The following is a 115,399-nucleotide window of genomic DNA, read 5'->3' as shown; positions in this document are numbered from 1 at the left end:
AGGTAGTTAGGCATATCCTGGGATTTCTGTGAATAAAATTTTAAGTAACAATAAAACCGAACTTGCGTATGCCTTAAAAAAGGACAAAAACTTATATATGTAAGAACATCTTCTTTTGGACATCATCTCAGAAAGGGAAATGAAACTAAAGAACTAGGAAAATAGAGAATGGAAGAAAATGTATGCAAATTTTAGATTTCCCTATCATGAACTAAAAACAGTAAAAAATACAATGCCTTTGTCCTTATATGTAAAGTCAGCTAGTTTTTTTTTTAAATAACTTTCCTCCAATGTTTCCATACTCTCTAAAAATGAGTTCTCATTTGTAATTCTCTTTATTAACTGTAGATGGTGACCACAATCAACTTAGCATTTGCTCTGAAATAGAGCAGTGAAACATGCACTTTTGAATTCCAGCATTTTAAGATTAGCAACAAACATGAAAACAAAAATTCCTTGAAAAGGGAAGAGACAATGACATGAAAATGATCAGTTTGACACTTAATTCCCCTTAAAATACTGATTTTACTTGAGAATGCAGCACATCATCATACAGTGCATTACAACAAACAAGAGTCTAAATGGTCTCAATTAATGTAACACACAAAGCAGAAAAATCTACACACTGAAATTGTCTGAATGTGATAGACATTTTAAAAAGTTACAATAATTATTAAAAAGCTCTCAATAAAAAGTTTAAACACTTTTAAGTTTCAAAAGGATATTTTGTACATTTTGGAAAAATATAACATTTACTTTACATAACTGAAACATAAGTTATATTCTTTGTAGTTTGTAAGCTTCCATTACTCATACATTCTCTCGTACATTTTCGTTTAATAGATTATTTTCTCCAGATTGTACATCTAATGCAAAAGCATCACTATTCTGAAGAAATGCTTGTTTCTGCATTAGTTTCCTGAAAAGTCCATTTGGATTTGCAAGTAGTTCCTCGTGTTTTCCGCACTCAAGGATTTTGCCCTGACCAAGGACTGCAACAGAATCAGCATTCTGAATAGTAGACAGACGATGAGCAATAATTAAGACTGTCCTCCCTTCCATCAGCCGGTCCAGAGCTTCTTGCACTAGATATTCATTTTCAGCATCTAAAGCACTAATAAGAAATAAGAAGCAGAAGGGGGTGGAGGAAGAGGGGGTGGGGAGAAGAGGGTATTTGTTATTTTAAGGACAGGTTAGTTTTGTTTGCATTAGGCATATTTTGCTAAAACTCCGAACACTTGACATCGTTGGTGAAGTTGAACGAATGGAACTGCAGGAAAAGTTACACGAACATGTGTAGTGTACACATCCAAGTTACATGAGTTACATATTGTCATATGCAAGAAGAAATAATACCAAATTAATTCAGTGAAAAAGTTGTGCTGCACTACAATCATCTCTTTTACACTAACAACTTCATCATTTAAACTAAAGGTACAAGAAGATTTTGAAACATCTGCTTCAAAGCTAAGTTGCACATTACAGAGTTAACTGAAATACTGTAATATGGTGTACCAGCTATCCCTTCCACTCTTCATAAAGAAAGTTCGTATCACAGGTATCTTAATACATTTACCTAGAAAACACCTTTTTTTTTTTTCAGAAAACACCTTTTTTTGGGGGGGGGAGGAGGGGGATGGAGGAGGGCTGTGCAGGGAGAAGTCAGATGCTAGATAATTTGCGCAAGGGCGTGCAGATAAAGGAGATGGAACACTACCCAAATCTCAGTTTTACAAATAGATCATTTCTAAGTTTCCATTTTCTTTCTTACCTTGTTGCTTCATCTAACAGAAGAATTTTAGGATTCTAAAGAAGAAAGTAAAATTGGTTACAGTTACACTTCGACATCTGAATATTCATATCAATAGCAACAGTATTCATACAGCTGAAAATTCCAAGTACATATTTCATCAAAAGAATTGGGCATCACTCAAAGAAAGCATTACTTTTAAGAAGACTACATGCTAAGAGGACAAAACAGAAATAACTCATCTTCAAATTTTGCAAGCTGAAGTAACAGAACATATTAACTGATCACTGTTTAAAAGATACAAACTAAACATACTGCAGTGGGAGACAAATTTTAATGTACACTCAGCAGCACTGCAGTATGACGTTCGATTTCCTATTCACTGCTGTTACACAGATCTTTCACAGGAGTTCAACTACCCTCTGCTTGTAGTCAGTCTACTACATATAACTGTCTAGAATCAAAAAATATCAAAAACCTACCAACAAGCATTACTTCACCATAGATTAAACTACATAGTATTTAAGAACTCTTCCCAATTAAAAAACAAAAAGACCAGCCGCATTCAAATGCCTACGAATTCTTTTCCGAACTACAGTATAAAATCCAAACTTCCTTCTCTTTCAGCTAAAGTCTGAAGATTTTACTATCAACTTACTTGATCAAGAGACTGCACTGCACCCCAAAACACATATATCTCAACAACTCGTTTTTTACAACTTTTTTTTTTCCAAATAAAGTTTCTACTCCCATGAGTTGTGCTTGATGTGAAATGCAATTGACTTTTCAGCATTTGTAGGTAAAAGAGAATGGTATAATGAAAATTTCCCAGTAATCTAGCAGAACTAGGCATGCTAGCGTGCTATAGACACCTGGGTGGTTTAATAGGAATCTAGGTTGGGTTCAACAAGGCTCAAAGTTCCAGCTGAGTATCGGCTCCAGGCACACAGCCTGCCTTAAAGCTAAAACCATGCCACCCTTGAAGGAAAAAAACAAAGGCACGATGTTGTGCCTGAACTAGTATGTCATTCCAAATTGAGACCAGCTCCCCTCAAAGTCAAGACTGGCCATCTATAGCACTGGTAAGCTGCAAGCCAAAAAACCAACCCATAAAAGATCTGAAGAGAGACTGAACAAAGTTATATTATGTAAGTTTACTAACACCATATTCTTAAAGCCTTCCTTCATCCTTGACATGGTCTTATGAAAGAAAGCCATTATACTGTGATTTACTATCACTCTTGGCAAGAACTATCATTAGAAAAACATGACTGAAAGACAGGAAGAAGCGCTTACATAAGTAAATTTTCTGTATTTAAACCAATCAGATCTTTCAAACTCCCTGATACAAAACGATGTAAATTTATATATATGTATATATATTTTTTTTTAAAAAGATTTTTCCAACCCTCCCATTGAAAAGCTTCCTCTTCTTTAATCCTCTCCCCTTCCCCACAAAGTAGTTAAGTAGCTGTGCAGTCTTACCTTGAGCAGAGCTCGAGCAATAGCAATTCGCTGCTTCTGTCCACCTGGGGGAAAAAGTCAGTAAATTCATAGATGTAAAGTACTTTTAACTGAAGGCCAGAACACAATTAGGCACGTGCAATTTAGGAGGGGAACAGAAATGTAGGAAGTATTTGTTAATATTTATGGTGGGCTATGACTTGCAGAAAAGACCGATTAACAAAAAATAATAGAATTTTGGCTTCACTCTGTAGCAGCAAGATTTTTTTTGAATAAAATGAAAACGTACCTGAAAGTAGAATGCCTTTTTCTCCAACTACAGTGTCAAACCCTTTCGGAAAATCTCTGATAAAACTAGCAGCATTAGCTATTTCAGCAACTTTCTGAATCTCCTCTGCAGTCACTGTAGATGGATCCTCTGCACCATATGCAATATTTTCAGCAATAGAACAGGAGAATAGAATTGGTTCCTGAAAAATTCAAAAATGTACATAATGTGGCATATTTGTAATTACATGCACATATTGTCTATATTTCAAATAACATAAATCCCACTCAGAGGACCCAACATTTTATGTATGTTAAAGTTAATTGATTTAAAAACAAAACAAACAACAAAACAAAACAAAACAAAACACACAACAAAACATCAAAATGGGCAGTTGAAGAAAATAAGTACTGTTTGGGTTTTTTTTGAACTGACAAAACATGACATAGCCCTCAATTCATAATATTTGAGGAAAAATTCAGAAAGATCTATTCATCCAAACATCAGAAAATCTCCCTTCATGTTTTACTACCTATCATCATTTACAACAATACTGAATCTTCTCTTAACTATCTCTACATAAATTTTACAGCATTTTGTGCGTTTAATTAAAGCTTAAAATAGAGCAGAGGATTGTCAGATAGGACAAGTGATGGGAAACTAGGAAAATGTCTGAAAGAAGGTAAGTCTGCTCTGGTATAACATAAGTAAGAAACATACTATATAGTATGGAATCTACTGGTAACTCCAGCCTGGATAAAATGAAATACATACATTCAAAAAGAAAAATGTTAATATGCCCACAGGAACATCATTTTTGCACAAAAGCATTTGGTGGCATTACTACTATAAAGCAGATGTTTTGAAATGCAATGTATACCCAGTTAGAGAATTGTGTTTGCCAGGAAATTACACTGAGCACAGGTCATTTTTCATATGGTTGTGTAAAACATGATTGTGTAACTGCCATTAATACAAAACATGACTAAATGTTAAGTTTTGTGCTTGCTTTCCTCAACAAATCAGAGCAAACATCAAGGTACTTGAACCCATATAATTTGCGACAGTGTACTTCCCAGTCTCCACATGCATATTTTTCTTTTCAGCAAATAGTTTGTATCTCTATAATTAAATAGACTACAGAAAAAAAACAGACTACAGAATAATGGGGCTAGCTCTGAATATTTATTTTTAGAATAAGACATGCGTAACAACAGTTACGGTGAGAAGGAGGAGCTTTATGGTTTTCTCTGAGATGCAAGATTACATACTGCTAAAAACAAGAAAAGTGAGGCACAAGTTGCTTAGACAAAATTATTTCATTCATTTAGAATTTTTTTCTTCCTCACCTGACTTACTGTTCCAATCTTTGTCCTGAACCACAGTGGATTTAACTGACGAATATCAAAGCCATCAACAGTGATAGTACCTTAAATTAAGAAACAGTAAAGTCAAGTGTGTTCTGACATGTACTGGAAAAGAGGCGGAAAGAACTGTTGAGAACAAAGACCCCTGGGGAATCACAACCTGGCACCTTGTCAGGGCAGATCAGAAAGGCAAAGTATGCAGGCACCACCGCAAGGTAATCGCACACCCCAGAGGGAAGCACACTACATCAGTGGGATAGTCACAACAGGACCTCAGTGCAGGAACCCTCCTTGTTTATAGGGTGTATCTAAGGCACAAAGCATCATTTGTCAAATGAGAGCAACACTCAAAACATACCTGAGATAGGATCGTACAGCCTCAGGAGAAGGGATACAATAGTCGATTTCCCTGTACCACTTGGGCCAACCAGAGCCATGACAGAGCCAGCCGGAATGGAAAGGCTGAAATCTTTGAAAATGGATGCTTCTGGACGTGTCGGATATGCAAACTCAACGTTCTTGAATTCCAATGCGCCTCTGAATGTGGCTTTGCCTAGTGTGATTCCCTCTATATGACAGAATAAAATAGAAACGTTTGAACAGAAGTAAAAATCAGCTCAGACCTCCTAGACCTGCTTTACAGATACTCAGTAGAAATATCCATCTCCGCATTAAACCTAGGGATAGCTGCAAGCCACAACACCGGCCCACAGGGATTATATTTCAGCCATGATTGAATCAGCGTGGGGCACTGCTCACGCCTGACTGCAATTTCAGGTTGCTCACCAGCAGTGAAGCCTTAGGCAGCTACAGCAACAGGAATAATTTGCATCTTGCTAACATGTAACGACTATGGTGTTTGCTTCTAGTACAATCTGAATTTTTAAACATATTATAACCAATTTACATTTGTCAATTAGGAGCAATGAAATAAAATGACACACTGTTGAAGGCCAAAGTCCTGTTGCCATAGAAGAGATGCAAAAAGATAAACATTGCAAATCTCTTACTGCCCTCTCACTGAGCCACAGTCACCTGAAATGCCCTCCCCTTTGGACAAGAGCGTTCACTTTTCACTACCTGTTAATTGCTTAGCATTTAAGCAAAAACTGTCACTAGAACAAAATTGTTGCTAGGTTTGTGCATAAATGGCTATTTTTATGACTTGGATTTATATAAATTGGAAAATATATTATAATAAATTCTGGACAAGAGAGCATTCAAAGTCCAGAGGCGTAATTCTTATGCAACAGTTCAGAGAAACTAAGGTTTCAGTTTGTGAAATACCATAACAAACCAGCATGAATGAATGATTGCCGAAGTTAAATAAAAGGAACTTCTTTCTGAAACACAACATTTGACTTAACAATTATCTTAAAGAAGTATCACAGTACTGGAAAAAGCTTAAAAGTAGATAAAACAAAGAAATACAATTTCTTCAAGCCCAGGTATATCCCAACAAGACATGTCCATACAAAGTAAGCTAATTTGACAGTGGTGCAGCATTACCAACTGACAGAGTTTTGCTCTTGAAGTTCCTACCAGTTTTGGGAAAACTGGCAGCACCAGAGCAATACCCAAGTAGTGTTCAGCTAAAGCCACATCACCCCTGAGCTTTCATTATTTTCAGATGTAACCCCCAAGCAGCCACAGCAGATGGTAGCACATGCCCGTTTGGTTAAACAGGTAACTGGGAGAGGGAGATGGAGAGGGAACTCAGACACTGATCACTAGCAGTCAAGATTTTTACTAGCCCTTCCATTCCTAGAGCAAGCCATTTCGACTGCTTTTCTTTCTCCCAGATTTCTTCCTCTTCCCCAAGCTTCAGACTTTCAGTTTAATGGTAGCAGCACAGAAATGGCAAAGGCAAGCACTTGCAATTTTAAACTACTTCCTTGACTTTAATCTATGGACATACACATTGCAACTTGTTTGCTACCTAAAGCACAACAACCCATAAACCCTTTACTGGGAAAAGAAATATAGTTGCTAAATCCCCTGCTAGCAGCCAAATCCTTACTATGTCAAAGCAACAAGTAATCACTTATCTTTATTCTCAGTTCCAGTTATTGCATAGTCTATTACATGGCCTGCAACACTGAAATCTACTGCAATACAGGAAGTCTGGTACCACAAGTCCTTCCTCTACATATTACTTGTAAAAATATCTAAAAGCTATATGCAGGATTGTGCTTGATTTATGTTTGGATTATAGAGACGGGGGAAAGAAAGACATTATCATCAGTTCTTGAAATATTTGTTGTCACCAGAGAAAATAATATAGTTGGAGTTCAGTGAAAATAAAACCTAAGCAGCCAAGAGAGTAGATATATCAACTATAATTGTTCCTTGAGACAAAGGTTTATATCCTTTCTTAGGTATTTAGTTTATAGTGAAAGGAAACCCAGAAGAAATTTTCTGTAAGCCTATGCAACATAGATGTCTGAAACGTTGTCCAATTTATTTTCACTTTATACAATAAATAACATTTTCTGGATTGGTATAATTAAACAATTCAATACCTTCAGGGGGAAAGCCAACTTCTTCCCCAATACTACTGCTTACTCTGCCCTGATACCACCATAAAGATGAAGACCACCGAAATAATCCATATTTAAAAAAAAAAAATCACATCCAAATGATGATGAAATCAACAGTTCTATGAGTTGCACTACGTCTATATAGGGCACAGCACGCTGCACTGCAACACTGGATAATCCTCTGTCATGGCAGGAAGTTTAAGGTAACTTCCTTGGTAAAGACAAGAATGTCTAGCTATCCCTTCATTAGCCAGTTGGTGGTTACCTCTTGCACCTCTTGCAGGTTTTATTCTAAGTCTCTACTTCCATCTATTCGAGACAATAGTACTTTTAATTGCCTAAGTAAGGCCTATATGCACTGAAAAGCATCCTACAGACACAGGCTTGCAGCTGTGAAGAGAAATGAGACAAAGCCCAGACTGTGCCTTGGTGTCAGTCAAATTAAGAACCCCAGTAATTCCAGCACAGGGAAACAGAAGCTGGAAAAAAAAAAAAAAACAACTGAAGCTGAGTATTTCAAAAACACCCCTCTGCATCAAACAACTCAAAGATAAAACTCGGTTCCCTAAACCATGGCTCACTCAAAAAATCTGTTAGGTCTGTTGAATGTTTTCTCCTCTTCCTCTTATGCTAGCCCTTACAAAGTTTCCAAATTAGAGAACCAGATAAAGATTAGAGAGTAACTACAGTGCTGACAGCTCACCTAGACTCTACTATATTGCATTTGTTATCAGCATGCAGAGCTGGACAAAACTTGTGTACGATTTCTGCTTAATGGGATGCAGCTGATGAAAGAAAAATTCACACAGAAATTGTCTTCTACAAGCAGCTCAGTGAACTACTTTGAAACAAGCAAAAGCTGTTTATACACTGGAGGGCATCGCGTGGCTTCTAAAAAATAGAGCTGTGAATTAAGTGTTGCTGACAAAAAAAAATTACAAGGGCAAAAAGGCAGATTTATAGATGGTGTTTGCGTATCTTCTTTTGGGAATTTGACGACTACATCAGCAAGCTATTCCTCTATGAAATCTAACACCTCTCAAAGGTGAGCACTTTTTTCTGTAAACCTACTGATAAAAACAGATGTGATTTCAGACATGTAAATCTATCTTTAGGCCTAAAGCAGCCCACAAAAAGTCAGATGTGAATGACTGATTTGTCACAAAAATTGTCTTCACACTCCCAGCAATGTCAAGGACATCAAGGACATTACCTCCCCTTCAAAACTTTTTTGTTCATGGCTTAGAACACTGTAGTTATATCAAAAAAACACTATGCCCATGGAACCAGGTCCAACACCACACACGCCAGGCAAGGAGACTGCCTGGTATGGCAAGCTGCTCATGCAAAGAGACCCATAACTCCCCTACCCATGGGTGATTTAGGTAAACCATGTGCTAGAACGGCTCTTTCCCCCTCTAAAGAAGAAGGCAATGTGGACAGTGCTACTGCAAGGAGAGGACCGTAAATTATTCCAGAAGTCACAATTGCTGTACCTGTACATCCTATGCTCTCTCAAGAAGGACTTTCCATCTCAGCTCCCTGCCTTCTTTTAATCCCCTAGTCATATCTTAGCCCCCCAACTCCTACAGCAGAAAAGGTAAAAGTTCAGTTTGGCATGCTGCTCAAGGGCATCAAACTGTCTGTGCTTGCAAGTGAGGTTTCAAATTGACACTAAGGAATCATTTTCACTGGATTGATATGAATTGTTTGCATAAACTTGATATACTCTTAACGAAAAATACCTGTTTTTGAAAGCTTCTTTTTTCAGACTGCTAATTTCTTAGCCATTAGAGATGTGCATGGTAAGCCTTTTAGTGAAAATACGAAATACAGCCATCTCATACAGAGCTCCTCCCTTCTTTTTCTTCCTTCCACTTTTAACTCTAAAGCTGATCCAAGAGAAAGCGGTGCTGACATCAAAGCAAGGAGCTAGAAATGAGCATGTCCTCAGTCACATAACTTTCAAAGTAATATATTTAAAAGCATATCCTGAATTAGTTAAAAAAAGGAAGAAAACAAAACAAAAGAAATTTTGAGCTCAATTAAAGGAAATTTTCATCATCTGTTTCATAGTTAGGAAAAGGCAGAAAAGTTACCATTGTATCTTGTTTCTTTCTGAAAAATTTAAGTTAATACTACCTTTAGGTATTACACACCTCTTTCTGAAGTACAGAGGAAAGTCAACCTATAAACAATAACGAACCAAGGACCCACCATTAAATGGAAGTTGGGGCTTCCTCTCAATAAGTTCCCATAGACGTCCACCAGCACCTAATCCTTTCATTAGTTCGGAATAAAAGGAACTTAGACCTAAACAAAATCAGAAGAGAATTATGAATGGAAGACATTAGGAGACATTAACTTTGTGTTATATCAACATTGAAGCACTGGACACACATAGGGGATCTCTTACTCCAATACATCATCAGACTTGTTGATTTGAATCCTATCTAGTCTCACTTGAGAGCTACCAACAACCTTTATTCACCATTTTTTGTATCTTTGAAAAAAAAATTATTCTGAAGGAAACAAATTGAAGTTAAAACATCAAAGCTTGTGTCTGCTCAAAAGCAAAGCATGCTTTGCGGAGCACTATCTGAAAGGTGGCCACACAAGGCACAAGCCTTGGTGAGAAGCTATCTACTTGGAAGAAAAACCCCAAACCTTCTGCAGTCTATAGCACAGCATGGAGGAGAAGGCATGAGTCTCACACAGCCCCTTGAAACTGAGACACCCAGGTTTGCAAATTCACAACCATTCATAAAAAAAAGATTGTATAATATGGACAGCAAATACTAAGTAGAAAATGTTTTCAATTTTCACCACCTGTCTTCAGTGTTTGGTAGAAAACACAGTAAACTGTTGTAAACAGAAAACGCTTACAGCAAACACAAAAAGGGGCAATGTTCCAGATTATACAATGAACTTCACAGCTCATTGGATGAACTCCTGTATGTATTGATGATGACATATACTAAGCAAACTTAGCGCTCAGCAGATTTCTGTTTGTAGGTGTCAAGGAAGGCAGGCACCTTGTGGCACAACAGCTTTACTTCTGAGTCCCCATGATGTACACAATGGAGGGGCTGGACTGTACAGAGCTCACAGTTGACAGTGACACAGTTGAGAGCCTCTGGGTAAGTAGTAAGGGACAAGCAAATGAGGTGGATTTCGCTGTGGGAGTCTATACGTTACCCAGCCAGGATGATAACACTGATAATTTATTCTTCAAGGAACTGCCACCAAAACTTCAACCTTGAATAAGGGGAGAGTAGACTTCAGGTTGCTCAGGGAACTAGTTAGCAGGATTCCCCGGGAAACTGCTTTTGAAGGCATTGGGGTCTATCAGTGCTGGTCAATTTTTAAGTACCACCTCTTAAGTACATAGGAATAGGCAATTCCAAAATGTTGGAAGCCAAGCAGGCAGGGCAGAAGGTTGACTTGGCTGAGCAGAGATATTCTTCTAGGGCTCAGACAGAAAAAGAAAGCGTACAGCCACTGGAATTGAGGTAGGAGGACTACAGCGTTGCTGTTTGCCAGTGTAGGGAGAAAGTTCAAGCAGCCAAAGCTCAATTTGAGTTGAAACTAGCAAGTACTTGTGGGGGACAATATAAAGGACTTTTTAAAACATGTTAACAGCAAAAGGTGGACCAGAGATAATATTAGTCCATTACTTGATGAGCATGGTCACCTCACAAATAAAGACGTAGACAAAGCAGAGATGGGAGAACAGCCCCATGGGGCGCTTTACTCGGCACCCGGCCTGGTGACTGCAGACGGGTCCCTATCTCTAAGGGGAAAACGGATCCTAGCCCAGGAGCTGGCAGGGCTCGTTGAGAGGGCTTTAAACTAGGAAAGAAGGGGGGTGGGGCTGAAATTAGGCTTGTTGGAGCTGTACCAGGGGGAACAATGGCAAAGCCGGGGAAGAAGGCAATGGCCCAACTGAAGTGCATCTACGCTAATGCACGCAGCATGGGTAACAAACAGGAGGAGCTGGAAGCCATTGTGCAGCAGGAAGGCTATGACTTGGTTGCCATCACGGAAACGTGGTGGGACCACTCTCATGACTGGAGTGCTGCAATGTCTGGCTATCGGCTCTTCAGGAGGGACAGGCAGCACAGAAGGGGTGGTGGTGTGGCTCTCTATATTAGAGAGTGTTTTGATGTTGAGGAACTTGAGGCTGGGAATGATAAGGTTGAGTCTCTATGGGTTAGGATCAGAGGGAAGGCCAACAAGGCAAGCATCCTGGTGGGGGTCTGTTATAGACCACCGAACCAGGATGAGGAAACAGATGAGGAGTTCTACAGGCAGCTGGCAGAAGCCGCGAAATTGTCAGCGCTTGTTCTCGTGGGGGACTTCAACTTCCTAGACATATCCTGGAAGCACAACACAGCCCAGAGAAAGCAGTCTAAGAGGTTTCTGGAGAGCGTGGAAGATAGCTTCCTGACGCAGCTGGTTAGAGAGCCTACCAGGGGAGGTGCCCCGCTAGACCTTCTGTTCACAAACAGTGACGGACAGGTGGGAGATGTGGTGGTCGAGAGCTGTCTTGGGCAGAGTGACCATGAAATGGTTCAGTTCTCTATTCTTGGCGAAGTCAGGAAGGGGACCAGTAAAACCGCTGTCTTGGACTTCCGGAGGGCTGACTTTGAGCTGTTCAGGACACTGGTTGGCAGAGTCCCTTGGGAGGAGGGCAAAGGAGTCCAGGAAGGCTGGGCACTCTTCAAGAAGGAAATCTTAATGGCTCAGGAGAGGTCTGTTCCCACGTGCCCAAAGACGAGCTGGCGCGGAACTAGACCGGCCTGGCTGAACAGAGAGTTGTGGCTCGAGCTCAGGAGAAAAAGGAGGGTTTATAATCTTTGGAAAAGAGGGCAGGCTACTCAGGAGGACTATAAGGATGTTGCGAGGCTGTGCAGGGACAAAATTAGAAAGGCCAAAGCTCATCTGGAGCTCAATCTGGCTACTGCCATTAAAGATAACAAAAAACGTTTTTACAAATACATCAACACAAAAAGGAGGACTAAGGAGAATCTCCATCATTTACTGGATGCGGGGGGAAACTTAGTTACAAAAGATGAGGAAAAGGCTGAGGTACTCAATGGCTTCTTTGCCTCAGTCTTTAGCGGCAAGACCAGTTGTTCTCTGGATACCCGGTACCCTGAGCTGGTGGAAGGGGATGGGGAGCAGGATGTGGCCCTCACTATCCACGAGGAAATGGTTGGCGACCTGCTACAGCACTTGGATGTACGCAAGTCGATGGGGCCAGATGGGATCCACCCGAGGGTACTGAGAGAACTGGCGGAAGAGCTGGCCAAGCCGCTTTCCATCATTTATTGGCAGTCCTGGCTATCAGGAGAGGTCCCAGTCGACTGGCGGCTAGCAAATGTGACGCCCATCTACAAGAAGGGCCGGAGGGTAGACCCGGGGAACTATAGGCCTGTTAGTTTGACCTCAGTGCCAGGGAAACTCATGGAGCAGATTATCTTGAATGTCATCACGCGGCACTTGAAGGGCAACCAGGCAATCAGGCCCAGTCAGCATGGGTTTATGAAAGGTAGGTCCTGCTTGACTAACCTGATCTCCTTCTATGACCAAGTGACACGCTTGGTGGATGAGGGGAAGGCTGTGGAGGTGATCTACCTTGACTTCAGTAAGGCTTTTGACACAGTTTCCCACAACATTCTCCTCAAGAAACTGGCTGCTCGTGGCTTGGACTGGCGTACGCTTCGTTGGGTTAAAAACTGGCTGGGTAGCCGGGCCCAAAGAGTTGTGTTGAATGGAGCCAAATCCAGTTGGAGGCCGGTCACTAGTGGAGCCCCCCAGGGCTCAGTACTGGGGCCAGTCCTCTTCAATATCTTTATCGATGACCTGGATGAGGGGATTGAGTGCACCCTCAGTAAGTTTGCAGACGACACCAAGTCAGGTGCGTGTGTCGATCTGCTCGAGGGTAGGAAGGCTCTGCAGGATGATCTGGACAGGCTGGACCGATGGGCTGAGGCCAAATGTATGAGGTTCAACAGGGCCAAGTGCCGGGTCCTGCACCTGGGGCACAACAACCCCAAGCAGCGCTACAGGCTGGGAGATGAGTGGCTGGAAAGCTGCCTGGCCAAGAAGGACCTGGGAGTACTGGTTGATAGGCAGCTGAATATGAGCCAGCAGTGTGCTCAGGTGGCCAAGAAGGCCAACAGCATCCTGGCTTGTATAAGAAACAGTGTGGCCAGCAGGTCTAGGGAGGTGATTGTCCCCCTGTACTCGGCTCTGGTGAGGCTGCACCTTGATTACTGTGTTCAGTTTTGGGCCCCTCGCTACAAGAAGGACATGGAGGTGCTCAAGAGAGTCCAGAGAAGGGCAACGAAGCTGGTGAGGGGTCTGGAGAACAAGTCTTATGAGGAGCGGCTGAGGGAGCTGGGATTGTTCAGTCTGGAGAAGAGGAGGCTCAGGGGAGACCTCATCGCTCTCTATAGGTACCTTAAGGGAGGCTGTAGCAAGGTGGGGGTTGGTCTATTCTCCCACGTGCCTGGTGACAGGACGAGGGGGAATGGGCTAAAGTTGCACCAAGGGAGGTTTAGGTTGCATATTAGGAAGAACTTCTTTACTGAAAGGGTTGTTAGGCATTGGAATGGGCTGCCCAGGGAAGTGGTTGAGTCACCATCCCTGGAGGTCTTTAAAAGACGTTTAGATGTAGCCCTTAGTGATACGGTTTAGTGGAGGTCTTGTTAGTGTTAGGACAGACGTTGTATTAGATGATCTTGGAGGTCTCTTCCAACCTAGACGATTCTGTGATTCTGTGGTCGATGACTCACGTTCAACTTGCCAACGGTGCACCCTGACAGCCAAAAGGAACAACCTGGGGTGCATCAGGCACAGCACTGCCAGCTGGTCGAGTGAAGTGATAGTCCTGCTCTGCACTGGGGCGGCCTCACATTGAGCACTGTGAACGATTTTGGGTGTTACAGTACAAGAAGGACATAAAACTATCAGAGAATGTCCAAAGAAGGGCTACAAAAATGAAGGATCTAGAGGGGAAGATGCCTGAGGAGCCCCTGAGGTCCCTTGGTTTGTCCAGCCCAGAGCAGAGCAGGCTGAGGGGAGGCCTCATGGCGGCCTGCAGCTCCTTCACGAGGGGAGCGGAGGGGCAGGCGCTGAGCTCTGCTCTCTGGGGACAGCGACAGGACCCGAGGGAACGGCATGGAGCTGGGACAGGGGAGGGTCAGGCTGGGTGTTAGGGAAAGGTTCTGCACCCAGAGGGTGGTCGGGCACTGGGACAGGCTACCCAGGGCAGTGGTCACGGCACTGGGCCTGTCAAGTTCAAGAAGCGTCTGGACAATGCTCTCAGACATATGGGTTGATTTTTGGGTAGTCCTGTGCAGAGCCTGGAGTTGGACTTAACAACCCTTGTGGGTCCCTTCCAACTCAGGATATTCTATGACTCTGAGAATGAGCCCTGTGCAGAACTGTATTCCTCAATCACAGAATGTCCTTGGTTGGAAGGGACCTCTGAAGGTCATCTAGTCCAGCCCCCCAGCCAAGCAGGATCACCTAGAGCACATTGTGTAGGATGGCATCCAGGCAGGTTTTGAGTATCTCCAGAGAAGGAGACTCCACAACCTCTCTGGGCAACCAGTTCCAGTGCTCTGTCACCCTCACAGTAAAGAAATGCTGTGATATGTGCATATTCAACTGGTACTTCCTGTGCTTCAGTTTGTGCCCATTGCGTCTTGTCCTGTTGCTGGGCACAACTGAAAAGAGACTGTCTCTATCTTCTTGACACCCTCCCTTCAGATATTTAGACTCATTGATGAGGTCTCCCCTCAGACTTCTCTTTTCCAAGCAAAACAGGCCCAGTTCTCTCAGCCTGCCCTTGTACAACAGGTGCTCCAGTCCTCAAAGCATCTTCGCAGCCTTCCTCTGGACTCGCTGCAGTAGTTCTACGCCCCTCTTGTACTGGGGAACCCAGAACTAGACACAAAATAATCTTAAGTAGAATTTAAAAATATGTTTTTATTGCAGATATTAGTCAAACATATTTTTAGTGTCTAACATTATTTTTATATCTTTAATATTATTTTTTCCCACGTTTTCAAAGTGCCAGGTATCTGTTTGTTGACCAAACTTGAATGATTCAAACAGAAGATAGGGGTTTTGGTGGTTGGAATGGGTGCCACAGCGACTTTGATATCCACGGAAGCAGGTTTTGTGAATTTTGCCTTCAGGCACGTCTTTGTGCTTCCCACGATATCAGGCTTTGCCTTAGAAAATAGGAGTACAGATGAGCTGCACTGCCCTGCCAATCTATCAGAAGCAACACTCATTTTAAAGAAGAGCCCTTCCAATCAGTTATCAGGCTTCAAAGTACCTTATCTTCATTTTTGCCTGCATGCAGTAGTGAAGACTGCTCTCTCAAAGAGATGAACAGTTTGTTTCTGGGCCAGTAGATTACAGAGTCTGAGCTTCAGAAAGGAGTCAGTCAGAAAGGTAAAACAAAAGGTTAGCACCAGAATGTAGTGTTCTGCTGGCATTTTATTTACTTTTTCCAGCTCAGGACGCTCTTTATACTGAATTACAGGTCAATTCTACATGCCTTTCTAACTAGACTGTGTTTAACATAGGAAACCATTTTAAAACAAACATACAAATACTATTTCTTTACAAAACATGCCAAATATCTTAGTTTAGATCCAAAGAAAACAAGAACAATACTTATCTATTGCATATCCACATTGAAAAAAATAACCTCTGTATTCTTTTGGGAACATATAAAGCTTATATTAAGTTATAAATTATTATTTTCATCAACTCTTCATAAAAAAAAAAAGTATGACTTCTCGGGGAGATCATTTTGAGAAGACGTTTTAAGTAAGCCAGATCTTTTAAGAGCTTCTTCCCTTCCGCCCCCATACTGACTGTAATGCTTTGATGTGAACAAAATCTAATTTCTTATTCCATACCTCCAATACTTATTCCAACCCAGAAGGCATACATGAGGAACGAAGAGAGTTCACCAACTGTCATGTAGGCATTGCCCATCAGTAATCCTCCTTTGTACAAGACTGAGAGGACAATTAAGTTTCCAGAAAGACCAGTCTAAGGAAAAACAAAAAAAGGAAAAGTGAGATTTGTCACGCACATCCTAAACTTCATCCTCTAAAATGCTGTTTCAGAATTTTCCTTCTAATAAAACAATTCCCATACTAAGTGTATATATAGTTTTGGAGCACTAAGTTAAATTTAAACAAAACCAACTCTAACCCTAAACGAGCTGACAGCCCAACAGAACAGCCCAGCAGCACTACAGTGTGTTATCCAACAAGTGTTCAAAGAACAACCCCACCACCCCCTTTAAGAAAAAAAAAAAAAAGAAAAATCTCATTCCTCATGATGGAAAGGAATGCCAAACATTGGCATAATTCAAGGAGCAGAGTTGATAGTCTGCAGTTAGATTGCAGTTTTAACTGTTAAATGTATTCACTGCAAGCGGTACAGAAAAATGCAATCCCATCCCCCCTCCCCTATCCATGCACTCCCCAGTTTCCTTGGCACGGGTGCTCATCTCATCAGGAAGCCAAACCTGTAAAACACCAAAGGTGGGGGAAAGGTTTCCACTGGTTTAGTTCCCTGAATAAAAGTTATGGGCTTAGATAAATAGTACCAGGGAAGGTGTGGGGCAGAAATTGAGGCTTAAACTTGCTTTATCATACCACTTCATCTTGGGGTGCAGTTTCACAGCAATTTAGACTGATTTAAGTCCAGTATTCCCACAGTTCTATGTAGGTTCAATTTACACTCAATTCATTTATTTGCAGATTTGTAAGTATCCTCGTGAATTTTAAAATAATTGATGCTTGGAATAGCATGGTTGGTTTCTTTCATCAGGGCATACTCACTGCTCCAAAGAAGCCTGCCCGAGCTAGTGCCTCTTTTTTAGCCAACTGCAGCACATAATCAACTTTATTGGTGTATTTCTGCATTTCAGCCATTTCTTGCCCAAAGGCTCGAACTGTGCGTATGTTTCCAATACGCTCTTCAGCTAACTAGATTAAAGCAAAAAACAAAAATACACACAGACACACAATTTTGAAAGTTCATATTACAGAACATTTGAAAGTTAAGCCAGTATCTCCAAATACATTCCTTCGGATACCACTGGAAATTTTCTCATGCCCTCCTTGCAGTTATTTCCTGAAACAATCCCACTCATTTAAACAAAGCAGCACTGGGAATTAATTTAAACTAGTAATGCCCCATTCCAACTCAGTATTTTAACTTCTAAACAGCAAAGTAATAATTCTAAAATGACCTCAACTGTAACCAGTTAGACTAAGTTGTTAATAGACATTGTGATGGTCTGACAAAAAACAAGGCCCCTTTTGGGATTAAAAATATGAGATTAAAATATAATTATTTGTCCACACCCCATTCAACCTGAAGATTTGAATAGAACACTGAAATTGCCTGTTTATGTGAACTCCCATGCATGGTTTTCAAAGACATGAGCTTCCTTTTGATATAGGACAAGGGAGATGAATAGAAGAGAGAATTGTTGTACTACAGAGTCAATTTACACAAGTCCTATTCAGGACATTCCAAGTTTACAACAGCTGACAACTACGGCTATTTTAACTATGAGTTTGATGGCTTCAAGCTCATAACCATAGTCCAAGAAAAGTGTTTGTCAGACCCAGGTACTAAATTACACAGGGCTTCACAGATTGATTTTTTTGATGCTGTCACACAGTTCTAGCCTAAACTCCTTATCCTTTCCACAATGCACATTTCTTAATTTCCAAGGCACCTTATGATGTATGGATAGTGGTTTTTTTTGTTTGTTTCCCCACCCCACCCCCCAAAGCACTGTTGTTTTTGAGATCTATGGATAAGTGTTAAAGTTTAGCTTTCATACTGTTCAGGTGCAAAACTACAGGCACAGCAGGCCTTAGGGCAAAGAACAGTACAATTATCTTCAGAATATCTGTAACTTCAGAGATGCTAACCTAAGTACACTAGAGCAACTTTGAAGTTAGCTAGAAAGTTATCTGCTACAAGATTACCTGTGTTGCTTCTGCAAGAGAATCTTGGGTCATTTTAGTAAGTTTTCTCAAGTATCTTCCATAAATCACAGCCAGGACAGCCAGGGGTGGCACAATGCTCAGAACAAATGCAGCAAGGCTAGGAGACACAAAAAACTAGAAGAAAAAGGTATGTATCAGGGGTTTATGTTCAGATTAAAAATAAGCCACTGGAGTACTGAATTGCAGCTTCCCTCACTAGAGTTTTCTGAAATTAGTAAGATTGTAATTTAGTGCTGCCATGCTTTCAGTTATCATGTTTTATTTCTTCCAGGCGAAATCTCTCTTCCTCCATAGCATTTGGGGAATGTATCCCATGGCTAGAACAAAGGATTAGAAGTCAAGTGGTCTGGATTTCATTTCCAGCTTTCTCAGTAGTTCGCTGTGTGGGCTTAGCAAAGTGTCTCAACCTTCCAGTAAACAAGCCTACCAGGAAATCTCCTGGGAATGCTGAAAGACACAAGCTATTACATAGTTTCTAAAGTGCTGTCACAACTTTTAAATAAATGGTGTAATACAGAAAGTTCAAGTAGAGAAACATCATACAGTACTTTGGGGTAACTGAGGAACAGGTGGAGTCACCAGCACTCCTTGGCACTCATGGTCATAACCTGGAATAATGGATTTAACGTTGCAAAACCTTATCACTCGTAACAGCAATCATCATTAAAGCTCCTAAATGGGTTCTTTCCATGATTTCTTAACATTAGATCTAATATGTTTTCACTTCATTTTGCTTTCTGTAATCAAAACAGACAAATCTCAAAAAAAAAAAATTCAAAATTGATTTGACAGGCTTTATAATTATGCTATAATAATCCCTCTTTCTAGGTAATCTTTATAGTCCACTTTTTAAGACCGCATCATGGTAGCATTTTTGAGCAAGATGTTTTATATATGGTTATTCCAGTTAATCTATGGTACCATAAACCTTAGACTCTATTGGCTTAGATAAAGACAGAAAACCATACTTGTTATCAGCAACAAAGCATTAAAGCTTTAAAGCTTCATAATGGAAACTGTTACCCGTTTCTAATAACATCAGTCTTGGAAGTTTTTGTTTGTTTATTTGTATTGAAATTTTTTGCTCTCTGTTTTTATCCCTAGGTAGATGGCAGAAGTTACCATACTTTCATTTAAGATAACTGCCACCAGCATATCTTCTCTCAGATAAGCATAACAAAACTCATATCACAGAAACCACCATGGAAGTCAGATTTTTATGTAAACCAACTGACCACTGCAGAATATTAACTGATGCACTGCACCAAAGTTTTTGCTAACGTGCTTCCTACCTAAATATGGCAGTAAGGGACATGGTTTAGTGATGGGAGGCTGATAGTTGGTCTTGGTGATCTTGAAGGTCTTTTCTAATTGAGATGATTCTAGGATTCTATTATATGATTCTATGTTCTTTATTGACAGATTAAAGCTGAAAGACTACCACTCATAAAAATCTTCAGTGGTAATTTGAAGTTCAGTGCTGTTTTTGCTCACCTAGGCTTTACCCAGAATCAACAAACTTCAACGACTTTCACATCAGGCCCCTCACACCTTATTCTACCTACAATCATGGGAACATTATCACTTATTTTAATGTCTTCAGTAAGAATGGAGTTCAATTATTTGTCTATAATTTCACTTGATAAATTAGGGAAGCAAGAGTAGTTAATTTCAAACCTTCGTTCTCCATTTTTTGGCTCCATATTTTGGCTCATGAATAAACATCAAGTGGCTATAGGCACACCATCTCTTGCAATGCAGCGCACAAAGGTTATTGTATGCGTTAATAACCAATGAAATACACTTGGATCCAAGAACACACAACAGTTGCTGGACTGAATGGCATTCACACATTACCAAACAGAAGTGAAACAAAGATGAAACTGCAAGAAGCAACAAGCAAGGAGGAGACCACCCTACCATCATTCCAACCCCCACAGATGCCTGAGCTGCTGCTCTGAGCCCATCGGAAAGGTTTTCAGTCAGTGAACGGCCCAAGAGCGCTGTATCTGAAGATAAGCGGTTTATCAGCTCTCCTGTTCTGGTCTTGTCAAAGAAAGCAGTTTCTTGCTTCAGAACAGAGGAGAACAAGGTTGTTCGCAAACGTTTCACAATTCTTTGTCCTGTCAGAAACAGAAGGCAGTCAAGCATGGCATACAAGACTTTACACACACCAGCCATATAGAAATCGCTGAACTCTACAACACTGAACCAGTCACGTTACAGAGTTTTAACATACCACTGGAGGGGGAGCTTTGAGATATCACGTAACAGTAAACAAAACTGAACAATTATTTCAGCATGCTTATCTTTTCACTATTAATATACCTTTGATCCGGTAAGAAAAGGTACTGATTCCATGACAATTTCTTAGCCGGTGCCAAGAATTCATTTCAGATCGCTAGATATGCTGACTCTGTGAAAACAAGGTAACTCACAGGTCCACTTTTTTGCTTTTACCTGCAGTCTGCATGAGGTAGACACGAGTAGCATTAGCAGCAGCACCACATAAAAAGATTCCGCTCAGCAAGGCACACAGGCTGGACAGGCTGTCCGTGAAGTCTTCGCTGGGATTTGTGTAAATAACGTCAATAACTTTCCCCAGAAAGAAAGGGGCTGACATGGTAATGACACTGGAAACTGTCAGAAAGCCAACAGCAGCTGCAAATCAACATGGAAAAGGCAAGGAAAAAGAGTCTGAATTTGCAAGATCGCTAATAATACATACGAAATACTTTTTCTCTTGAAATTTCTATTAAGCTCGTGAGAGCCAGCACTAAATAATGAACATTCTTTTAGGCCCCATTCTGAATGGGATATTTTAAGTCACTGTAGAAATTAACTTAGGCAAGGCACGTATTAAAATCCTGAAAGCCTCTCTATATAATCACAGCCCTGGAATTGTTCCTCTTGTCTGACATTTCCCCTTACGCTCGACAAAGTTAACTTTCCACACTTCATCCTTAAACAGCACAACAATTAGTAAGTTCTCCATATCTCACAAACAATCCTTCACTCCAGTTTGGTTTGTATTTCATTATTCATGTTTATTACCATATCATCATATTAAGGCTTCCAGTAGTCTGAGATAACAATGGACTGAAGTAAAGATCCATTTGAGAACCTTCTAAACCATACAATTTTATTTGCAAATAAATGTGTTTTACTCTTGATGGGCAAGAATTTAATACATTTGTTTTGTTTTACTCTTCACTATTGCTGGTCTCAAAGAAAAACAGTGTACGTACAAGCAGAAGTCTGTTGGAATTGCAAGATCACCTGTGTAACTGTTCAAAGTTGTGTCACAGCGTATTAAAATTGCACTGGACCAAGACTTAGCCTTATGAACTTTATTCTGCAAAGAACTTTCCTGAGCCAAGAATACAGCTTGATTCTGAGAAGGCAAGCCAAGCCTGAAAGGCTGAGAGCTAGAAAAAAATCCTCTTGATTGGAAAGTGAACAAACCTGATATGAAAACCACTGAACCACAACAAACAATGCCATTTATACAGCATAATTTTCAAATAGCCAACCCCACACTTAGAGCAACCATTCACGGGACTACTATAAAACTACTAGCAGATAATGTCTTTAAAGGCAAAAAGGAACTCTATTGCAAATCCTGGAGTTGTCCCAGTTTTCCTTCCATTTTAATGAGCTTCTGTTATTGCTTTTATTATGACAAGAGCAGAGAGTCCCCAGCAGCGCACTGCTGTGAGCAGTATGCCTCACATCTGTCACAGAGGCTGTGATGCCCCTTACCACCTCCACACACACACATGGAAAGCTTTGTTTCAGTTTTTACTTTAAGTGTAAATACAGCTGTGCATTTATGATGAAGAATTCAAGGTATAAAGAACTGCAGACCCACCACCACCTGAAGCAAATGCTTTAGCTTGAAGCTACAGAACCTGTACAAAGCCAGAGTAGAAAGCAGAAGACTGCTGCTGCAAACCTATGTAACCCATGACACAGACAAGTCTCATGAACATATTATTTAGTAGCTAAAGCTTCACACAAACAAGTGACCTTATTAGAAGGCTGGCTGCAGGGGTGTATTCAGGTTGTGAAGCAGCAGGGAAAAATCCAACAAGGCTGGGTCATCTCCTGGCAGGAAAAGCTGCTCTATAAGACAGGGGAAGACGGTCAAAAGCATTGCTTTTACAGTCACAGTGCTGTGTAGCAGCTCGGTGTCCATGAGTCCAGCCCTATTCTCAGTTATGGATGGAACTGGACAGCTACATACATAAATATTCAGCAAAGAAAAAGGAGCATACAGCTAAAATTCGTCTGCGCCTGCCTAGTGGTACGGCATTCCTGGCTTGGATTTACCTTCAGCTCTTCTTCATTTCATGAATAGCATGGATTTCACTGTAATTACCTCCAGCAGCTTTAACTGAACTAAAAGTAAATACCAGTACCTAATGCAAACTGAAGACTATCAGTCAAAGTGTCAAAAATATACGGGAACAGTGCAGCCCTGAAAATGAAGGCTCACACAATCCCGACTGTTATTTTTAATTTTCCCCTTAAGCAGTATGTACTTCTATAGCAGTTTAATCACAAATCACACGCAAAATGAGGTTCCATAATCGAAACTCTCACTTTGATTACACCAGCGGAATAACTAGAAAATTGCACAGATGCCAAGCTGTTGATTTTTTTTTTTTTAAACTGTCAACTAATTAAAGAAAAAGTAATCAGCAAACAGTCCTATCTCCCCGCTCAAAGAAGAGCTGTCACTGTGATAAGTGGCCAAAGGGAGGAGTACGAGGTGTTCAGCAAGCAGATACGAAGACACTTCGGTGACACTGGAGGCTGTCATTGACAGAAAAAAAGGTCAGAGTAAACTTCATAGCATTCATTTCATACAGCCTACTCTGTTAGCCAGAAGATTGTGTCAAACGAAATAGTGCATTCTGGAAAAAAAAATATATATGTAAAAACACATATATATTTAGAGAACATCAGTTTTGCGGGCTATGAGATGAAAACAAAATGTGAAGCAAATCAATGGGACTTACAAACCCGGAGCTATATCAGGTGGAAAACAGAGGCAAAGACAAGGCGACCTGGCTCCAGGAGCAGCTGAGAAGCCCTGCTGGAAATCTTAAGCAAACATTTTGCTCGTCTGCCTGCACAGAAACCTAGATGGCTGTGCAAAGTGATGCCTTTATCACTGCAGAGATCAGCATGCTCTCTATTAAAGCTAAAGTGGGTTTGCTTTTTGACAGCAGATCTGCAACTTCATTTCACTACAGACACACTCTTGGCACAGAGGACTGGCCACCAACTGATAAACTGGGGCATTTACAAGCAATAACAAGCCAGAGCTATCAGAAATCTCTCTTCAGAACAGGGACAAAGTGACTCCGAAGGGTCGTAATACCCATTTTCTACATGCAAGAACACCACCAAGAGTGCTATGAAAATCTCTAATTTTGCTGGTCCTTACCAGACCATCCCTCTCACCCCATACAGTATGTGGAAGAGTACAAAGCAAAGAAACAGCCCTTCTCCCAGAAAGGCTTGCAAACAATTTTAAACGCAAACACGTAAAGATTTGACCTCAGATGAATTAAGATCATTCAAGTCAATCAAGGGACAAAGGACATTAAAACAACGCAATAATGATGCTTGGCAACACGTCGACGCAGCAAATGAATGCGGTACCTAGCTTTTCCTATTCAGTAAGGTTACAGATGTTACCTCCCGGAATATTTCATGCATTTTCCTGGTGTCATTTGAACATGAGCTGGCAAGACAGAGCTCTGGATTTGTGAGAGATGCTCTTCTAGTAGAAACTGAGAATGCTTGTCCTTTACTAGTTATCCGTCCAGTTTTATTCAAATACATAGGGACTTTTTAAGATTAACACTGAATTTCCACAAATGCATTTGGAGTGGTGAATAAAGTCTACTACTGCACACACATGGAGATCAGGCCGTTCATTGCTATTTTATAGTAGAAAGGCCCACTGATAAATTCCGTGTTTGCTGGGTAGGTGAAGTACATTTCTGTCTGGGGAATCCTGGCCACAAGGAATTAGTTTTGGATTATGCAGGAAGGCTGAATGGCTGTTATCAACACTGTGAAGAGGCAGTTCTGCAAATAATGATTTCAAGATAGAATCTTCTTCCAGAATACACTGTCAGCAATTAAGGATTTTCTAATAGTCCTCCTTAGACCATTAAAGAACAACTATAATACTGTTCTCGGGAGAAATACAGTGTGTGTCTGACAGCACAGCTGTATAAGACATATCCAGTACATTCTGGAAAGCTGCTAGCTCTTTTAGTGCAGGTGTGTTAATTTACAGGTGTGGTCAATATGCTGAATCTTGCAAGTTACTATTTTCTGTGATGATTATGGGGTTTAGAAAAATTTTATAGGAGGATTCTAAAGACAGTTTGATGTGGTTATTGGATCATTGGTGTTTTTGTTTTTTTTTTTTTAAGCACAAAAGAACAGTTCAAGTTTCGAAATGACAAAGACTTTTTTTTCTTTGGTACACCAACAATACCGTTGCACAACTTAAAATATCTTTAAGACAGCTCATGAAAACGCTGGCATACTGTGGGTCATCTGACTGACCAGGATTATACAACAACAGTTTTGGAGAAACTCTCAGAGAAAATTGCTGTGGAACAGAAATTAAATGAGATGTTATTTCAAAGGTATAGCCTGTCTCTCTTAGGAATAAGATCAGTGTCTGAAGGGCACAGAGAGATAGATGCCAGTGCTGGAGAGAGCCCCAGAGTATCGGCTGGGTGCATCCCTTGTGCTCAGCACATTTACATGATGCAACTTAGGGAAGTCTATCATCTTGAAGAAAGCCTGCTCTTCGAGTCATGACATGTTCGGGATTCACAGAAATCATCGTCGGGAGCTCCTCACCGAGGCTCCCATGAGCAAGCAGGACTGACCTGCCAGGAGTCCTTTGCTACAGAGCAAACGAAATAACAACAGGCTACAGAGGATTTGTAGAAGAGCTTTCAGAGAAGATACTTAATGAGAGAGGCAGAACACAGTGGTTTGAGGAAGCGCAAGCAAGGGAGGAGCAAGTAGAACTGCTGCTTTGCACAGGAGAGAAGGAGGAAGAGGCAGCAAGGCCCGCGGCCTCCCTGAAGGCCCTTGCACAGCTGTGCAAAACCTCTGCCTGAGAGCAATGACAGAGGCTTGACTCGAACCGACTGTAAGGAAGCGCCTGCACTTTCTCTCAAGAAGTATGGTATCTCTGTTTTACAATTTGTTGTTATCAACACACACAGCACCTCAAGCTGGTCTTTTAAGACACTCGCAAAGAGCCTGTCACAAACAGGCCTCTTCTTCACCGTATTCTGCCATTGTGGAAAACCTTTGGAACCCACACACAAAACGTAAAACCACACACACAAAACGTAAAAGCAATTACTTTGCTGGGGCTAGGGGAGAGGAAAAGCTTATTATCCTATCAAAACCCACTACAAAGGGATGGCCCATTTATTTACCCAGGCCAGAATCCTCTGTATGTTTTCAGCACCTTCCCTGGGCTATTATTTCAGGAGAATGGACCTGTCTGTAGTTCAGGTACAGCAGAAGTACAGAGTTCACTCAGAAAAGTAGGAAAGTATTAGAAGTTTCTTAGTATTTACCACTATACGTTAAAATAGCTTAAACAATAAATTATGGGCTCACAGTGTTTAATCGGAGATATTTAAAAAACAGACTTCCTTCCAATAGCAAAGTAGCTAAAATTTCTATTTTGTTTTCTCATGATATTGATTTTCCTCAGCTATAAAAATCAGCCAAGCTTCTAACCACCAAGTATTGGAAAGTCATAAAATAACTCCAGGTTTGCAGGAGAAGTACGGCTTTTTTTTTAATTTACTTTTGACATGTTTAAAATGAAAGCACTTAACTTGTTCATATTTATCTTGTGCAGAAGACAGTCTTTACGTCAGACCAATCTAGCAATTATTCCTTCTATCTTCACAGTTCACTCAAACAGAGAGTGCAGCAAAAACATTTCCCAGAGAAACAGAGTCCTAAGCCCCTAATTGATGACAGCGGCCAGCAGTTACTGTTTCTGCTGTGAAAAAGCAGAAAAGCTATTTCAGTGAAATAGCTTCACTAAGTTCACCACCAACTTAAAACTTAAGATAAGGAACTGTCACAAACCGGCCAAAGAATTCGATTTTTTTTTGTGATAAAGCTACAAGGCTGCTCAAATTTTTTTTAAGCTCAATAACAAACACCAACAAAATCAGAAGAAAAGCTGGGGGGAAAGGGAATTCAGCCTCTTTGATTGCTACAAAAGGCACCACGGCACATGAGAAAACAATCAGCACGTTACCTCTGTAAATATCATACATACAGTAATTACAATTTTAAAACCACAACAATTGCCTTCAGAAAATTCAAGTTAAGGTGCGATTGTTGAGTAGCTTTTAGACAAGCAGAACCGCCTTACAGTATCGCAATATAGTACCAGAAAACAGTGGCCACTTACGCAGACTTGAGAAGTGAACCTAAATTTTGGCCAGGAATGTCCCAGCTACTGGGTGGCAGCACGAAACAGCAAGATTTACAAGCGCGGGGTTCAATCCAAGTTCCAAAGAGAAGGGCATGCTGGTGCCTCTAAGCCTTGGCTCCCACCAGCTTCCTTCCTGTTATGCACACTACAGAATTAATTTGACTCACCATCAAGGTTTTAGTGAGTGTGTGAAAACTGATTTTTTTCAAAGGCATGGCTTTTAGTTAATTTTTACATGGAGAAGTAAATGCATATCTTTAAAATGGAGCGTGGATTGCCTGCTGATGTTCAAAATCATGCTGCAAAACTTGGAAGAGCAAAAGTTTCAAAATTAAACCATGCAAGTGTTACTACAAGCTAAATACATTATTTGCCTGATTTCACTTCCTAAAATAACTAAAAAAAAATAAGTTTTCAAAGATACTCCTACTCAAGTACTTGACATAATGCTCGTACAAGATGACATTTTTTAATAACTAAAATTATGGTCTTCCGGTAGTAATACTCAGAACTGATGCGCTCCATATTTCTACCTGCATTCTGTACAAAAAAAGATAAAATAAATTCAAGCTGTTCACTACTCCAATCAAAGGAACTAGTAAATTATTAAAATAGTTTCTGAACTACATTACAAAGAAATGTAAAAACTTCAGGTATTCTTGGGTACAATACTTTGATCCTATTTTTTTTAAATCGTCTTTCTTTAAGAATTGTTTTTTATAGCAGTTTATTCCTTATTAAAAATTACAAAAGGAAAATCTACAGCAATTCAAGTATTCCTCATTCAAGTATGAGAAAGTGCATCACCTGGCATAACTTCAAAGTACAGAAAAAACAGATTATGAACAAGGCAGCATTCCTCTCATTTCACGGCAACCCTAACTCATAGGGAAAAAGCTACTAAAAAAGATTCCCAAAATTCTAAAATGAAACTTACAAAATAACACTTTGTGCACATCTTTAGAGAAGACCTGAGTACAAACCGAACCTTCTCACTTTGATTCAGTCCGTGTTATACAGGAAAAGGGCACACTTTGCTGTTGGGTTAAAAATTTCTAAATTTCTTGTGCTTACCCTGCAATTCAATAGAGCTATTCTTTACTTGGCGTGCGGTTTGGATGGAGCGCAACAGACAGATTCTCACAGGGAGAAACAAGGAGGTGGGAAGAAATAAAAAGGATAATTTTGAAAAGGCATTTTTGTGGCCTCGCAAACATAGTGGGATTTAGTAATTTCAGCGATGGCTATATCCTGCTCCCTGGGAACTGAATTTAGCTGAAGACACCGGTTTACCTGACTGACTGCACAACATTAGATAAAGAATTCTTGAAACGACTCTCCACCTTTGTTAAATCTGGGAGGTATTACAGAATTAAAAAACTCATAATTTCACTGCATAAAAATGTGGCCACTAATGGAGTAAATTCCCATTGTAGTATTTAATCATCTTTTTACCCCTGTTATTAAGAACTACTAATTTAACCGACATGTCCTGTTTAAGCTGTACCCAGCTCTAGGAGTAACTGAGGATGAAAGATAGGGTGTATCACACTGAGATAAGTGTGCGTGTGTATTTTTGGCAGTACAATATTTGGTAATTTTCACTTCTATCTTCCCTTCTAATGGACTCTGGAGGGCCAGCACCTCCTTCTGTGAAGGAACTGTTGCAGGGGGTGCTGCATGCCAGTACACAGCAATGTCAGGCCAAAGCACACCACTGCTTCCTGGGCCCGCAGACGGGGAAGAGGCTGTGTGTAAAACAAGATGAAAATACCTCCCCTGGTGCCAGCTAGGACAGGTCACCTTCCCCTTTGCCTCTGCACCTCCTCAGCTGACACCACGTCCTCCCTGCACCCAGCCAGGTGAACCTACTCTTGCACAAGCTGCTCTTCCTCACAAATCATCCTCCCCTGCTCCCTAGCCCTGACATCAGTGCAAGGGCTCCGTCTTCTTCTGTGGCTATGAACTTCAGGGTGGGATGACACAGAGCAGAACAGCCCCTGCCGCCCGGTATTACGGAAGAGGTACACGACTCCACGGGGGCAATGCCATAAGCCTCTGTTACCAGCCACGGGCTGCGTAACCTGCAGAAGGTCTGGAAGAGATCAACTTTCTTGCAAAACAAAACTGCACCTGTAAGCTTCTTAAGAGATCCCATTGCGTTTGCTACGTGGGCTTGAAGAGGAAATTAAACGTTTCACCCTAGATTCATTGTCTCGCACTGTGAAGCCATTAACCTTTCTCTTTCCTTAGAGAACAGAGGTAAAAGATGCTGAGTTTGTAAGGACTAGTTTTGTAGTATAAAGATATTACAGGAACAAGAGAAAATGTATTTTAACATATGTTAGATACAACGCACATACGTGATTTCCCTACAACCACCTACAAGAGCATTTTTACCCATATTTTTTATTCCCGCTCTCTAAAACAACCCAAGGTACCTCCCTTGTTTGCTTTTCCATCTTCTCCCTCTATTACAACTTCACAACAGAAGTTTTGCTTTAATTAATGTGTCAATGAGGAAGAAAAATTTTACATAAACTCACTTTGTTCCCAGAATGAAGACAAACAAAAAAGTAGTTATTACTTTTGCATGTTCTCCCCCCCCCCCATTCTCATGAATTCGTATTATCAAGTTAATTTTTTTTTAAAAATAATTCAGGCCATTTTGTTATCTCAAAAGATAAAACTGCATGTAGCTGATTTTTAGTAACTGCGGCAGTCAATTTACTTAGATAAAAACATCAGGATACTGCACAGTTGATGGATACTTAGCCCTGTTTTAGAACACAATTGCACACTATTGTACTCAGCGGTAAATTGAGTTCTCAGCTAGCTCTGAGCCTCTGAATCCTAAAACCCTTCTTTAAAACAACTGGGCTCTTTGTTTTTGCAGGTTTTGCATGGAAACAAACAAGAACCTCACTGAAAGTCAGCAGGCAATCTCTGATCGGTTCTTCACCAAAATCCAAATAGGCTGAACATTAGTTACTGGCAAAGGGATTTTAATTTTTAGTTCATAAGCCAGCAAAGAAAAATAACTGCGAGCAAGACTGAAGCCTTACTGAACACCACTTTTACTCCCTTCATCCATCAAATTTTCCCTGCTTTCACTCCGCACACACAAGACAGCTGCGTTAGCTGCATGAAGCAGGTGCTCATGACATAGAAAGACCATTTTTTTTTTTTAATATTCATTTGGATCCAAGTTATTTTGGCTGTGTAATGCTAATACATAAACAGGTTCTGTAGCTACCCACTATGAATAAAAACTTGCAAGAGTATTTCACATTCCTCAAAGACACGTCTTCAAAGAAGCCTACCCACCGCACCTCTTCGCTGTTACCAAATAAAGGTAACAGAGAGGAACACTGCTTATCCACAGTGGGAAGAAACTGCTCGAGTGCTTTGCAGAGCCCTAATGCTGCCATATAGCACACACATGCCCCACATAATTAAGGCATTTTATGTTTTGCAGCCCGACAGGACTAATGCCACCACACAGCACACGAGCTGCACACCATTAAGCTGTTTAAAAAAGCAATAAAACCCACAACCGTTGGATATTGCCTTTTTACGAGGAGCTATTATGCCATGATCCCTGTGAGAAGGGATACCGCGAGCAGTTTGTTTCTACTCGGTGTAGAGGACGCTGATCTGTTAGAGGTGCAATACGTGATTGTGGTGCTTGACTTCACCCTAGAGAAACCGAGAAGAAGTAACGCATTTTAAAAGCATCTTTAAAAGTTTTAGGCGAGCAATTCCCGGCAAATATAACTCCAATTGCTGTAACACCCTGCGGACTCCCACCGCACAGCCCCGCGTTGGCCGCGCGGGACTCGCCAACCTCTCGCCTCCCCCTCGAACCGAGGATCCGGAGGGCGGCTGCGGGAGCCCCCCCGCCCCGCGGCGCCCCGCGGCCGGTACCTGTCAGTCTCCAGCGCTCGGGCTGCGCCAGGGCCAGCAGCCTGCCGGCCGGGAGCCGCGGCGGGCCGCCGGCAGCCGCCCCCCGCCGCGGCCCGGGCGGCTCGGCGCTGGCGGCGCTGAGGGGGCGCGGGGCGCCGCCGGCCGGCCACGGCGGGGCGACGAGGAGGCGGCGGCGGCACGGCGGGCGCGGAGGCGGCGGCCCGGGGGGCGCCCCGCAGGCGGCGGCGGAGCGCGGCGGGGCGCTGAAGGCGGCGGCCCGAGCCCACGGGGGAGGCGCCGCCCGCCGCAGCAGCGGCAGCAGCCAGGGCAGGCGCGGCGCGTAGCCCGACATGGCGCTGGTGGCGGTGCCCGCCGCGCCGGTGTGCGGCAGGAGGAGGCGCCTCGCAGCCGCCGCCGCCGCCGCCGCCGCCGCCGCCCATGGGCCGGGGGCCGGTACCCCCGCGGCGGCCCGGGCCGGGGCCGGCCCTGCGGCGCGCTGATAAGGCTGCGGTTGGCGGCCTCCTCCCGGCCGCCGGCGGGGCCGCGCCTCGGGCCGCTGCCAGCGCCCTCTGCCGCCGCCCGGACGGAGGGAGAGAGAGGGGGGCCGGCGCACGGCGAAATGGCGGCCGGGGTGCGCGGCTTACCCGGGGCGGGTGGCTCAGGATCGAGTCGGTGGCCCGAGCCCTCTGCCCCGCGGGTCTGGTCGGGGTCCAACACGAGAAACCCCCGGCTGCCCCTCGGGGTCACCGTCTGCCCGACCCCGTGCTGTGGTGTCCGTGTGAATTTACCCCATGAATCCTTACAGGTCTCATCCAGTGCTTGATCTAGGGGCTACGGGACCCATACAAAGAAGCCTCCATTCTTTGTTAATGCATACTGCTGCTCTTTGGGGTCACTGACTGCCCGACCCCGTGCTTGGAGCAGGAGCTGTGGTGTCCGTGTGAATTTATCCCATGCATCCTTACGGGCCCAATCCTGTGCTTGGACTTTTGTATGGGATCCATACAAAGAAGCCTCCATTCTCTCACTTTTTTAAATACATATTACTGCACAGAGTACACACGATTTCCCAATAACACATCTGCCCTTAACCCTACGTTAAAGAAACTGGGTCACCAGAGACATGTTTTCCTGTAGTCCTGCATTACCAAACGTGCTGACCCCACGTGCCCCATCTTCCCATCCAGTCCAGCCAGCACTTCACCATGTCGAGTCAAACTTTGTCAATTTTTAACGCTGACTTGCAAGACTCGGTTTGCAAAAATAGTGTTTGATCCGCTACAAGCCTGCATGTAGGTGAGGTGACATTGAAGGTTCAGGTGCGAACGCAGCCCTTGGCTACCACGAGTGACACAGCGAACCCCGCTGTACCGGTGGACATTTCTGGACCAGGACGCCCAGAGAGCCACCACCCCTGGGCTAAACCAGCCCTGCGGGCCCGGTGCCCTCACACTCCGCCCCTCCATAACGCCTCCCTTCGGGGCCCCCCGGAGCAGCCTCGCCTTTAAGCGCCACCCTATGGGTGCTCTCCGGCCCTAGGTGCCCCATGCAGGTCCCGGTCGGTGGGGGGGGGGGGGGGGGGGGGGGGGCTGAGGCTCTTTTTCACGCCTCTCCCCCCCGGCGACCGCCCTGGGGACTTTTCTGGCGCTCGAGGCCTGCCCGCGGAGCGGAGGCGAGACCAATCGATCCCGCGGGCGACGAGCGGGGCGGGCCGGGGCGGGGCTGGGGCCGGGCCGGGACCCGCCTTGTGGCGGCACGGCCTGGGCGGGAAGCGGCCCGTAGCTGCCTGGAGCCTTGGTGGCTTGAGGGGGGAAGACCTTGAGCCGTATTGAAGCAGTACGAAAGCAAAATAAAACATTCAGATCCCTCAATACCTACTCTTTTGCAGAGCCAGCTGAAGGCAAATGCAGTAGAGCTTTACATTACAGCTTGTTTTAGGCTTTGGTTCTGTGAAGAAAAAAAAAAAAAGTGTTATAAAACACAACAACCCCCAAACTCACAGATGGTTACCCAGTCATCCTAAGCGGTCATGAGATATTTGCACTAGTGGAGTTGCCAGGAGGGAAGAGGGTGCCTACAATTCTGGCTATTCTTTCCCAGTTTGTTTGCCACATGCAGATTGCTCTGCTATTGCCTTAAGCAAAAATGGCAAAAGCACCAGCAGTGCAGCACACAAGTCTCCAGCTAAGCTGCTCACCAACACAAAAATGAGCAAAAGCTGCGCAAACATGCCTTGGTTCAACTCCAGCCATGGACTGAAGTTGTGATGTGTTAACCTAAAAAACTACAAAGTCATGTGTGCGCTCACAACTCCAAACCTCGGGATGTCAGAGCTAATAGCTTGGGGTTGGCTGGTTTTTTGTTTGTTTTTGAACTATGTGCAGCTCAGGAAGGATTTGTGCTAGTCCTAAAGGACAAATATCAGTATATGAGCTTTGCTGTGCTTTTCTGGATGCCGGGCCATCTTCAACACGCAGTCAGCACTAACTTTTGTCTGGGGTTGTCTTAGAGTTCCCAGTTTACCACAGCAGTAAGCACACATCAGTTTCTGCACTTACCTTTACCCTCTCCATGACCTGTGAAGTATCACTAGTTATAACAAAGCCAGGTCCTGGGTTGGCCAAAGGCAGACTTCAGAGGCTGTGATTATGGACACAGAGAATATGGAACAAACCACCCCTACTCACGCTGTGGAGGGGGTGCAGTGGGAGGAGGAACAACCTTCTTTCTCTGCTTCCTCAGAAGCTGAAGAGACCTGCTTCTTTTCACCTCCAACAATCGATTCGTCTGTGTTTTATCATGAAGTTCTCACAGGAAAGTTGTTTAAAAATAATAAAAGAGGAAACGGAGATTCTCCCTTAGAGATCTTTGCTTTCTATGGTGGACAGGTACTATCACTGCTGCCTAGGGCCCCAGAAACTGCTTCTGGCAAGAGTAATTGGTGTAATTAATGAGTAATCTAGTGACCTTGTTCCCCTTATTGTCCACCTACCCCTCCTCTACCCATCACTTACAGGAACATCCTGAGACTCATGTGTCTCATGCTTCAGTAGGAGCACTGCTGTGCCACTGAGCAGAAGCAGCGAGTGCCATGGCTCTGTCTAGGCAGCCTGCTTGCTTAAGTGAAAGTCTGATGTGGCACCGTCCAAATTAAAGGGTGTGGGGAAGTGGGATATCCCCCAAATATCCCAAAGAATATCACAAAATCAAAGGCTTCCTTCAGATGGAAACAGGTATGTTACCACTTAACTGTGCTAAACTATTTTAAGCCACAGTAAAAATAAATAAATAAATAAATAAATCCCTCTACCCTTTGGTAAGGGTAGAGGGATTCAGGGTTTCTTCCTTCCATCAGAGAAACACTGCCCATAGGCCTGGGGCTGGTGTGTCTGGGGAGGAGACCAGCTAGGGTCAGGAGGTGTCATGTTGGGCTCTCCTCCACAACACGGAGTTTCCCAGGGACAGGCTCTCCCTAAAATTTGAGACCTGAGGGGGAAAAGCGCACAGAGAGAAGAGAGTCAGGCTCTTCCTTCCATACATGCCAAACCTTGACAGCGATTCCAGAAAGATCACAGTGCTGTGAAAGAATGAGGAAGAATTGCCCATAAACTAACTGAAAGACAGGGTGAATTCACCCTTTTAAAATTATTTCTATTTTTATTTATTAATCCTGTGGCAAGTTGACAATGCAAACTCCTACAACTCACTCTGCTGACCCCTATTGCTCTTTGGAACTGGGGTAACCAATATGCTTATACAGTACCGAACACCATAAAGTCCTATTCTTAGCTGATGCCTCAGCTGATGCTAAAAGTAGTTTTGTTATCAGGCCTGTCATCAGAGGATCGTGACTTCACAGAAGATTACAAACCTACACAAAGAGGAGACAACTCTATCCTAAACTGAACTGTGAAGATTTGAACTAGACAAGAAAGCAGGGCTGCTGATAAAGAAAGCAAGTCTTTCTCCTTTTCTAGACCTCAGCTTAATGCAGCTGACCCCTTCTCCTGTTTGAAAACAGGATGCATGTTTTAGTTACAGGGTAACACCTATGATAATCAAGTTATTGAAATAGCTTCTACAGCTGCCTTGTTCAAGAATTTCACAGTCCCGAGAGAACATTTCTGCAGGAAGATAGATGCAGTGGATAACATGGTGTCTTAAACCGGGCACTTAATAGAGAATATACTATCTTCTCTGAGTAGCTGCTGCTGAATACTGCTGCATAACAGCATCCAGGAAACAGAAACCCAAATGCAAGCTTAAAATTGTTAAATAAAAAAAAAAAAAAATCAGTCCTGAGACAATTTTGTACTTGAAATACACTGAGCTTGGTGAGCATTGTTGAGTTATTTCAGTCAGTTCTGGCTCCTATCCAGTACTTAAAAAAAATAATATATAAATCATAGCTAACGTGCAGCATGATGGGATAGTCTTTGGCTAGGGACATTCAGGCAGTTAATTTAACTGTCACATTGGTGTCTTGTAATGGTACAGTTTTAGACCCTGGCTCAGTGCTGGCAACAAGACACCGCTCACAAGGAAGGCCATTTCAGGATTTAGTTGAAGAACATACCGAGCCTGGAGGACTAGCAGTCAGCAGCAGTTAAAAAACAAGGTTAGCAGAATTGCCCAGAGTCCTCTTGATTTTTCTTGGCAAACCCAAAGGTTCTGTTAATGGAAATATCGCTTCTGTAAAATGTTCTTAGACTTACAAAACATTTGCAGGAGACAGCTTTTTAACAAAAGAACCTGAATGGGGAGAAATATGAACTCCACTGCCAAGGGAGAGAAAACTCAGACTGAATGGTGAGGCAGGACGCTAATCAGGAGAAGCAAGTGTAAGAAGTAGGGAGGGCAACTCTAAGATAGACCCGTGAATAGGCACAGCACTTTGTTTATTAGAGCAAATAGCCTTTTCTTTCATCAGCATTCAGTGACTCAGCATGGACTTCTACCTCAGCTTTGTCTATATTTATTTTGTCCTGCACTACCTGACACCTTTTGAAAGGGTGTTTCGCTGTTCAAGGCCTTTATCAGTTCAAGAGGTTAGGGAACAGAGTATCAGTCAAGGGATGTAAAAAACCAGGGAAATAGGTTTCCCACCCACAAAAATCAAGGTGTAGAACTTGTTGCTGCAGAGAACTGCGGAAGCTAGGAGAATATAGCCGATTAAAAAATGGGCTGTGACAAAATTAATGAGAGACTAAATCCATCAGCAGCTATTGCTGATACGGGGCCTACAGTTTGGGAGGCCTATTAAAAACAAAAGCATAACTGCAAGAAGGCCGGAGTGTATAAACCATGGAGGGATTGTGTCTGTACAACCTCTCTCTCTCACCTTTCCTCTCTGAGCACCTGCTTCTAGCCACTGTCTGATACCACGCGGTGCCTAGTGCAGCATCCAGGCTGCAAACGAAGCGAGCAGAGCTACGCCAGCTTAAATGCTTTCATGTGTTTTATCATATATTTAAAACGCAATAAGGAAGAGGTCTGTGCAAATGCAGTTACTTGAAATACACAGCTAACAAATTACTGTCCAAATTTTGCCAGACTTAAAGGTATTTCTTCCTCCCACTCAAACTTTCTTCCTAATTCTGCCTTGAAATTCAGGCTGTCAATCATTTGCAGACTTTTTTTTTTTTCAGTTTAGATTGTATCCTGGCTTCCTGCCTTCAAAATGTTTAGATTTTGTGAGCACCAAAACAAAAACTGTCCACACAGTAAGTAGAAATTGATAGGCTGGAAGCACCTCGTTAGCGATGCCATTTTCCTAACACCTCAGAACATCACTTTTGCTTGTTTTGCCTATGTGTGTGTACAATGATTTGCTTCCTAAGTCTCTTTACTCTCACGTCATTTTGCATGCAAAATACCTTGGAATAACCCAACCAGTAAAAAGCCCAATTCCATTAGAGAAGTAACAATGTTAAAAGGAAGCTTCCTTCACTGCCCACCTCACCTGCTCCCCCCCATTTTGGTTGCTGTTGGATTTACCTTTGGACCAAAAGTCCAAATGATCTAAAACTCAGCACTGCTAAGGATATGGCAACAAACAGCAAATGAGTTCCAATGAACACTGATGAGCCATGGTCCTCCTAGGTATTCACCCAGCTATCAAACCATGCACTTTGATACTTTGCTAAGATACAAAAGTAATCATTTCATAATGAAATATTTGGGCTAGAATCAACAGAATCTAGCAAAAACCTCTCAAAACAACCATAGACATTACTGCAGGGTTGAGGATACAATGAATTTAGTCTAGTGAGCAGTCTCAGCTCAGTAAATCTGAATGAGAAGATCTCTCCAGGAGACCTGTACAGCACAATGCGTCAGCAATACAACTGTTTCCCGTATCGTTTTTTCAAAAATCCCCGATCCTGGACTGGGATTGTTGAGCTGCTACACGCTTTGACGCCGAGCTGTCAGAAGATCAGCAATGCCATTCAACTCCACATGTACAAAGGAGTTTCTGGTACTCTCAGAGCAGAGCTGCAGCACACAGTTACTCATCTCAGAAAGGCCACACACTTTTCTGATAAAAGGTTTTTGTTGTTTACCAACCTAAGAAGACTTATTTTTAAAGACAGTTGTGAGGCGTCATGTCATCTCACTTCTTAGGCTGTTTGATGTTCTCAAAAGAATTTGCTCGTGAAGGTCCAGAAAGTCTGAAGGAAGCCAAATTACTGGCTTCCATACAGACTGTCTAGATGGTATTAGGATCGTGCCTTTGCTTGGAAGAGGAGTTTCAGAACACCAAGCCACAAACCAAAAACGCAGCCATATAGAACGAAGCCTTGCGGTGCAGCATTGACCTCAGGTAGGACTGAGCTCCTTCGCATGCATCTTAGCTGACCTACAAAGCTGTGTCAGGAACACCATGACCTGCTGCGTCAGCTCTGAGGAAAGCAAGCAGGGGGATATAAAAACCAAGTCGCCAAGACCACCGGATTCAGCCTCCAAGCACCAAGCAGACTCTGCCTCAAGCAGTGTAAAAGCATGCTCCTGCCCTTTCCCTCCCATGCAAGTTTCCCAGAAAGGGTCCAAACCATTTTTTTTAAACTAAATGCTTTTAATAGAAAACAAAATACAAAATAACTCTTTCCAGAAAGCAGAAATATTTAATCTCTCCAAATGACAAATTAGAACGTGCTTTTTCTGCAGATCCTTGCTTTAAATGCTGATGATTTATTTCACAAAGTGTTCATGAAACTGATATTGCAACATTTTGAGAAAAATCCAACACTGGCAAAGCTGCCTCTGCGTATGCACAATAATTTAGTAATACTATTTTTTCCCATGTCACTTTGTGTGTGCCTCTCTCTCTCCCTGTCTCCCTCTTCCTAGATTGCCAACTTCCATTTACGGAAATATTTCTGTGAGGTGCTGTGGTGGATTGACAAGCCCCGTTCCAAACAGGAGTCCAAACTCAGCCCCTTCAGTTCTATCATGCCCTCCTCCAGCCAAGGCAAGTCACTTATTACCCCTAAAGCCACCACTCTACCCCTCACCATCCTCCCACCCTCAAAACACAGTGCAACCAGATTCAGAAAGATCCCTAATTAATGGAACATAAATACAAGTATCACAGCTAGTACCAGGAACCAAACCCAAACGACAATGCAGAGATGGGCCCCAACTGAGGTCAGATTTCCATCCCCTTATTAAAAAGAAAGATGGTATTTTCTACTTAGCTTGTCCAAAATATTGCAGAAGTGCTATAGGGAGCTGTAATATTTGGAACCACAATCAGCGTAGAAAATACAGAATGTTCTTTTAAATATAAGGGTCTTAAAATGCTGGTCCTCTGCAATACCAGGAAAACAAAACAAAAACAAAAAACACTGGGCCAGTAGTTCTCCACACGCTCAAGCCTCAGTTAACAGTAGGTAAGGTGTGCCCATCAATCAACGCAGGATATTTAAGTGCAGGTCAGCAGCTTATCTGGCTGGCAGCTTCGCTTGTCTGGACCAGGCTTTTGGTTTCCCCAAGCTACTGGACTTCCTCCCCTTTTCCCCATCCCTACAAATACAGGATTAGAACGTATACATACTTTCATCGCTCTGCCTTTCTCCTTACTCCATTCAACAGCACAGGCCTTTTTGTGGGCAAGAAATTGTAAAGCATTAGCATCACTCTGAACATGCCTTCCAAGGGGCAGAGGAAGAAAGTGTTTCACAGTCAGTAATCTCAGCTTGTAATGGACTCTGGCATTCATCACACCCACCCGCTTCCCTAAGAAAAAAAAAATTTAATGTTCCTGATTTTCTTGTGCAATTCCAGTCACTAGAAGAAGATTACAGGCCATAAACTGTACGCTCAGTACATTATTCATCTGTCCGGTATATACACCAACCAGTTCACTGGAAGACCCATCCGCAGGGGCGTTGCAGTAAGTGTTCCGGATGTCCCAGACCCGGACGGAATTGTCCATCGAGGCCGAAGCGATTAAGCTACTGTCGGGGCTAAAAGTAAGGCTGGTTATGTTGTCCGTGTGGCCCCTCAGTTCTTTGTAGAGAGTTCCCGAAGCCAAGTCCCACAGCTTTAGCCGCTGGTCTTCGCCCGCCGAGGCCAGGTACTTACCGTTGGGGGAAAACGCGAGCGCTAGCACGGGGCCGCGGTGCCCGGTGAACAGACGCACCGAGTTGCCTTGCTGAGTGCTCCACAAGCGCACGGTTTTGTCCGTGGAGCCCGTCGCCAAGTAGTTGGAGTTGGGGTGGAACTTGACGCAGTCCACGTCCGCCAAGTGGCCAGCATATATCCGCAGCGGGTACGTCCGATCGAACGACCAGAGCCTCGCCGTGCGATCGTGGGAACCGCTGGCAAAGTACAGGCTGCAGGGGCTAATGTCCAAATCCCAGACGGGGTAGGCATGTCCTTGGTACAACACAGTGTTTGTAAAGCTTCCGAGGTCCCAGTATCTGATGGACATGTCCTCAGAGCAAGATAAGAGCCCCGAACTGTCCGAAAGGAACCTCGTGCTGTACACGGGCCCGCAGTGTCCTCTCAGGATCTTCATTTCTGTGCCTGCGCTGTCATCCTCTTCCTCCTGGTCGGGGAGGAGAAAAAAAAACAAACAACAAAGAAAAAGCCTGTTTATCTGTTCTGCAAATACAGGAACCGCCGTGAGGAAAGCAGGCTGGCGTTAACACAGAGCAATTTATTTTAGACGTGGCACATTCTGTGCGACTCTGAGACATACTGCTGGCGCACTCGCTACATCTAAGCCAATGCTGAAAAAGATGTGGAGATCAGACTTTTATATAAAAGGTTTTCTCCTTATTTTGCATAGCCTCATGCCCACTTAAGAAGGCACCTTAACCTGGGACTGTATGCAAATAAGGACAAAAAAGAGTAGTAGTATTTTAAGATATTTTTCCAAATGTCTTTTGCTTTAAAACACTTGCTAAAAACATCTGCTTATTCCCTACCCGCTCTCTACTAAACTTTTGGCTAAGATGTTGAAACAGATCTTGGCATCTGCTCTTTCAGTATGGTCATTATTGGAAGCGAAACTCACAGTAGAGAAAAAGAAACCCAGATGTCTTAGACAAAAGGCAGGAGATGGAAGGACAAGGCGTATCTGACAAGCTGTCTACTGGGCATTTCTTCTCAAACCCCGCACCTGAGCAGAGATGCAGCAAGGCCGTGGTATCCATTTCTCTGTGCCAGCTCCACCAGAACACTTTTACATCCCCACCCTTCAATAACAGAAAATATACGCGGCTTATTTAGGTCAAATGATCTATTTTGGGGTAGGAGAGGATGAATAATCACAAAAAGGGCGGCAGTGGAAACCTTTTTATCCTGTAATTCTCCAATTCAAGTACCAGGGCAGATCATCAACAAGTAAAGGCTTTCAGGTTTAAAGGCTGCTCGGTGAGCTGTGCTAAAGGAATCTGGACGTTTGGCTCCTCCTTTCAGAGGGCATCAACCTGAGAGCCCGCTCAAGCAGCACCTCCTGATAATCCAAGGCTACAGACTGCACAGGTTGCAACACATCTCAACCCCAAACTGTCCTCGCCTAGCAAGTTGGGGTCTCACCGACGGCGTGCAAGAAGATAACCATGGCTTGGGATGCATCTGCGTAGTCTCTCGAGCCCACCCCTCCTCAGGACTGCCATGCTGGCCCCTTCCAGCAGCACTGACCCTACGGTTTCACGACCTGCAGCTCTGCCAGCTCGCTGCCCTCCTCCCTCCCGGCTGTGCGCTCAGTGGTAGGTGGCGAGCCGCGTTTAGCGGCGCTAATTCCCCGCAGCGATCGCTGCCCATGGGAGCTTCGTGGCGTGGCTCGGGGCCAACTCCATCTCCCCGCAGAGGTGAGGCACCGAGGCGTTACGGGCTCCAGCACGCAGAGCCCCATTCTTATTCAAATTGATTTTTTTCTGCCTCAGATAGAGCGCTGCCTGCTGGGACCCACGGCATCTCCAGGCTACGTTACCACATTAAAGGAGAGACACTGGTACCTGCAGCGTTTTGTACTATTTAATTACAACCTAAATATTCCTGACAAGTTACCAGAGGAGGCCCGTTCAAGTTCCCTATACTATATGATAGTTTTGGTAAGTTTTGCAAGTCCAGGTACTCAATTCTATGATTTCAAGTCATAGAGGGCCACTTTGTCCGCAAGCACCTACGCTTTTTCCTCTTACAAGCACATGCTCTTTTTCCCTTACATTACAGTAGCAGCTTATTTGAAAATGCCTGCAGAAGCATTCAAAACCACACTCCTATAAGGTCACAGGTAACAAATCTTATCTTTCTCTTCTGTTCAAGAATCACTTAGCAAAAAAACTGCACACTTGTGTCATAGTTCACTGAAAATGGTACACCGATAATGCTTCTGAGTCACCGCATTTTTCTGTTTCCTCCCTGTCCAAGTCAGTCTGCTGACCAGATTAACAGAGCAGCTGGAAGTGCAGCCACTAAATTACTGCCTCACAGAACCAATCTTCATTTCTTTGTCAGATCAAGCACGTTCCTCCTTGCGTCCTGCAGCTACTACGACGTAGGTGAGTGATTACAGCAGCTACAGAAAGGTTACCACCTGTGTTATAAATCAGCAGGGAGGCAGGGAAACCCTCTTTGCAGTATTTTTTCCAGGATTCCCATTGCACACATTGAGTACGTTTCCTGGGTATAACACATCACTGGGCACTACCAAGACATCCCTTAGCTCCTTCTGAAGTGGTTGCTGCTGCTGGTCAGCACGAACAGTTTGCGCTTCCTTAGAATCGACAAGAAATTAAGTTATATACACCTATTTTAATCAATAACCTACGGACACACCTAGAAGCTACTTTTATTACTTGTACTCCCCATTTTCAGAAGACTGACTATCAAAACAGATTTTAAGTAATAGAACTGGAAAACCAACACTATTAAAATGAGCTCAGAAAATCTACTCTTCAACAGTGAGTAGGAAATCTTCCTCAACAAGTACAAGACTCCCTAAAATTACATTATTAAGAAAGTGAAAAAAAAACATAAAACACTTCCATGTTTTGTTACACAAGACACCTTCTGAACAAGCTACCTGTGAACACGCTATCCCAACTCCTCAGCTATTACTTAAATCAGTAATGGATGTTAGACGGCAGCCATCTGGACTCAGAAAACTTACGTGCTTTACTGCATTTGACTTTGTGAGCAAACATTACCTAGCTGACAAAAATTATCTTGATTCTTCCACCCAGCCTAAGCCCCAAGGGAATGTGTGAGCCCCAAAACCAAACAAGCAAACAAAAAAACCCACGGAACAAAAAGCCCATCCCTCCCCACCCCCCAGAAAAACGTTATTTTACTCTAACTAGTAACAAGGTTCCCTCAGTGCCATCTTCTCTCTCATCCTGCAGCACTCTTAAGGTGTGAAAAGGAAAGCTCTATTATCTGCCTACAGTAGGGATCTCCTAGCAGGGAAAGGTGGGAGGGCAGACACCCTGGCTTTCTTTGCAGGGCATTTTCACTGCGTCTCCCCAAACTCCCTCCCACCTGCCACACGAGCTGTCAGCATCATCCCAGCTCACCGCCACCTGAAGGACCACTGCCACTCAGTGTCTTAAAAGTGAGGCCAAATGGGATCGAGCCTGGCTCCCCAGAATTTAAGGGCTGCCACAATTACAGCTTGGAACAAAGATTACTATTTTCTGTCGTTGATTTATGTAGTACCAGCAACAAGCGTGGCAATGTTGCAAAGAGACAAACGATAAGGCCATTTGCACAGCTGTAAAATTGCATTTTATATCGGACTTTAAGTAAGAGAGACTATGAAGTGGAGACGCCACTGTAAAGAAAATGAATTACTTAAAGAATTACTTTATCCCAAACAGTCAGCCTCTCCTATTTCCAAGATCAAGACAACACTGGTGAAGTACACTGGGGCATTACACTGAGCAAAATTCACTAAAAATACATCTAGTAACACCTAGAAGACAACTTTGACTTCACTGACACAAGGGCTTTACGTCAACTAGGAAAAACTGTTGATCTCTAACACTTTTGTCAAACTACAATCTCATTTATATTTATATATATATATATGTGTGTGTGTGTGTGTGTGTATATATATATACATACACACACACAAAGAGCTAATAAACCCAACAGTGTAATTTTAGTGCCACCCTGAAAGAGATCCACTGAAACTAGCACAGTCCCAGACACCTGTAACTTCTCCATAAACAGAATGACTTATTTGCTTGCAGCAGGTCAGAAACCGAGCTGAAGATTGATCATTTTGGGCTCTACTTGAATGTAACACTGCATCCAAATCTAATTACACAACACAGAAATCAAACAGAACGAAGAAACCCTATGAAAATCAGCCAAGTGTAACATCCTCACAAGTTGTTCTACAGAACTCACTGAAGTAATGTCAAAGCGCATCAGAATTTTTTGTTGTCACAGTTTTCATCAAATTTGTCGCTGTGACTTGTTGCAGTGACAGTCTGAAATACAGCCTCTGTTCACATCGGGCTGCATTGCTGATGACTGCACCCCAGCCAGGGTGGTCTTGTTTGGTCTGTCTTGGTACCTGTGGCTTCTGCTCCAGAAGAACCCACGTAGCTAGTGGTCTGCTCCCACCTGTGACCCAACACGTGCCTGGATATATTCACTCTGTGCTCCCTGACACTAGCATTTATTTCCTTTATAGTCCTCAGGCTTTCGTTTGCATTCAGGACACGTAACAATGCATTCAGGCTGGTATTCCCCCTTCACTCTGAACTCCTGGTCAGGTCACTATTTGTTTAACTAGTGGTGAAATCATTCAGAGCAATGACAACTTTGACTTGTGCTGGTCTCTGACCATTTTTTTAGACCTGTGCATAAATACTACAGGATACGCAAGATATTAAATAACCAACGGCAGCCATTTGTACTTAAGCTCCTGCAGCTGTTTCATAACACATGTAAGATATGCAAATATGTGCCAACAAAAAGCTAATACACGCTCCCGATAACCTGGCGATATCTCACTTTTCTCTAGTCTGGAGCCAAAGAAGGTGACCTGTTGATTTATTAGAGAAATCCTCCTCTGTCACAGGTTATTTACATTTGGTTTCCATGACATGCAATCCACTGTCACGTGTCCGATGAACTCTTGCAGCTTGTAATGAAAACAAACAGAGCTTCATCTTGGGTTGGCCTGACACTTACCTGTTCACTCAGCAGAAAGGGTTAACCTGGGAAGCGCTGAGCACGCTGCTCTGCTATCTCACCTGGATGCCTGCCTCTAGTTCTCAAGCTGACTAACAAGGCAATCCCTAACTATACACCTCGGTACTCCAAGCTCTCTGCATTCTTCCAAAACAAACAGAACCTTGCCACCAGGTATTTTTTTTATGAGTAGAAAATAAAACAGTGGAAAATGAAAGGATGCTTCTCGTGCTAAACGCTCAACAGAAGAGCAAATGCATTTTTTCTTCTTTTTCCCTTCAAGAGGGGAGTGATTAAACAAAGCAAGAGTCATAAATTCTGATCTCTAACCAGATATAAGACACTACGCGGGCAGCTGTGACGAGAGGGGCGGAAGGGTGTGACTAGGAGGTTAAAAAAAAAAAAAAAATGAGAGAGAACACTAGAAGATGCTATCTAGCCCAGCATGCGAAGGCACAGATATCCCTGTCCTCATCTCCAGCACTCGAGAAACTGAGAATCCTCTGAAGTTTCTACCCTGCTGACTCTTTAACACAATTATTTTGCATAATTTTTCCATACTAACTCTTCACCTCTGTTAGGGTGACTGTAGGGTGAAAAAAAAAAATACAGTTTTTCACTTAGGTGTACTTTGTCCTGAGCTGTCAGACCATTCTTACTTTGTTTTTCTCTTTCCGTTTCTCTCCTTTTCTCCACCCTTCTGACTGCTTGTTCTGAACTGCTTTTCTTCCAGTTTCCATTCACTACGATGTGTTTTTACTGCCCGCATCTCCTTGTTTCACCCTCCCACCCACAAGAAGGCTCCACGCTCCCTGGGGAAGGGAGCCTTCCCAAATGACCTGTCCTTAACGGGCTGCCTGCACACCACAATCTGTTCAAGGTCAAGAGGAAGAGGGAGATCAGCATCTAGGACTAGAACTGTGACCTAGGCACATCTTCGCCACACCTCAGTGCAGCGTTTACAACCATGGCAGGGAAGAATAGGGATGCGAGTAGGCTATGAAAACTGTGTCAAGGCAGACAGGCTGTGAACGGCCTCACAGTCCCCTAAGACACCATTAGATACTCAACATGCATGTCAGAAATACCTCAACAGAAAGGGTATGCGTGTGGGAAGGGGAATTGGGGAAGGGGTATCCAGACCTCCTCATCCAGAATGTCACAAGCCAGGCGGATGCGGGACACATCGACGAGGTGGGGCTCAGATTTTAACTTCCTGGAACGCAGGCTCCACAGCTTGACGCACGAATTATCAAACCCAGCAGCGAGCAGCTTGCTGTTCGGTGAAATCTCGGCCGTGTTCAGCAACTGCTCCGTGTTATAGAAGGCATAGAAACAGATGGTGGTTAAGGAAGGGGGCCCGTCCTTGACGCGCTTAATGCTGTCCTGCAGTAGATCCAGCGCCGCCTCGTTCTGCAGAATGGAAGCCGGCACCTCGCTGGGCTCCAGGCCGTTGCTCTCGTTGCGCGAGGAGCTCCCACCGGCGTAGAGCTGGTAGTCGGTCCTCTTGGCGGGCTGCACATCCAGGTGAATGTGCAAGGTCAGGACTTTGCACAGGGCGTTGTTGTTGTCACTTTGGAGGTAGCGAAGAAGGTAGTTGTAGCTGTCCTCTTGAAGGCGGATGACGTACTTGTTGTCCAGAAAAGCCCGGAGCTTCAAGTTGGACAGGATATCTTGAATAGTCATGGTAGTCTGCAACTGCTCAATGATATCCTTCTGGCTGGCGTTCTGCAAGAACATGCCATGGAAGCGGCTGTAAAAACTGTCCACTGTGCTTTTCAGGCCATTCTGGACCATGTTCAGATGGAGGTAGACGAAGAGGGGATACAGAAGAGGCATCACTTCATGGCTGTGCTGAGAATCTGAATCTATATAAAAAAAAGCAACAAGCTTTGAATGATTTCTCTATCTACCTTTTACTAGGAATAAAGCAGAGCAAAGTCAATTACTGCAAAAAGTCTCGATGGTGGCATAAGAGAGCAAGGCTCTGGAGACTTCTGTTGGTGCATCCATGTGAACCCCTTCAGTCACTTAGAGGGGATACCCAGTATCTGTTGCAGATTTAACTAGAGATTTAAAAGTCGGTGAGGTACATTATCAGAATAAAAGGCAGACATTTCAAAACCCCTTTTAGGCGTGGGTCAGTTATTAAAATAGCACCTCAAGCTACATGACAACTGGATTTCCCCCATGTATTTAAGAAAAAAACACATACGTTGTTTGTTGCAATAAACTCTAAAATATACTTATTAAACATATTAAGTACTGTTTTAAGTAGAAGTCAAAATTATTTATCTAGCTTGTGTGGGCCTGAACGTTGGTGGCTTTTTTTTCCTCAGCTTCAATAAAACTTGTACGTGGTGCTTTGGATGGAACTGATTTGTCTCCAGGGGAAAGGAAGCTGCAGTTTCCAAAACGTACTGCAGTATGCCGGGCTGGTTTTATTTCTGTGCCTGCTCATGAGCACGCTCCCTCTCTCTCTGCCAAGGCAAATCCCAGCAGTAATTCCTTGCACACAGTGTAACAAACTCCTGATTAGGCTATGCTGTACCTTGCAGAGACTGATCTGGGCAACAGCTCCACCCCTCCTTCTTGGGGCTGCTTCCCTCCCACCTTCAGCTGCAGGGAGCTGCGAGCAGCAGAGCCCTGCCGCCCAGCACCGTGGCACCACACAGGGCCACAACAATGATTTACTGGAGGCCCAGATGTGCAAGTACGACGTTTGAATTACTGGAACAAAATATGCATTGCTGATCTGCAAATAGCATTACTTATTTTCAACTTGTTCTCCCCTCCCGCCACTCACCACTGCATTTTTCCCCCCCTTTTCCATGAGACCATTTTTCCTCTCCAATGGAGCACTCTTCCAAGACTTGTCCTAGCCCTTACTGTGCCTCTCTTTCATTTCTGTATGCATACATATGCGTATGTGGTGTGCAGCATATATACACACACCTGCGTAGTTCAGCATCATTCCCATTTTTCTACCACTGAAACTGGGCCAAAGCCAATGAAATCAGTGGTCTATACGTAACAAAAGCACGAAGCAGCTGGCAGCTGCTCTTTTCCTGCTATGTCAGCAGGTGCTCGAGTCCTGAAATGCAACAAGGGAAGGACCTCACTCTGCAACAGGAGCAACGGGGAAGATGTAGGAAGCTGGCAGAGATGGGAATGATGAAAATGTTCCAAGAAGACACCAGGAGAGGTTGAGGGACGTGGGTCTGCCTATCCTGGAGAAGACTAAGTAGGTATCTAGCTTCTGCCTTTGGTACCCAGCGGGATGTTATGGAGGAGATGGAGCCAGCCTCTTCTCAGAGGTGCGCAGTGGAAGGATAAAAGGCAAGTTGCAGCATAGGAAATTCTCACCAAATTGCTCAGCCTTGAAACAGGGGCAAGGCTACGACTTTTGTGCCTCTCTCTTCCTGCTTACTTCCCTCCCTAACTTTCTCTTCAACCACTGTCAGGAATATTAATTCTAGTGTTATGCACACTGGGGTCAAGACCCACCGGAGGAATGAATGTGTGCCCAGAAATGGGAAGAGAGGCAACCTCCCTTTTCTTAGCACTATTCTCAATAATCCTGTCTGCTTTCTTATCCCCACCTCTGGCACTCATAGAATAAAAAAGGACATTTCCAGGAGCAACTTTTTTTTTGTTAAAAGTAAAACCAACCAAAAAAAAAAACCAACACACCACACCATGATTGTCCTCTGCACCACACTACAGAATGATAGCATTTTCCCTTTCTGTCATATACCTCTAGTCTCAAAGCCAGTACAGTTAAAGTTAAGGGAACAAATTCTCGCTTAAAAGTCCAGATGATCATAAAAAGAAGCCAATTACAAAAAACATTCAAAAAAAAAAGAAGTAGGAGACAGCAGAGAACTATATTCATTTCTAAGCTACCCGCCTTTCCCATAAAGCACTGATCTTCTTTCTTGTCCTGTACATGTATTCTGTTGTCCTGAAGATCTACGCAGATACAAAGGCCAAATGACTGAACAGAAAAAGATAAACAGATAGCTATCCAGAAAAGCCAAAGCTACTCAGCACTCAGGTTAAAAAAAAAATCCATATTTTTTCTAACTGTAGTAACTGAAATCTCAAAACTAGAAATCAGAAGTTTCAGTTAGAAATAAGACTTTAAATTTTATTATACTGTCATTTACTCATTGAGATGACAAAAATTCACATACTCTTCCTTGCTTCTTGATATTTACCTGTGAGAAAATTGCGTAATCGTCCAAATTGTACTTCATATTGCTGTGGCTCCGCCAGGCAGGGAGCTGCAGACACAACGTTGGCACAACCAGATTCAGATTGGACTGTGAAATGAAATAAAATAAGATTAGGATTTAAGGAGTTCTGCATGTGTGTCTTGAAACAAAGCTTCTCATAAAATCCAAGGTAATGCAGTCACCAAGATGACATTTTATATTTCACACTGTCCACGGAAGACACAGTCTGAAGCACCTAAGCACAGCATTTATTAAATTTAATCTAAAGTCACACAACCTAGACATATCCTGAATGAAAAACTATACTGAAGGTTGTTTTTTTTTTTATTTAAAAAAGCTTAGCTACTCTGCTTGCTCCCCCACTGCCCTAAACACATTTCTGAGCTTTCAGATACAACACTGAATTTACAAGAAACAGAGTAATGTTGTCACAGATCCCTTTAGAGTTTTACGAGATAACTGCAGCTTTATTGCTTCGCACTCAAAAGATGAGGAAAGCAAATCACATCATTCTCCAAAACAAAGTCTCTTCTTCAGCTAGACCCAGCACCCATCGAGGACATCAGGTGTGCAGTAACACCACCTCCGAGTATTACGGTCACCTGAGATGGTATTGAACTGATTTTCAGAGTCAGTATCAGCTCTCGTAAATGTCTTTCTGAATTATCTAGAAAGGAAAATGGCTTTTCTTCCTCTGGCACAAAACCTTCGCTCTTCTGTTAAACACTCACAACCTGACAGGGGACTTGGTGAAAGTTTCCAACACCCACCAATATAACCTAAGCATACACAAGTACTAATGAATAGAAACAGAAATAAAACTTACGTTTCTAAATTGTAACTGATATATTTAATTCTTCTACTCTTCTAAAAGCATGACAAATCAGAGTTCTATCTTGTTTTCATCTTTCCTATTTTTTTTTATTTGTAACTATTTTCCCCTTTATAAAATTCGTTTTCATCACTCTCCCTTTCAAATCCCTTGACTTGGTCTTTTGGTCTTCCCTCCCTCCCAACCCTTTTTATCCTCTCTTTTCCCTCCTAACCTTTATCTATCACTTTTTTGTTCCAGCATTTGGCTCACACACAGAGGCAGAGATAGCCCTGGAAGTCTATAAGCAAGATCATCAAATTTTCACATTCGAGAGAGAGAGGCCAGCCTCCAGCTCATCTTGATGCCTCTAATTAGAGAGAGATCAGCACATGGGGCACACGCAGCCAGTCGCTATTCTCCCCTCACTCCATTTCCCAGAGCTTACAGAAGTACAGAAGGTGTACGTACCGACTCTGAATTCAGCTTCAGAAACAGAGCTGGGCTGTGCTTATCATCCCCCCATGGGAAAAGAAATACAGATTCCAGTACCAATACCCCATCTTCTATCAAGTCAGTTTCAAAACAAACACAACCCATTCAAAGATAGGTTTCTGCAGCCTGGCTGCTTCATAAACTCAGTGCTGGTAGCAATCCCAGGCTCAGGGCTTTGCATGAAAACTCACAGCAGCAATTTATAAAAGAAGCAACTTTTTTCTTTAACATTTCTGTAACGCAGAATACTGGTATTAATTAATTCAAGAATCTTTTCTATTTGGACTGACAATTGAATATATTCTCTCATGATGAATACTGATTAAACTCTGCATTGCACACAAACGCGGCAACTCAAGAACAATTAACAACAGTTTTTAATGTCACCCGTATCACTCGTGGCAAAGGACACCAGAAAACCAGAAAATACGAGGGCTTGACTTTCATGCTGTCACAGGGTTGCATGCAACAGCCAACTCTTCACGGAGTGTTGGTGGCCTCATTTCAGCACGAATGTTCATGACTTGCCACCCTGCTTGTGCCACACAAACACGAGCTATGGTTCTTTGGTTTCATGACGGGCTCCCTCCTTGCCACCTTTTTCATTTTCTCTGCATAAATAACGTACTTCCAAAATGAAGATGGACTTCTTGCTTTAAAAAGTGGAAATTCATCTTTGGCTAGGTATCCTGGAGCAGTCCGACTGTGTACTCGTTATGCCCTGCTGTTTTAGTAATGACTAGAGCTTGTTCCCATCAAGCAAATGGCAAATGAACCCTACCTACAAGCCTGTAACAACAAGCTCAACTTTCAACTTGAAATCATTTTCCTTCCCAAAATGTTTGGCCAGCTAAAACTGCTAAAGGGATCAAGAGCTCAACTCATCCCAGAACAAGAGAGTAAATTTTCAGGGATTTTCTTTTTCTCCTGGTGGAAGTAAAACACTGTCCGTATCCTTCTTGCACATTAACAGACCTACCCTAGTTTCTTTTCCAGTTTCCCCAGTGGCTGTAAGAACACTTACTGGAAACATCTGCTCCTTGACTGCACTTCCTGTAATTGCAACTCAAGAGCAAATTCCAAGGAACTCGTTCCTAGTTCAGGGACACCGACAGTACCCTCCTGGTGTCCTGCTGCGGCTAGGAGCAGCGCTGCTCCAGCTAACGAACACAGTGCTACTGTAAACACTGTTTCACAGCAACTGACTCCTCTTTTATGTGGACAAGATCAAGTAGAATTTTACATTAATTCCGACAGTCTTACGTCTTGCCAGAATCCTGTGGACAACATCAGAGAAACCTGTTCCTCCGTCGCTTGTTCTCTCAAATTTGTTCCCTCAAATACCCTTCCGCTTCTTTAAAGAAATATGGAATTGTCACGAGGAAGCTCTGAGCTGTGTTTTAGCGCAAAAACCAGAGCTGTACAAATATAGCAAGCATGGAGAAGGGCTGAACTGAAGAGGCTCTGGGGGAAGACGAAAAGAAATGCCAGGGTAAAACGGAAAAAGAAAACTATTTAAAACCCAAACCAGTGGACACTTTTCACTTTGAAAGAAGAAATCACAGAATTGAAGACAGAAGCAGGCAACTCCCCCATTTATAGAGACTGACTAATTTTAAAGGCAAATAAAGGAAAAGATACGAACAGAGAAAGCAAGGTGAGTTTTAGGGAACAAACTAAAACGTCTTCAGAAAAAAAATACTTAATTGCTTTCCCTGAAATAAAGCAACGCAGGCTTCAGAATCTGGTCAGCTTTTCTTCAGCTGCCTCTTCTATCAGGATAAGTACACGCTGGGATTTTCTTTTTTGACACAGTCATTCAGGGAACTGCAGCATATTCACTGATAGCTTACTACCAGCATGTCTGACATGGAAAAGTAGTCAGCAGCAGAATACATGATAGCAGGCCATTTTCAGTTCTAATGAAAACTGATGACTAAGTTCTGAATCACTAGCCACAAAAGCCTTACGCTAGCGTGAAGATAGAGACTAATTGTAAGAATTTTACTAATAACGTTTGTTGGAACATTAGTTAAAAGACAAAAATCAATCACACACTCATTCACACTTTACTGACGTTCTTTTCCTGCATGATGCCGTATGTGAATGAAAGAATTTGCAATCCAATCCAGCTCTCCTTGAGGTATTTTGCATCCTCCTGGCATTGATTGGTCTCAAGTTCTAATCCCATTCCAACACAGACCCTTCTACCCACCTCTCCCCTAAAACCCCTTATCAAAGCCAGTCCAAAACAATTTGTCATTTTATTTTGGTTCCATTTCTCCCCCAGCTCGGCCCAGTATTACTTCAGGGAGTCGCAGCAAGTGTCTGATTATTAACTCCGAAAACAGCAAGGAAATCAAAAGTACTGAGAAGGTGCAAGTCACCTCTAATAAGAAAATATTACTCAATTTCCTTCGGGTCCCCAAAAGAGTCAGCCTACGCATTTACCTATACGCCACTCATCTCTGGATTGTAATTACAGCAAAATAAAGGCAGAAAAGAGTCATTTTGACATCTGGTCTTATCTAGCTACCATCACAGAGTTACACAGCAACTAATGTTGTGTCAGATCAAGTTATATCACAAATAAATAAGGTCCCTACCAGTCTTAGCCTGGGATACAGTCACAAACTAAGCAGGTTCATTAAAAGAAAACACCTTCTCCTTGTTCTCTCACCCAGAGTTTGGCCTAGTATTTCCTATTAGTTTTAAATGTAAATTTAACCTTTATATCCTCCACATCGCTTGCATCCATTCAACATTTGTACCTGCTCAAGTACTAGCATAGCTTTTTATAACAAAGATAATAATTCCTATGAAGATGGTCACAGGCAGAATTTGGACCAGCTGGTAGCGTAGCAGGATCCAGAAGACTTTAAAAAAGAGGAGAAAGGACACACAGGGGAATAAACTGTCTCATCGACTGAGGGTTTTATTTTTTTTATTTTTTCCAAGTAACACATAGGAGCTTTCACAACTTGAAACTGACGAGGCCAGAAAACGAAACAGCCTGCATCACTCCTGTTTTACATGATACAGCCCTCCTTGAGCACAAAGGTACATTTTCCTGCTTCTACGTAATTCCTCATCTAGGTTCTTCTCACCTCTGTCCCAAAGCACCACTACTCACCAGACTTCACGCTTTTTGGGATATAATATGCATTTTCCACCATCCAAACCTGACGTTTCAGCCTGCTGTTTCACTGCCCATGCATCTCATTTTGTTCCATTTCCATCCATATTTTCATTCTTCGAAGGCTCATACCTCACACCAACTTGATACTGGGAAATTTCTTTATTTCAAAAGGAAAGCTGTCCATAGGTACAAATTCACCTAGTTACCACTATATATGCTCACGCTTAGCCACAACTCTGTCAAGAAGCACACACAGAAAACATTAGGATTACCTGTGAGATTAGCTGCCATCTCTTCAGCAGTCTGACACAGCCTCAGCCCTTGTTTTAGGGGACCTTCTGAGTCCACATACTGACGGCGCTTGAGGTAGCAGGACACCGCCATCTGAATCTGTTCTGTGCGTACGCGTTTCATGACCTAAAAGAAAAGAAAGAGATGATGGGCTGTTACTGTGTAGGTATCTGTTAAGACCGACATACACCAGAGCTGTATGAAAAACAACAGAGAACAAACAGCTCAGCATTTTCATTGCTGAAGTCAAAAAACTTCTCACTGAAATATGAAATAAAGCCTGCAGGCACCTGCCTCGGTACTAAGGCATAACTAGACACTTTGAACCAGACCCCTGAAGATATTTTGCTGCCTAATTCTACTAATTTCACTGAGGAATCCGAAATACCATTGAGGATTCTGGACTAAAACTGCAGTGATGAGCTGAAGCGTTTGATTTTGTTAAAAACAATTCTTAAAAAAAGTGAAGGTTTCTCCTCTACAAAATGATACCGAGAGTCAAGGAAATGAGAAATTAAGATACAAAGAAGAAAATTTCAGAATCATAATGCTTTAAATAGCACACCTATTTGAACTGTTTGGGGAGTCAAAGGAGCAATAGCTTATAGCCTGAATTTAAAGGTTAGAGCTGGACTTCTGGTGCTTCAGTCAGCTAAGTTCCCAGAAAGAAAAAAAAAACAGGGAAATTAAAATCAAAAGCAAAACCTTCTTTCTGCCTTTTACACCTGTCCCAATATATGTACACTTGCCTCATATGTTTCTTTTTTTTTTTTTTTTAGATCCTTTGAAGTTTCTGCTAAATAAATTTTGAAAGCCATCTTCACAAACACCACTTGGTAGCATCTCAAAGCCAAAAGGAGCCTGGTGCTCGCTTTCAGCCTCTGGTTTGTAATGAAAGCCTCAGGAAGATGAATGCAACAGCTCCCCTGCTATTTGGGCAGCTACCAGTAGTCAGTGGCCTGGCTGCCACCAATCCTTAGGCAATAGCTATCGATTCTAGAGAACTTCAGATAACTTAAAAGGCTTTAAAACAAAAAGAACTAAGCGACAGTTTTATTCTACTAGAGTAACAGGTACTGGCTGCCTCAAAATAGTTACACACCTTACAGCACTGCTACTGAAGACCAGCATACATTTCGCACGTGCGCTTGCTTTCTGGTTTGTGTAGCTAAATCCGACGAAACACAGCTTCTAAGAGAGGCAGACAGGGATGCCTTCTCTCCTCCCTTGCAAGAAGCAAGTTTCTAAAAAAAATGACAACTTAAAAGCGTGACTGTAACCATGCCTTCTATAGTACCCATGCACACTCTAGTGCTTACCCCAGGTGTTAGAGCAATAAATTCTCTGTGAAGTTCCAGGCAGATGGGATGCAAGGTTTTAGCAAAACTCACTTCAAACAGATATGTGGAATTGCAAACCCGTATGCTCTGGGGAAAACCTTAAAAAGCTTTCCATTTGTTCTCACAGGTGAAGTAACTGTTGAGGGTGGGGAAGGGGCACCAACAGGTGTGGAGTTTGGAAGCACTTCCAGATAGACCTATTAAAATCATCAGCTTCAACCACAACGTATTCCACTCCAAAACCAAATTTCCTTTTAATCTTCCTTGCAATTAAATAAATTACATCGACTTACCCTGTCTCAAATATAACACTTTTACTGCTACACAAAACAGCAGAAGACGCAACACCAATGAAGTCCATGAAGAAGGGTGGACACAGGGACTGACCAGCACCTGAGCAACCTCCCAAAAAACAGCTCTTATCTGAGCTTCACAATCTATTACGCTGCTGGTCTGCATTTCAGCTAGCAGCACGGGCTCACGTACGAATTTCCCATCCTGGTCCACCCTAACGCCTCTGCATACAGTCTGCCACACAGCTCGGGTTAGGGCAGCAACTCAGTTGAATTTGAGATGCTCTCACAGATGTGTATTTCAGGTCTAGAAACTGTTTTGGAGGATTTGTATCTAACATTGCTAGATTTAGGTTATAATCCAAAGAAACTTGCTCCCAAAATAGCACTGAACAGACTCAAATCCTTGTTTCTGAAGTGGTTTAAGAATCAAAACTGGGTAAATCAGCCCCAGGTCTGTGGCTCAGAAACAAAAAGAATCTAGAAATATCCTTGCCTGTACATTTTTCTTTAGTTACAGGACCGATTTGCGCTAGGCTAGGCTTGGTGAGAAAACCCTTATTCATTAGGGGACACCATGCATATAGAGGTCATTCCTCATAACTCCTCGTGGAGCAGAGAAATTGAAAACTAATCTGTGAGAAACGCAGAACTGCAGGGCAGCCTTTGAAATGTCAAACAAGAGGAGCACTGAAATCAGTCTTCTCCAACTGCTGAGCAGAGGCAGGTGACCAACAGCAGAAATGGATAATTTGAAAACAGAAGGGAAAAAAACCACAACTAATTGACCTGTAGTCTCAAATTCTAACACCAGGATTTAAGTATTTCAGCAGCAAGAGAGAAGGGCCCGGGAAAGGAGCAGTGACTGGCAGCTGATTCAAGTCCGAGCTTTTTCAGAGCTTCGGGGATAACAGGGAAGTCCCAGTTTCTTCAGCCAGGATTAGCAAGGTGACATTCGCTTTGTGAAATCTGTCCATTTTCTTGCTCCATTCGCAGCCTTTGTGCGCTCCTCCTAGCTGCCAGAGTACTGAATGCTAAAGCGGCATCTCAGAGAGGTCTTCTTCCCTACTCCCAGGTGACAGAGCAGCAACTACCTTCCAGGAAACGAGTCTTCACCAGACCCACACTGCCACCCCTACTTTCATTTCAGGTCTCTTTCACGTTGCCATTATCCCTCACCCTCAGCATTTCATAAAGAAACGTCACAGGAGCTGAGAAACACGCTCACAGCGAAAGATATAAAAAGTGCCAGAAGAGCAAACCCAAAATTCCTACAAATGTCCTGCACCAAGCCCGCAAAACTAGAGTTTATCGTAAAATAAACAGGAGAAAGGCCTGCCAAAGCGCCTTTAACCGGGTTCAAGCTGAGCCAGTTCACAACAGGTCGATGATGCAGAATTTAAGGGCAAAAAAAGGACAACTCTGCAGTTTTAGCTTCCACATCACTTTTAGGACTAGATCTCGTAGCTGAAGATAACCTTCAAAATACACATGTAGCAACCCCTGCCTGTGTTTGCAGGAAGCTTGAAATGATCATGCATGAGTCCGAGCTGCCTCATTCTTCTCAAACACCCAGAGAGAACAATAAATACTAACACTATTAATTATTTCTACTGATAAGCAAAATACATAAGGAAAGAGAGAAGAAATATCGCATCAAGGGTCTGCCCAGCTACAATGCAATGTCTCCTGTAGCGTCACAAGTCAGAGTGCCTAAAAAAGGGTATTAGGTTACTTTTCTTTGAGGAACCAAAAACGCAGAAGAAACTCAGAAGAGAGACTGATCGTACAAAACGCATCACAAGTTCCTCTTTCCTAGGAGATTAGATGAGCACTAAGCATTAGGCCAAGAAAATTCATTTCCTGCCTGTTCTACCTCTTGGATACAGGTTTAGGCAGATTCCCCGGCCCTGAAATATCACCAATACAGACGTATTAAAAAAAAAAAAAAAAAACAAGCTTGAAAACCAGTGTTGGAAATGCTGCTTTTTAAGACTCTGCTTTCCTGTCCTGACTCTGGGACAGCCCGCTCGTGCTTCCAACAGACGAAGGAAAGACCTGTGGGCAGAGAACCATCAGGAACACGTAATCTTAAAACAAACAAACAAAAACCCAACAGCACGAAAGCCCATTTTGAATATTCTCTACTAAAAATAGCGTCTCGGGCCTCAGCTGGGGAGCAGAGGAGTACCACGTTTTAACCTCTGTCGCTGGGTGGATATTTGGAGCCTACCGCCAACGCTAAATAAGTCCCTTGGCGTTTAATTTCGCGATACTCAACTAATCTCGGATTTGCAAAACTTCGGGAGCAAACAAGATACTGATAAGCTTGTGGGAGGATGACCCTGAATCCGGAGCTGAGTGACTGGGGGAGTTCAGCAGCAGGCGAGCTGACACGGTGTGAAGCAGGAGGCGCGCTCCCGACAGCAGCAACCGGGGAGCAGAGCGCTGGCGTTTTTGGGGAGCCCCCGTCCATCTGCCTCGGTTCTCCCTTTGGGCTCCGCGTCGGCGGATTAAGCTCTGCCTGCCCCGAGCAGCCGGGTGCCCTGGGCGCTAGGGCTGCCTGCCCCGAGGAGCCCTGCGGGCTCTGGGTGCCCTGGCACGGCCCTGGGGGAGCCCACCCCCGGCCCCTTCTCCCCCGCAGCGGGGCCGGCCGAGCGGCGAGGCGGGGAGCCGCAGGGCTGCCTGCCCCGGCGTGAAAGCGAAAGTCTCCCTACGAGGGCCATTAAAATAAAAATATAAAGCGGGAGAGAAGGGGGGGGGGGGGGGAGGCGGCGGACGCGCCCGGTGACCCCTCGCTCGGCTCCCGGCGCCCAGCCCCGGCCCTGCCCGCGGCCGCCTCCTCCCCGCCGCCGCCTCCCGGGGCTGGGCCGGGCCTGCGGGGCCTCGCCACGAGGCTGCCGCCGGGACCCGCCGCCTCCTCCCGCCGCCGGGCGGCGCCGCTCCCTCCCCGTCCCCATCCCCGTCCCCGCCGCCGTCCCCGCGGGGCTCCCCCCGCACTCACTGAGCATCGCAGGCGGCGGCGGGCGGCGGGCGGCGGGCGGGGGCCGGGCGGCGCTGTCACTGCGCCCGGCGGCACCGAGCGGGGGCGACGCCGCCGCTGCCGCCCGCCCTGGCGGGGGCGGCCGGGGCTGCCCGGGGGCCGGCGGCCGGCGGCGGCCGCTCCATGGCTGCTGCTGGTGCTGGCGGCGGCGGTGGCGGTGCTGCCGCCCGACGGCACGGCGGGGAGGGAGCGGCGGGGAGCGGGGCCGGGGCGGCCCCCGCGCAGGCGCCCTCCGGCCGCCAATGGGCGCCGCCTGCCCCGCGCCGCCTCCCGGGGCTCGGCGCTCGGCTGCCGCCGCCTCGGCGGGGAGGGACGGGGGGAGGCGGCGAGCCGCCGGGCCGGGACCGCGAGGGACGGGGGAGGAGGGACGGAGGGAGGGTGGGGAAGCGGTGCCGGGCGGCGAAATGGCGGCCGTGTACTCCGGCGTGCACCTGAAGCTGAAGAGCGCCCGGACGCCGTGGGGGGACAAGGTGAAGCTCGCCCGCTTCGCCTGGGTGTCGCAGCAGTGCTTCCTTCCCAACAAGGAGCAGGTAGGCGCCCCTCTCGCGGATCCCGGCGGAAAGGAGGGGCCGCCTCGTGGCACGGAGCTGGCCGCCGAAAGGTTTCGGCCCCGGGTGGGAGCGCACCCGCAGCCCTGCCGGCGAGCTGAGGGCAGCTCTTGGTCCTGGGGCTGTGCGAAGAAATGTCACGGCATCACCTTCCAGGTGGCTTCGGCAGAAAGGCTTCTGCGGGGGCAGGGGGAAATAGTCCCTCTGACAGAGGGCAGCACGTGTGCGGTGCCTCATGGCTCGAAGGGAAGCTGCTTCCTTCAGAGCTGCCGTGGGCAGGCTTTAGGATGTGCCGCATGAGACCCTCCCCGGCCTGCTGCTGCTGGGTCGGAGCTAGGTGAGAACGAGAGCTCCAGGGTGGGAGAGCTGACCATAGACCGGTGTGTGCTTCCAGCAGCTCCAAACCTCTCCCCTCAAGTCTCTGGTTTCACACCCTGAAGTGCAGTGTTTCCCTGAGCGAGGGGTGTCCTGTGCTGCTCCTCCAGCCTAAGGGTTTTGTGGAAGCTAGGGTTTGCACCGTCTGGCGTCAGTGTTTGGAATTCCTGTCGTTTAAGTTACTTAAAATATGCAATGTAGCCATACACCGTATTTTGAAATCAACGGTATAAATTAGTAGTCTTCAACTTTTTCCGGTTTAGCACCTCTAAATTCCTAGACCTGAATTTCTATATGGTAATTTGAACCTGCCAAAAGGAAGATAGGAAAGGTATACCAAGTGTCAGAAAGCGAAGATCGTCTGGGATTTCTTTAAGGTCCCCTCCAACCTCAGCCATTCAGCGATTCTATTCTACGATTTCAGGTCTTTAATGATAAAGATTACTCTTGCTCATTAATAACAACTGCCAGATTTGTAGGCTCTGCTGAAGAAGCTGATGAAAGGGCATTAGGATGTCAACTCCTGAAAGCTGTCTTTTGAAGGTTCGGGGGAGCACGGGACCAATGCTGGGTTAAGAATTAAAGGTTTTAGGAATTTAGGCCTTGACTGAAGCCTTCAAAAGTGAAGTTCTCTGCTTGTGCAGAGCCTGTTCTGCTCAGATACAAAGCAGTTCTCAGGGCCCAAGTGTTGTAGTTGTGAAGAGGTACTACTTTTATTTGTTTTCACTTTTTTTTCTTCACTTTTGTTGACAGGTGTTACTTGATTGGGTAAGCCATACATTGGTTTCCCACTACAATAAGAAGCTTGATCTGGAGGATGAAGTTGTTGAGAAGCTCTGGGCATATCTAGACGATGTTATCCGTAGTAGAAGACTACAGAATCTGTTAAAGAGTGGGAAGACGATCAGTCTCAGTTTTTCAATTGCACAGGTAACTAAAGCTATGGGTATTTTGTAACATGTTGGATAGCAGTGTCTGTCTTCAACAATATGTCACCATTCGTCCCAGTGTAGGGTGTTGCATGAAATAAATAATAATAAAGCTGGTGGTTTTAGGACCTCTACTACAAACTTTCCTATTTCTGTTCTGCAATACATTTTGTGTTTGTACAGAACTAAGACTGAAAATGGCAGAGCATTCTAATAGTAACCTCCAAGTTAATCTGCCCATCTGTCTTTAACTTCTCCAAACTGTCTGAGAAGGAACTGGTTTAAGTATTTCAATAGGTAAGTAAGGGCTCATTTACGCATGTTGGTCTTGTATATTACTTACTGTTTGTATTATCATTCTACCTGGAAGTCTTGGGAGATGTTTTTCCCCAAATCAGTGTGTTTGGCATGAGTACTTATGCGTAGTGACATGCTCTTCAGCAGGCCCTGTCTAGGAACTTGCAACTTCTTATGATGACTCTGAATGAACTGCCCTTTTGATTTCCCCTTCTACTTTGAGCTAAGACCCCTCTCTCACCCCAGCAGACCAACTTCCTGCACTGCCACATCCACATCTATGCTTCTCTGGGCTATCTCTGTATGTGCGTGGGAGATCAAAAAAGGCTTTAACCCATACTCATTGGTACACATCTTGTACATGTTGGGTTTCTGGCACATTTCTCCCCAATTTCTGTTCATTTGAAGAACCCTGCATGAATCTGGGTAAATGTTATTGTGCTGTACTGGAAATAAGAGTCAAGTTCCCAGACGAAAGGCTGGCTGTGAAGCAGGAGAGCAGGGGGCAGGAGACTTTTTTTTTTTTGTCAGCTGAAATCCTGTTTTGTCTCACAGCTTTCCCATTTAAAGTATTATGTTGCTCACTGAGTTAATCCAATTTAGTAGTGGCATCAAATCATTATTGATCTTAATCATATCAGTATTTTAGTCTCAGATGAAAATGGATGGAGGAGACTTCAGTTACAATTGAACTTTGTTCAAAATTGAACCAGATAGTTTTATTCAGCTGCATGGTTACAGAGATGATAGAATTACTGGATGGCTGTGTTGGCAGTCAAAATGGCTGGAAAAAATGACCTTTTCAGTTGTGCTCTGGTTGGAACTGTCTTTACCTTCAGGAATTGAGTTGCAGACTACAGAAAATTGTTTGGATGAGAGGTGCTGTGCTTCAGAGAAGTTACAGAGAAAGCGTGCAAATTTAAACATGTCTGGCTGATTGGCTAGTAGGCCGGAGTACCCTAAAGACAAAACTATTTGGAGATGAGAAAAGGGAGCAGATAAAAGGGGGATTAAAGAATAAAAGTGTAGGGAAATCAACACAAAGTTTGAGAAAAGGAAGGGACATGAAAGTTCAGTTAAACTTCAGTTCTTTAGAACTGTGAATCTCTCAGAGAGAGAGGACACTCATTCAGTTTCGAGGTATCAGTACAGGAAACTTTGGGTTTTATTAGAAGGTAACAATGATATTTAGTCATAGGCATGCTTGCTTATGGTAGACTTCTTGGATCAAAAGTTGGAAGTTTTTTGTTTGTTTTAATTTGTTTGGAACACAATTTGGGGGACCTTGCAAGAAGGGAGGGAATTTTCCCTCTCCTCCCTTTCTGCAGGATTAATTATTAGGATCAAATATGCCCAGTCTACGCTGTTGTTGGTAATGCTCATACTGAATGAGGGGTTCCCCATATATCCTGTGTTGCAAACAAATGAGGGGACACAATTTTGGCCAGAGCAGTTTCTAGTTTGAGATCTACGATATGAGAGGTCCAGCAGAGGCTGTTAGCAGGTCTCTGTTCCTTCCTTCTTGCAGCCAGAGCTCCCAGAAGATGACATTGATTCATTATGATGAGCTTTGTCTTTGTGTACAAAATTAACTTTTTTTTTTTTTAACCTTCAGGTCATAAATGAAAGGTTATCAGAGGCCTGTTCGCAAAAAACGCAGCAAAACATTGGCGCAGTGCTGAGTTGCTCCAGTGGCATCCTTTCTGCTCCTTCGCTCTCCATCATTTACACAGCAAAGTGTGAGCTCTTGGTTGATCTCCTCAGCAAGCTCGCTGAGCTGGCGTGTCAGCAGCTGGCTTCTGATGACGCTGTGGGCTCCCAGTTGTTCAGCATCCTCCACCTCACTTTTGCTCAGTACCTTCTGATCCAGAGGCAGCAAACCAACCCAAATCGGGTGTTTGGGCAAGTGACAAATCACTTGCTTCAGCCATGCCTGCTCCTGAGGCACCTGCTGACGGTGAGGAGCTGGGTGCAGGCAGATGACAATCACGTGCGTCAGCACTTAAGCAGGGAAATCCGAAATCAAGTAGAAACGCTGCTGCGGGCTGGGTTATTCCAGCCTGAGCTCTTCGCATCCTACAAAGAGGAGCTGCTGCCGGAACGGGAACTCCAGGAGAAGAAGAAAGGAGCACTGAAAAGCCTCTTGCTACCAGTAAACACCGTGCAGACCAAGCTGGCCAGTGGCTTTTGTGAACCTGCCATCCATGGAGCGGTTGTGGCTGGTTCGGTGTCCCTGCTGTATAAGCTCTTTCTGGACTCATACTGCAAAGCAGAAAACCACCTCGTGTGTTTCCACATGCTCAGCAGGCTTTATGGCTGCCTCAGGCTCTCTGGCCTACAGCAAGGAGCGAGGGAGGACGCGCTGACCCCTGCAGACTGGAGCACAGAGCTCCTTGCTCTGGAACAGCTTCTGAGCCTGGTGCTGAGCAGCGATATCTATAACGTTGCCAGTGACCGCATCCGGCACAAGGAGGTGCAGTTTGGGTTTTACCGCAAGCTGGCGCAGATGTTGATGAGTCACTCCCAAGCTTCCATCCCGGCTTGGTTCAGGTGTCTCAAGCTCTTGATATCATTAAACCACCTTATCATAGAGCCAGACCTGGTTGACTTAGTGGCCTCTGCTTGGGTTGATGCGAAGGTCGCTGAGCTACGTACGAAGAAGCCCCAGGAGGCTCTCCTCAGCGCCGTGTTTCAGACATACTCCAAGCTGCGGCAGTTTCCACGGCTCTTTGAAGAGGTGCTGACAGTCATCTGCTGGCCAGCTGTCGATGAACTGAGGCTGCCTGTCTTGTCTGCTGGCTTGACAGTAAAGCTTCGCGAGTGCCTCCTCGAGCTGCCGCCCAACCAGATTCTGGACATTGTGTGTCTCTTAGTGGAGAAGTGCCAGATCCTTGTTCCTGCTGTTGAAGGGTCTGCCGACATGGCCTTGAAGCTGATGTCAGTGAGCTCAGTGCTGCACGCTTTTCTGTTCAACATGGGGAGCCTAGATGATGTCACTCCTGCCCCTGTGGTCCTTCGCACTCAGAGTCTGCTGGCCAAGATGCAGGAGGGAGTAATTCAGCCGCTGATAGAGCTGCTGCAGGCTCCTGGGAGAGAGGAAGAGGAGCCAGACCTTTGGCTAAGAAAGGCCAGCGACTCTGCTCTCCTCCTCATTTACACTTGGATTGAGGTAGACACTTTGTTTGCTATTAGCTGCACTAAATACGTGTCTCCATCAGCTGAAAATGTCAGTGCTGCTGCTACAGCTGCTGCAAAGCCCTGGGACGTTTCGGCTTTCTTCCCTGGTGTGGAAGAGCAGTGTTGGGAGAGAGTCGTGGAACTTGCGAGTAGTTTTGCCTCCACTGGTAAATACTGCTTAGAACAGCTCACGCTTCAGAAAATGAAGATGATTTTAATGCAGACTCAAGGTGATGTACAGGCCTTGCAGCGTGCTGCAGCTTTCATCCTGGAAGCTGGGAGAGCCACCATGAACAGGGGAGAATCTGAACCATGGGATGGAGATATCAGCGCAATAAATGAGCTTACATACCCCACAGCACACTGGCACCTTGTCATCTCCAACCTGACTGTCCTGTTGCCATATATTTCCCTGAAAGATGTACAGTACGTTGCAGATGTGCTTCTGGAGGCGTTAGTATTGACCAGAGCTCAGGAAGCTGCCGCAGACCAGGAGCCTTCCATCAGCATTGGAAAGGTCTGTCTCAGTTTCATGCACAGTCCCTTTCTCCCAGAGATGAAGGTTCTGCACTGTGCTTTTCTGACCAGCCTTATTCATCAGTTCACTCGGGTGCTGTCCTCTGCTGCTAGGGATTCAGTAGATCAGCCACTTCAGCAGCTGTCTGCAGGTAATATCTCTTGGCACGAAGAAATCCTGGCTCCTTCCAAACTGGTTGATGTGGTGGAAGCACCACCGGGAAACAAACAGCCGAATGATGAGCTCTGTTTGTCGTGGAAAACCCTGGAGAAAGTTGCCCAGTGTATCTTACAGTTAGCAAAAAATGGTTCCCCTGTCATCCTGAAGGAAAGCCAGCTAGAAAGCTGCCTGCGTTTGCTAGAAATTACTTCTCTTCTGAAACTAGACAGTCTTCTTCCCTCTGACTGCGTCCGATGTTTTCTGGTGCTGCTGTCCCTGGTAGCCAGTACCAGGGCCAGTGTCTCCTGCAGCAGACTGCTATCACTGAAGTTTTTACGTACCTGCTTCCACCTCCTGAGGTGCCTGCAAGCTGGCAGGAATGCCAACTCTGTTTTTAAGGTTTTTCATGCCAGCGATGTTCTTGAAGCTGTCATAACCTCCCAGCTTACGGCTAGCAAATTCTTCACTGATGCTTTGACAGATCCTGTTTGGGCAGAGTATCTCCAGGAAGTCCAAGCCTCTTTGGAGCACTTTCTTCAGATGATTGTTGAAAGAAGGCAAAGTATGAAGCTTAACTTGGAAAAATTCATGTCTTTCCTCGTGAGCTGCAAGCCAGGTGCTGGTAGGGCCAAAAGCAAATGCTGTAAAAATTGGAATCCTGCAGCTGAGCAATTACTGCTCGTGTCATTCACCACTCTGTGTCGTGTCCTCACGCTCTACCTTCAGCAGCAGCCAGAAAAGAAGCTGCAGTCTACAGACATACTGTCTGCTTTGCTGGAACCAGTAGTCCAGCAGTTGGGAAGAACTGTTGAACACGGTCTTCAGAGTAACACCCAAAACCAGCCGTTGCCTGTAGCGTTTATACCATCTGTCACGACTCTTCTCAAGGCAGATCTGAGCCATGCTGTCAGAAAAGGCTGGCAGAAGAATCCTGAGGATCCCAGTGGGTTTTTGGAGCCATCCCGTGTTAAACTGTACCAAAAGTTTTACACTCAGATACTGAGAGAGCTGCCCTCTGCAGGAGGTCACTTGCAGTTCCTTCAGTCTGCGTTGCAGTTCTTAACGGTCTTCTGCTCCGTACCGGAGCTGTGCCCTGGGAAAGAAACTGCAGTCACTGTTGTTTTCGCTATGAACAAGCTTCTCGCTGGTATGAAAACTCCCCTTCTTCACTTCCTTTCCTAATTTTGCAGGGTAGAATCAAGTTAAAGATCACTTATGCAAAATATACAGCTCTTTAAAAATTCTGTGTCTATTTACTTGTGTTAAAGCAGTAAGCTATCCTTTTTTAAATGAATAACAAGAAAATTTTCAAGGAGGCAATGTTGTGGTACCTGGACCACAGCGGCCATCTAATCTGGTAAGGATCTTCTGGATGTTGTAAGCATCCATGGCTTCTGCATCTTTCAGTTCTTTATTGCATGTTGCTCTAAAGAGGAGGATAACTTGCTTGTTTATTTTAGAAATCTTCAAACAGTACTGGCTTATCGGGAGATATACTGGAATTTTAAGGTTGCTGAACACGAGTAATTCTGATAAAGTCTGTGGTAGTTTGGCAAATCAGACCCTTTATCCCCATCAAATAAAGAGCCAGGGCTAGAAATGGCAGGAAAATCTGTTCTTCCTAGTTGTGAGATCTAACAACTCCTCTTTATTGTCTTGTTCAGAGTGCAAGATGAACTAAATGCTGCCAGTGAGGTATGGTAGTGAGGTAACATTCCCTTTGACTTCTCTGAACAATTGGAATTTGTCTAACGATGCTAACATGCTGTAGTACAGTGGTCTCCCAACTTTTTGGTTGTGCACATCTATCAGTAAAAAAAGAAGTTAATTTTGAGCATGCACCCACAATATGTATTTAAGTCATATGCATGTGCTACTGTACTTATATATTATGTACATTATAAAACACACAAAAATAGAAGTTAAAAAAGCTTGAGAGAAAGATGGAATCAACGCTACTTTTAAATTTTATTAATTATTGGAGCAACCTGTATTTTTGTCTTTGTCTCTTGCCTGTGTTTTGATGGTTCAGTACAGAGCTCTGCCAGGGCAGGGATTTTACACCAGGACTAGGGACCATGACGAGGTGTCAATTGCTGTAATCCTTCTGCTGACTTCTCTCTTTTTTCTGCTGACTGCTCTCTCTCATCCTGTGCCTAACTTTACTGAAGATTGGTAAAGTGTTCTAGCCTGGAGAGATAATTAATCACTGTAAAAACTGGAAGAATCTTTAATAAATGTGTAAAGCATTAAGTAAGTTGAAATACAGATTCCTGGTGAAGAAGGCTTTTTCAGCATTGACACAAATCCAGTGGATACTTGTACGTCTAAGAAGCCTTTCCATGCTGCTGAGGGCTTTTTATTGGTATGATGACTACTCTGTAAACTCCAGGGTAGTAATTTCCTGAAAACAGTAATGCATTGCACTCGTGTGTGTGTTTGTGTGTGAAGGGAATTCATGGGGTTCTCTGTGCCTTCAAGTGGTGAAAAGGCACTCAGACCTGTTTAAAGGTTTGCTTTGCTCTGTTCTTACCTGTGGAGGTCCCTGTCTTGGCGAATTGGTTGAGCCATGCTTGTGTCTCTTGAATTTGCAGGTCCTGCGATCACAATCCAGGTGATTAAAAGCATAGAGCCAGAGCTGACGGAGGTGCTTGTCCAGCTGCTGGGAAGCTGCTCTCCCGAAGAGTTTTACGCCATTATGAGGCTGGTGCTGCAGGGACTTGAGATGAAAACCATGTGGCAACAGAAGGCTAAAGTAAGGAATGAGCTCAGTTTATTGTCAAGTTCTTTCTTCAGTTTTGTCTAACTTGAAAAAATGTGTTAGCTGAATGACATCTGCTTAAATATTTTTTCCTCTTTCTGCTTTGTGGTTGGGTCAAGTTAATTTACATGGTTAAGGGCTTGGTAAGTGTGTTGTGTAGTGTTCTGGACATAAAGTGAGAGAGGTGGAAAGGTCATGGAAATTTCCTGGAAAATCTTTCCATCTAGTTTAAGGACTCAACAGCCTTAATTCCATGTATTGTCAGCAGAAATCGTGTCTGTGATGTTATATGCAATGCTGAATTTTTTTTTTACTTGCTGATCAGAGCTCTTGCACAGCAGACACTAGCAGTCAGTGAGGTTAACCACTGTTTGTCTATGGCTCTTTTTAACAGGGCTACAGGCATGCCATTCTTAAATATGTTAGTAGCTTTATATAAAACCAAAACTGTGCCCATGCTTTCAGCATTTGTCTCTGTAATGACTTTTACTCTGTAATAACAAGATACTGCTCAGTAGCTTTTTAAATGCTATGCCTTTCTCCAGAGAAGCTCAAGCAGCAGTGGTAATACATGGAACACCTGAGGCTAAAAAGCCAGCTGCTCCCTTCATAGAAGGCCCAGTGACTTGAGATCAAAACTGGGATTAAACTCAGGGGTTTATCTGACTTGGTCTTATTTATCAGAAATAGACATGAATATGCCATGTCGATTCTTGATACCTTTTTTTGAAAGTGTATCTGGAATTCCTGTGTATGCCTATAAGTCCAGCCACCTGAGTTTAGCCACCATGAGCACTGGAATATGTACGCATGCACTCTGGGGTTGATATACACTGACAAGACCTATTTGTTTTGGCTTGTAGTATGTTTCTTTAATCAGTCTGGCTTAACAGTCAGAATTATTTTTTAAACAAAACCAAACCCACCTTGCTGCTAAATGCAGCATTCTTAGTGTACCAGTATCCCTATACTCCCCCCTGCTTGCCTCTCTTCTGTAGTGGCAGTTAAAAAAGGCTTTCCTTTCTTAAAAATCACTTCAAACCTTTTTGTACAGTAAGTTGACTCTAAAATAAATGTAGTATTAGTACATTTGGGCCAGTTCTGCCCTCAGCACACCGAATTTCGTTGAGCTGCTGATTACATCACAATTTCTAAAGAGATGTGTTGGTAGGAGGGCTTTCATGTATCAAGGCTCTGCTAATGCTCGAAACTGTCACTGCCCTTGAAAGGGCTCTTTTGTGCTTGAGAGGAGCCAGTGTGTCTTGTACCTGTGACTGACTGTCAATCTGCTTTCTGCAGGAAGTATTGTCAGCTATTATGCTAATCAAATTGGTGCTCAGCTGCCCATTAAGTGGAGACAAAGAGAAAGCTTTCTGGTTTGCCAGCCCGCAGATAATCACAGCTTTAGCTGTAAGTATCTATTTGTTGTAACTTCATTACCTATCCCTTTTATTTGTTGGAGTCTGTAGTGATTGCATCTGTAACATGCACAGAGGAATACTGGAGCAAAACAACTGTGAATGCTAGACAAACCCGGATCAGATTCACCGGCACTGTCTTGTGTAGATCCTTCCTCTCCTCCTTCTTGAAGGGAGTCTCCCCCTGTGGGTGCAATGTGTAGGTCAGACATTTCTTATCAGTAATTTTCTGGGGCTGAACTGTGTAATCTGGAGCTTGGGAGAGGCTTGTTAGGCTGCAGATACGTCTGGGTCTCCTGTCCTCCTCCTTACTGTCCAAACGAGAAGGAAACTGTCAGTCATGTGTTACAGCAGAAACTAACGGCAGCAAAACAAAGAAAAAAGTGCTTGTATTAAAAAATCACTGATTTCAGAATAGGAAACTTAATTGGCAGTAACCCAATCCAGATTTTGTGTCCTTGATTGTGCAGCATACAAACCTAGTGATGTAGGTTATTCTTCTGTCTTGGTGATGGTGTCTCTAGACCAGGATTTTTTAGATGTTGGCTCTGCAGCACCAAGAAATTGAGCTTGTAATTTCTGCCCTTTTTGTTGGAGCTGCATGCTTGGGCAAGAGAGAACTGGACTTGTGCACTCATGGGGAGGTGCAAAGAGGTGCTGGTCGCTGTAGCCTTTCCACCTTGTCGGGGGACTGGGGAACACTTACAGTTCCACGCTCGGAGCAGTGCCTGCTTGAAATGCATCACGTGCATCCTCTGCCCCGAGTGTGGTTATAGCAACACTGCCAAAATGAAGGAGTCTTCCTGCAGTCCAGCTTGCACCAGTCTTGTCGTATTGACTCAAGTCAGAGCATTATGGTCTTTGGTGTTTGAATGCTTGCAACAGGTGGCTAATGCACTCCTTCTCTGTTTCCTGTCTTTGTGTAGATGCAAACCAAAGAGGCCTGCCAGGACCAGTCACTGACTGCCACCATAGTTGTGCCTATTCTGGAGGCTGCAGCAGCTCTGCTAAGACAAGGAGAAGGGGTTCTCTTGAATCCGCACCACGTTGCATTGGCATTCAACATTCTCCTCACCGTTCCTCTGGATCATCTGAAGACAGAAGACTATGGCAGTGTCTTTCTGGGAGTCCATGAAGTTCTGTTCTCTGTCGTGCAGTGTCATCCGAAGGTATATCTCCGGGGTGGTAGGAGAAGGGGAAAAAGGTCAAAAGAACCAAGACAGAAGCTGGTGATGAGAAACTTTTAAAGAGTGGTTTTGATATAATTTGCCCTTTTAGTATGTAAGTGCGTTGTACAGCTTGTCCTTTAAAAGCTTCAGTCACATCATGTTAGTTGCTCTCCTGCTTTGTTTTATGCCTGCTTTGTTAGTCTTTGGCAGCAGATTGCTTATAAATCTGACACTAGATTAGAATAAAACATCCATACAGTTTGACTTCTGGAAGCAAAAATGGGTCAGGATCTAGCAAACTGGTCTCACAGGAGATCAAGATTCTGCAGGCCTTTGAAAACGGGGCTTAGGCATGTTAGAAGTTGGTGACCTTCAGACTTTGTACCATCTGGGTGTTCTTGTCAGCCTGCTGGCATGGGAAAGTGAAGGCATGCCAGGACTTGCACAGGGTCAGGGTGCTCGTGCGAAGAAGAGGCAGATAGGGGTGGAAGCAAAAAGGAAACGTGACGTTTACTTGTTATTTATATTTGAATACGCTCAGGAGTGTAGTCCTCTTCAGGATTCTTGTATGCTAGATTCTGTACAGATGCAGAATGAAAAGATAGTCTTTGCTCCTCACACCCGTATAAGCTTTATAGTTTCCTTCACAGGAATTGATTTCCCCTGACTATGGGGGGGATGTAGTATATATGTAGTATACATCTGCCTTCTCCACTGCCTTTACTACATAATCTCAGCTGTTTTTATTTCATGTCTTTGCAGGTAATGTTGAAAGCTGCACCATCTTTTCTGAACAGTTTTCATCGCCTGGTTGCTTCTGTCATGCATGAAGGACGGCAGAGAGGAGACAGAGGTACCGTATCTTTTCCATTTTCACACTGTACATACACATAATAATTTTGTGTGTTCTGCAAGAGGAGTTGCAGAAGAAGGCAGTCTGACACCAAAAGAAAAGTCCTCAAAACCTAGCTGTGGCAAGAAAACCATTAGTCCCGTCTGTCCTGTTTGTAAATTTGATGATGAGCCTTGCAACATCTTAGATTTAGGAAGATAACTGGGGCTCCTTTGGAGCTGCATCCAGACAACACTGCTTTTGGGGGAGTAAGGTATTCTTCGCTAACTGGCTGGCAGGTGGTCAGGAACCAGTAAGGCTTGCCGTGTCCAATTTCAGCTCTTCCTATCTACTTTTGCTCCTGAAAGTGGCGTAGACATTTATAGCAGGGTGGCTGTGAGCTCTGCTGATACATGCTAGCACACCTGAGTGATAGCCCCAAATTGGTCTTGCTGAATGGAGCTTCTGGAGCTTCTTGAGACTGAAACCGTTTATTTCAGACCTGAATATTCTCTAGTCTTTGCTAAGCATAAAGCCAAGACATTACATATCTTAAGCATATATTGGGATTAGGTGATATATCTGTGTGGTCAAGGATTTCAATTTATTGGCTTAAGTATCTCAAAAAAAAAAAAAAAAAAAAGAAAAAAGGAAAGAAAGAAAGGACTCTGCTGGAAGTTGTTAAAGAATTTGCATTGGCCTTAGAGCATGAATGTTAAAGTAGCTAAGTGAAAGATGTTCAAAGTAATTTATTTTTGTGCTGGTCTGGACACAAATACCCTGTCATTACCAGCGCTAATGTTTTGAAACAAGTTGACTCGATGGCCTGTGACTGATTGTGTCCCAGCTCTTTACTGATGTCCTACAACTTATTCCATGTTCAGTTTTATCTCGGCCGATTTGTGTTGCCCCCAGCTGTGGGCAAATGTAAATGTATGCATGTGTCACGGGAGAATATACTAACAATAACTGAGGGGTAAAAGAGAAAGTATGCTAAATTGGTACCAAAATGAGAATTTGCTATCTTCTGTAGTGTGTTTATGCAAGACAGTGGTCTCAGAAAACATATCAGTACGTGGCATCCTCAAATTTAAAAACACATTGTTTATCTTTGTAGAATTGTTTTATTTGCATAAAAGATAACATGAAAGTGACTTCTAGATGTCCCTTCTTGTTTGTGTTGGTTCTCCTCATTCACTGCTTACTGAAAGAGTGAATTCTCAAGTCCTCTCTCCAGTCCTGCTTTTAATGTCTCCAGTGATGTGGCTTCTACTCTTGTACTGCACGTAGTAAATGTCATTAGAAAGCTATTATATTATGCTGTTTCTAAGATATGTCTTCTGATTTTCTGTCAGGTGGAGGATATGATTTTCCAGTTTCCTTGGTTTCACCTCCACAGTGCTAGCTGGGACTGAATTATGGCAGGGACCATAGCTGCTGCTTTCAACTCTTCAGCATATCTAACAAATACTTTTAGCATTGCAGTGTGTGTGAAGTTGGAATTAGTGTGCTCTTACAAACTAGCCATTGTAAGAGATGTGTATGGTGTGTTGTGAGGGTGGGAGGGGGCCTCTCAGCTGTGGCTTGATAAGAAAAGAAGATAAAAAGGATAAGCTGATGTTGGTTTCATGTAGTTAAAGAATCGTGGAAGATTGTCTAATTTTTTTTAGTAGTATTTTTAGGCCTCAAATACCAGACTGCAACTTGCTTTCTGTTTTAGGCAACACAGATGACTTTGAAGCTATACTGAAGTGTGCACACCTAGTGGAACGGATGTATAGTCACATTGCTGCAAAAACAGAGGAGTTCACTGTGTTTTCTGCTTTCATTGTGGCTCAGTACGTGACCGAATTGCAGAAGGTAATATATTCTCATCTCTTTTGAAAGTGCCATGGTGTTGGCATGTGCCTTATGGGGATACAGTTTTGATCCAAATTCCTGAGAATCTATCTTACCCAGCTCCTAAAAACTTTGTAAAGGGGTGGGCAGTGGGTTGGTTTTTTTTTGTGTGTGTGTTAGGTAAAACAATGCAATACCTATTTACTGAACTTCTGCTTTTTCTATCGTGTTTTGAGTCTTGTTTTTTTCTTCATGAGGTAGTTCAGGTTCTTCTTCCAGGTAGTGTCAGTTGTCCAGGCCTGATGTCTGCTAGAGCCTCATCTAGGCAAAGTAATGAAGGAAAATCCTTCATGAAACTATCTTTTAGTTGAGTTAAATGAATGAGTGAAAGGAAAAAAGTTATCTAGCTGGGGAATTGTTAGCTCTTCAGTAATTCTCCTTTCATACCAAAGGTATCATTAGTATTCTTACTGAAAACAGCTATTCCTGCTATTACTGATGCCAGAGCCTGTCAGAAGCTTCTCACACCCAGACTTAAATTCTAGTTGTCATTCTCTCCAACCTAATGGTTTAAATTTCACAAGGATTTGAACGCTGCCTGCATTGTCAGCACCTGCAAACTGATTATTTGTGGCTCAGGCCTGGACATGGGCCAAAAATACAGCAAGTAATTGTAGTCTTCTTTAGGCCTTCCGCAAAAATATCCTAACTGGTTCTATGTTTCTAAAAGATTATGTTAAGCAGTGTAAATAATCATGAAGACTGTTATGAAGCTTAAACTCAGCTGCCTTCTCTGTTGCCTGCCTGGCTTTTTTCAGAGGTTTGGGACTAAAACAATAGGATATGTCAGTTACTTACTGTTCCTGGTGAGTTGGTTATTAGAATGGAGGGGACCTACAAAATAGGGTCCGACTGCCTGACGCTTCAGGTCTAACCAAAAGTTAAAGCATATTATTAAGGGCATTACCTGGATGCCTCTTGAAAATTGACAGGCATGGGGCATCAGCCACTCACTAAAAAGCCTGCTCCAGTGTAAAGCCTATTCCTAATATCTAGTCTGAACCTCACCTGAAAGCTGTTTTGTAGTCTGAACCTCACCTACTTCTGAAAGTTGGTTTTGTCATAGGACAAAATATGGTCAAAGGACCTACACAGGAGAACCACTTTTTAGGAATAAAATAGCAAGATGGGTGCCATCAGATCCCAGTGAATGTGATCAATAAGTAACAGCTGTCTCCACCAACTAACAAAGAAACACAAGCTTTCTTAGGTGCTGTGGGTTTTTGGAGAACGCATATTCCAAGTTACAGTCTGATTGTAAGTCTTCTCTACCAAGTGACCTGGAAGAAGAATGACTTCAAATGGGGCCCTGAACAGCCACAAGCCTATGAGCAAATTAAACCAGGCAATTCATGCAGTAGCCCTTGAGCCAGTCTGGACAGGACAAGATGTAAAAAATGTGCTTTGCACCACAGCCAAGGAGCATGGCCCCACCTGGAGCCTCTGGCAGACAGCAGCTGGAGAGAACAGAACAGAACATCCCATAATGGAAGGGACTCCCAAGGCTCATCAGGTCCGACCCTTGGTTCCACCCAGGACTACCTAAAAATTAAACCGTATGTCTGAGAGCATTGTCCAAACGCTTCTTGAACTCCAGCAGGCTCGGTGCCATGACTGCTGTCCTGGGTAGCCTGTTTCAGTGCCACAGTATATGTAGTAATCCAGCAAAACTAGGGGTACATTAAGGCTACTACTGCTCTATTTAATTTGCGGAACTTCTCTGAAGTCTGTTCATCACTGAATATAGAGCCTTTCCTCAAATGGGGCCTGGCTTGAATTGTCAAATGACCTTTTGAGTTAAGTTGACTTTTTCAAGTCAAAAGGAGACTTATTCAGTGTTAAGACTGAGTACAAAGTCTCACAAGATTTTAGGAAAATTTTGTGTAATGCTTTCACTGATAAATGGAAAGTGATGGATGATAGTTGAAACCGCAGATAGGTAATGTATGCATGGAGCATTTGAGCGTGGAAAGGTGAATTTGTGTAGTGAGCCTTGAGAAGCTGTAACAAAGGGGTGTTTTCTGTCTCTGACAATAGATGGATCACAAGGAGGTGGTGATTTATTTCACCATTAGACTCGTGAGAGTTGGTGGGTATCAGAGGAAGGGGAGGACTCAGCATGCTGGTCTTGAGGGGGCACATATCTTTTACGTTGCTCTGCAGATGCAGAGAAAAACTCTAGCTATTTCTCTCTTCCAAGTCCAGGTCAGTGACTTTCTGCCTACAGTCCAAAGACCTTGTGTGTCTGTGAAAGATCCCTGAGAAAAACATGCTGTTGATAAATTTAAATTTTCATGTAGGCATCTGCACACTTACTGGAACCCTTTTTTAAGGGTCTGCAGACTAAAACCAATGAAAGCCATTGGCCTAAACAGTTATTTGCTCCTAATGTAGTTGCGTAATAGTTCCCTCAGTGCTTCCTTTTTATACCAGGAAATAAATTTACTTGTGAATTGTTTTGTGATAACCTAGAAAGATTTCTTGCTGAAGTGAGTGGCATCTCTGGCTTCTTTCATACTCTTGACAGCGCTCTTCCCTTGTTGTGTATGAGCTGTTGCTTGATTCAGCAATAGTGAAATACCTCTTCACACACTTAATGTCGCACATCAAGAGCTCTGTAATGCTTGACAAATTGGTTGTGCTAACTATATAGACCATAAAACACTTACAAGCATAATTAAGTGCCAGCTAGTAGTGGCAGCTGTTTAAATCTTTGCTTTTGCTTCCCATAGTGTTATTGGAGGGTGTTTATAGGAAACTGCACTGCAAAGCAGGAGTGGCCCAAATAAGGCACGGGTGCAGGCTGGTTTGCAATGTGAAGGATGTAATTCCATTAACTGTAGCTCTGAGGTATCTGCTTGTCCCAAGTGGGCCATCTAATCCGTATTGTCAGTAGCTGTGTGTTTCCCTCTCCTTATTCCCTGCAATCCCTTCTCTGCTCTGTGGAGGGAGAAGCAAGCCCAGTGCATTCACTGGGAGCTGTGATGCTCAGCTGTTCTGTTACTTTAGTGCATGGCAGGGAGAAATAACATCTTTTACAAACCTTCTAATAGATCAGTGACAAACTTTTGGACAAGCGAACTGTTCAGGGTCACAGATCAAAAGAAAGGCTTATGTGCTTTAATGCCTGTTGTATGTTCTTCCAAGCTATGTTAGCAGCCCTAATAAAATATATTATCTCTTTTGTGTTCAGGGCAGAAAGAGAGCAGGAGCTTGTCACAGTGATTAGGAGTGCACTTCATTAGTGGAAAGTTTATTAGTTGCCTCAGGAAGAAAGAACTCTGAATTTTAATGGCAGCCTTTTATGTAATTTTCATCAGGCCTGGAGTGCAGAGGCTTAGGTCTGGAGGCATAAAGCTAATTTTGGGATTCAGCAAAGATAAGATGTGGTTCTGCAGCAAAAATAATGTGATTATGCCAGAGGCCAGCACTGCCTAAGGCAGTGAAGCATTTAGCACGTGATTTGTGTGCGCAGGACAAATTCCAGTTTACATGGAGCACCAGAGGACTCCAGGGTTGTCCACCACCTCCAGTGGCCTGGTTAACTAGCCTGGTTAGTGGCTGGTTAGCAGGCTGTGGGGTTGAGCAGGGGTAATGGCAGGAGCAGGGCACTGAGTCAGGGGTCCTTGCTTGTATTCCCAGTTCTGCCGTCAACTTTCTGCGTGACTTCAGGTGAGTTACTCGATTTCCAATGTTAGCTCAAGGAAACGCACGTCTCCTGAGCTTTTAGAAAGCTCCTTTTATTAAACCTTACACGTTCAAATCCTCAGATACAAATTGTTAGATAAATATCAAGTTGTTAAGTGATTGATTACCCAATGTGAACGATAGACTAGCTTAAAGTCAGCACTTGTTTGAAACTGGGACTTCATAGCATACAACTAAAGAGATGTACAGGATGTATAGAAATGTGTAATCCAGGTCAAATATTTTAGTTACAGTTTTCCTGCTGAGGACTTTTCACGTGTTCCAAAGATGATCAGTGTCTTTGTCTCTGGCAGCAGTGTGTAGTAGCACTCACATGCATTTTATTGCAAGGAGCATGCTTGTTCTGCAAAATATATTTGCAAAAATCAGGAAAATATTACACAAGACAACATGTTAGATTTTATCTAATGGACTGTTCCAGGTGGTCCGATGCATTGAATAACATCTTGTCAGCACTTTTAATGTACACTGGCCATGGAAAGGGTGTTTTCATGCTTTTTTTGTCTTCAAGTTTAATGCAGTTTTGTTCTTCTTGTAGGTGACTTTGCACCCAGCTGTGAAGAAACATCTCACAGAGGGGATATATCACATCCTTGACCTTTGCATTGAACGGGACATCAAGTTCTTAAATGCGTCACTACCAGCAGGTGTAAGGGAGGTCTTTAAGGATCTGTACAATGATTACAACCGCTACCACAAAGCAAAAAAAACAGGGGGAGGAAAAATATACTGCGTGATGAATTCTGCCTGGTGCTGCGTGGTCAGTTACGAGTTGATCCAGCAGTGCTCAGAAGCCCCTCAGTTCTGTTTGCTTTGGGATGATGAGTAAGATCAAATCTGAAGAGAGTCCTAAACACGGGTTGCATTTTTCTCTATACAACCAACCTTCATAATGGGGAAAAGGGGGCTGGGGAGGGAGGATTGTCCTGCTCTGTGCCACGAATGGCAGAACTGCTGCACCTGTGCAGCCCCCGAGCGAACCTGCTGGGAGCTCGCTGCAGTCTTGGCAGCAGATGTTGGGTTTCAGGCTTTGGCACATCATGGTGCTTTCTGTGGAAGCAATAGCCTAGTGTAAAAGCCTCTGAGGGTTATAACTCACTCACATGGCAAGCAGAATTAAAGCAATTAGATGCATATTTTTATATGGTGTTACTTCATATTTGTTACTGAGGAACTTTGTGAATATCACACAGCTGTGTGGTAGGCTACTGCTGCAGTACTGTGGAAATACAGTAAAAAATTTTGAAAACTTTTATATTTTTACTTGGTTGTTTCTGCTGCTGAATCCAACCCCGAGCAAGTGACCTACTGAGTTTCCTTCTCAACTGACTTATCTTGTGATCCTCCTGATAATCAGAAAGACTGATTACTTGAAGCTCTGGTCGATTTACTGTCATTAAGCAATTACACTTAGTTATCTGAGCTCTGGTAGTTCTCGCTGTGCATTTTTAGCCTGTGATAAATGCTAGGTACCAAGGCCTATCTGAGACCAATTTGGTCTAAGCTGAGCCTTGTTGCTTTCCTTTCACTCTAGGTTAAGAGCAAGCCCTGGACTTACTGCAACCCAGCTGACAGTAATAAGCTGTGGTGAATTAACCACTCTTGAGCCTGTAGGAAGCTTTATCAAATAACTGTCTTTCATTAGCCAAACTACTGAAGCTTATTGTGTTGAAAATAGCAGAGACTAAAGATCCAAACTTTTTCATAAGTGGTGAAACAGTCCTCACATGTGCACACAGTTAGTAGCTAGGCCTCATTATTCTCGCATGATTATCTGCTTTAAAGTATGAGTAGAGGATGGGTAGAGGAAGACTGGAATGTACTGTGTCGGGCTGGGATGGAGTTAACTTTCTTCATAGCAGCTCTTTTGGTGGTGGCCTTTGCATTTGTAGTTAAAAGTTGGTAACATGCCAGTGTTTCAGCTGTTACTGAATGGTCTTTGCACAGCATCCAGGCTTTTTCTCCAAGCTTCTTGTTGGGGACATGAGGAGTGTCATCACCAGTCCAGAGGATGAAGTTTGGCTGCCACAGGAGGCTCCACATGGCAAAGATGGAGAAAGCAAGCAGGGCTGTGGGGCAGCTGGACCTGGGTGTCTGAAGTGAAGCCTTGGTGCTCCTCCTGCTCTGCCCGCTGGCTGCAGCCCTGGCTGGGTGCTTCTGGGACATCACAAACCTCTGCTGGGACCCTGGCTGCAAAGCAGAGGCAGGGCCCTGGTGGGTGGCTCCCTTGGGTGGCTCCAAGTGGTGCCTGGCGCAGCTTCCTGGTGCCTGCCACTGTTGGCTTGTCCTGTGCCACTTCTGTATTTTATTTCCAAGCTGAAACACTGCTGTGGGTCAGAATTGGAAGAGGAGTTCCTGCTGCATCGCGCCCCCGGGGCTGTGGGACAGTGAAGTACCTGGCTGGTTTCAGAAGGGAAATGTGTGTGAGCTGGGTGCAGCTAAGTGGGCACGGGGGGAGGAGGGCTCTGTGCCGAAGGCTGCTGATACGCTAGTAAAAGGAGAGTTATGGACAGTGAGAGAAGATCTGGAAAGAGTAGTGAAAAAAGAGCTAGGTTTAAAGCGTGGGAGGAAGGAAGTGAGGTAGCAGCTCTGGCTTGTAAGTGTCAGGGCTCCCCTGATGTAGCCATATGGTTGCAAGCCACACATGCAGCTCAAAAGCTCCTGAGTGTAGACCACAGCGTAAATAACGTCTTACTCATCACTTTACGAGAGGTGAAGTGCTGGTATCAATTTTATTTCATCAGTATTAACTCCTTAATTTTTCTCAGTTTTAACGTGGCTCGGAAATGAAAACGTGTAAGTGCCTTTTATGGACAGCAGTGGTGGAAGGAACAAACTCTTGCTATAAAAAGGACGCAGAGCTTGAATGAATGTGAAATTGAAACTCTGCCACAAGTAAACCTTTATTTCAAGCATGCTATGCAACCACTGCTTATCCCTTAGCCCTCTCCCTTCTCCAGACTAACCACCCCAATTCTCAAGCACAAAGCCGCGTTTCAGCGTGGAAGGTACAAAGGGGTTAAAAATAAGGCTGCATTTCACTTGCTAATCCTAGGTCTTTGTCCAAGAGCTGCTCTGGGCTTTTTAGCTAGCATAAATTAAATCACTGGCATGGGACCACCTGCTGAGAAAGCAGGCTTTGTTTTCTCCAGCGCGTTCCCGCTGGGCTGCAGCGTTCCTCTTCTGTCACACGATGGAGCCGTCCTGCAGAGGTACAGAGGCAGCTCGGGAGCTCCTGGTTTTGGGGCCCTCTTTCTGCCCGGCTGGGTTAGCAGACAGCTCTGAGCACCAGGCGGGTAGGGGGCTTGGCAGAAGCCCTGTCTCACGACTAAAGGATGGGATCGCCACCTGCCTCCCAGCTGAGCTTCAGTTGCGTGGTCCTTAGGGGCTTTTGGGACTTCATCTTGGCCAGACCTCCAGCTGGTGACGCAGTGCATCCCTTCCGAGGGCTTCTCTCTGTGCTACCGTGCCGGCAGAAATGCCTCACATAGGTATTGCTCACAGTCTGAGGTTTTTAGGGTCCTGACGGCTGCGCCCCAGGCTCAGCCTGTGACTTGGGGTTGCTGGTTTTATTTAGGTCTGGGCAGCACCTGAGCCTGGCTCCCCTATGCCCAAACCAGCTCAGGTATGAAGTAAGAGACAGGATGGGTGAGAAAAACACTCATGACTGGCAGTCATCACATTGGTTTTCTTTATCCCTTATTTTTAGGTAGCTGCTGTGAAAATCGGCAGACTTTTCTACTTATTGAGGGTGGGGCTTGATACTTAATTTGTCTTGCTTTATAGGATAGAAATACCCCAAAATATGGTACTGAAAGATGGTTTATTTTGCTCGTTTACAAAGAAGTTATTTTTCCTGTTCTTACCTGTTGGGAGGAGACAATGTACTGAGTACTTTGCTTTGAGTTTGGAATGGATCCGGTAACGTCAGATTTGTTTTTCTTCTTGCTGTGGGTCTGTGGCTTGGATAACAGACGGCTCCTTCCAAAGCTTCCTTTTTGGGGTTAAAACAAAACAGCACGAGCAAAGGAGGACTTTGAGAGGTTCCCGTATCATTGTTACTGAACCAATAAATGTCTGCAGCGATAATAGCTGTAGTGGGACTGAATAGGCTTTTGTGTTTTACTGACTTGTAAGGACGCTTGCCTTGAGGTGCAGTAATTGCTTTTCTACTCGAAGTGGATTTTAGCCATTCAGATGGAGAACTGCATTTGTGTCTTAAGCAGTGTTTGCAAGTGAGGAAAAATGATTTTTTTTTTTTTTTAAATTATTTTCAGCAAAATGACTTTTTAATAATAAGCATAGAAGTGCCATTGTATCACTTTTTGGCAGCGCTGTTTTGCCACTGTAGGATGATTAGCGAGGTATTCTGCAAATGGTTAAAGTTCCCAAAAAGGAGGATGCTTGTGTTATTGTAGCTGCACTGTACAATTTGTCAGATGTGAGTGAGAGTATACAAAAGAAGGGGGTTGGTAACTTTCAAGCCTGGAAAACCTGTGAAAGAGAGTGTGTCCTTTTGACCTTCTCACAGCTTGTAGTCTAGGAGAGCCCTCTAGCAAACTCTTCATCAGTTCTTCATGAGAATTTGGGAAGAATAAATTAAGGTACTCCAGGTGCTGAAGCTGTAATGCCATCCCTTCCTTCCTGTAGAAGAATGCTGACTTCCTGTGTACTTATTTCTAAAGATAGTAAGGAGAGAAAATGGCAAAATTCACTTGGTGTTTTGCAGGCGTCTTCTTATGCAAGGGTGGAGTTGCAAGAGGTACAGGCCTGCAGCAATTTGGCAGCAGCAGCTGCTTGGTTCTTACTAGGTATAGAAGAGCCCGATTCTGCCACAGTCCTGGCATTTTTAAGGTTGATGGAGACCAACTTATGCCCCAAAGCAATTGGCATCGGTTTGATTGCTTCCTGCTGAGGTTAGATTCAGAACTGCTTCCCAGAGGGAAACGTTCCACAGATCTCCTGCCCTCTATTAGATGTCATTTATGGAGGATGCCACAGATTCTGGGCCATCTCTTTCCAGATGTAACATCTTCTCAACTCTTCCCCCACAGCCAGAGGAGAGGAGTCTTTCTGCTGATAGCTGACAGAGAGGAGAGGATTTGGAAAGCAAGCAAAGAGTAAAAGGAGAGGGAAGCCAGGGACATGTCCCCTGTTAATTCATGCAGCAGCTGAGTTTTGGGTTAAGTTCAGGCAGCCCTTGCTTTATTTCTCTAGCCCCTGCTTGAAGGGCTGGTTCTGCAGACATTCACAAAGCTGTGCTGGGGCTTCTCGGGAACAGGTACAAAGCTGAGCATCACTGTCCTAAGGATGACGGCCATGGGCTGCTTCTGCTGTTGGAAAGGAGAGAAGGAAAAGAGCAGGAAAGGAGGCTCGGGATGCAATCACACTATTAGCAGGGTTCTCTGCTGATGAGCTGACCTTATTAACAATCTGGTTTCGGGTAGGAAATCAGCAGCTTAAAAAAAAGAAAGAAGCTTCTGGTGAGCAGAAAGCAGAGCAGCTTTGAAAACCAGACTGTTTCTGGTTCTCAGTGCATCTTAAACATCCGTTGCTTTATTTGTTGTATTGCAAACACCTAGAAACCTCTTTTGGTCACAGACCTCCGTTGTGTGCTGCGGTGTGAACTGTGAGCGGGCACTCACTGTCCTAGCACGCTACCAGGTGTGAGAGAGAGTGGGTGGGAGAAGCAACAACATTGCAGGGAGAAGAGGCTGGTTTATGTTCAGTTTTTTGTGCCAGTTTTAGAGCAGCTTGTGGGAGTTCCCTTTAGTAACCTCAGGGAATAGTATTGCTGGGTTTGTTTTTTTTTTTTTGTTAATTTCCCGGGAAAAGAAGTGAAAAGTAAATGCCAATGTTACAAAATAATCAAATTTTCATGTTATGACACAAACGGAAAAATCCATAAAAACAAATTTGATCAACTGCTGCCATGGGGTGAATTACACGGCCTGCGCGAGTGAAGCCTCAGCTTTATCGGATAGTGCATTAACTCACGGAGGGAAAGCTGACTCAGTCGCTGTCAGTCCAAAAGGGAAAGTACCCATCCTTGCTCATCGCTTGATGAAAAGCACTAGAGCAAACAGATGCTGATTCTAGCCTGGTTATATATAAAAAAAAAAGTTGTCTGTCCCAACAAAGTGACTGCTGCTTGTTCCTGCCAACGGGGCACAGCGATGCAACTGATTCTCAGCACCCGCTGTTGGGAGGAAAGCTCAGAGCTTTCATTTGGCTTCGCTCCTGGGTCTGCTGCAGGTCACTTGTGTTGCCTAGGCTGTGCTTTCTGTGGCCCTTGCACAGACAAGAGCCTTCCCTAGAAAGGACTTGCGAGGTTTGCACAATGTGCTCCATGGGTTCCCAGCTAAAACAAGCTTCTTTTTTGTTTTGTTTTGTGCTAGAGGTGAGCAGTACGGCATCCCTGCATTTATTCACCATATCCCAAGTGATTATCAGAGAATGTGTAGACTGACAGCCTAATTCCTGCCCCTTTTGTCCTCCCACTAGCTGTGTGTGAAACTTGCTGTTCTCTTAATGTGCGTTTTACTTTCTTTTCTAAGGCTTGTCGAGACCGCTGGGTGTTTTCAGGAGATGGCTATGCAAATGTGTGCTGCCAGTACCTGATTTCTTTCGAACTGATATTTTAAAGTATGTTCATTAATGGTTTCATAACCCAAGCCCATAACAGGGAGAGCCTAGAGTGTGTGCCTCCTGGTAGCACATCCAAAAGAAATGTGTGTCTAAGAAACCTGTTATTAGCAGCTCGTATTTTGTTTGTGCAGTGACATCTAAGAGACTTCCTAAGCTGCTTATTTTTCTCTTGCTGTAAAGGCAGATTTCTTACTGCAGCAAGGGGCAAATCTGTTCTTCAGTTCTCAGCCTGTGCTGTATTGTCTGGGTGAGGAGAAATACTTCTGTTCCTGAACCATGGAAACTTCACCAGCTGGAAATCTCCTTTGACCCACACACTCTCTCCCTGCAATACCTAAGGATTATCATCTCTCACAGTCTTCCTGCCCTTGCTTTTGCCTTAAGCTGCTGTTACTGTAGGAACATCACCAGATCTTTCGCTTCTCACCTATTAGCAAGGGGACTGAGCCCCAGCAGCTCTTGTTTGAGGGGAGACTGAGCACACATGAGTTGGGAAAATCCATTAGTGTGGATGGTGAGAAATGGTAGCGTTGAACTTCCCATGTCTTGAAGTTTCCATTTGTTCTTTCTGGGTAAGTATAATGGTATTATAGCTGGGCCATGTGTCCACAGAGCATGGACAAATTACATTAAATGGTTCCTCCTAGCACTCCTTCATTCCTGGTTTTGGAGATGAATATATAACAATGTTGTCTTAACACAGAGGCAGTATCTGGAAAATGGTTCAACCTCTACACGTGGGTCTTGAGAAGCAGTTGTACATGCATCTTTTTCCCTGCCACACTGCAGTAGTGGTAATGTTTAGAATTAACTTCTGCACACGATTCCCAGGGACTTCTGAGGGCGGAAACATGCCCTTAGAACTCATGGCACTTCTCATCTTCAAAGTGCATTATAATCATTAATACATTAATTAGGCATTCTCCCTTTCCTTCCTGCTAAGAAGGTTTATTAAGTGGAATGTATTTATTTTGGGCAGCTTCTACAAGCAATTGAATGAATAATTTTCCTAATAACGTTAATAGCCAAGACATGAAAGGGAACAGGGATGATGGGAAGAACAAGGGACAAAGGTAAATAAAGCTGCACTGTGAAAAGAGAGGAGCAATTTCATTCTAGGTGTAATTCCACCTACCCCTGCAACTCCCACCTGGCATCTGTGCAGCCTTTGCTGCTTCTGTCTCCCCTAACCTCCGTGTCATCGCACATCTATCCAACGTTTATGTCAGCACACACAGTTTCAAAAAAGGAGGTCATGTATGTCAGGGACCTGCAGGAAAGGAAAACGTAGAAATAGCTTGCAATTGCAAGGTGAAGAAAGTCTATTTGAATGTTTGAATTTACGTATGCTTACAATGCCTAAAGTGTTTTTATGAGAACTAGCGTATAATCTAGCACATTATTTCACAGTGGGTGAGTTGCAGGACTCAGGGTGTGGAGGAAGGTCATGAAAGAAGACCATGGCAGGTCACCTTTCTTTTCAGGTTGAAAATTTTAATCTAAAACAAATGAAATCTTGCTTTCCTTCCCCATCTTTACCCCACAAACATTATTACATCCTCAAAGCACATACAAATGCATGGTATATAGATATTACCATACATATGTTGGTTTTGCTCCTACTGTTATAGTACATGTTGGGGGAAGGACATAAAATGTTTGCTCTGAATAAGGGCATAACCCCACAAAAGCGGGGAGACCCTGTGATTTAGAGGTTTGAGTGCTGCACTGTGAGTTCAGTGATTTGTACATTGGGCAGTGCTCTGCTGGTTGCTAAATGATACCACCTCTGTCTTCTTCTTGTCCTGTTTATTTAGATTCAGAAGCTTATAAGGAGGAGGGACTACAAACTAGATTGTCTGGCTAGACCTCTTGTGTATCACATTACAGTCCATTGAGCTTGATAGTTACGGCCGTAGTGAGCCCAATAACCTGTGGGTAGCTGCAGCATGCCTTCCACCAAGCCCAGTTTTTGACATTAAGCTCTTCAGACCAGGGGGTGTGTTCTGAGTGGAGTTTCTCACCAGTGTTATTAAACCAACATCAACACCACAAAAAACAAGGGTGATATCAATAATTTTAATTAGAAAATCTATTAATATTTTATTGGTTAAGCTTGCAAAGACTTTAAAACTGTGAAGCCAGCTACTATATATAATCTGTAGCCTTCAGAATTATAAACTGAATTGCTGCAGAAAGGAAACTAAGAGATGTTTTTTTCGGTTCTGGTATGCAAATACTTCTGTAGGGCAATAGACCAGGTATTTGAGTGTTCTTTAATGCAGTAGAGGAGGATGTAACAACAACAACAACAACAAATTGACAAGAAAACATAGCTAGGAGCTGTACTCCAGCAAATGTAAATTTGCAGTTAGGCGCAAATAGTTACTGAGCTCCATAAAGCAATAAGGGAGTAAAATGCTACAGCTGGTGGCATCCAGGATAAATGTTATGAGTCTGATTGTAGATTTTTATTAAACAACATAAACAATCAGCCCTATTCTTATAGATCTTAATTTCTAATTTAAAGTTCAAGTAGTATGCCTGTGCTGCTTTGATGGAGAGTGGCTTGCCAAATGGAGCATTTTTTTTTTTTTGTAAGAGTTCTTTTGGCTAATGTGCATTTGACACTTTGACAGCTTCACTCAAACTCTGTCAGACCAAGAGGATGTTTGTCATCATCCTCTTTTACTGAAAAAGCTAAACTTGTCTGAAATCTTGAAGGAAAAAAATGCTGACTTAAAATTGTGTCAGGACAGGAATGGAAGGATCCTTTTTAACCACCTGCCTGGTTGTAACAGGAGCTCATCTCCTCCCTTCTGCACTTTTGGCTGTGTAGAGTTTGCCGCTGCCTTCCTGCCATCTGCAGAAGGAGTGGGGAAGACAAACAAATATGCTGAGAAGTGACCTGAGTCACTTGGAGGCACTCACAGCACCAGCAGGCAAACGAGATCGCACCTGATGTCCCACAGGTGCAAGAGCTGAAAAGTCAGGCTTCAGTCCTGGCTACCTGATTGCCTTGGCTGTGGGTGCAGCCTTCACTTCAGCCCTTATTGCCCTAGCACCACAGATGCTGCCAACACAGCTACCTTGGTTAAAGCTGGCCAAAGCATAGCCAGAAGTGCTGCAGCCATATTTCTGATGGCAGAGCATACTTTGGCTTTAAAACCTGGCCATGGGCATGAGAACAAATTCTCTTTCTTGCAGTGACATGGGAGTGTTCAGACTGTGCAGCAGAGTGAGGGGGGGAAAAAAAGAGTGAAAAGGAAAAAAAAGGAGTGAAATGAAGTTTGTGGTTGTAGGGCTTGTTATGCAGTTTCTTCTCTGTAGCTAGGACTGAGCTTTCTACCTGGTTCAGTGAATGAGAAGAAAATGAGCCACTGAGGCTTCCTTACTTAAAGGTGCAATGATAACACTGTGTTTTTTGGGAACCAGATAGATTGGGAATCCATCCTTTTGAGTCAGTCATAAAATGAAACTTGTAGAGATTGAAATGCAAGTATGTTTCTGGGTTTTGTTTTGAAGTCAGTAGGAAATGTTCAAGTCAAAAGCACACAAAGAGAGCAGAAGTAGAAATTCCCAGTGCAGCCCGGTTCAAAGCAAGGCCTGCCCTGCTGTTCCTTTTTCTAGTATTTCAAGAATGCTTTTATTTTATTGGTATGAGAGACAGCTGGGATGGGAATTGCAGTGTAGTGTGGGACAGGTTAAAACAAAAAGGCTGTTCAGGGGTAGCCCCTTTTTCCTGTTCTTTTAGAGCCGATGCAGAATGCAGGTGAGTAACAGAGAGACTAATTTCTTGCAGCTGACAGATGTTAGCTGGAGTTGTGGTTTCCAGAGCTTTGAAAAGCAGGTCTTGAAGGCTGCATGGCATGCGTTACAGTGTGGGTGGTTCCACCCTCTTTGCCCTGGATTCCCGCAGGATGTGCTGCTCTTCCCTGTCAAGATGTTTAGCACTGGACAGGAGCCCTACTCAGCTGTGGCCTGTTAGCAACTGCAGCGTGAGCTGGGATACAGTGAGCGTGGGCTCCTTGTGTTGTGGCCTTATACAAGGTAATGTCTTTTGTTGATCTTTGATCAGAGCTTGAGATGGTTTTGTGCTCAGCTTTTGTGGACACCTTGATTCATGAGCCTTCATCTTGTCCTGGTTCTACTCTTTGGTGCTGGGCATGGTCTTCTCTGGCAGGCTGCTTATCTTCCCTGCGAAGGGCTGTATCCCAGCATCTGCAGTATTTCACCCCTTCGTGCACTTCCTCTGTTTGCATACCGATTACAGAAATAATTTTTGCCTGCTGTACAACATTCCTTGGGTTCCAGAAATGCAGGCTATTGTGTTTGTTAAAGAAAAGAAAAGCTGTAGCTTGGTATTTCCTGTGAAATACTCCTCAGTAAGATGTGGTAACTGTGTCAATAACTCTCAGGTTCCTGAGATGTTAAACTGAGAAATTAATGTGGTGCGTCAGGACACTTGAGGGGAAGGCGGGCTCTATAGCAGACCACTGAGCAGCTTAACCTGCTCTGAATGTCCCGCATCTTTTCAACTTGTGTTTTCAATGCACATCTTCTGAAATGCCCTCACCTTCTTTGATTCCAGTGACAACAGTTTCCAGGGGTCTCTTGCAGCAGCATGAAAAACATAAGCCCTTCCGCTTGTCAGTTTGGTGACTGCTTTTCTTGCACATGCCAGCTGCATGAAGCCATGCTACTGTGATGATCATTTTGCTCCTCCTGTTGGGTTGGGTATTTCTGCATCTAAGTATTGAACAAATGGACTAATCCACGTTTTGGAGGCCAAGAGATTTTCAACATCTGCAAGAACCCTGCCCTACCCTAACAGAGGGAGGGTAATGGACCCCAACAGTTTGATGCCATATGGTTTTGGCTGATTTATGGCTTTAATCATTTCCTTTTGGCAAGGGAGTATCCAGCTCTGTGCTTTCCCTACAGGAACTGACTCATGGAAATGGAGTTTTCCCCCAGTGTGCTGGGAGAGTGAATCTCTGTGTGTGAGGAACCCAATAAACTAATGTGCAGATGAAGATTTCTAAATGTGGGGGAAAACCCATATTTGGTTATTTTAAATAAAGCTCATTTTATGCATCAGCCAATTGCAGGTTCATCTATTCTATATCAGATATTACTCCGCCTCATTGCTCACAAATTGCATAACTGGTGACCTGAATGTTGGTGCTGTACAGAGGTGCATGCTGGCTGGTAGTGGATAGAGCTGATCAGATACATGATGATAACCCTGATGTAACCATACGAGCTGTGGCCTAGCTGACAGGTCTGTGCAGATCATGTGTCCTGTGTTGATAAAACATCATGGCCTTCAGCATTATCATCATCTAGGCTCGAACCTGCAATTTATGGATCTGAAAGCACAAACCACTGTGAGCTGGAGGCTCAGACAGGCAAGCACATAGTGACTAAATACAAGGCAAAGTGTATTTACTCAAGCCTCAGTGAAAATGATTTAAGCAAATACATTTTATCTCACTTTTGTGATAGGCCAAGAGTGTATGCGGCCTGCCAGTGCAACTCAGTGGATATGCAGTGTCTTTACGAGCTATAGCAACTCATGTATCTGAACTGGGAGCTGAGAGGCCCATCCTTGTTATCGCAAGACTGAATTGTCTGCATACTATCTGTGATCCAGCCACAAGAAGGAGAGAGCGCTGCAGTAGGGTGTGCTTCAGGTTGTGTTTGCAGGAGATCTGGCTGATCACGGTCGAGCTCTCTGTGGGTGCTGGGATCTGTGTATTCTGGGTCCTCACAGGATGGGTGCCTCTGCAGTGTTAGAAGTGTCTTGGCAAACTAGATAGTGTCTCACCTGTACCATCAGAAAGGTTTTTCTTTCTGTGTTGTTTTCCTCTGTCCTAGGATTAAGTGCTGCAAATGATGGAGCATACTCAATATCCTCAGGAAGTTATTTCCCACCGTTGAAGGCTAATGTAATGGAAATTTTTCTTTGATCTTCAGCCTGACTTTCGCTGGATCAATTCTATCTTCTTATTCCCGGATACAAGGGATAGTGGCAGAAGATGCAGGATTTCTTGCATCAAGATTTGGAGGCACAGCATCAGCGTTGCCCCAGCTGTAGAGCAGTTGTGGATGGTCAGGCTTTGAAGCAGCGATGCCTTTCCCTCATGAACAGAAAACCTCCTGCGTTTAACCATGTTGCATGCTGGCCCACTGGTTGGTCTTTTTTTTCGTTTTTGTTTTTGAAACATGCCCGCCGTACACGATATATACGTAGCTACAGCCCTAAGAGATTATCTGCATGCTGTTACACATGCCCAGGCTGTGCCCATGGCTAAATTGCACAGCCTAGCAGAGCATTAGCTGACAAGCAGGTGATACACAGAGAACAAATGGGGAGCACAGAGGGTGTTTGTTAGGCTCCTGGGGCTGAAGAAGTGGGGATCTGTGCTTGGGAACAAAGACAATTTGCATTTAATTTCTCTGGGCTGCAGTACTGGCAACAATGGTAGATGTTCATCTGTAGCATAAAACTGCTGCGCGGCCTGGGCTGAATGGCTGCCTTTGTTTGGGGCCGGAGCAGCAGGAGCACTGCAAATCGGGACCAAAGCACTGTGTCACACAGCTTTGCCACAGGCACCAGAGGGGGGAGGGAGAGAAAATACACACTGGTAAGGCCTACCCCGGCCTACCCAGTGTCTCCTGTGTCCCAGGGGAGGTGCTCCGTGACTCCGGGAAGCCCTCATCCCTCTGGAAAGCAAAGGGAAGCCAGCGCCATCCTCAAGTGACCGTCATGCAGGGCTGCGGTCAGGGCCTGCCCATGCTGGGGTCGTCTCAGCTCTGCACTGAGAAGGGAAGGAGAAACGGGCTGGTGCTTCTCCCAGGGGAATTTTGGAGGGAAGGTCAGGCAGGGGGGAGCCGAGCCATGTGGGAGGTACGTCCTGCTCCTGCAGGTAGCTGGGACGCCAGTGAGAGGTTGAGCAGCCCTAAGTGTGAGGTGGCTGGGGCAGGGTCTCCTCCCTAGGTGAGGCCTTCATAGCGTGGTGAGGAGGGGTGTGAAGTGTTGATGCAGGGCCCTGTGCCTCCAGCAGACACCTGAGTTTAACCAGGCGTTTCCCTCCTGACTTTGCTGAGGTGCACTTAGCACTGGGCCCGACATTCACCTGAACACCCTTTGGAGAGGGCCCAGAAAGTCCCTCTCCAGGCGACTCAAGGCTCACACTGGGCTGTGAAAAGCGTGTCCCCTAAGGCTTTAGAGATGGGAGGCAACAGCCACAGAACAAGTTCCTGTAGACAGCAGCAACATAACCTTCCCCACAGTCCCAGGCTGACGTACCCTGTCTCATAGCTGCTCAGCCCCTGGTTGTTCTCCTGCCCCTTCTCCTGGCTAATTGCAGCAGCTGCATTCCTGATACGTGCATGTAAACAGCAGGCAGCAGATGATCAATGGGGTCTTCTACTGGTCTCTTACCAGGCATGATTTGTAGGCTGCTGTTAACTGCAGCAGGAGGGAGGAAAGTGTGGGGAGCAGGAGCTTATTCTCTCTCCCCATGGAGAAATAATGCTTGGCTTGGGGACTGACTGTGCCAAGCACTGTCGCAGAGACCTGGGTTTCTCCCGCTTCACCCACCCCATTGTACTGTGATCAACATGCTAGCTAAATTAGAAGTAGTGTTAATTGCACTGTGTGCTCCTAAGCTTCTTTCCATGGCTTTCTGGAGGCTGATTAAGAGAGAGAAAGTGAAGTGGGGATTATTGGGATCCTGGAGAGTTAGTGGGGTGGAAAAAAAAAAGGAAATTCCTTGGAGGGGAAAAAGGAGGGATTTGAACAGCTGATGGCAAGCCTCTGCAAACAAACCGGGAGAGTTAGGCAGCAGATGGACTAACACTTGCTGGGCTTGTGCCAATGCATCAGATTGATTTTAAAGATGAAGCACCCACTGCCTGGGAAAGAAAGCCAGTAGCCCTGTGAGTAGGAGCGCTTCCTGGCAGCTGTTCAAACACTAGCTGCCTTACAGTCCACTTTCAGTGTACCAGGAGTCAGTGAGAAATGCTGGGGGCTTGGGATATGAAATACGACCACTGGGGACTACAGACCCATAAAGGGATTATTTTTGTATGGAAGATTGCATGGAAAATAATGTCCATTTGCTCAGGAAAACCAGAAACTCACAGTGCACAATTAAAGTACCAGAACAGAACAAATGGCCATCGAGTCAGACTCCTTGTCTTCTGAGTGCATTTCAAGTGAAGGTGCAGAATTCTCTGGAGTTCAATTCCAGAGGGATTTTCTTTCTGGACCTCAGCTGTAGACCTTGCTGTAGACCTGCTTATGTCCTGAGGTATGACTGCTGTCCCTTATGACGTTAGCCATGTTACAGGCATCTACTGCAATGTCTTTGAACTGAACTCACAGAGCTACGTACCTTGGTGATGGGTTTGGATACATCCACTGACAAATGCCTCCTTTTCCTGCACCATCCATTTCCTTCTACAGGAACAATATGGACTGAAGTGGTTTATTATTCCCTCCTGCATTTTTCTCAAAATGAAATGAAAAACCCCCTGTTGGTGAAATAAGACTACTGAATAATAAAACACATGAAGACTGTGTTCAGTAAAATAAGCATTTTCACAGCAGTTCATTCCATCGCACTATATATACGTATATATGTAATACAACCTGATGGTCTACTTAATTTATGAAGGCTGTTCCATGGTTGTTCATCTTAATTTCCTATTATATATAATTTGGTTCTCTTTAAGCGTGCAGTATGCTGTTTTTATGGGATGAGCAGTGTAGAGACACCAACTCAGGCCCTGAACTGGTGCCAGCTCCCACATCTTGAATTGCCCCTTGAACATAAGCTTATGTAAAAGTTAATCAGTTTTGGGGCTGATCGTACAGCATGTGCAGTTGTGATTAGAATCTATATTTAAGACTTGGCTGCCAAAAAGCCTTCAGCAATGACAAGCTTAGAAGTTTTTCAGCGAAAGGCTCACGCAAGCACGGGGTGAGCCAGGAGTGCCACACAGTTCAGGCTCTGCCATGAGGAAATGTCACCCCCATCCTGCCTCCACCCATGCCGGCCTTCCAGCGAAGGGCGCTCGTGTTTGCCACCTGCCTCCTCCTCCTCCTGTGTCCTGCGGATTCTGATGCAATCAGGACGGGGTGAGAAAACAAATACGCTGCAGCAGGCATGGTGAAATGCAGCCATGGCAGATGGAAGAAGGCCAGCAGAGGTCTGTTATCGGGAGGGTCAAGGGCAGAGGTGGGAAGAGGTACAGAAGGAGCAGCATTAGCTGCTGGCTGCCGTCGGTGGAGGAGTTCCCATGTTCCCTGTGCTGTGTTTTCAGAGGTTTGGAGGAAACAAATACCCAGCTGTCACTCAGAGCTCAGACGGGGCTCTGTCTCCATGGCTGGAGCAGTGTGTTTTGACTTTTGAGTAGTTGTGGCCTCACTGAAGCCAGGGAACCTGACTGGAGAGGATTTTCAGTCAGATTGTCAGCTTTCAGTTAACTAAGGCTCTTATCTGCCTGCTTCGCAGGGACAACTGTTGCTCTGGGGCTGGGTGCCTTAGCCTTTCACTTCTGGCGTGTTTGACGTGAGTTGTATGACAGCTTCTGCTGACTGCCTGGCCATTCATTGCTTTGTGTAAAATAGATGTGGTGGTCCACAGAAAGCCAGCAGGAATCTGGCACAAGGACTGCTGGGCCCAGGTGACACTTAAGCATTCGCTGAATGACAGGGTATCCAGATATATCCAGTCCAGTAGACGGTCTCTCTTCTGCTTTCCAAAAATAACATTCCATTAACTGCAGCCCTCTCTTGGTCTGCTTTGCTAAAAGACTGTAATTAAAACATTAAAGCAAAAGTTCCTTCCTCCTGTCCCCCCAAGAGACTGCATCGCCCTTTGCAAAGCTGAGCTATTCCACCCAAAATACACAATCTGTCCCTTGGGTTCCCCCAGACTTACTGCTTCTGAATTTGGTGCTCTGTCCTTGTTCTGCAGACAGCTTTAGCCAGATCTGGTCCTGGCCCCAAACACACCACCTCAGCCTCATCCAAGACATGGCTTGTCCCTGACCCCTCCCCGGCTTCCCTCTGAACTCAGTTTCTCCTCCCAGTCAGGAAGATTTGGGGTCTAGAGGCAGAGATTTCTCCCTTCCGACAGCATTAGGCACCCTTGTACGCCTTGTACCAGGCACCTGGTCCACTGGGTCACCAGGACATGAAGTCTGCACCGTGCCAAGCTTGGCCCTGCACCCAGGCAGCCTTAGGCACCAAAAGGGACCGGCGCTCGCTGTGACATGTGTGATGCAAGTGTGGTTCCCCGTTGTACCCTACCAGTTTTATACCACTGGCTTCAGCTGGCAACACTGGCATGAAACAGAGAGCTTGGTGGTGAGTCTGGTTCTGAGTTTGCTTCGGCAAACTCATTTAATAGGTTTCTAGAAGGAGGAAAGTCACGGTAACTGATGGGAAATGCATCAGGTAAGAAATGACAGGTGTCTGACTAATAGCCAGGCATGTTAAAGATATGGGTATTTACTGGCAGGGAGAGTTACTGGAGCAAAATATTTTATGATTCATGGAAAAGAAATGTAAACATATAATTATTTGGTTTTACTTTCTCCTTTCCTGGTCACTGAGGACACTTGATTTAAGACGTTAGCTACCTGCCTAGAGAACAGAAATGTTTTCTGGGCAGATTCTGAGGCTGGTAACACCAAAGTAAACCTGCAGTCATGTTCCAGCATAGTCAGCGGAGTTCCTCTGCATTTACACCAGTGTTGTGGATGAGCTTCTGGCTCATGAGAGCAATCAAAGCTAATCGACGTGGCTGGAATTTGAAATTTCAAATGCTTCCCCTGAATGGTTCGTGAGCAATCTACTGGCTAGGAATTATTTCCGGAAAGTATCCAGCAGTTAATTTCAAATCCCATATACATTTGAGATGTTCATAAGCTACTTGCAGACAATTTGCAAACAGAAAAAGAGGCTAAAATTCATCAAAATAAATGATCTACCATGAATTATTCATTTGGCTCCCATCAATCATGCCAAATGCCTCCCTTGTTGTTAGTCTCTGCGAAGAGATCAGGGATTGAATTTAGCTTAGAGACAGAAGTATGCTTTCACCCCTAGAGGTGCCTCTTCAAAGCAGACTCGCGGCATGTAGGTGATGTGAATAAGAAAGCTTCAGCGGCACAAACCATTCCTGCTCTGTGGATAAACAGCAGATTTCAGTCAGCAAGGCTGTCAGGCAGACTGCTTCCACAAGGGCCGTGATTACAACGACCGAAAAAACCCCAAAACCAAAAAAACAAACCCTGAACTTGAAGGGGATGGGAAAAGAGAGTTTGGCGTGTTCCTGGATGTGCTGTGTCTGGGTGTTTGTTCTGAGCAGGAAAGGCGCCTGTCAGCCTGTCCTAACAGCAGGCTGAGGGTAGGTTTGCTGAACGTACAGGTGAAGCGAAGCCTGGATGACTGAGAAATCAGAGAAGGGATCACTCCTTCAGAGTATTTCAGGCACCAGCACTGTTTCCTTTCCTTGCCTACGCCATCGGTCTCTAGTCATGCTGCAGCAAGGAGCACCGTGGGCAGCCAGAAGCGGTGTCCGTACAGCTTGGGGAGAGGGGCTGCAGCAGGAAGGCTCCGCAGCTCGGTCAATATAGCGGAAAGCATATCCAGGCAGAGTGTTCATGGGAACAAAGGTGGCTAATTGAAGGGAGAGGACCTAATTCACTGCTATTTTCCTCAGGTTGACACCAGAGAAATACAGCGGACACCAGCTGCATTTTGATAGATGACAGTGGCATTAGCACAAATAAGAGCGCTAAGAATAAATAAGCTGTCATGTTGAAAGAAAGCTGAATTTGATTCAAAGGCAATACATGCAGCAGCATAAGCCCTCGTCACTTAAAGGGCCCACACAAGAGGATCTCGTAAGCTGGCTTTAGTTGCAGCAGGGTTGTATTATCCCTGATTTTTGGATAAAGGCATTGCTATGGCTGCATACGCAGTGACAAGCCAGACCCAACTCCTCAAAGCCTCAGCCCAGTGCCCGAGGTGCTAGGTTACAGCTTTTACCATTCAGAAAATGGATATAAATCGGGCATAATAGAGTTTCGGGAATCAAAATGCCACATAGCTGAAAGACAGGCACTGAATAGCAAAACTGATAAGAATTTGTGTTGAAGTAATCTCTTTGCACTTCTGTTTACATCCTCTGCCTTGCCACAGCCCCTTTGCTGTGCTTTAGACCCCCCCAGCAGCATTTAGTGCAGACAAACAGGCTCTGCGAGAGTGGTAGTGTAGAGGAAATTCTGATTTCTTTTTTAATTTTCTTTTTTCCTTATAGTGGATTAGGAACAGGTTCATCAACAGGTAGACATATCTGAGTTCATTTTCTCTCTATTTTAAGCTTTATCTCAGCCAATTTGACCTAAGAATGAATTCTAATTTACCTGTCTATTTATACGCAAAGTAACGTGATTTGTTTTATGGCACGTTATACGCACACTGCCTCACGGCCTCAACAAGCGCCTGTCTCAGGTCTCAGGCAGGAGAAAGAGGGGGCTCAGCAGGTGACACCGGTGTCAGCTCATGCCTGCAAGGGGGCAACTCTGCCCCGGCATTGCGGGGTGCAAGCAGAGGAGCAACCTTGCTTGTCTCCCTTCCTGCAGCTGCCCCAATGCCTCGTGCACCTGAGAAATCCCTACCATAGCCTTGCTGCCTTCCTACAACATCCCCAGCTCAGTGCCAGCTGAGGCAGGCAACCCTTTTGCCATCACCTGCCTCCTCTTGAGGCCTCCTTTTCAACAGGCTTCCAAAAAGGGATACAGCAGCTCTTTCCTAAGCCAAGCTGACTCCTTCCCGGGTCCCCTCCCCAGATTTGCACCTTCCTGTCAAAAATGGTGCTGGGAGGTGGCTGGTGAGCCCAAGTCCCACTCAGAGGCTGGCCCCGTCCTGTGAGGAGCCCTTGGAGACTGGCTGAAGCTGCCGAGTTGACACCTTGGGTACACACATGGGAAGGGGGCCTCCAGGGCTGGTTTTTTTTTTTTTTTTTTTTGAGGGGTGGGTGAGAATGGGGCAGGGTGGCTTTTCCTGGCAAGGATGGAGGAGCAGCCCCAACACCTGAGCTGTGGGGCCACTGCCACAAGTCCCCCAGCTGAGCTGTGGTGGCCGTGCTCTCGTGTTGCAGCTGGTGGGAAGGGAAGGGGACGCTGGAGGCTCACTGCTGCTAAAGTACTTTGCCATTAGTGACACAGGCTCTGTTACCTCAGTTACCTCATGTTTCATTTTAAATACATTTGCTTGCAGACAGCAGTTTTGCAGTCTTTCTTACATTGCCATAGAAACAATCTTTTGCATTCCTCTGTTTGTTGTGCATTTTTGTTAAAAGCTCTTTCTTCTTTACTTATCCACTCCATCTTTTCATTTGCTGCCATTCTCTTCATTACGTTGTTCCAATTCCCTCGCCTTCTATCTTGACACGCCGCAGCTAAATATTTTCTCCATAAAAATTCTCAGCTCACAGCCCCTACCTGTATAGCTGTCAAAATCCAATGGTGATATATCACGTAGATAAGGAAATTGGGCTAAGTGTGTGTGTGAGAGAGAGAGTGTACGTGTATATACACCCACAAGTGGCAGGCCGAGGAGAGGAGCAGGAGGTGGGAAGGAATCTGATAATCTGGTGCCAGACTGCTTACCCTTGGTGGTAATGACACCGATTTTAATTTCGGCTTTGTGACTAGGGAATGAGGCTGCCCATCAGATAAGGGGCGTGGGACTCCAAGGGATTCCTCTCCCGGTTCACTTGGACTGGGAGGGAGCACAGCTTCGAACTTGTGTGCTCCACGTAATTATAAAAAGACAACAGTCTTCTTGGGCATGCTGATTAAACAGAGAGATTTTATGGTGAATCACTCTCCCCGGTGGATAGCATTTGATTGTTTGCTTTAGAAGAGGAAAGGAAGAAAAAGGAAAAGGAAGATGTTTATGGCTTTTCTGGTTGCAAAGGGTGACTTTTGCTAACACCCGGATTAGATTTGTTTCCCTTCACCTCTGCTCCAGTTGGCAGGAAGTACCAAAGAAGAAATAAAAGCCATTCATGAGAAAAGAAAAAAAAGCAAACACATTCAGTAACTGATCGCATGTAAACAAATATGTCTTTTTTTTCCCCCCACTCCTCATGGGAGGCTGCTCTACTCCCAGCAAAAAGACAGGCAGTGGCACGGCCAGGATCCCATGGCACTGCGAGGCAGGCACGGAGCCAGGGACTGGGTGGGCTCTCCGAGGACAGAAACCAGCCCAGGGTGTGCCGGGCTGCTCAGCTTCTCCCAAGCTGCCCAAAATGTCTCCCAGCTCTCAGCTGGCACCGCTGGCTGCGGGACCTGGGAGATGTTTTGTCCAGCATTTCGTGTGCTGTGTGGTGGGTGAGGGAACGAGGGATGTAACCTGCACCTCCCTGCTAATGCTGTCTTTTCCCTTCCTTTTTTTCCTTTCCATTTTTCCTATTCAAAAGAAGGGTTAACTGCTTTGCATTAACTCTTCAGTGATACCTCTTCTCACTTAAATTCCCCTTTGTCAGGGATGCAGCCATTGTGTATGTCCAGGCAATGAAACCGTGACAAGTGGCCAGAGCATATAGGAATCCTAAAGTCCTGCTTGCATTGTGTGACAGGAGGGTAAACGAAACCAGAATGTCTCCCGTAAACAGGGCAGGAGAAGAAGAATTAACAGCTGTAACGACGTTTGGATTCACACGCAGCACAAATTATGTGCCTTCCTTCCCTTGCATTTAGCAGATCCTTTAGGACTACCAAGTACTGCAATGATGGGGGTGGAGGGAGAGGACGAAAGGGGGAGAATGGGACAAGATTTAGCGTGATTCTTCCCACCCATCACAGTCTTCTCTCAACAGGAGCGTGCTCAGGGGGTTTGATTCTTGCTTTGTACAGATGCACTGGGCTTCTCTTAGTTGTTTTTATTATTTTTTTTCTCCTTGAAGAAGCCTGGCACCAAAATCTGCTTATAGTACATAGTTATTAAGATCAAATGTAACAGTAATAGCACATGGCAGTCTTCTCTTTTCTGAATCAATTTGTACTGTGTACGAATCTTAGTCCTGTCAGATGAAGTGAACTGTGACACTGTCTATCCATCCATCAGGATAAATTGAGCTCTTCATACATTTACTCCCAGGACAGCGTGCTGCACTTGTGATTTATTCCTGTGGCAGAGTTTCTGTTTTGTAGGGCCAAATGTAAGAACCATAGGGTCATTAGGTCCTTCAAAATTGAGAGGGCTGCATTGGCTACCCTGGTGTCACCTCATCACTTGTGTTTCTCATATTTAGTTTTCCTCCAGTGTTGCTTGCTCTTTCATGTTTTTTTCTTGAATTGTATTTGCAGGGACCTCCTCTCCTATGGCATGCGTAGATGTCATGTGCACAAACTCACAGCTGACCCACAAAGATGATTCAAGCACTATTAGCTAATGGGAGCAATTAGTGCTGCCGGGCTACTTGTGTGGCAGAGCAGGGTTTGTTAGGGTAGAAGTGCACACAAATTTTAAGCCTGGTGGTGATGCAGTCAGAGCTCATTAATAGAAGAAATTTACAGTAGTGGAAAACTGAGAGAGGCCCAAGAACTTCAGCTCGGTGGGTCTGAAATGTGTGCTAGTGCTGGAGCAGAGCCCCTTCGCCCTTCCCAGGAGAGCAGGGCCAGCCGTGGCCACAGGCTGCTGCTGTGCGTGGTGACATTTCAGTATTTCCCCAGCAAAAGCCAGCCGGCTGAACTTCAGGGTATGAATTCCTCCCTTTTACAACTCCATTTGAAACGGCGGGTACCATAATCTGACCTCTATGTGTTGGCTGGTTTTTTATGTGTGTGTGTAAGAAATGTCTGTTTCTCTGTAAGAGAAGCTCACGGTGCTTGTTCCTGCATCCTGAATCCATAAAACTCTTTAGCTTCACAGCTGCGGCTACTGATACTTTTCTTTTCCGAAGTTATTTTTCTCCCCTATCTGCTCTGGGGTCTTAATAACACAAGCAGCAGCTATGTGATGGATCAATACGTGACGCAGAGCAAGAGATGCTTCCTCGCGGCAGTGCGGTGCCTCTCGGTGCTTCCTGATGCTTGGACCATACAGGAGCATCCCGACCAACTCTGACCTCTGCTTCCATCTGCACTGGCTCCTCTAGAGCACGCTGCCTCTGTCCAGAGGTTTGTCAGTATGGTGGAGCATGGCTCCACCATAAAACCATTTTGGTTGCAGAGTGAGCAGACAGTCCTTTTCCTCGTCCCTGATGGAGATGCAGCCCTGCTGGAGAGGGAAGGGTTTAGCTTTCTAGCTGAACATTTTTTATTTTATCTTTTTGCGAAAGAGGCCCCATTGCTCAGGCCAAAGAAAGAGTTGCTGCATGACACAGCAATGATGCCTTCACCAACACAGGCGCTCTGCTGCCCTCGAAGGACCCAGCCCTGTGACCAGAGGCTTCTGAGCGAAGCGTTTGCTTCCCTCAGCAGATGTGGTGGGGCTGCCGTGGACCTCCTGGAGATGGTGGCTGAGGTCTGGGTAACAAAGCAGGGAAGTCTGCATGACCTGCTAAGTACCGAGATGTGCAGAAGGAGACCATGGGATCAGTTTCTTACACTCTTTTAAAACATTCTGCGCCACCCCAACGAAGCAATAAGCTGTGGTAAATCGCCCTTATATACCCTGATGCTTTAGTTAAAATGTTTCATTAAGCAGCTCAAGTTGAATGTCTGGAAAAGTTTACACCTCCCACAAATTCTCCTCTGCTAATGGAAAAGTCATGTAAACAAGTATCGCTTTATTATATCCATTGTTCCAGTAATGCCCCTTTCCAAATGGGAACTTAAATCAAAACAATTTGGTCCTTGTCTCAATGTAATTGCTCTTCTGGCCAATTTCATTGAAGGGGAAAAAAAAAAAAAAGACCCTGAAAATGCACTCATAGTTGCATGTCAGTGGGGAATAATGGCACCAGCCCTCACACTGTGTGCTGCTGGGAAGCCTTCTGCACGACACGTTTAAGGAGCAGTTGCAGAGCACGCGTTGCCCCCCGGGCCCACGCAGCCGCTGAGCTTTCTGCCCCCGTGCCTGCTCAGCCGGAGCACTGTCGGTGTGCTCGCAGCGCCGGCAGCACTGCAGCTTGCAGCGGGGTCCTTCCCGATTTACGCTGGCTCGCGAGGCATCCCAGGCCAGCTCGGAGGCTTGTGTTCAGTGAGAGCCGCAGTTAAACCCGTGGGGGGGAAAATAAAGGGGTTCGTCCTGGCCCTGTGACAGGAGGTAGTTTATAATCGCAAAAAATCGTGTCTGTTACGTTTGTTCTTTCCTGTCGTTTCTGATGGATGTGTGTCGTGACTCTTCTCTGCTCTTACCCATGGGCACGGCGGGGGGGGTCTTTGTGGGGTTGGGACCCCGCTGATGCTCTGCACTTGCCTTCAGGGGTTTTGGTCACTTGGAGCTCAGATCCTCTCCCGCAACTGGCCTGAGCTTTTTGCTGCAGAGCTGTTGGGCCCGAGGTGAGGACAGCTCTCCAGCCCAGATGGTGCGGTTTCTCTGACGCTTTTATTCCCACCTGCTCTTTGGAGAAGCCTTTGCACCACTCACACCGCTGGTGGGGGATGCTCTAACACGTCTCCCTTGAAGCTATGCTGGGACAGCGGGGCAGGACTGCAGGCACAGCTCCTTCTGCGTGTCAGGGCAGGGCAAAAGGCTTCGGCGAGCATCGCTCTCCATTCAGCCGTCTGAACCGTGAAAGCTTGCAGGCAATTTCCCTGTGGGGTCTTGCACTCAGAGCTTTTAAACTCTGTCCCCAGCTCTGCTTTTCAGTTTTCTCGGCGACCTTGCATGAATCGCTCAGCTTCCTGGGCCCTCAAGCAACCTTACTGTAAGAGCAGCACCGACCTGACCCTGCGCAGCAGCTGGGAGCCTGCGGGGTGCCCCGTCCTACACGCACGCGATTATTTCCTACAGATCACTAGGCAAAGCTATTTCAAGAGACGGCGTTAGTGCAAGCACTCTTTCTGCATCTTTGATCACTTGTCTGACATCAAGTAAGGAGAACCAGATGCTGTACCATACGGGGTACTTTGAATTCTCTGCTCTGTTTTGGGGAGAGAAAGGGGAAAACGAGACCGAGACAGTTACTGGAAGGCAAGCCAGACGCAGCCGATAACTGTGCTATGTATAAAATATTTAATTCCACAGTATGAGTCACTCTGACTAGGCTGCTATTGACCTGGGTAACCTTAGTGAATATTGCATAAAAGGCCCTCTCATTTTGTCACTATAAATAAATTCTGTGATTATTCATGGGGAACGCTGGGTTTCTGTTACCACGAGCAGCATTGCAACAGCATTACGCTCGAAGGTTGGGTTGCGTTCGTAGGGCCTGCGGGGCATCTGGGGCTGCCCTCGCGGGTCACTGCCTTGAAGGGGGCTGTGCTGCTGCCCTCGAGCATCTCTGCCCCTGCCTGGAGGGAGGAGAGGTCTGCACCTCTCTGCCAAGAACTGCACTGAAAACATTGAAAATATTGGGCTGCAAAAGCGTGGCACGATGATTGGAAAAGTAACAAAAGGAGCTGAGGAAAAGGATGGGAAAGGAACTATACATAGGAAATAGAATAAAGAAAAGGAAGAGTTAAGGTCTCTCCCTCCATGCTTCCAACCCCCAGGTTAATTTTAATTACTGTCTACTGCTTTATGGCACAGTCACCTCCTGCTCCACATGCTGTAATTGGGCTGCCACATGCTATACCCATCCTGCAGGACGTGACAAGTACTTGTTGGATAACCAGAAATCTGTGCGGGGATCTGTGTTTGCGACAAGCCCTGCCTGTGGCCAGTCCCACACCGAACCCACCTTTGATCCTGAGCAATATCACACAGCCTCCTTCCCCTTCAAGGGTGTGAAGGAGCTGAGCTGCTCTCGTCCTCTGCTTTAGGAGAGATTTCTGTAAGCCCAACAAGACAACAACGTGGGCTGTCGCTTCTGGCAGTGGCTGTACACACCAGGCAGCCCCAAGCAGGAAGGGAAGCGTGTGCCTGAGGTCCTAAAGTCCTAAAAAAGGACCCTAAAAGAAGGAGAGACACCTTGGACAAGGAGGGGGAGGGAAGGGCAAAGCGACTGGTGTGCAGACTGGACACCAGAGCAGGGAGCTATTCGGGTATGTCAGAGCTGCCCTTGGTATGTTTTATTCCTGTATTTACTGATGATTAAGCACTGGGAAATGAAAAGGCAATTAGATACTTAGCCTGAAGTGTGGCCTCTTGATTTTTTGCCTGAGTCGTGGCACCGAAAGACAGTCCTTAACTGCCTCTGTGGTTGTGAGGGGAGCAGCACAGATCTGCACAGGAGACATCGCTGCCCTCCAACAAGCGTCAGCTGAGAGCAACCATGGGTGGAGATGCCTGGTGGTTGGGTTATGGTGCTTGAATCTAGGATGGATGGTGGTGTCAGCTTTAATAGTGTTCAGATAGGGGATTGACCATCCGTCAACACAAATTTCTGGTTTCCTTCCCCCTTGTGTGCCCTGCCCTGGGCCTCCTCGGTGTCAAACCTTCTCCCAAGCCCTCATGATGGTGCTGCAGAGGGGGCTCTTCCCACCACCACATCCCATCTGCCTCATCCTTCCATCCCGCAAAGCACAGGTGATGTCCCATTGACCCACAGTGTTTTTCAACAGCCATCTTGTGCCTGCAGTTGTCTTCATTGGCCATGTAAGCCGGTCTACCAGGAATCTCAGCTGCTCAACTTGGTCTTCACGCCATGTCCTCACACAGACGGTGAGCCCTGTGGCAGGTGAAGGTCTTCTTTGTTAATTACTTAACTCTTCAAGTCCTTTACTTGCAAACATCTTTATCCACAAACCAGGTAACTAGAATATCGTAGGCTTATTTTATGGCTGGGAAAATTAAATCTATGGAGTGATCAGCAGGGTTTAAATGGAAAGAGACATATGTTAAATGACTTTCCAAGAACATTAATGTGTTCGCTGTCCCCAGAGTCCTTGGCTTAGATTCAGTAGCAGAGAACATAATTGTAATAGAGTGGCGGTGGATTGCTTTAAAATTATTTTCATGTTTGAATTAAAAGACCCACCTTACAGAAAGTGCCTGGGTATGTGTGTGTGTGTAGGGGGGGGGGGTCATGATAAATACAAGCACCCAGCTAACAGAGCATCACAGTGTTGATCTGGAAAAAGCTTGTTCATGCTATTTACCAGAGTTTCTGAAGCTGGAACTAAAATATGAGCTAGACCATTTTCAGTTCTTTTTCTCATATCTACAAGTTTTACTGTACACATTGTCACCCACCAAAAGTTACTATTTTCACAGAAAGCTGGAAATAATATTAAGCACTGAGGCATGAGTAGCCAATGGAAATTTGCTGGGGTGATGTGATACCACTAAATAGACAATCTTGCAGCCAGTGCAGATACAGCTGGAGTCTCCCTCTGCTCCTTGCACAGTCCCAGCTAAACTGCTGAATTAACCTCTTCCCCTGGAAAGCACGTGTGATATATTTCTAACTCACCTTTGGCTCTTAAATATTTTTACACCAAACACGCCGCTCTGCTCTGCAAGCATTTACACAGCGCTCACATTATCGATGCAGTGTACACACAGAGGTGTAGGGGGACACATTTTCAGAAAGTGTGCGTTGAGTGTATGTTTAAAGATAGGAGCAGTGGCGTAAAATTAGGAGCAGTTTCAGGCACGAGCAAGGCAGCAAGCCCACTGCTGTGCTTGGACTGGAGGAGAAGGAGGGATTTTGGAGAGCAGGTTACTGATGGCAGCACCGACAGGGCCCTGCTGCTTGTAAAACAGCGCTGGCACCTGACTTGCTGACCTAGAAGGCTCTAAGATCTTTCTCGGGAAGTCACAGCTGCCATCTGAAATGCCATATGCAGCTAGAAGGAGTTGTGCAAAACACTGCATGCCTCAGCTGAAAACTCTCCTTGTTGGTGTCAGTGTTGCTACAGAGCTACAGAAGGTTTTGTGCTCTTTGCGATGCTCTCAATCAATAGTCCTCAATGCCCAGTAACGTACGTGTTTGGGCCAAATTATGTTCATTTTTGCACTAGGCAAGCTGCGTCTAACATTCTGTGCTTCCTTTTCCTTGCAACTTTTGCATCAAAGACAAGTCCTGTTAATGAGCTAAAGCTTCCTCCAAATGAAAATTGAAAGTTTTTTTTCCTTCCCCTTCTCTCTTTCTTTCTAATGATTATTTTAAAAATATTCAATCTTCATAGAGACACCAAAAGCAAACTCTGTCCCTGAGCGAACATAAATTCATATTTCAACCACGTGTATATTTGCATGCATATACATACCTAAATATGAAACAAACAAACAAGCAAAACAAAGCAACAGCAACAGCAAACCCAAAACATGGCATTGCTGGGACTTACGTAGACAGTTTGGGCAGTCTATTTTATTTATTGCTCTTCCATTTTGAGAGGAAAATTGGATTTGGGGTGGTGTCTGTCTATGAGAGTGCATTATTTGAGTTTAAATCTACATCAGGCTGTAACAAAGCATACCCCATATCACAGTTTCTGTTGCGTCTGATACAAATTCTATATTTTAAGAATATTTATGCATATAGGATTATTTAGTTTGGTGGCAGAAGTGTTGCATCCTCTATTTTCTTTTTGAAGGATATTTCTGGTTGTTACTGATGAAGTTGACTGCCGTATTTGCAAAAATTCAGCCTATAGAATCGGTGGAAATATGTATCGGCTGGTGAATACCCAGTGACCCCGGTAAACAAGTGTTGATTTTACATCCTTTTTCCTCTGCTTGAGAAGGGCTGACAGGGATTGAGAGAAGAAGAAATGGAGGCTCTCCCTCCAATTTTTGAGTGGGGATGAGCCCCACCAGGGACAGGGATCCCCAGTGGTTTGCTTGCTGCAGCTGTGGATTTTTCCTAGGTCTGGCTAATTTCTGCTAAGTCTTTTTGCCAATATTTTAACAGAGAGCTGACTGGGAGGAAAGGATAATAAAATCCGTTTCTCATAAATTATTACATCTTTATTTATCTGAACAGGACCGGCCAGGTTTCAGCAGCGAGTTGTCTAAAACTTCTACATACATCTGTGGTTGCTGTACCCAAATTTTCCATTTGTCTCGTCTCCCCGTGCCCAGCTTCTGCAGTTACTTAGGCCCATCCTGGGCTTAAAAAACAGGAGCAGCACTACTAAGCTCTCTCATATTCCCTTGATGGCAACATTTTTTCCCTTGTGTCCTAGGCAGTTCTGTCAACTGCTTTACTTCCATGACAGGGAAGCTGCATTTCACTGCAAATGAGATGCTTTCTTGGTGTGTGACTGTAAAATACTTTGAAACCTTGGTGGATGAATGATGTTGTATCATAAATATAAAATGAATATTGTTTTACGGTTCCTGAAATATTAATTTGTGCGTGGAGCCACTTTTGGAATGTTTTTTACTAAATATAAAGATCCTTTTGAGTCCTGAATGTCCTTGCTTTGGTTTTTATTATTAATATTCCCTGCAGGAGACACTGACTTTCGCTTCCCCTAGACATGCTGACTCCTGCCTGCCAGAGTGATTCAGCAGCTTGCCACTCACTTTTACAGAAGGAAACTTTTCCCCTGGCTTCTTCTGCTGGCCTGGTGTGACCATGGCCAGCTATCAAGTGACATATTCGTGTGGCTGGTTGATTCCTAACACAGAGCCACTGCTGAGTAGCCGCGCAGCCGTGAGCTCCTTGTCTAGCTGGTGGCTCTGTCCTTTTTGCAGAGGGGAGCCCTACAGGGAGAACCAGGGCGGCTTCACAGCTTGCCCTTTTCCAGGCAGGGTAGCATAAAGTAACCAAAAGTTATTTATAATTGAGGTTGGCTGCTGACTGTCACAGTCATCTGGGTCTATAAGGGGAAGTCTATAGAAAAACACTGCTTGTTTGTTTAACTGTGACAAATACCCATAAAAAATGCAAGGGATGGGGAATGATCAACACTTCCTTTTCTTTCTTTTCCTAGCCAAAAATGGGGACAGGTCATTATTTTTAATTTAAGATGAGGAGAGGAATGTCACATTACAGTGTTCTAATTAAATTTTGATTTTCCTAATAAAGTGTTAAATAGCTGTCAGTGTTTAAAAGAACAAAGCCTAACATAAACCAAATCAGAGACAAAGATGCATATACCTGCCTGCATACCAACCAACTGGTATGTCTTGTTTTATTAAAGCATGCTATATGGAGCTAAATTATGTAGGTTTTATGGATCCCTAAATTACACGTTTTTATCGATCTCTTGTCACTCTTAAAAATATATTATGAAGAAAAAAGAAAGCACTCTTTGATATTGAAAAGGAAATTCAACTGCAGCACATAAAAGATCTGGGAAACTATAATTCAGTGGACAGGGCTGACACAAATGTCAAACACTTAACTGTAGCTAATTAGTTTTAAAAATTCCTGATCATTTGCCTTTAGGGACCATACAGGGATCCAGTGCTGTAAGTCGTTCACAGGACAACTCTCCCCATTGCCCTAAGGTCGGCACTTCAAAGCAGATGGCTTTGTACAAAGCTTTCCTACCCCCCAAATCACCTAAGAAGCTTCTCAGCCCCTGACCTGGGAAATGGGGACGTGAAGTCTGCGAGCCAGGGGCGGCAAGAGCCAGTTTTCCACAGCAGGATCATTTTTGAAAACCTGGCCTCTGCCTGGGTCCCAACCTGGGAGGAAAGATCGCGTCAGCCGCCAGCTCCGCGTGTGGCCTGCGGTGCTTGGACGCCGAAAAATTTGGAGGCCCTCGCCGGTGCTGGAGGAAGAGCTCGGCTGAGAGGGGCCGGCAGCGCGCGGGAGGCTGCGCAGAGCCCCGTCGCTTTGTCCCCTTGCAGCAATCGCCGCCAACGTGGAAATACGCCTCAGCAGAGCTCACAGCAAATTGGCAGTGGGTTGGAGGACTACGCAATTCGCCTTGTTTGCAGGGAGGAGGTGGGATGGAGGAGGAGAGTGTCATCGGTGCTGCTCCTCTGGGCTGGATGTGTGGGGTTTGGCTGGCGGCCATGGCACGTCCGTACCCCGCCGCAGATCGTTACCTCGGCCTAGGTGTCAAGTGACTCGGAGCGATCGTTTTTATGTCTTTTCAGAAATTAGTCTGCTTCTCCTGTGGCCTCTTGCTGTTGCCGGGATTGAGCTGCCCGCCCCAGAATGGGCATCTCCGTTGGTATTGCTTGATCTCATAACGCAAAACAAACCAGATGCTCGTGTCTGATAGACCTGGACATAACCTCAGTGCTGTCTTTTCTTGTAATGGAGAAATCCCTTTGTTTAGCCTGTCTCCAAAACTGGATTTTTGTGCTGGAATAAAGACAAATATGAAATATGTACTCATATCCTGGGACTTGTTTGTGGTATTCAGCTACTAAAAATTCAGCTGTGGCATTCATAAGTTGTTACTAATGTTTGAAGTCGCTTTTCTACCTTATCTGCAAGGAGCACCTGCACCGCTGTATTTACTGAGAGCAAGACTATTCCTTTTGTTTCTGCAGAGAGATTTAAAAGAAGGGACAGGGCCAGTTTGTATGCTAATAGAGGTATGAGCAGAATGTTAATAGCTGAGATAAACAATAATGAACAGAAAAATAAAAGTACTTTGGTGGGCAGTCTTGAAGCTGAGGGCTGGGTTTCTGCTTTTGAGGGCCTTTTCACCCCAGGTTGCCTGTATGACAGCCGGATTTCATTCTAATACAACTTCCAGTGGAGGAAAGGTCTGAGTCTGGCTTGACAGCAAGTCTGCTTTGAAAGTCCATTGAAATTCAAAAATCCTATTTTCCAACAGCCTTCCCCCAGCACTTTACAACTTGTGTCTCCGAATGAGCTTGTTCGCAAGAAACTGACATGTGAGAGCTTAACATTTGAAGACTTAGAAATGTTGTTGTGAGCGTTTTGTGCAGGCCTCGCTGTCGCTTTGACTCCGGTCTCCCTGAGGGCTCTGACCTGCGAGGGGGACAATGTCCTCAGGACATCTGGTTCCCTCTTCCACCTTCTCCTGCAGCCCTCCCCAAGGAGGCTCCCACTCAATTCACATTCTCCACCCATTTCTCCTTCATGCTTTGGTGTGCAGGCTATGGCCACCCAGGATCCACCTCAGGGCCACCTGAGATGTCTCTGCAGGGGTGACAGGGACCTCCCATAGAGGAGCAGGGCAACCATCTGAGTACAAGGCCCTCTGCACCATCCCGCTGGTGAGTCAGAGCTCCTGGGCTCAGTCCTGCTGTGCGAGGAACCGCTGGGGAGCTTTTGAGCCTGCCACTTTGAACCCACACACCGAGTCACTTGTTCCCGAAGAGAGGATGTGGTGTCACATGCTGGTGGTTATTTGCGAACCTGGGAATGCTAACGAGAACCTGAGCTGTGGCTTGCTGACAGGGTGGAAACGTGCCTGTGAAGGGCCTTGGCACCTGGTGGCTCATCCCTGCAGCATTTGATGTGGAACCAGGTAGGACATTGCCTGGCAGGAGGCTTCGTCTGAGGACCCAGCACATCGGCCAGTTGAATCTAGACAGGTTTATCACATGTGTTCCCTCCCTGGCCCAAAGGAGAAAGGAGGCAGCACTCTGGGTACGTCTGAACCTGTTCTGTGCAGAGGCTGCTGGTATATTTTTCAAGGAGAGTGAGCGAACTGCTGCGTTTGCAAAGTTTAGCACATTATGGTCCATGATGACAGTCATGCTGCTATGTACATGCAGGTTGCCACTGTACAGTTACAACAGGGCTGTAAATGAGCCTCTGAGGCATTAATTCAAAAAAAAAAAAAAAGTATTTCATGTTTTCTTCTAGGATAAGGAGCATAAGATGTTTCCTCCAGGAGCTTTAAGGAGGGGGTAAGGCCTCTCCACTGTCAAGGAGTTGAAATAAGTGGTCATTGCTCAAAGTGTAGGGCACACTCAGGGCACAGTGTGAGGGAATGTGTGTGCCTAGGAGAGGAAGGCAGGAAGCCCACAGAATCCAGAAGTGGAGGCAGCAGAGAAAGTCTTCAGCAGTGCTTGGAAAGTTGCTGGGAGCCTGGCATTGAAAGAAATGCCAGTCAGGGGACATTCTCAGTCATGGCTGTGGTGGGCAGAGGATGATCTCCTGTTGTTTGAGTCTTGAGTATCCAGGGATCAGGACTTTTCCCTGGCTTTGGCAGATAAACAGGGATCTATCAAAGACCTGGTGGTTGGTCACAGCTTCCCCTAAGAACAGAAACACCCTGCAGAGCCCCAAGCTTCGTCAAGTTGTTCATGCCAGGAGTAACAACAACAGAGAATAAGAAATACCAAATTCTGTTTTCTTCTCACTCCTGCAGTAGCGTGAGAGAGGATATATCTTCCTCCTTCCTTTGGCCAGCAGTTCTTCAGAGATCAGGGAACAAGTGAGGGCTGCCTTACCTACCTGGTGCAGTAACTGGTGCCTCCTCCATAGCCCTTCCCGTATTGCTCATGCCAGAGAAGGGCTCCCACCTGTGGGTAGAAGACTGGCTAATGCTGACAGCCTCAAACCTCATGTATATGCAGGAGTGCTGCATTTAAACAGTGAGGGATGATGGGGTGATGAGCAGATGTTTCACATGCACATACACCAATCCCCCTATGCTGGCTTCTCCTCTGTTCCCAGAAGCAGAATGCATGGGATGGCACCACAGGCTGACGGTGTGGGACAGGATCATGAGTTCAATGCTACCCCAAAACAACTGATAGAAACAGGCTTCTGCCATGCATCTCTCTCCATCTTTAGGTGGCAATTATAAAACCAGTGGGAGTTTTGTTCTTTGCTGCAGGTATCTAGCAGCAATCTTCCTGAAGCAAAGCCAAAGTGGCTGTGAGCTGGGCCACGCCACAGACACACCAGGGTGGGAGCCAGCATCTCCTGCAGCAGCAGCCATAGAGCTCCTACTGGGGGTGATACCAATGTGGAGGTCTCAGGAGCAGATGCTGAGCCTAGATCCCTCTTCCCTGGGGTAGGACTTCACCCACAGCTGGGGGCAGTGTTGGCGGTGTATTCAGGTGGACAATTCACTGATGCTGACCCAGTCCCAGCATGCCAATCTGAAACACTCATTCTTCTGAAAATGAGGTTGGCTGGGAAAAGCTCAAGTGTTTCTGCTGTCTTCTAGGTGGGAGGAGGTAGCAAGAGTGTTGCAGATGGGATAAAAAGGATATTGAAGGGGAGCTGAAGAAGCAGGGAGCCTTAAGCAGCACTGCTCAGAGCATACACATACTTCCAGAAATGCTCTGGAAGCCAGTTCATTATTATTGTAAATGCCACTGAATGAAACCAGCTACAAGCAAATGCTGTTCACGATGCTACACCAGAATCTTGCATCAGCATAAGCCAGCAGCGGACATTAAAATCAAAGTGGAACTGTATTTATATTCTGGGCACAAACTCAGTCTATACCGCTGGAGATAATATACACCCTCCCCATCATCCACCTTCAGGGAGTTTACACCTCCCTCTGTCAGTCTGACTCCCACTAGGGCAGTGGTTACTTATAATACCATGGCATGAGCTGCAGGTTCCGTTTGAGACACAATCTTTTCCAGTCAAAGGCCTTTGGAGCAGGACACTATCTCTTTAGTCTGGAGTTACGGCATTCATATTAGCAAGTCTTCTAAGGAACTCATGTTCAGAAAACATACGCTCTGCAGAAATGTTTCATGGAAATGAGATTTCAAGGGGCAAAAATAGCACAGTACTCTGAGATTGCAGAAGGTGGAGATCTTTTTTTTTTTCCCCCATTCTCCCAGTAATTAATTTCTCCTCTGGCATACTTTGAGGAAAATACTTTCTTTCATTAATATGCTGTCTACCTGTTAAGGAACATTCTTTCAATTCATTTTTTTAAGCATGCACAACTTTGATCAAGTGTTCATCATAGATCTGACAGAAGAATGTAATGCTGTTGAGCATTTTCCTTGTAGAACGCTCATCAGTGTTTTGTGCACTTAATCAAATCCAAGTACGTGATAAGTAGGTTTCATCCCGGGTGAAACCATTGGAATAGCTTCCAATTCTACAAGAGCCGTACTTAGCTATCTGTTTGCACAATGTAAGTGGCAGTAACTCAAACTCAGTTTGTATCCGACTAAACAGTAATGCTTGTGGAAACATAATTCAGTATGCTCTAGTCCTGTTTTATAATAGTCACTTTCCTACAAGACTTTTGTCTCAGGCTAGTGAGTCTTTGCTGATTCAGACCATGAATGTTTCTGCCAACCTTTTACCTCTAGAAGAGCATACAGAAAGACACCATTTATCTGAATGGTCCAGACATTTCATTCACATCAGAAGTCAACGGAAGCCTTAATGTCCTGTTAGCTCAGATCAAGAACCTCTGTTTGTGGTTCAGAGCCATCAAAAATGAAATTTATATGTGGACCTTTCTATTCAAAACTCCTCCCTATTCCTGAAGAAAACCCATTGCCTCAGAGCCTGTTCCCTAGTGACAGTCACATGCAGAAATATCCTTCATTGTTAAAGACCAGCTCAAGGTGTTTGGGCCTTTCCCCTCCTCAGATTGACATAATAATAGTTGCTGGCTCACCTCAGCCACAGGGTTGCATGGTAAACTGTATATATCCCACCACTTTTGTCTTGATGTAAAATGGCAGGTCTGGTTTTGAAGGAAATCACAACATCCTTAACTTTAGGTTGACTTCATCTTCAAAGCTCAGCAATAGTATGATTCTTGGACCAACTCTGACTTTCGCTGTATCCTCCAAATTGTCAAACATATGGAAGACTGATGCAGCAGGTTGCAGATCTGCTGTACACAACCTTTTCTCCTCATAGAAGTGCATCTGGGGCCACAGTTTTCCTTCAGCTGGCACTTTCAGGCTCTCAGACTTAGGAAGAGTAGCAGCTTATTGCACAGAAACCTCTCTCTGCTCAGGCACTAGGCAGAGGCAGAGGGAAAGCAATGGATTTCAGCCACTCGGATTCTTTGGGCATCTACAGCTTTTGTGTGGGTGACGTTTTTTTTTCTTAATCCGGAAAAATAAATAAAACTACTTGAATCCAAATGGTCCATATGAGTCACGAAGAAACCGTTCTTCCTCCCCCTGAGACAGTTAGTCACCCTTTCAGTACCAGAAGGCAGAATTTGGGTAGTTCTGACTGCACAGGAATGCAGATGATGAGAAATTGTTCGTAGATATAGGAAATGATGTTTATCATCCTATGAGATGGACAAAATCCCCTCTCTAAATGCTGAACAAAATCAAGCTTTACAAGCAGCAAGTGCTCTATTGCAAAGGATTTGTCTTGCCAAGTGGCTTTTGTTGTACCTGTATCTCTGAAAACTCTGATTTGTAGGTTATATTTTGGAGAACTGTTGATATGGAGGAGATTGGTGTGCTACAGAAAGGCTACAGAAGATTATGTCACTGATTTTGCTGTGCAGGAAGGCATCTCAGAAAGTTTCTGATAACCTCTAAGGAGTCTTTGTAGCATGTTCATACTTGGGAGTATGGGAATCCTGTCCAAGTCCTGCCTTTTCATCGACTGTTGCACTGAAGAAACTATTCAACACTTGCATCTCAGCTTCCCAACTATGGAATGGGAATTGCAAGGGGAATTACAGCTGTCCTGTGCTACAGTGTTATTCTGCGGCTGAATTAGTCAGTATTTGGAAATCACTTTCAAGCAATAAAGTACTACATTTTTAATAGTAAAGTTGCCCTTTTCCCCAGGAGTCCTATTGAAAACCTCTCAACCTTGACAATTAATGGGAATTGAAATCTTTTGCGTACTCAAATGAATGCATTATTTTAATTTTTTGAAGGGGTAAGATTTTGTGCAGAAGGTGATTTTGAATATTTAGCAACATAAATTTAGCTAAACCTTTTTGCTTCCGTAACTATGATTTTTAATGCAATTCTCATAGTATTTTAGATTGAAAATGAGGAAATATCCTTTGGCTCCATTCCAAAGTTGCCTCTGTTTTTTTGATACCCTTTCAAAAGATAAAGGTCTAATTCTCCCTTCCCTGGTGCACTTTATAGTCATTTACACATGTAAAATGCTATTATTCTCTCCTGGAAACATACACCAAAATGCAAATTACAAGAGGAGCTAGCATCAAACTCAAGGACTCTAGAGGATAAGGGCAAATGAGCAGCCTGCCATGAACAGCCTAGAGAGTCAACTTAAAGCCTGTCACCTACTTTATGGTCATAATCCATGTTCACAACCTTACCCTACGGCAAAAGAAAGGTACCTTACCTGTGGAGGAAAGTGGAGTAAATACCTCATATTCACCACAGTCTCAAAGCACATAAATGATTGTAAATGCACTTCTGATCTTATCACTTGGCAACTCTTCTGTTGGGTCCGTACCCTCAGACCAATCCACGGCAAATGTCTTCCAAATATAAACTGCAGCTCGCTGTGTACACTCAGTGCGCACGTTGCCTTGCTTGTATCACAAATCAAACATCGGCTGGCAGCCTGTTTAGCAGGACTGGTTACAGAGCACACTTCAGCTGTGAGCAGAGCCAAGGGCATGCTAAAAAGAGCCCCGTGCTGCTCGTCCTTGATCCCAGTTGCAGACTGTGCCTGGGCCGGCCTGCGGAGCCATGCGCCAGGCTCAAGGAGCAGCATACTGCTCCCCAACCGCAGCCAAAACAAATGGCTTGGGTTTGGCCCAAGCTTTTACAGCTCCTGACCGCAGCTTGCTTCCCCTCGGGTGCTGCTCTGGTTAAAAACCCACACCTGGGGTTGAAGGCTGCAGGGGTCTGGGCAGTCAGTCAGTCAGGGTGGGCTTTATTTTCCTTTTAAAGCAGGCGATAATTCCCCAGCCCTGTGCCATGCGGGGCTGTTGGCAAACATCAGCCGTAGGGCCTTGTCTGCTGGCTGGCCCCACATACTGCTCTTTTGGCCTGGGGGAGGGGATAGACCTGAAGAAGCAATTTGGCTTGAAAATGAGAAACGGGCAAAGCAGCTGGCAAACCTGGCCTCTGAAAAAGAGATATGGAGAGAGAACAGGAAAGCAATTACTTCAGAAAGCCAAGTTACTCCTTACTCCAAATTAGTTGAGCTGCTTGGGAAAAAAACAACAGATAAACCTTTTTCTAGCTCAGCTGATGCCTTTGCTAAAGCTGCTCTGCTACCAGTGAAGCAGCAATTTCCTATGGACGTGCTTCACCAGGTCTCAGTGCACAGGCCCAGAATCTGTGGCCCAGTGGCTGTTTTGTCCAAGCATGAGGCAACCCTACCAATTCTTATGAGATCTTGGAAAGCTTTGGTGGAGAAGACACACAGATCTGGAGGAGGCCACATTTCCACTTACTGAAATCCTCCTTGAAGTGGTACAACCCTCCGCTGATCAGCCATTTCAGAACCTGGTCCGAACAAAGCCTGGCCCTAGAGATACAAAGAGATCAAGGTTTGTAGACATATCCAGGTGCCTATGCAATTGTCAGACTCCCCAGGTGACATAGCTAAGTCACTGACCGCCTGTGCTTCTTCCTGAAGGCTGTGAAAGTACTCAACAGCTTTCAGGGTCAGGCTTGTGATCCTCATTTGAGCAGTGGTTGTGGTATCTAGGAAGAATTAATATATGTATCATAAATGGACTTGGTCTCTTCTTGATGCATGTGCAAAGAAGTATTTTTGTGATGTGGCTCATTGCCAGTGTTCCTCAGAAAGTCACATATGTAATTTTTCATCTATACGTTGATAAAATACTATAATTAGTTTCTGAAATATTTCTAAATCTCCTTTTGCAGTAGTTAATCCCTATTTGCTAAGAAAAAAGAAAAAAACGACTTTTCCCTTGAAGTCCCAAACAAATAGCTTATTTCACCATCTCAGTGGCTGTGATATGTGATCAGGCACCAAAAGCTACGTGCCTCTTCCTCCTCTCAGGGCACTCATGTGAAAAGTCAGCTGAAGGGACTCTGTCAGTCAATTTTCTGACTTGCTTCATGGTTTTCATTTCTGATTTTAATGCTGTGTTAGAATAATTTTTTTACATTTAATGTCTCTGGATGATTTCTGATCACTTGAGATTAATAACAACATCCTGCCCCTTGATATCTGATTTGGGTGTATCAAATTATGTTCAGTCCATTCTAGCAACTGCCCAAATTAGCCAGTAATCCTAATTTTTTGCTAGTCCTGTCCATCTCTCAAAGAACAAATTAAAACAGGGCTGTCTCATATATCAATTAAGGTCTTGTATCTTTCCTTCCATCCCTTTCTTTATTGATAGGCTTTATTTTTTCCCCTTTCTTTGTTGTGATCACGAAGGCCTCTAGATTTACAACTCTTAAAGTCAAAGTACTTTATCTACGGATCAAGAACTGCAAAGAGAGCAGCAGTTTTCAGATTATCCTGCCCATCCATCTCAGTCCTGGAGGGGGCCAATTCATGAAATGAGAATTGGACATTCTCAGTGTCTGCTTCATCTTCTGCTGAAACTGCAGACGGCGAACAAATCACTGGCTATTTTAGGGTCTAAGGGTGGCAGAATGAAGACCTGGACTTCGAAAAAGCAGATTTCAGCAATTTCGGAAAGCAGTTAGGCAGAGCCTCTTGGGAAGAAATTCTAAGGGAAGAAGTGCACAGAGCTGGTGGCTATATTACAAGCAAATCAGCCACTTGTCTCAGGGCAGAGGAGCAATAGAGTTTACAGTGAAACCCATATAGCTGCATCAGGAGCACTACATTACTTGAAATCCAAAAATAGGAGCCTCGCAAAGAGTAAAAACAAGGCAACAAGGCAGTATAACC

General features: G+C 44.6%; 3 protein-coding genes across 3 annotated transcripts; 1 reads left to right on the top strand and 2 right to left on the bottom strand.

Annotated features, from left to right (window-relative positions):
- Positions 1–505: 505 nt before the first annotated feature.
- On the bottom strand, positions 506–31,231 carry ABCB10 (ATP binding cassette subfamily B member 10). Its single transcript, XM_035538728.1, has 13 exons — positions 30,901–31,231; positions 20,919–21,119; positions 20,379–20,581; positions 18,438–18,572; positions 17,274–17,420; positions 16,338–16,473; positions 9,607–9,702; positions 5,208–5,417; positions 4,832–4,911; positions 3,504–3,684; positions 3,236–3,279; positions 1,772–1,806; positions 506–1,114 (listed from the first exon to the last, which is right to left on the bottom strand). The coding sequence occupies exons 1-13, from the start codon at positions 31,229–31,231 to the stop codon at positions 811–813; spliced, it is 2,103 nt and encodes a 700-aa protein (XP_035394621.1). The 3' UTR covers positions 506–810.
- Positions 31,232–37,941: 6,710 nt separating this feature from the next.
- Positions 37,942–58,169, bottom strand: TAF5L (TATA-box binding protein associated factor 5 like). The gene is made up of 5 exons (XM_035538544.2): positions 58,150–58,169; positions 53,494–53,638; positions 48,759–48,863; positions 45,682–46,406; positions 37,942–39,931 (listed from the first exon to the last, which is right to left on the bottom strand). The coding sequence occupies exons 2-5, from the start codon at positions 53,633–53,635 to the stop codon at positions 39,134–39,136; spliced, it is 1,770 nt and encodes a 589-aa protein (XP_035394437.1). The 5' UTR covers positions 53,636–53,638; positions 58,150–58,169; the 3' UTR covers positions 37,942–39,133.
- A 397-nt stretch (positions 58,170–58,566) lies between these two features.
- Positions 58,567–77,229, top strand: URB2 (URB2 ribosome biogenesis homolog). Its single transcript, XM_035538727.2, is given in 10 exon segments — positions 58,567–58,718; positions 59,865–60,041; positions 61,953–65,337; positions 66,785–66,945; positions 68,251–68,361; positions 69,296–69,538; positions 70,301–70,391; positions 72,091–72,230; positions 76,516–76,680; positions 76,682–77,229. Coding segments are annotated over 10 exon segments (4,632 nt in total). The 5' UTR covers positions 58,567–58,592; the 3' UTR covers positions 76,715–77,229.
- Positions 77,230–115,399: the final 38,170 nt, after the last annotated feature.

Source organism: Cygnus atratus, chromosome 3 (genome assembly GCF_013377495.2).
Source record: "Cygnus atratus isolate AKBS03 ecotype Queensland, Australia chromosome 3, CAtr_DNAZoo_HiC_assembly, whole genome shotgun sequence".
Lineage (NCBI taxonomy): Eukaryota > Metazoa > Chordata > Aves > Anseriformes > Anatidae > Cygnus > Cygnus atratus.
This window is presented reverse-complemented; position numbering and strand designations above follow the sequence as displayed.

Coding starts and splice junctions, on each gene's coding strand:
- ABCB10 (XM_035538728.1), bottom strand. CDS start 31,231: ATGTCGGGCTACGCGCCGCGCCTGCCCTGGCTGCTGCCGCTGCTGCGG. Junction 17,421..18,437: donor CTCTTGCAGAAGCAACACAG/GTAATCTTGTAG, acceptor GCTTTAATCTAG/TTAGCTGAAGAGCGTATTGG. Junction 1,807..3,235: donor TTGCTCGAGCTCTGCTCAAG/GTAAGACTGCAC, acceptor TTTCTTCTTTAG/AATCCTAAAATTCTTCTGTT.
- TAF5L (XM_035538544.2), bottom strand. CDS start 53,635: ATGAAACGCGTACGCACAGAACAGATTCAGATGGCGGTGTCCTGCTAC. Junction 48,864..53,493: donor GATGGCAGCTAATCTCACAG/GTAATCCTAATG, acceptor TTCATTTCACAG/TCCAATCTGAATCTGGTTGT. Junction 46,407..48,758: donor ATTACGCAATTTTCTCACAG/GTAAATATCAAG, acceptor TTTTTTATATAG/ATTCAGATTCTCAGCACAGC.